General features: G+C 37.0%; 2 protein-coding genes and 1 long non-coding RNA gene across 3 annotated transcripts; 2 read left to right on the forward strand and 1 right to left on the reverse strand.

Moving 5' to 3' along the window:
• Positions 1-5,353: 5,353 nt before the first annotated feature.
• On the forward strand, positions 5,354-20,328 carry LOC115433034 (uncharacterized). Its single transcript, XR_003937299.1, has 3 exons — positions 5,354-6,012; positions 6,196-6,259; positions 20,240-20,328. It is a non-coding gene; the product is annotated as an uncharacterized LOC115433034 (long non-coding RNA).
• Positions 20,329-22,476: 2,148 nt separating this feature from the next.
• Positions 22,477-56,236, reverse strand: ftcd (formimidoyltransferase cyclodeaminase). The gene is made up of 15 exons (XM_030153185.1): positions 56,016-56,236; positions 32,992-33,149; positions 31,545-31,728; positions 31,347-31,475; positions 31,183-31,271; positions 29,483-29,662; positions 29,251-29,388; positions 26,845-26,976; positions 26,538-26,599; positions 26,295-26,421; positions 24,649-24,810; positions 24,478-24,521; positions 23,976-24,114; positions 23,276-23,371; positions 22,477-23,203 (listed from the first exon to the last, which is right to left on the reverse strand). The coding sequence occupies exons 2-15, from the start codon at positions 33,043-33,045 to the stop codon at positions 23,120-23,122; spliced, it is 1,620 nt and encodes a 539-aa protein (XP_030009045.1). The 5' UTR covers positions 33,046-33,149; positions 56,016-56,236; the 3' UTR covers positions 22,477-23,119.
• On the forward strand, positions 40,466-83,458 carry adgrg7.1 (adhesion G protein-coupled receptor G7, tandem duplicate 1). The gene is made up of 16 exons (XM_030158937.1): positions 40,466-40,527; positions 40,583-40,698; positions 47,022-47,134; positions 49,025-49,165; positions 50,774-50,862; positions 51,864-52,012; positions 52,097-52,210; positions 52,643-52,830; positions 54,508-54,660; positions 54,745-54,857; positions 55,944-56,284; positions 57,334-57,415; positions 57,495-57,653; positions 58,077-58,233; positions 58,319-58,500; positions 83,107-83,458. Exons 1-16 carry the CDS (start codon positions 40,466-40,468, stop codon positions 83,456-83,458), a joined length of 2,511 nt encoding a protein of 836 aa, XP_030014797.1.
• Positions 83,459-105,728: the final 22,270 nt, after the last annotated feature.

Raw genomic sequence — 105,728 nt, forward strand, 5'->3', positions numbered from 1 at the left:
AACTAGTGGCTAAAGTCAGTCACACCTCCACTTTCTTCCAAATAACTCGCAGTTCGTTCACAATATTAAAATACAGGCCTATAGTTCATGCACATTTTTTTTTCTGGTTTGTGTGAAATTACTATAAACACATAGGTGAGCTGGGTTAGTCCTGACCCCTCATCATCTGTAACAGTGTTGGGGGATGGAAAATGTGTTTATTTACAAGTGCCAATAAACCAAGATGAATGAGAAAAGGCCAAAACCATCAGGTGGCCAAAAGGAGGAAAGGAAAAAGAAAGAAAAGGAGAAGAGGACAAACAGGCAAAAGATAAAGGTATGCATGTTTGTGTTTTGTTTTGTTGGGGGGGGGGTCTCTCGCTAGAAGCACCACTGTAAACATCCTGTGGAATTAGATTAAATCTGTACAAAATGGAAGAAATAGTCAGAAGAGTGTCAGCCCTATTTGTCTTTCCTGGGAAAACCATGGGAGGATGGAGACAGACCCAGATCCAGTTCTGTAAAACTCAACCAGATGCATGTGTGATGGAAATACCGATGCTTTCTTTACTTGGTCTTGGGTGGTCGGGGGTGGTGGCAGCAGCAGACGTCAGGTTGATGCCGGCTGAAGCTGAACATGGTTCTGGTGCAGCTGCTGAAGGAATCAACAGGTCAGAATAAAAACCAAGTTCTGAAAATGATGGATGGCTGCTCATTCATTTTAATATTCAATCCTTCTGTGTATTATACTTATGTGTGGCTCCATTACTGCCTTTTGTTTTTGTTTTTTTTTTTTACCATTCCAATAAGACATCAGTAAGAGCAGCCTACATGATATGTTTCCACTTGGCTCTTGTTAACTCCATTATGTCTACGGCACAGATGACATCTTTTCCTGTGCTATCAGAATGCTTTACCTGGTAGGTAAGGGGTGCTGGCAGCAGATGTCGAGGCAGTCACTGAAAGGATAAACATTTCAGAATAAAAAAAAAAAAACAAGTTATAAAAATGAAGGAGGGCTGATAATTCATTCTAATATAGTTCCGTGTGGCTCTATCAGTTCCCATTTTTCCATTTACACAATATATCTGTATATGAGTTGCGTACATGACATGTTTGCATTTGGCTTTTGTTAACTCCATTAAACCAAAAGCACAGATTACACGGGTCAATATATAACTGAGGGACTTTGAGTTTCCTTTACAGGGGAACAAAGTTGACAGGTATAGCTGACGTTTCTGCTGTTTTCAGGATCAAAATCAACAGAAAGATTCCTCTAAATATCATATACACAATTTAGTAAAATTGAAAGTTATTTATGAAGATATTGTAGTAACACTGTTGACATAAGAGTGCGATAAATACACACTTGACTGACACGCGACTTTATATTAAATAAAGAACATACCTCTGAGTCTTACCAGTGTTTTCTTCAGGAGGAAATGATGTCATGTGGAATAGGTCATGTAATTTGGATTTTTTTTCCCCAAGAATTTATTTTTCATCGATAGAGCATACGAAAAATAGAACATAATAAGAATATGCAAAACAGACATTCCGAACCATAATAATCATAAACTAATAAAAAGACAAAAAAAAAAAAACAAAAACAATAATAAATAAAATTAAACATAAACAGACAAAATATAAATAGTAAATAAATTAAAGAGAATAAAAATGAAGATCCAACAATAAGTAAAGGTACAGTTAGAAAAGGGAAGAAAAATAACATTTTAATATGAAGTGGCAGATCAATTTACTCAAGGTAATTATAGTAAAAATGAAGCACTGACAAACATTTTTTATTACATTTAATATGTTTTAGAGACTCAAAATAGATTTTCAGCTCTATTAAAAAGGAATTAAATTGCTGGGGATGCTTTGGATATCTTTGCTTTATGAATATGAAATTTACCCAAAAGAATGAAGAGGTCGACTGTTAAAATAATTATGAGAAAAGTATCCAAAATGAATCATGTTTTCATCAAACTGATACTTTACTGCAGTTTTGATAAAAAGAAAATTTCCCAATTTTTCCCAAAAAGTGAAACAAAACTGACATTTCTAAAATAAACAGATGATACTTTCACTATCACTTTTACAGAAGGTGCTTTGGAATGAACACACTTCCTTCAGAGGGGCTTTTGTAAACGGTAACTTCTAGTTCAAAGTCATTTCTCGGACACAGATTGTAGCATACCCCCCGAATGAAGGATGGCACTTTACTGGTGATTTTTTAGATTTAATAGCACTAAATCCATAAATCAACCGTAAGAGCTAAAGAACACACAAATAAAAACATGTGTAATTACAAAGCACTTACATTTCACATTAGCAAAATAACTGAGGATTAGCTTGACTGAAACCTAGCAATAAACGTTAAATTAGCTCGCTTGCGTAGACGACAAATTAATAAATCAGTGAGAGACTCAAAATATTTCATAACATCTCTACATTTGTGCCTCTTCAGATGGACAGCTAATACAGAACAATGAAGTGACTGTTTGGAACTTTCTTTACCGTTTTTAAACCTTTTATCTCCTTCTAATATTAAGACAGGAAGTTACTCTTCAAAATAAAAGTCCGCTACGTCCGAACCGAAAGTTAGCCTTTACGTAGCCAAAATAATAATGCTTAGGGTTATCTACACAGATACAATTTGCTATTTTCCATATAAAACTTAATATATTGCCAAAAAATAAATATCTGTCATGATTATCTCAACTAAATAAAAAGAACAGAATTAAAACAATGTTTGAATAAGCTGATTTTATTATTGTTTGGCTAATTAGAAGGTGGTTGTTATTAGATTCGGACGGTTATTTAGTTGACATTTTAGTACATGTAATCACATCTTAATTATTTATTGATCAGTGATTGTTTCTGTAATGAAATAATTATGGAATTTTTAAAGGCATGATCATTATGAACATAAAAAACGTATTTATTTACTTTGTATCCAATGCATATCCCGCAGACTTCAGTAGTCCCTCACTCATATACTGACCCACACACTTTCATTTGCGTTCGGACTGTTTTCTTTACCTGGGAGTAGGAGCTGCTTCCCAGTTCCTATGCTGTCCGAATGCACCTGGATCCTGAAAACATTAGAGGAACCTCATAAATCCGTCCAGAGTCGAAGGCAAACATGACGCACTTAAAATTCGACAGGATGTTTTCTGCAGAACCAGGTTCAACCCCACCCCAGCTCAGTCACGTCACTTCTCTTTACCAAAGTAATTCTGTTTCCAAAATAAGCGCCTGTACCTCAGAGACACTGGGGTAGTCCAGAGTGTACTCAGTTATTTTTCTGTCAGAACTGCGTATTCCCTCTTCTGAATCCCCCTGATCTGAACCATTCAGTCCAATCTGCGACACAAGGTTTTTTTTTTTTTTAAATCCAACTTTATCAAAATCTGGACATACATTCCGAAGAATTACAGAAAACATTTTTTTTCCTGACTCAGAATCGATATCGACCTTATGCTGAAACAATATTTGTAAAGACCATTATATAAATAAATAAATAAATAAATAAATAAAAATAAAAGACAAAGGTCTTCTCAGGTATCAATGCATTTAAATTTTCATACACAATCAAGGCTTGTTTGGTTTTAACATGTTTCAGTATTTTTTTTTTAATTTTTTTTTTTTTGAAGTTTGGTATTTCATTTACAGGTGCAGCTCACAAAATTAGAATATCACGAAAAAGTTCAATATTTTTTGTCACTCATTTCAGAAAGTGAAACCCATATATTATATGACTCATTAGACCTAGTGAAATATTTCAAGCCTTATTTCTTGAAATTTTGATGTTTCTGGCTTACAGATAATGAAAACCCAAAATTCTGTGTCTCAGAAAATTAGAATATTGCATAAAATCAATTAAAAAAGGATATTTTAAACAGAAATGTCAGGCTTCTGTAAATTCTGTTCATTTCTATGAACTCCAGACTTGGTTGTTTCTACTTTTACATGAATTCCTGCATCATTGTGTCATGTCATGGAGGTGATCAGCCTGTGGACCTGCTCAGGTGGAATGGAAGCCCAGGTTGCTTTGATCGTGTCCTTCAGCTCATCTGCATTGGTGGATCTGCTGTCTCTCATCGTCCTCTTGACAATACTCCATAGATTCTCTATGGGGTTCAAGTCAGGTGAGTTTTCTGGCCAGTCAGTCCCAGTAACACCATGGCCACTGCAGCAGCTTTAGACACCTTTGGCAGTGTGGGCAGGTGCCAAGTCCTGCTGGAAAATGAAGACAGCATCTGCATGAAGCTGGTCAGCTGAAGCTGTTGATACTGGCACAAGGAACAAATGATTAAATTTTGGTGGTGATTGGGGGTGGAAATGTGAACGAGAAAGGCAGAATAAACGTCTGTCAGATGAGTGACACATATAGAGAGAACCCAGTTCCATGGAATCCATGATTCTGAGGTAAGTTTTAAACTGGTTTCAGAATGAGTCAGTTCCATTCACGCAGCTGCTTGTGTTTCCAGTAGAACCTACAAACTGCACCTGATCAAGTCATCATCATTTTATAATAGTGAGCAAATACTACTGATGGATTTGTGGGTAAACTAAATAGGGTAGTCAGACATGTCACTGATTCTAAAACAGGGTGTTTTTCTGGACTACTCACAAAAAAAAAAAAAAAAAAAAAAAGGCAAAAATTGAAAGTACTCCCACTTCTCTAGGGACCACTCCACCACTGGTCATAAGTCATATTTTTCAATGATCATAATAAAAGTTTGCAGGCATTTTTCTTTTGTAAGAGATTCAGGGCTTTTAAGAAATGAAGAAACTCAATATGAAAAACATGAAATCTGGGATTTTTTTTTAATATTTGCATTTATTTATGGAATTTAGCAAGAATGAGAATATTGTTTATCAGAAACTCAGTTGGATTCTACCATCACTATGTGCACACGTACTCCCAAAGAAATCCAATAATGGACTGGAGCGTCTAAACCCGGGTTTTCGATTATCCTATTTCTTAAGTGCATGTAAACGCATCAGATCTGATTATTACAGTTATTAACTTTTGATGCACATACTACAGCCTTGACCAAAAATGACTCATTTGGAGGACACACACACACAGTTTATTTTGTTGATTTATTTTGTCAAATTAAATTAATTCAAATTAATTAATTATGATTATTCAGGTGTCATCTGAAGATAATAAATGTATCTATTATTTTTTAATAAACCCTTTATTTGATAAATCTAAATCAATTATTTAATTGCATTAAATAAAACAAGAAAAAAGAAAAAAAAAATGTAGTCATAAATCATTTTTTGTTAACAGGTATTTTTTTCTATTAATTTAATTAACTTAGAGCCTTAATTGACTAATTTGGAGCAAAACCCCAAAAATGTTAATTAATTTTTCACCTATATGATAAAATGTGATTAATCATCCCCATATTTGCTGAAGCTGAATCATTAGTCTCAAAGGGTAAAAAAAATTGTGAAAAATAAAGTCTGTAAAAGAACTTTTTCTCATCAAGATTTTGTCCAAAACTCAATTATTCAAAAGTTTTGCTATTTGAGAAAAATAAGTTTGTTGCGCTGTTTCTGATTAGAGTCCACAAGAAAGAAAGCAGATTTGAGAAGGTAGTTTGATATTTTGTTTAATTTTATTAAATCAGTCAAATCAAGTGTAAATGAATCCTTTTGTGTGTTAATGGTGTCGGTTTCAAACTTAAAATGGAGGAATTTGGAGTCAAAATGTCCATTATTAAATCACGTCTATCATATATGATAAACATTAGCTGTCGTTGACTTTTAAACCATCTAATGGGTCTATTTTGGTGAAAAACTGCAGCTGATGTCAGATTTTTGCACCAAGTCTCCTCAGCTGTGACGCGGACTCCATTTCCCAGGAGGCCTTTCGCGCCGGAGCCCAGGTGAACTGATGGAGCACGCGCCGCGGTTTCACCCGGGACACGGAGGAAAAACAAACGTGGACCAAAACCTGGACCAAAACCTGGACCCGGTGCCTTTTTGTGACCCGTTCCGACCCGGTTGGAGGTAAAAGTCGGAGTGCTGCTTTTAAATGTGTGAATGTGTGCCGTAAAGCGGCGGCAGGTGTCGCTGTCGGCCTCCGGTTTCAGCAGCTGCACGAGACGGAAAAAGAGTGAACAGACGCAGAAAAACTGTCAGATTTGACTGTTCTGCTCATTTACACTAACATTTGGACTCGTGTTTGCACAGTTTCAAGGCTCCTGGAACTGGACCCGGACCTGGACCCGGACCTGGACCTGGGTTCCCCTTAAAGGTAAATGAGGACACACCTGTGGAATCAAACACAAACGCACGTGAGCCAATTGCAGCCAAATGTGCTGAAATTTGCTCCAGAACTGGTTGGAAATGAACATGTCATGATGTGTCTGAGAACAGAAAGTCCCAGTTTGTCCAGAAGAATGAAGTCAAAGCACAAACACACACACGGACTAGTATGTTCTGACACTTTGTGATGGAAGGAACTGAAACTGACCAGTGTCATGTTGGACCTGTGGTCAGTATCAGGTGGAATCTGTCAACTGGGGGTTTGTGTGGATTTGAGCAGGAGGAGAAACTTAGAGTAGAGTCATTTAAAAAAAAAAAAAAAAAAAAAAAGCCTCTACACCACTAGGGGGCAGCACCAGTTCATTATTAGTAAAGGCAATGTTCTACCACGAAATCCAACGTTAAACTTTAAGGAAATATTGATGTTTCTAAACTATATGGACATAAATATTGGGACACATGTCTACAGCCAGAACATGTCCTTTTCATGAGGATTTGACATAAAAACATCAATATTTTCTTAAAGTTTAGGTGAGATGTGAAGAAAGTAGTTAGTTAGGCCTAGGTGTGGTAGAAAAGAGTTAAAGTCAGAGCAGGAAAAATGTTTTGGAAATTTAGAGAAAGAACATTTAAAATCATAGTCATGGCTTTAAAAAAAAATAAACACATCTGAGGCAATTTGGAAGCAAATATAATAATTTAACCCAAACTAACCAATGCAATGATATTTATCCCAATATACAACTATATTCTGACATTAGCCTTTATTGTTTTGTTTCCCAGACCAGAAAAGAAACACCTGAATTTAACATGTCCACATACTTTTGTCCATATAGTGGATCAAACAGAACATGACCCTTGTGGATTTGTCTAATTTACTATCGCCTGGGGTCAAAAATGCACAAACACTAAACACCACTATAAAATAAACATTTTTCTACTTTCTTCCTTCATAAATATCTTTAAATAACTTAATAAGAAGGTTTAATAATGATTCTTTCCATGTCGAAGTGAATGGAACATCCCACTGATCACCCAAACATGTGTGATTTACTAAGGTTTGTTACTATGATCAGTAGTATTAGTTGCTTTATTCCAGGGGTTCCTAAAGTGGGGTACGCGTACCCCCAGGGGTACTGAAACTTTTTTTTTGTGAAAAGACATTAAATAAGTCATCATGTACTGAATACAAAACAAATACTGAGAATTAATACTGAAATATAAAACTCAAATACATTCACATAATAGCTTTGTCAGTCATTTTGTTTTAGCTTTGATAACATTTGAAGAACATTTATATTTGATATTATTCCAAATGACTGAGTAGATAAGGAATTATGTTTGTTAATGAAAGGTACATTTATTAATTAATGACCAATGTAGTTATTTTTCTTGTCAGTGAAAGAGGGCACTTCTGTTTAGATTTTACACACAAAATTTACTACAGAATTTATTTATTTATTTTTAACAAATACAGTATATCACAGTTAAATATAAGTTGTTTGTTAGTTGATAGTGTAAAAACTATGAAGGCTGATTTGTGTTGGAATAATTAAAAGTTCTGCATTGGCATACGGTCAGATATGAAAACTGGTCAGGGATTCCGTTTGATGCTTTATTTTCTCTTCAGGCAGATTATTTACAGGTGGAACTGTTCAGGTGATGACGAGGACAGGATGGTTTTGAATCTTAAACAAAGGGAAACAATAACTATTACTAAAACAATTCCAAACATATTCAAGGATTTTCAACTAACAATAACACAAAATATAACTCACTCAGGTGTGCATCCATCCAGTCTGTGCATTTCAGTCGGATTCTTCTTCAGGCCGCATGTTCTACGTCAAACAAAGGAAAAGAGGAGGGGCTGGGCCTGAGCCTTCCTCTTAAATGGTTGGGTGTGGCCTGATAGGTGAGGCGAGGTCCTGCCCCGCCCCAACCAGGAAGTGGAGTTTTTAACACATAGTTTTGAAAATATAAACAGACACCTTTGGCTCAGGAACAAATTTGGCTTAATTTTTTTTTTTCAATCAAAAATGCTGAAGTGAGAGTTGGGAGTACTTGGATAAAAAAGTATATTTGAGGGGGTACTCTACTGTAAAAAGTAGTTTTGAGGGGACGCGCCACTGTTTAAAGTATATTTCAGGGTGTACTCCACTGTATAAAGTATATGTAAGGGGCATTCCACTGTAAAAAGTGTATTTCCTGGCGTACTCCACAGTAAAAAGTATTTTTTAGGGGGAACTCCACTATAAAAAGTATATTTCAGAAGGTGTTCCACTGCAAAAAGTATTTTTGAGGGGGTACTCCACTGTATAAAGTATATGTAAGGGGTACTCCACTGTAAAAAGTATTTTTGAGGGGGTACTCCACTGTATAAAGTATATGTAAGGGGTACTCCACTGTAAAAAGTATTTTTGAGGGGGTACTCCACTGTATAAAGTATATGTTTGGGGTACTCCACTGTATAAAGTGTATGTAAGGGGTAGTCCACTGTAAAAAGTATTTTTGAGGGGGTACTCCACTGTAAAAAGTATATGTAAGGGGTACTCCACTGTAAAAAGTATTTTTGAGGGGGTACTCCACTGTAAAAAGTATTTTTGAGGGGGTACTCCACTGTAAAAAGTATATGTAAGGGGTACTCCACTGTAAAAAGTATTTTTGAGGGGGTACTCCACTGTATAAAGTATATGTTTGGGGTACTCCACTGTATAAAGTGTATGTAAGGGATACTCCACTGTAAAAAAAAAGTATATGTAAGGGGTACTCCACTGTAAAAAGTATTTTTGAGGGGGTACTCCACTGTAAAAAGTATATGTAAGGGGTACTCCACTGTAAAAAGTATTTTTGAGGGGGTACTCCACTGTATAAAGTATATGTTTGGGGTACTCCACTGTAAAAAGTCTATTTCAGGGGGTCCCCCACTGTAAAAAGTTAGAGAACCACTGCTTTAATGGAACTCTTTTCCAGTTGTGAGTAAATCATGTCCCTGTTAAATTCCAGACTTAGTTTTACAGACGTTATCAGGATAAAGAATCCATTTGGAGTAGATGGATTTGACTGTTTGGAGTTGTAGCGTAGAAGTCTCTATAAACATAAACAAACAAACAAAAAAAAATGTTGGGTGCCAGACAGGTGAGGGGTTAAATTGCACTTCAACCTGTCAAATTTATAACATATTTAACTTAAATGTGAAAGAAAAAAACCCAGCTGCTCACTTCATTGCTACAAAATACCATAAAATCCGCCCATATTTAAGGTTGCATCAGTGATCAGGGTCCAAAATGAGTTTATCCACATAATTATTGATCTGACGGAGCCACACACTCCTGTTCATAAACTAAATCCAAAATGGGAAAAACAGATAAGAGGCCAGAACATGTCCTTTAGAGGTAGAACACTGCCTTTATTTAGTCGTGGAAAAGATGATTATTCCATCCAAAGTCATCAAAAACACTGGTTCTGTACTGCAGTCCTAACTCCTGTGTGTGTCATGTGACTAAAACAGACAGAAAAGAAAACATGGAATGAATAAAAACACTGTTTTAGTCAGAACAATGACACAGATACTGATGGAAGAACTGAAGGGATTTGGGTTTTATAAAAAAAAAAAAAACATGTTAAATGGATAGAGATCAGCTGTGAAATTAAACTACTATGGGCTACTTTTGTTGTTTTCATGATATTTGTCCAAACAAATGGACCTTTAGTTGGACCAGACATTAAAATGAACAAGAAACTGGAGAAAACAATTGTGTAATGGGCTGATACGGCCCCCTAGTGGTGGAGAGGCTCTACTGCAGAAATTCAAGGCTTTTTTGTTTCATGAACTAAAAACCTGATTTCCATCATAAAGTTTATTTCAGTTTTTACCCCCCCCCCCCCCCCAAAAAAAAAAGGGGTGGCAAGAGGTAATGTTTTTGGTTCAGTTTCTTTGTTTGTTTACACTTTAGCAGCAAAACTATTAATTGAATTCATACCAAATTAAGTTTATAGGTTACCAGTGACCCAGAATAGATGTGATTCCATTTTGGAAAAAGTAGGTCCAAGTTCAAATTTTTAAATGAATTTCAAAAATCTTTTTTCTCCTATTTACTTCTAATGGGGGAAATTTCACATGTTTATAAAAACATCAATTTTGTGTCAATTTACTTCAGACTTGGCACATGTATAGAAGCAGTTGACATGACATCAGCTGGATCGATGCTGAAATAAGCTACAATACGTATGAGGGGCGGGGTTTGTAGTGCCTGGAACCACTTGTTTATTTTTGTTTTGTTTATTTTTTTTACTCTAATCCAAAGTTTTTTTTCTGCTGATAAAATCCAAACAAACCCCACAGTTCATATATTTCCACCCGGGCCTGTGTTCTCCACCTGATACTGACCAGAGTTCCAACACGACACTTGTCATTTTCAGTTCATTCACATCAGAACGTGTCAGAACATACTAGTACATTTAATGTAAGGGCGTGGCCAAGCGAGTAACAGAGTGAGAACGCACTGTGCAGCAGTACGAAACATTCCATATCTGTTTTTAACCCATAAAGACCCAAACATCCACCATCGACCAAAACCATCTACTGATCTAAACTGTTTAATTCCTGTTGATCCACTAATCCTATCAATACATGTGAATAATTGGTGTAAAATACAGTTCTTCATCTTTTCATGGTCATCAGATATGACCATATTTAGACATTCAGAGGCTCTGTAGTTACCGTGGAAACACCGTCATCTTCTACAACATTAATTCACCAGTAAAACCCATGCAGTTGGATCAGTGACAGTGGATGGACACACTGGGTTTGTGTTCAGTTAAAGAGAGATTTAACTGAAAAAGTCAGTTTTTTCCTCCATTTTCTCTATTTTTGATAAAATAACCCTCAACTTTAATTTGAGTTTTTATGGACATCTACATGATCAGTGAATTAAATGTAGGAAAATATCTGATTTTCATTTAAGAATGGAAAATACTAAGGATAATATTAGAATAAATGATGATAAATCGCTTAAAAATTGAGAAAAAAAATTTGGGAATTGCCACAAAAGTAGCACTGGGTCGTTATGGGTTAAAAATGAATTTAGCAACAACCATAAGAGCTCAAATGTCAGGTCTAAGCAAATATTTAATTTAAAAAAACATGGATTTATCCTCATTGACAAAGTAACAGGGTGAGGAAAAATATACAGCAGTTATTCAAGGTTTGGAAAAAAAAAACGCCAAAAAGTGCAAATTTTCAGCAGACCACCCTTTTGTGAATATATGAGAGTACATTATATCCAAAAATAGAACTGATATCATTTTTATTTTACTTTTCAAAGACATTAGTTCATGGTAACGGAGTAAGAATTTTAAAAAGTAACAGTGAGGTGTTTGTTCAGTGATGTACAATAATAATAATAATAATAATAATAATAATAATAATAATAATAATCACAGACTTCATTTAGATACTGATCAAATTATCAGTCTGTGGACACATATGTTTAATTACTATATTTAATACACATCTGTCTGCTGTTTTTAATAATAAATAACATTCCAAATCATTCTAGTGTTTGATTGTTATGAAATATCAGATTAGACACATATATATTTGGAACATATTTATTTACATTCTGAATTTATGCCGCATACACTCCTTTACTACCTTTACTGCTCTTCATTTACACTGTATTCTCATGTATTTTCTTATATATCCAGTTGTAATTCAGGTACAAATTAAACAAACACAGTTTTAGAAACTACAGATTTTTGTCTTTCATGTTCAGTTATAGAAGAGGGAGAAAAAAGAAAGTGACTGATGTTCGCTTTGGTTTGGCCACGCCCTAACATTCATTTATTCCATTAATAATCCAAACGGAGCGTTTTTACAGACACGTATGTTGAGAAAAAGCCTGAAATCCTCTGTAAATACTGAAAATAGACTCAGATATGGGACTTGTTTGGTGAAATTCCTGCTCATTTGGACATCCTCTGTGGACCAGCTTGTGTTTGTGAGTGTTTCTTCTTTGAGTTCATTCTTCTGGACAAACTGGGACTTTCTGTTCTCATGCACATCATGACATGTTCATTTCCAAGGATTTATTTTTGTTCATATTTTGTTAAAATGCCTCACACTGAAAAAAATCAAACTCTTACCCAGTGTATTTTTCTCATTTCCAGTCCAAATATCTCATCACACTTAAAATCAGACATAATCGCCTAAAGAGTGACTTTTCAGTGAGATATAAGAACTGATTTTTAGACGATGGCTTGAATTAAACAAACAAACAAACAAACAAACAAAATTAATCTGGAATTAAGCAAAAAAAAAAAATAATAATAAAATTAATCTGGAATTAAGCAAAAAAAAAAAAAAAAAAAAAAAAAATAAAAAATCTGGAGTTAAGCAAAAAAAAAAAAAGGAATTAAGCAAAAAAAAAAAAAAAAAACCCAAACCAAAACAAAACTGGAATTATGCAAAAAAACAAACAAACAAAAAAAAAGCTGGAAATAAGGAAAAAAAGCTGGAATTATGATAAAAACAATCTGGAATTCAGCCCCCCCCCCCCCCAAAAAAAAAAATCTGTAATTAAGACAAAAAAAAAAGAAAAAAAAATCTGGAATAAAGACAAAAAAATCTGGAATTAAAACAGAAAAGATTTGGAATCAAGCAAAAAAATAAATAAATATATAAATATATAATTTAAAAAAATCTGGATTAAAGCAAAAAAAAAAAAAAAATCTGGAATTAAGAAAAAAAAACTGGAATTATGCAAAAAAAAAAAAAAAAAAATCTGAAATAATGTAAAATACAATAATCTGGAATTAAGACAAAAAAATTCTGGAATTAAAACAAAAAAATTCTGGAATTAAGCAAAAAAAAAATCTGCCAATGGAACAAGTGAAAATTATCTTGGTAAGGTTTCTTGAAATAAGATTTTCCAGATCTATTGTCTAAAAATCAGTTCTTATATGTCACTCAAAAGTTTGTCTGATTTTAAGTGTGATGAGATATTTGGACTAGAAATGAGAAAAATACAGTTGGTCACATTTCATTTTTGCAGTGTAAAAGGTTTTGTTTTTTTTTTGTATAATAGAACATGTAACAGTACCTCAGTACACCTTAGATTCAAACATGTCCAAAAATAAACCTTATGCAGTAGTTGACGCCTTAACCTTTAACACAGATAAAACCATCAACAAATGAACAAAGAAAAATGAGCAAAATATTAAACAATCTGCAAAAATGATCTAATGTAGATTCCTCCACTGATCTGTTCTTTTTGCTCCTTTTTCATGAGTTTCAGTTTTTGTTTTTTTTTAGGATGTATTCATTCATTTCGAATATAATGATAAAGTCTGGGTGTTTTCCAGTCAGACACTCCACGTCAATCAACAAAAAAAGATATTATTCAACCACATGTTTAATAATTAATCATTAGAAATTCCTCGAAAACATAAAATAATCTGAATTATATGTTATTATATGTTTCTGTGTTCCTAAAATTTAAAAGATGTTTTAAAAATGTATTAAGAATTAGGGCTGTAGTTTCATTATTTATTTTAGTTCTTTAGTTTATGCAGAAATTATTGCCATAACATTTTTTTGTGCATTTTCTGTATATTAGAACCTGTAACAGTAACTGATATTAGATTAAAAAAAAAAAAAAAAACGGTCCAGAAGTAAACATCACGCAGAAGTTGATGCCATAACCTGTAACACAGATAATATGATCAGAAAAACGACTACATTTATTATAAGGATTTTTCTGCAGTGTTTTAGTACATTTTATTTTATTTTTTGTGTAAATTAGTTCATTTTAGTATATTTTTGTGTGGTTTAGTTATTTTTTTTCCACCATATTTTATGTGTATTTTAGTGTGGTTTAGTGTATTTTACCAAATTTTTGGTAATTTTAACTTTAATTTTGTAGGAATAACTGAAAATGTTAATGTGTCTGTTTTTAATTTACACGGCTAATTGAGAAGTGCGCCCTCTGGTGGACAACTAGAGCAACTACACTAATAATGGAGTAAAGTTTTTTTCTGAATATAAGAAAAGATGAGAAGGAAAACAGACAGACTTTATATCTTCTCTTCTCATCTTTTCTTATATTCAGAGGAAAACTTTACTCCATTATTAGTGTAGTTGGTCTAGTCGTCCACCAGAGGGCGCACTTCTCAATTAGCCGTGTAAATTAAAGGCAGACACACGAACATTTTCAGTTATTCCTACAAAATTAAAGTTCAATAACGCAGTAAAATCTCACCTTCGTGTAAATGTAACGCTTATTATTATCATTATTTGTCTTTGTCGTATTAAATAAATACAGAGATCAAATGGACGCTGAAACCCAAACTATAGTTACAGTTTTATTTTCTAACAGACGTAAAGTCCATCCATTTGTCTTCTCTTTTTTTTTTTCTCTGAATGTGAATCCATGCCTAAAGGTGAATAAAGGTGTTTTAGACCTTTATTCTGACCTCTTCAAATGTTCTAATTAGGGATGTAACGATATGAAAATGTCATGTCACGGTTATTGTGACCAAAATTATCACAGTTCTCATTATTATCACGGTATTATTGAAATTGTGCTCAAAATGTTCAAAAAGTACTCACACTGAAAGAATTTAACCAAGTTGTATTTAAAAAAATACTAAAAAATAAAATAATAGTCCCACTGTCCCTTCTGTGTCAGAAACATTCCAATATTAACCCTTAGTGGTCTGAGTCTATTCTGTCTGTTTTTCAGTCCTTTTGATTTGGCCTTTATATACTATAGAAACAAATGTTTCCTATACCCATGTTTGGGATCTGTTTTTTCAGCACAACTTCATCTATTTCATCTGTCTATTATTTTTTCACTTTAACCTACTATAAAAACATAAAAGGACGGAAAACAAAAAAATATATAAAATCCGATTTGAAAAATGTATATAATTTATTGCATAGGTGACACAAAGATGTTTAACGAACCTTTTCAAAGACTTTAAAAGTGTATATTGGTTCCAAATATTGGGAATAGAAAATTAAAATTGTAATAAATTAAAACTATACTCATATATTTGACATAAAAGCAGATCTTTACATTGGCGTTTTCTCTGGAAAAGTGCGTTAATCAAACACAGTTATCATGAGAATTAGAATTTAAACGCTAATACTAACCGTCTGCAATTTTACCGCAGTTTGTCGTTATACCGGTAATCGTTCCATCCCTAGTTCTAATTGGACCGTATGCACAGTTCCACTCCTGCCTGAACTGAAGGCAGCTCCTTTATTTCCTGTGTTTCTGGAGTATTTTAGTGCATTTTAACATATATTTAAAAAAAAATATTTTGGTACATTTTACTGTATTTTTTCATGTAAATTAATTCATTTTATTGGATTTTTGTGTGGTTTAGTGTATTTTAGTATATTTTTGGTAATTTGAACTTTAATTTTGTAGGAATAACTGAAAATGTTAGTGTGTCTGCCTTTACTGTATACGGCTAATTGAGAAGTGCGCCCTCTGGTGGACAACTAGACCAGCTACACTAATAATAGAGTAAAGCTTTTCTCTGAATATAAGAAAAGATGAGATGAAAAAAAGGATGGCCTTTATCTGAAACTAAAACTGCACCTTTAGTTTCTTTCAGCCTCCATCTGTTCTGTTTTATTTTATTACAACTAAGACAAACTCTGTCCCACATTTGATGTTACGATGAACCACCAGCAGATGGCAGCGCCGTGCCGAGGTAACGTCATGTTCAACTATCGCGAGATGAAAACTTCACGACTACGCGCAGGCGCAATGACTCGCCAACAACAACAGTTGCTAACTGAAGCGAAGCTATAAGCTAACCGCGAAACATTCATATGTTTTCAAAGTAGGAAATAAAACCGCATCTATAGTTTGTTTCATCCTCCCCCCTTCTCTGTATTTATTACAACAAAAACAGTGACCTACATTTGACGTGACAATTTTTTTTTTTTTAGTCAAAATCCAGGGTGAAGCTTTTTTTTTCAAACTTTATTGAAAACATTTGAGTATACAGTACAAAAATTCAAATATACAAGATGTCAAAAGGGAAAAAGCATTTGAACATATAAGTTAAATAATGCATAGATTTAAAGATACAAAGCATAATATTTAAAAAAAAAAAAGTATAAAAAAAGTAAATAAATAAATAAATAAAACAAATCTGACAAATATTAATAAATAAATGCAACAGAGAGTTCAGTCAGCATTAAAGAATTGTTTATAAATTGCCAAGGTGTTAGATCTTTTTTTTATTATAAATAAATTCTAAAGATTTAATATAATTTTCAAATTCCAAAAGGAAGATTTTAAAATGTGGGTGTGTTTTAGTATATTTGTTTTTATGTATACGAAATTGACCAAATAAGATGAACAAATTTACACTAAATTCTAAATTGTTAATATCACGTTTAAAATATGTAATTACATTTTGGGATGTTATAGTTATTCTATTGTTACTTTTAGATATATTTTTCAATTTTGGACCAGAAATTAGAAGAATGTTTTTGACGTTACGAATCACAACCAGTAAAGACGGCGCTAATACGGAAAACTATCGCGAGAGGATAACGTCACCACTACGCGCAGGCGCAATGACTTACCAACAACAAAAACAGTACCCAGCTGTAAGCTAACCGCGAATAGTTTGAACGTTTCCGAAGCAGAGTTAGTCCGTGTTTGAACCGTAGATACTGGTAGTTTTCATGAGAATAATGAGAGTTAAAACAGAAGAGTTACCGTTAATCCAAACTGGGTCCGTGTGTTCAGGAGCAGCTCACCGCGGCTACAGAAGCTAATGCGGCTAAAGCTAACACCTGTAGATGGGTTAGACTGGACTGAACCCACACATTCAACTGTCAACAGCAACAGAAGAAAGAGCAAGAAAACATGTACATGCAGAAGGATGGTGCAAAAGCAAACTATAAAATCCAAAATAACTTTAGTAATAAATTGTAACGTGCTCGCACTTGCAAACCCTCAGCCTGACTCATGAAAGTTTTCCAAATATTGACAGTCTGTGATCTGTGGGTTTGTGAGATGTGAAATGGTTGAGACTGAATTAATACTGGAATGGGTTTGTGCAACATGTCTGAAGGAAGCCAAGATATATGCAGAACAGTACATACAGTGGTAAAGAATGAATGTAAAAGAACCCCCCCCCCCCCCATCACCACCAAAATGGAATCATTTGTTCCTTGTGTCAGTATCAACATTTCCTGAAATTTTCAACCAAATCCGTCCAGAACTTTTTGAGTTATCCTGCACATGGACAGACAGACAGACAAACCAGCGCTGGCAAAAACAGAAGCTCTTTGGTGGAGGAAATGAGAAATAATGTGAACTGTTCAGACACTGCGCATGTTTCAGATCATGTCTTTGAATAGTGAAAAAAAATACATGTGAAACACACAATCCACAAAGTAGAAGTGTCAGAGTTTTGTCATATTGAGGCTTGATTATGATTTATTTAAGTGAAAACATGTCAAGGAAGTGTAAAGGGTGCGTTTAATTTTTACTATAATTTATCTATTTATTTATTTTATTTTGTCTGTAATTTAGCGCCTGTGTTGACTATTCCCAGAGCTGGACCAGACTAATACTAGTGGTCTGACTAACCAGTGCATGCTAAAACGGTCGGTCTCCCTCCCTCACTGTGGGTCCAGATAAATCCATATATGTGGCCTGGGTCTGCTGGGTCACATTAGACCGGTCTGCTATAGGAAAGGATTCAGCTCATCTTTACATACATAATACTGCTGGTATAAATTGTACTTATTGTGTCTAAATGTCCCAGTTTGTGTTTCCAGTCCCATCATTAATGTAGGAGCTGTTTGTTTAGTTTTTTGTTCACTAATTTAGTGTTTTTGCTAATTGTTAATTTTTGTTTGTTTAATATTTATATATATTTTTTTATTTTCATGGTTATTGCTGTCATTTTTTTTATGATTTAGCACCTTTTTGTTTTGTTTTTTCTTGTTGGTTTAGACCACAGGTGTCAAACATGCGGCCCGGGGGCCAAATCCGGCCCACCAGAGGGTCCAGTCTGGCCCTTGGAATGAATTTGTGAAATGCAAAAATTACACTGAAGATGTTAACAATCCTTTTAGTTCAGGTTCCACATTCAGACTAATTCAGTCTCCAGTGGGTCAGAGCAGTCAAATACGATCATAATAACATCAAAATAATGACAACTGCAAATGTTTCTCTTTGTAAATATAAACATTTTCATATATTTACACTAACACCAAGTATAATTTCACAAAGAATATGAACAACCTGAAATGTCTTAAGAGAAGTACAATTTTAACTATATTCTGTCTGTTATTACCTCCGCCAAGGAGGTTATGTTTTTGCCAGGGTTTGTCTGTCTGTTTGTCTGTCCGTTAGTGTGCAACATAACTCAAAAAGTTATGGACAGATTTTGATGAAATTTTCAGGGTTTGTTGGAAATGGGATAAGGAAGAAATGATTAAATTTTGGTGGTGATCGGGGGGGTGGGGGGGCACTGATCAGCCTTGGCGGAGGTCTGCGCTCTCCGAGTGCTTCTAGTTTAGACTGTGGGTTTAAATAAGTTAGACCATCATGCACCTGGGTGGGCCCATATTTTTTTTTTTTTTTTTTTTTACCAGACAGACAGACAGAACAAAAGGCCCTGGTTGTTGTTTTCCTGCAAAAATCCTTTAAAAAAAAAAACAAAAAAAACCCCACTTGAAGTACATCTATGGTCTGGACATTGTGTTTTGGACTGTGTAAACCACAAACCCATGGTGCATCCAGTGGTTATTTGAATTATGTTAAAGTCTTGAGTTCAGTCACTTTGAAGTTGATTTAATTTTAATGACAAGTAGACGCTACAATTAATAAAGTATGAAATCCTGTATCTGTTTCAGCGAGGCAGGACGTTTGTACATGTACAAAGTTACAGATGGAACATGTAGTAACAGCAATAAGACGGCTTCACAGAAGTAGATGAGATGAAGTGAAATACAGAATGTACAATAACACTGGTCAACAACAAATGTATTGTTTCAGTTTTCTGAGCTGATTTAGGATCATTTTGGTGCTGAATCCAAAAATCACATGAATTTTGCTCAATCAGGTCAACTTTCTGAACTCTGCTACATATTGGCTTTTGAACATTTTTGCTTACATTTATGGGCATTTTCACATCATATGATACAAAATTCTTTCATATTTCTTGCAATAAACGAGTTCTGAAGATTTTACTTTTGCCAATTTATGATTCATGTTTTTTTTAATATTACAGGTGAATGAAATGGCTTCGACTAGAAGATCTTGCAAAAATAAGCCTGACATATTCTGCTACATCTGCGGTGAATACATCATAAATAATAAATAATAAATACATCCTGTTAGAAAATGATTTTTTTTTTTCTCTTAAAACCTATTTTGGGTGAGAACTATATAAAAAATCAACTGATAAAGTCACAAAAATGTCATCAATTTTGTGAGAAGATCAAATTTTTCAAAATCAAATTGGCAAAAAAACCTGACCTGATTGAGAAAAGCAGATGTCATTGTTGGATTTAGCGGTGCAAAATGGTCCGAATTCAGCAGAAAAAACCTGGACAACTGGCAAAAAACATTTTTTGTAACCCAGTGTAACAGTCACCCCTCCATCGTGCAATATTTCTTTTATTTTATCTCTATTTATTTATTTTAGTGCAGTTTTTAATATTTTATTTCATATGGGTTGTTTTTAGTTGGTGTTGGTGTTTTTTTTTTGTTTTTTTTGTGCTGTGCATTTTGCCATTTCGTTCTTTAACATCTGGGATGTTTTTATTGAATGACAATTAATCTGAATCTAGTGTCCACAGATACACTGAACAAACACTAACCTGTTTGAATTACACAGAATTAAACTGTGTAATTATTTAAATAATCTCTAATGGAATTAATACTACTGTGTAATTTGAAAATGTGTGTGTGTTTATATGCAGGTGTGGTCAGTGAATGCATCACCAGTGATGCAGATGAGCTGCAGTGACCCATGGACGATTAAAGGACACTTCCAGTGTCATATTTGAAGGTAAATGTTCATTAAATTCATCTGTATCATCACATTCATGTTCTCTGTAGAACGGTTCCATCCTCAGCACAGTTTATTCACTCAGTTTTTCTGCATCAGTGGATGAGAGGATGGAAATGGAAAAACTCTTATGTCACATTTAGTCTGTATTCCGTTCTACTTTGGGTTAAATGTGGATCTTAGTTTTGGGAAAAATTATTTAAAGAGAAGTTCACAAAGAGTTTAGTTCAGTGTTTATTCAGTTTTTTATTGTTCATTAGTTTGTTCCTGTCTGATATAGTTTCTCTTGTGCTTTTTATGGAATAAATAAATGAATAAAACGGTGGTGTTTATCGTTCCACATGTTCTCTGGAGGATGTTAGTCATGTCAGTTCCATCTTTGTTCACTTGCAGATTTCCTGCCTCAGAACCATCACTCAGACCTTCTGGAGCTGCTGGCTCGCTCACATGTTTGATCTTCACGACTGAAAAGCTGTTCTGAGGTCAGTGAATGCTCCAGCTGTGGGATGAGTTTGGATCTGTTCAACTGTGTGGAGTCTGTTCATGCCGGTGACGTTCCTCTGCTCTGCTTTATGTTCATCTGTGAATCTGTCCAAACCTTTGACTGGAGACTTTTAGGAGAATTTGTCAAATGGTGGTTAATCCCAGATTTGCAACTTTCATTTGTTTTTTAATTTAGACGTGGTCCAGTTGGAGGTTTTCTACAGTCTGGACGTGTGTTCATGTCTGAAGGGATGAAACACAAACGTCCTGTTTTAGTCACAGATGGTCCATTTGTGTCGTCGTGGTCCACAAGCACACAAACAATTACACCATCGGACTGAAACTGGACATTTGTATTTCATCTGTTTATCAAACTGGGCCTTTACAGGAAAAATGGACGCTCAGTTTTTGGACAGCAGCTAACAGACATGAACACACATCCAGACTGAAGAAAACCTCCCACCAAACCAAAACCATTTAATTCAATTTAACCCAAACATCTGGAACACATGTGTCTGTAAACCAACAGTCAACCTGGACTATGTCTAAATTAAAAAACAAATTAAAGTTGTAGAAGTGATTAGTCTTTATAAATGTGGGATTAACCATCATTTGACAAATTCTCCTAAAAGTCTCCAGTCAAAGGTTTGGACAGATTCACAGATGAACACAAAGCAGAGCAGAGGAACGTCACAGAACAGAAGTCACCAGTTCAACAGATCCAAACCATCACTTTATTTATCGATTTCAGACCAGAACAAACTGCAGTTCCACTTATTTAGTACAATTTATTTTCTGACATTCAGAGAAAAGCTTTAATCCATGATTAGTGTAGTTTGTGTAGCTGTCCACCAGAGGGCGCACTTCTCTAGCAGCGGTGTAAATGTTAACATTTATTATTCCTACAAAATTAAAGTTACATAACAGTAAAATCTCATCTTTGTGTAAATATAACACTTATTATCATTATTTGTCTTCGTATTAAATAGAAATCAGATGGATGCTGAAACCCAAACTAGAGTTAGTTTTATTTTTTAACAGACATAAAGTCCATTCATTTGTTTTCTTCTGTTTTTTTTTCCTGAATATGAAATCTGTTCATAAAGGTGTTTTAGACCTTTATTCTGACCAGCGCCCTCTGGTGGACAGTACAAGTAACATGTCTAAATGTTCTGTATAGACTGTGTGCACAGTTCCACTACTGCCTGAACTTAAAGGTGCTGCACACTTTGGGGAGCACTTTTTCATCCCATCTGTCAAACCTCATGAATCTGTTCGTCTGTCTGTGGTTACTCTCCTGAATCTCTTGCGTTACAGTGAACACTTTCTTAGTGCCATCCACCAGAAACAAACTCTGAAGTAACTCGGGCATCTTTGGAATTTTTTGTCATGACGTGCCATGACAAAAAATTCCACAGATGGTGGATGGCACTTAGAAATAGTTCACCGTAACGCAAGAGATTCAGGTGAGTAACCACAGACAGACGAACAGATTCATGACACTGAGGATATGACTGAGGTTTGACAGATCTGAGGAAACGCTGCTCATGAAAGTCTGCAGCGCCTTTAAAGCTGTGTACGACTTTTATCACCACCTGTTTCCTCTAATCTGTCAAACCTGTCATAGCTGAAGTATCACAAATGCATAAGTCCTTCTGTTTTCACTCACAGTGAACCATCTGAACATGTCCTCCACCATAAACGCTCCATTTGTTTACAGACAGAACAGGTAAGTCAGACATTTTTGCAGATTTGTCGCGGTGTGCATTGTGGGAAACCGTTTCATTGCTGCTGCGTGGAACTCCACTTCCCATAATGCACATCATGATGAATTTCTGAAAAAATACCCCCGTTACCTACCGGCTCTGTAAACAAATGGAGTGTTTATGGAGGATGTGTTGAAATGGTCACAGAGTGAAAACAGAAGGACGTATGGAGTCCTGATCCTGGGTCTGACAGACTGGATGAAACCTCAGTGACTCCAGTCATGTGCAGCTTTAAGGCAGCGTCTGTACGTCATTATCAGACACAGGCTTTAGTCCAGGTGGGTCTGCGACTGTGGTCAGACGCACCTGGACTAAACCCTGAGTCCAAACATGAAAGACAGGAACTAAAGGCTCCTCCTTCAGTTCAGGCAGTGGTGCAGCTGTGCACAGAGCCCATAACTGAACGTTGTGGGAGGGGCTTCTGTCTGTTTCAGCAGCGCCCTCTGTAACATTTGTCCAGTCAAACGCAGACTTCAGGTCAGAACATTAACTTGGTTTTTGTGGACGACTCAGTAAAATGACTCCATTCGACGTCCTGTGGATCAGCTCCTCTGCTCGGCGGCGGCGAGGACAGCAGCGGCGTTCTCCTTCGCCTCCTGCAGCAGCGCCGACGCGGTCCTCTGCGTCTGCAACGACACGACGGCGTTCATCACCAGACGTTAGCCACATCCACGGCAGGAAACGGCGGATGTACTTACCGCAGCTTTGAAGGCGTCGTCGCTGATGTCCTTCAGGTTGATGATGACGTTGTAGTAGGCGCCGAACACCGCCGTCTCCAGGGCTTTGGCCGCCACCTGTCGACACAAACGCCACAGTCAACTGCGTACAGGTTACGGTTTACTGCACTGGTGGTGTTAAAACATTTACATAGAGCATGGAAACAGCGACCATGAACAGACATTTAGACGCAAAAAGTGACGATTAAGACGATGACGTTTGATCTGAAACGCATTAAAGCAAATAAACAAGAAGGAAACATTTATTCTATATTAACTGTTTCATCTAAAAACAAGACTGAGCTTTTCTATTTTTTATTCTAAAATAATGAGAAAAAGAACAAAATAATCAAGAGAAGGAATAAAAATGAGAAAAAAAACAAAATATACAAAAAATAGTCTATAAAAACAAAAATGACCAAAATAATCAATATAAAAAAAGAAAAGAACAAAATGACTAAAATAAGAAAAATTAAAAAACAAATTATACTAAAAGTCTATAAAAACTACCAAAATGACAAAAACTCACTTAACTACTTGACAAAATACAGTAAAATGTACTGAAATGTACTAAAAAATGCTCTAAACATCCACGGCTCCTGTCGTGGTCTGAAGGTTTTTTTGGTGCTAACTGCAGTGGAAACTGTGTCAGCGATCAGTGTGAAATTTAAGCCCCGCCCACCTGAGCGTCTGATTTGCAGGCCACGTTGCCGTAGACGACCATCTCTCGCAGCGGTGACCACAGGGCGTTGACCTTCTGGGCCAGAGCCAACGGAACGCCCACGGCGCCCTTCAGACCCTCCTGCATCGCCGCCTGTCGCCTAGCAACCGGACAAAACGGCACAAATGCACCTCATGAACCGAAAACCAGCTCGTCGCCATGACAACGGTGGCAACTGACGAAGTTTAACACTACATTATTTTAAACCATTAAACAGACGTGAATTTACATCAGACCTGAACTATGACACAAAACCGTTTTAATGCAACGTAACGTTTACCAAAACCAAATTCAGAGGATTTACTAAACATTTCAGCAATTTGACTAAATGTGAATAAAATGAAAATAATCTATAAAATGAAGAAAACAGTCCATAAACTGTCTGAGCTGTAGACTGTTATCCGTAGTTGAATGCTTTCATTGCTGCTCTACTTGTTTTTGTTTTTTTGGTGCGGTCACTTACCTGCTCATTTCCTGTGGCGTGTCCTTGGGCATCTTCAGCGCCGCCTGCAGGACAAACACACAAACAGCAGCTGTGAGTGGGCGGTGCTCCGCCTGGGCTGGGCCCCGCCTGGGCTGGGCCCCGCCTGGGCTGGGCCTGGTTTTAAGGCGGATCGGGTCCTGGACCGGTCACCATGTAGCCGTTGAAGGCCGTGGAGTCGGCGTCCACCATGTCCAGCAGCTCCTTGGCGGCGTGGTGAAAGGGTGGGATCAGACGCCTCATCACACCGTCCACGTTCTCAAACTGCCTCTTCCCATAAGTCATCTGGCCCACCATGGCGCCCAGCGCTGCCCCCTGCAGGACCACCCACCACATACAGCAGCTTTAGCGTCAAATACGACTCCAGAGCAACGGAACAACGCAACAGAGCAGCAGGTTGGAACTTTTTTCTTTAGTTTTTTAACTTATTTTTGTATTTCATCAACTTGAACCATAAACACACACATCAAATACTCAATAACTGTCGTATTTTAACCCTTTAAATGCCAAGTTCATAATGTAAACAAACCACGATTTTGATGAAAAAAAACTTTTTTTTTTTCAAAAATTCTACATAAAATTGCATTTTTTTCATCCTGTCATACATCAGTGAATAACGCCAACATTAGTGTTTTTTGTGCTACGTCAAATTCAGTCCTGAAAAGTATTTATTTTTATCAGAGAACCATAGTTTTTCAAACCAACACATATAGTTCCATTTTAGATGCACATTTATTCTATTTTCTGTTCTATAGTTTTCACATGTTTTTTCTATAGTTTTTAGATGCAGATTTCTTCTGTATTCTGTAGTTTTTAGATGTATATTTGTTCTGTCTTGTATATATTATCCTGTACATTTGTCTGTATTTATTCCATCTGTAACTGCATCAACATTTAGTTTTTGATGTAAAATCACAAATAAAGTCTAAGTCTCTAAACTGTGTTTTGTTCTCACTTGGTAGAACATGTTAGTGCAGGAATTTAAATGTTTAAAATGTGCTGATTTTAGTCGATGGGTCAAAATTTTTAAAACTCATGCAAAAAATTAATTTTTAAATTCTGACTTAAAGTAAAACGACCTTCAATAACTAAGTCCGTGCACCCACATACTGGAAGGATAACGTTTCTGTCCATGTAACCTTTTCCTATGTCATTTATCACCTCTTACTCTAATATTATCCTCTGTATTTTGCATTTTTCAGAGTAAATCATGTATTTTCTGATATTTAATTCACTGATTGTGTTCATTAAAGAACTATTTTTGTGTCTATTTATAAATTTTTCTTTATAATTAACTTCTCCTTTTTAATTTTTTGCCAATTTTTAAAATGATTCTTGTCAATTTTCTTTATTTTGTCCATTTTCTAGATTCATATTCTCCTGACACCCAGTAAGTAAACATTTTTGCCATTTTACATGAAATAATTGCCTTAATTGGAAACAGCATGATGCAACAGTGTTTTCAGATACTTTTTTTTTTCATATAATGTCCTTTTCAGTGGAGATTATGTAATTTTTTTTATTTTAAACTAAAGCTGTGAAACTCTTGTCCAGTACAGAGGACAAAAATGCATTGCTGGGTCTCAGGAGGATTTACTCGTTGAATACTTCATTTGTTCCTGTTTTTTACTTGATTATTTGTTTGTTCCAATTCTTGAGTTGTTTTATTTTGATTCTTTTGTTCATTTTCTAGATTAACTTGCTCCTCGTTTTCAGATTCATGCTTATTAAAAAAGCTCAACAGAAGAACGGCCCAGTTCAGTCGAGGTCATAATAATCAAATTAAATCAGTTTTTCACCAGAGCAGCGATGGTCGCCGACACAGAGCCTCCGCCGGGCGCCGCCGTCCGAGCGGCCACGCTGGACACAAACTGGCTGACGGACAGATGGACCAGACCGGCGCCCTCCTGTGGCCGGACCATGTACCTGCACAGGTGACAACAGCGTTACGCACCTGAGGACGGCGCCCGGCACCATGACGACCGAGGTACACAGGCCAAGGCGTCGACGAAAACACAACAAGGAGCTCATGAGGAACTCACTCTATGATCCTCTCACTGGGCTTGAACGGACCCAGAGAATCCAGACCCAGTTTACTGATCACCTGAACACACAAACAAACAAACAAACAACAACGAAACATCATTTACAGGTTACTTTGCTCATATTTGGCTCATTTTGGTCCGTTTTTTATTCATTTGAGCTGCTTTTCTACTGTGGAAAATGACAAAATATGACTACGACATAGTGACACCGTGGTGAAAACGTCCCCCCCCCCCCAGGGTTTTAAAAGTATGTGGGTTCTGATGATCTGGACTGAAGTGGATCAGAGCTGACCAGGGTTCTCACCAGTCGGACTTTATGCTCCTCCTCCACTATGAACAGACGGTCCCTGTTGATGTAGAAGTCGGCCGAGTCCAGAAGGGCCTTGATGGGAATGAGACCCACGATCTGAGAGCCCACCACGGGCAGGTTCAGCTCCTAAACAACAACAACAACACATCAGACCCACCACCACAGTAGAACCACTGTAAACACCATCGGGGGGGTGTTCCAGAAAGCAGGTTTTCTGTCAACTCTGAGTAGACAGAGGTAAGTCAAACCCTGAGTCTGTTACCATGGTAACACTCTAAAAGGATTAGACATCTTCAAAAAAAACAAAAAACAAGATTCAGGACGAGGAAAATGGAGGGTTGGATCTGTGAAAGGAACCAACTTCTGGAACAACTGAAATGATCAAACAAAGGCAATTCAATCCAATAACACCTTTAAAAAGACAAATCCAAAATGTTGAGTAAATGTGACAAAATGGACAGAGTTTGTTTTTCATATGTAGAGTACTGCTAAGAAAGGGGCAGCGTTTGTTTTTGATTTCTGTATCATTGTAATGAAATGGACAGAGTTTATTTTTGTTTTGCTATGTGTGTATTATTACTGCTAAGAAACAGTTTATTTTTAATGTGTAATGCTGTTGTGAAATGGACAGTTACTTTTGTTCTGTATAATACTGCTGAGATAGGGACAAAGAAAATGAGAGAAAGAGAGCACAGGAGACAGTGAAAGAGAGAGAGACAGAGAGAGCAAAAGAGAGCGAGAGACTGTTACAGAGACACCACAGTGATTGGACGTTAACTTGTGGTGGCGGGCTTTCACCTGCCTGAACACACACACTCATTGGTCTGTAAAGCCGTTTATAAAAAACACCAACACAAACTCCATTTAGTTGAACTGAACTGTGGCCCGTCAGGGTGGACGGAACAGTAGGGACGTCCTGATCTGAACTACAGGTCGGTATCAGCTGCAGATCTGGCATTGTTTTAGAAGATCGGATTTAGTTACGAAATTGGGTCGATCCGGGTCCGGTTTGGGAAGTGTGGGAACAAACGTCCTGCCCACTTAACTGAAAGTTTCCAGAGGTAAAGAAAAGCTGCACCACAGCAGGAGGGTTAGAGGAACTATGAAAGAGTCTGGAAGTGTCACTGTCACTCTGCTCGTACTCATTCTGAATCCGGTTGTGATGCATGAGTCTGCTTTAGTGGAATGATTTGACCCAACCCACAAATAAACTGACATTCTTTTGACACGCCCCGACCTGTGAGTAACCTGCTTCACATCTGTAACATGTGGCACCGAACGCACCCCCAGATAAAACCTGGACAGACCTGTGCACGCCAAGGTTCTAATAGTGTTGGATTTTTCATTCTAGTTTAGTTTTATTTAGTTTTGACTTTTTCTTCTCTAATTCAGTTCGTTTGAATTCATTTTACAGCAGGTTTGATAGTTTTTATTAGTTTTAATTTTTTTCTAAATGCTTAGTTTTAGTTTAGTTTTAGTTTCGTCGTCTCTTTTCTCTTCTTCTCTGTTGTTGTATTCAAATCAATCCCAGACAGGACTCTGCTGCTTTCTCCCAACTTTAGTCTGCATGTTTCCAGGTAGGGTGGGGACCAGAAGACGACTGGAAACCACAAGTGACGGACTGGAGTACCGTACGGTGCTGCTGGATAAAATTGCTACAGCAAAATAAATCGCTTTCGTATCAATCCGACATTGACAAAGACAAAAACAAAGGGAATTTTACCCAGAATTTTTATCTGTTTTAGTTAGTTTTGTAAACACACAATGCAGTTTCAGTTATCGTTTTTTCTTTTAATTATAGTTTTTATTTATTTCAGTTAACGAAAATGTTTTTACAATTCTAGTTTTTGTTATTTCGTTAGTTTTTGTTATTGATAATAACTTTGGTCCATACACACCCTACAGCAGTGGAAAACATAAGGGTCTCATTTGTCCCACAGTAGGAATTTGGAAAACATATAAATACGGACTCCAAATTTAAATCTAAATGTCATTGTCAATAGTCCATATCAGATCAGTATTGGTAAAACTAATCCCAAAAAAAAAAAAAGTGGATGGGAAGCCAAACAATTGAGATGAGGACATCACTACTGAACGGTGCCGTTTTATCCCTGATCAGCACAGACGATGACATCAGCTGGATCCATCCCAAAATAAGATACAATACGTGTGAGGGGCGGGGTCTGTCGTACCTGGAAACACTTGTATTGTTTGTTTTTTTTTTTTACTTGTGTATTGTTTCAGACTTTCATTTCACTGTTGTGTTTTTATTTAGTTTTTACTTGTTTTCATATCAGATCAACAACAGTCATAACTACCTCAGTATCTTTGCATATTTAAGTATTGCAGGTTTGTAAATACAGAGGATGTTTTATTGTGCTGCTAACGGTGACCTCTGACCTCTGCGTCGCGGCAGATCTCCTCGTAGACGGTGTGCAGCGGCGTCTGCTCGTAGTCCAGGATGTTGGTGGACACCTGAGCCACGTTGGCCTCGTCCAGGTACCAGCCCATCCCCTGCACCTTCTTCAGCAGCCCGGGCTGACGGACGCCGACACAGAACACAGAACAGCGTGACCACCCAGAGCCTCCCACCCAAAACAAACACCGACAGACTCCACCTCCCAGCATGCACCTGGTCTTTGCCACGCCCCTGCTCCCTGATGTCCAGAGCGATGCGGTGAGCCTGCTCTTTGGTGCCGATCAGGTTCACGTTGTAGGCGATGAGGAACTTGCGGGCGCCGGTTACCGTGGCGCCCCATGACGGTACAAAGTGGGCGGGGCCAAAGTCCGGTCTCCATTTGTCCTCCTTCAACTGGAGCCGAAACAAACAGGATTTAGAAAAGGACAAATACACCAAGGTCCTAATAGTGTTGGATTTCTCATTCTAGTTCAGATTTATGTAGTTTAGACTTTTTTTCTCTAATTCAGTTTGTTTTAATTAGTTTTTAGAGCAGGTTTGATAGTTTTTATTAGTTTTTTTTTCCTAAATGCTTCGTTTTAGGTTTTTTTTTTTATATCTTTTCTCTTCTTCTCCGTCGTCATATTCAAATAAATCCCAGACAGGACTCTGCTGCTTTAGTCTGCATGTTTCCAGGTGGAGTGGGGACCAGAAGACGACTGGAAACCACAAGTGACCGACCAAAAAGTGTCGTATGGTGACAGCAGCTAAAACTGCTAGAGCGAAATCAACTGATTCTGTATCAATCTGACATTGATAAAAACAAAAACAAAGGGAATGTTATCCATAATTTTTTTTCCATTTTAGTTTTATAAGCACACAATACAGTTTCAGTTAGTTTTTTTTTTTTTTTTTAATTATAGTTTTTATTTCAGTTAACAAAAATGTTTTAACAATTCTAGTTTTCGTCGTTTTGTTTTCGTTAACGATAACCTTTCTGCACACACCTGTTACACAGTGGACGTTGGACTGGAGAGCGATTCCACTGGTCGACAAACGTTTGGAAACAGATAAAATGACCTCAGTCTTCCACAGTTTGATCAGACAGGGTTCAAACAAATTGTTTCAGACTTTTGAAGACTTTAAGACACTTTCAACAGAACGTAACGCCCATTTACTGGAAAAAATGTGTGACTCCTAGAATTTAGGAAAATTAACTGATTTACTCCAACGCTTTAATTTCCATCGTTTTGCGTCGTTTCTCATGGGGGGGGGGGGGGGGGGGGGGCAAAGTTAGCGATAACTGGTTCCTAATTTGAGTAGAAATTGTCAGGTTGTAACCAAGGTTCTGCTAGTTTTGGATTTTTCATTCTAGTTTAGTTTTATTTAGTTTAGACTTTTTTTCTGATTCAGTTTGTTTTAATTTGTTTTTGGAGCAGGTTTGATAATTTTTATTAGTTTTCTTTTTTTTTGTAAATGCTTCGTTTTAGTTTTTTCATCTCTTTTATCTTCCTCGCCACAGTCGAACAGATGACCTGGACAATAGGACTGCACAAAGAACTGGGTGAAGAACACTGGGGTTTTCAGGGTTCCTACAGGTTCAGACCTTTTTCAGACACTAAGAATTTAAAGTCCATCTGAAGACTGAAATGTTGGAGGCTGTGTTCTTTCCATTTAAAAAGCATTAGTTTGTGAGTTAGAGGACTGGGAAAGACAAACACATTTTTATATTTGTGATTAAAATGAACAGAATGTGATGGAATCCAAACACTTCCAACCTTCACTTTGGAATCATTTGGTGTTTTTTAGGAACTGAAAGTAGCTGAAGTTCCACCTTCAGTCTGGGTTCAACCACCTTCACTCCACTGTCTCATGGGAAACTATCGTGACATTTCTTTCCGTTTTGACCCTCGTTCGTCTCCGTGGTTACCGACCTTTTCCGGCAGAGCTTCGTACTCTCCGGCTCTGACGGCGGGCAGACTCCTCCTCCACTCCATTCGAGCTGCTTCTCCGTACAGATACACTGAAAACACACACCACAGTCACCTTTCTTCTTCTGCCTTAAACCTGTTCATTCTGGTCTCCCGCCGCTTCGTACCGGGCACGTGCAGCATGTCGGCCAATCTCTGAGCGAAGATGTCGGCGCAGCGGACGCAGTCGTCCATGCTGACGTTCTGGACCGGGATGAAGGGGCACACGTCCATGGCTCCGGTCCGCGGGTGTTCACCTGGACAGGAAACGCACCGGGTCACCTGACTGTCAGCTGGAGGCGGGGCCCGGGGAGGCGTTCACTGACCTGAGTGTTTGCTCATGTCGATGAGGCCGAAGGCCTGCCGCGCTGCGTTCAGGGCCCCCTCCACCACCGCCTCCGGGGAGCCCACGAAGGTGTAGACGGTCCGGTTGGTGGAGGCCCCGGGGTCCACGTCCAGGAGGCTGCAGCCGGACGTGGACGAGATGGAGGAGGCGATGGCATCGATGACCTGCAACACACAAAGACTGACCGTTAGGGATGAGTCCAACAGCACAAACTGGACACAAGTATGTGGACACAAGTATGTGGACAGATGGACTTTAAACTGGACACAAGTATGTGGACAGATGGACTTTAAACTGGACACAAGTATGTGGACACAAGTATGTGGACAGCTGGACTTTAAACTGGACAGAAGTAGAAGAAAACAAATGTGTGTTTAACATCCAAAGACGGTCCAGGACCAAAGTGGATCCACGTGGTTCAGGACTTCTTCATACATTCCAATCTTAGTAAAACTACACAATATCTGAGTAAAAGTACACTATCTCAATAAAAGTACACTATATCTGAGTAAAAGTACAGTATTTCTGAGTAGAAGTACAAAATATCTGAGTAAAAGTACACAATATCTGAGTAACAGTACACTATCACAATAAAAGTACACAATATGAGTAAAAGTACACTATCTGAGTAAAAGTATTCTATCTCAATAAAAGTACACTATATCTGAGTAAAAGTACACTATTTCTAAGTAGAAGTACGCTATATCTGAGTAAAAGTACACAATTTCTGAGTAAAAATACACAATATCTGAGTAAAAATACACTATATCTGAGTAAAAATACACAGTATGAGTAAAAGTACACTATTTCTGAGTAAAAGTACACTATTTCTGAGTAAAAGTACACTATTTCTAAGTAGAAGTACACTATATCTGAGTAAAAGTACACAATATCTGAGTAAAAATACACAATATCTGAGTAAAAATACACTATATCTGAGTAAAAATACACAGTATGAGTAAAAGTACACTATTTCTGAGTAAAAGTACACTGTATCTGTACTTTTATGAGATTACAGTTGTCATATTTCCAGAATACAGTCATAATATTAACAGAACACAAACGGCAGAAACAGATCAGAACTGATCAGAATAAAGTCGAACCCACTCTGTACTGAAATGTATTTGTCTTTCCTCTTTTTTTTAAATTGGTTTATTTTATTTGAATTATTCCTCTACTTTCCTTTCATTACCTGTACATGTACTACAGAGCAGCATGCATAACCCACTTTTCCTTGAATAAAACCTTTAAATCAGTTTGTTTTCAGAGGTGAATGTGGTGAAACCTGCACTGTTTTTCCAGTTCCAGTTCATTTCTGTGTAAATAACTGTTTTGTTTCCGTCTGTTTGTCACATGCAAAACTCTGAACACAAAGGAAAAACTGTCGTGTGTTTGGTTTCAATCGGAGGAAAATGTGGGAAAATCACCTGTTTGTCGCGGCCTTCGGAGAAGTTTGGGACGCACTCGACGAGCCGGGCCATGGCGCGATGACGGTGGGACGTTTGGACGAGGACTGAGCCGGTCAGGTTGAACTCTGACCACTAAGACGGTCACATGGTAATGATTAGACCAGGAGCAGCGCCCCCTGTAGGACACGCCCCCACCACAACACACACACACACACACACACTGATTTACACACAGACCTGGATCTGAAAGCCCAGAGAAAACAGACTGCAGCTTCAATAATGAGGTTTAACCCTTAACAGGTAACCTGGGGTCCCAGCAGACCCCACGTTTTTAATTGTTTATGTTTTCACGCAGTAAAGGAGAATTTATTTGGAAAATAAAGCACACTTTTGTTATGTTTTTTTCGTTTCATTGCTATCCTTTCATACTATAAGCAATAAAGTACCGTAGCTGTGGGGGGCACCATGGTAACCTATTAAGGTTTAATTAAACAGATCATTAACTGAACTCACACACTAACTTATTTCACTCATTTTGTCATGTTTTTTTTGTCATTTTATTTCATTTTCTTTTTTATTTTGGTTCATTTTGTTACTGAAAACTAAGGAAAAAGTCAAATCTATCATTAACTGAACATAAAAATACAATTTTGTTCATTTTATTGATTATTTAGTCTGTTTTTATTCATCTAATTGCCTGTTTTATTATTTTCTCATCACTTTTGTGGCTTATTTTGTCATGTTATTTATGACTTTTTTTAAATTTATTTTTGGAAAACCACAGAAAAGTCAAATCTATCATTAATTGAACATAAAAACAAATGGTTTTATTCCTTTTATTAATTATTTGATCTGTTTTTGTTTTTGTTCATTTTATTATTTGATCTGTTTTTGTCCATCTTGTTGCCTGATTTATTTTCTCGTCATTTTTGTTCATTTTATGGTTTATTTTGTTTATGTTATTTGTTTATTTTATTGATTTCTTATTAATTTTATTGATCACTTTGGCTGTTTTTGGTTTATTTTCTAATTTTATTTTTTTTAATTTACATTTTAGTTCAGTCTGTTGCTAATTTTCGCTAAGTCATTATTTTGAAAATTTTATTTTTCGTTTGTTTTTTTATCATTTTATTTAGTTTGATTCGTTTTGTTCTTGCTACTTATTTTTGTTCATTTTTATTTCACATTTTTAATATTTTTCCATCTGTTTATTATTTTGTACATTGTTACCTCCGCCAAGGAGGTTATGTTTTTGCCAGGGTTTGTTTGTTTGTCTGTTTGTCTGTCCGTTAGTGTGCAACATAACTCAAAAAGTTATGGACAGATTTGGATGAAATTTTCAGGGTTTGTTGGAAATGGGATAAGGAAGAAATGATTAAATTTTGGTGGTGATCGGGGGTGGGGGGGCCCACGGGGGGGGGCGCAGACCAGAAAATTTCATCAAAATCTGTCCATAACTTTGAGTTATGTTGCACACTAACGGACAGACAGACAAACAAACAAACCCTGGCAAAAACATAACCTCCTTGGCGTGGGGGGGCCCACGGGGGGGGCCACTGATCAGCCTTGGCGGAGGTCTGCGCTCTCTGAGTGCTTCTAGTTGCTCATTGTATTGATCACTTTGGCTGTTTGTCTACACGTTGTTGTCTATTTTCTTCTTATTTTTTTTTTATTCTGTTCCGTTTGTGGCTCATTTTATTCTTTTCTCAGATTCCTCGGGCTGTTTTTGTGACGGTGCTGGAGGTCGACTGAACTTTGAATAGTTTGATGAGATCAGTCGTGCTGTTTATTCGCGATAACGTATTGATCCAAACTCAGACGAAGGGGTTTTTTTTGGGGCGGGGTCAAAGGTCAGAGTTCTGTCCGAGTCTGTGGTTGAAGATAAACTCGTCTGACGGATGTTTGTAAAGATTAAACCCAAAACTATTCAACCAACACAACCTGCAGCTCCTTCACCACATCAGCCTTCTGCCATTTCTACCGTTGGAAACCTTTCAAATATTGAACTTTTACGCAGTTTTATTTATTACAGTGAACGAGAAACTCCTACAAATGCATTTTCAACCACGTCCACATGCCTTCAAACCACAGTCAGCTCCAGTTCAGGGACATTTCAACAAAAAGTAGCTACGTTTGAACTAAATTCAGGTATGTTTCAAATAAATTCAGCTACTTTTCGACAAACTTCAGGAAATATGACCAATTCAGCTGCGATTCAGCTAAAATTCAAACATATTTCAACAAATTTGAGTGAAGTTTGAACAAAATTTAGGTACATTTCAATTAAATTCATCGCATCAACTACATTCAGCTGTTTTAGCTCCAATTCAGGTACATTTCAACAACGCTGGTATGGACAAATAAAATGTAGGTCTGTTTCGACAAAATTTAGGCAATATGACTCAATTCAGCTGCGATTCAACTAAAATTCAAACATTTCAACAAAATTTAGGTATGTTTTGACTAAATTCAAGTATGTGTCAACAACATTCAGTTAAAATTCAGGAATATTTCAACAAAGTTGTGGTATTTTCAAATAAAATTCTGCTATATTTTGACTAAATTCAGCTGTTTCAACAAAATCCAGCTGCTTTTGACAAGCTTCAGCTACTTTTAGACTAAATTCAGGCAATCTGACTAATTCAGCTACAATTCAGAAAAAATTCAAACATATTTCAACAAATTTTAAGGATGTTTTGACAAAATTCAGATACTTTTCAACAAAGTTAAAGCAATATGACTCAATTCAGCTACAATTCAAATATATTTCAACAAATTTTAGGTACGTTTGAACAAAATTTAGGTATGTTCCAACTTAATTCAAGTATGCGTCGACTACATTCAGATATGCTTCAGCTAAAATTCACATGTATTTCAACTAAATTGTATGTCCAAATAAAATTCCGCTATATTTTGACTAAATTCAGCTGTTCCAACAAAATTCAGGCATATTTCAACTAAATTCAGCTATGTTTTGATGAGCTTCAGCTACTTTTAGACTAAATTCAGGCAATATGACTAATTTCAGCTATGATTTAGCTAAAATTCAAGCATATTTCTATAAATTTTAGGTATGTTGACAAAATTCAGCTGTTTCAACAAAATTCAGCTACTTTTCAACAAACTTCAGGCAGTATGACTCGATTCAGTTGCGATTCAGCTAAAATTCAAACGTATTTCAACAAATTTTAGGTACGTTTGAACAAAATTTAGGTATGTTCCGACTAAATTCAAGTATGTGCCGACTACATTCAGCTATGTTTCAGCTATGTTTCAGCTAAAATTCAGGCATATTTCAACAAAACTGTGGTATGTTCAAATAAAATTCAGCCATATTTTGACTACATTCAGCTGTTCCAACAAAATTCAGGCATATTTCAACTAAATTCAGCTACGTTTAGATGAGCTTTACCTACTTTTAGACTAAATTCAGGCAGTATGACTCAATTCAGCTATGTTTTGACTCAATTCAGCTATGTTTTGACTCAATTCAGCTATGTTTCGACAAGCTTCATCTTCTTTTCGCCTAAATATGACTAAATTCAGCTAAAATTCAAGTATTTCAACAAAATTATGGTATGTTGGAATAAAATTTGGGTATGTTTTTCACTAAATTCAGCTTCATTTCGATGAACTTGACTAAATTCAGGCACTTTGACACAATTCAACTGGCCTTCAGCTAAAATTCAGGTACATTTCGACAAAATTCAGCTATGTTTGAACACAACTGAGGTACAGTGTGTTTTGATAAATTCAGCCATTTCAACTAAATTCAGCACTGTTTAAAAAATTACATAAAAAAAGAAAATTAGCAAGAAACTGAACAAACAGCCGAAATAATCTATTTTCCTGGTTTCATAAACAAATATAAAGTCAGATGTGAAATATGACGAGGTGAGTTCAGCATCAACGCAATAAAACACCATAAAACCTTTCAGATCATAAATACAGACACGTGAACCGCCTCTGGAGTCCAGACCCATTCCACAAACAAATACTAGGTTTGGACTAAATTCAGGTATGGTTGGACTAAATTCAGGTACTTTTGGACTAAATTCAAGTATGTTTTGACTAAATTCAGGTACTTTTGGACTAAATTCAGGTATGGTTGGACTAAATTCAGGTACTTTTTGACTAAATTCAAGTATGTTTTGACTAAATTCAGGTACTTTTGGACTAAATTCAGGTATGTTTGGACTAAATTCAGGTACTTTTGGACTAAATTCAAGTATGTTTTGACTAAATTCAGGTACTTCTGGACTAAATTCAGGTATGTTTGGACTAAATTCAGGTACTTTTGGACTAAATTCTGGTTTATTTTGACTAAATTCAGGTTCTTTTTGACTAAATTCAAGTATGTTTTGACTAAATTCAGGTATATTTGGACTAAATTCAGGTACTTTTGGACTAAATTCAAGTATGTTTTGACAAAATTCAGGTACTTTTGGACTAAATTCAGGTACTTTTGGACTAAATTCAGGTACTTTTGGACTAAATTCAAGTATGTTTGGACTAAATTCAGGTATATTTGGACTAAATTCAACTATGTTTCAACTAAATTGAGCTAAATTTCAGCATTCGCTTCAACATTTGGAGTTCCAAATGTCCAAAAATAAAAGCCGGGGCAGCAGAAATAAATGACAGTTTTAATCAGATTAAATTAGTCAGTGTTAATTTTCTACAGTTCAATTGATAAGTGTTGATTTAGGCGTTATCTGGGTGTTATTTTTACACTCCCTAAGTGTTAAATCAGCTTTTTCTTCTGCTTTTTTTCTTTGCATCGTCCTTTTTCGGTCCATTTAACTCTTTATTTTGTGTCTTTCATGTTTTTATTCTTCTTTGACTTAATGCCACATTTTCTTGCTCTGTTCGGTTTAATCACGACTCACTCTGCTTCTAAAAATCCGGTTTTTGTCATTTCTGTTCAGATTTTTCTAGCTTTAGTTTGTTTCCTTATTGTGTTTCTATTTTTATTCAATTTTCTCCTGTTTTTTTTTTTTTTTTTTGCTCATATTTCATCTTTTGCTCATACATCTTCATTTAGTCTTATTTTAGTCGATTATGGCGCTTTATTTCCACTTTTTTGCAAATGAATTATGGTTTTTTTTCATGTTTCATTTGTTTTTGGTTCTTTTTTTTTTTTTTAACTTTGACAAAATTCCACGTCTGCAATCCAGTTTATTTTGTTGTTCCTCATTATTTCATGCATTAAACTCTTTATTCTTCATATGTCATTCATTCCGTTTACTTTTTCCTGATTTTTTTTAGCTTTTTGGATTTCTCTTTTTCTTTTACTGACATTACATCCCATTTTCTCCCGTTCTACTTCCATTTTATTGGAATATTTTAGCCTAAATTTTTAGTTCAATTCTATTTAAAATGGATTTGTTCTACTTTTTTCCTTAAATCCAGTTTTTGTCCATTTTCTGCAGTTTTTCCTCATTATTTAATGCATCAAACTCATTTATTCCTCATATTTCATTCCTTTTACTTTTGTCTTTATTTTTTTCTTTATTTTCCTGACATTACATCCCATTTTCTCCCATTTTGTTGGAATATTTTCACCTGAATGTTTAGTTCAGTTCTATTTAAAATTGATTTTTTTCTACTTCTTTCCTTAAATCCAGTTTATTTTGTCCATTTTTTTCATTTTTTCACTCATTATTTCATGCATTAAAGCTATACCGTATGATGTGGCGTTTTTACACTTTTCTTTTGTCATCTTAAAATGCTCCTAATAAGTTTGTGTCAAACTAAAATGGAAAAGAAATCCACCAGGTATTGAAACTCAAAAATTTTTATTTTTCATATATTTCTAATAAAAGTCTGACCAATCATTTTAGTCGGTCCGAATAAAATAATTGGCCGAACCTGACTGAGCCTCCTGTCAATCATCCATTACGGCCGTCCAGCATCCGATCCATTATCTCCGTCTCACATCCGATATGTGTCCCTCTGAATCTGTCGCTTCATTCGCGCTGCTTCTCCTGTCACTGACCACAGTCTACTGACCACTGACCACAGTCTACTGACCACTGACCACAGTCTACTGTCTAGGATGTGTTTGGATAGAACTGACATGCACATGTGGAAGGGAAAAAAACGGATTTATGAACAGAAACGACAACTGAGGGGAAAAAACGGGAGTCTGATGAATGAAGGATGGAGATAAAAGTCTGGAAGTCAGCTGTACTGGACTGAACAGGTCTGCATAAAGCTCAGCTTTTCTGACGGTGGGACTCATGCAGGTACATGTACATGGTGTCACACATGTAAGATGATGTAGGATGAGAATTATATGGAGTAGGAAACTTCAAATGTCCACGGAAAATTTGCGGAGGCCGCGCGTTCACAGTGCGCGCGCCCATCCCCTGGGCACTGCAGACCCTGACCCAGTACTGCACAGACCAGGTCTACTGATGGAACAGGTCTACTGATGGAACAGGTCTACTGATGGACCAGGTCTACTGATGGACCAGGTCTACTGATGGACCAGGTCTACTGATGGAACAGGAGCCGCGGGCCCACGGCAGGTGGATGATGCATCTGATTACTGAGGGAGGGGTCCGCGGCCACGCCAAAACGGACCGGACCTCCACCTCTGCTTCCTCCTCTGTTTTCATCGCGCATCAGATTAGAGGAGGAGAGAGGAGGAGGAGCCTCACAGCTCAGGCAGAGGGAAGGGGGCGGGGCTTTGGAGAGAGGCGGGTTGTTCATGTTCAAACTTCTACTAAGTGCTGTGAGAAATGCCACATCGGTAGGTCGAGCTTTAAACTCATTTAACCTTCATATTTCATTCATTCCTTTTACTTTTTACAGTTTTTTTTTTTTTAAACTTGATTTTTCTTTTTCTTTTACAGACATTACATCCTATTTTCTACCATTTTATTGGAATATTTTAGCCTAAATGTTTAGTTCAGTTCTATTTAAAATGGATTTCTTCTACTTTTATCCTCAAATCCAGTTTATTTTGTCCATTTTCTGCAGTTTTTCCTCAATTCATGCATTAAAACTCATTTATTCTCCATATTTCATTCATTCCTTTTACTTTTTTCTTTTACTAACATTACATCCCATTATCTCCCTTTCTATTTTTTAATTTTTCCTGTTTTTTTAATTTTAATTTGGAATTTTTCTTTACTTTTACAGACATTACATCCCATTTTCTCCCGTTTTGTTGGAATATTTTAGCCTAAATGTGTAGTTCAGTTCTATTTAAAATGGATTTCTTCTACTTTTATCCTTAAATCCAGTTTATTTGGTCCGTTTTCTGCAGTTTTTCCTCATTAACTCATGAATTAAACTCATTTATTCCGTGTTCCCGTCACCAGGGGGTAGACGGGGGCTGATTCTGGCGCCTCCAGTGGCCGTTTGAGGAACTGCAGCTTCTGGATATTGTTGCTTAGTGACTGTTGGAAATGTTTTATAAGGTCGTGGAATTTTTATATCACCTCAGCTATAGTTTTATGATGTTTAATCACATGAGCAGAGAATGGACCATAAACGGCCCAGAAGTCACAGAGGTGGAAATGCCGCCCTGAAAAACAAAGACTGGTAAAGACATAAAGGTTGGAACATGATTTATGATTAGATTGTCCTTCATTATCAGCTGCATATTTTCACACGGTCACTTCCTGGAGTGGACTGCACATGCAGCGTTGCCCCCGGTAACATCAGACCTGCTCCACGACATGGACGTGTGGATCGTGTGGCTCATCATCGGGGGTACGTTCCATTTATTCCACTAAGTCAGACGGGGACGAGGAACAGGAAGGGGACGAGTGAATGAAGGGCGGCCCACGCTGGGTCTCCTTCAACCTCAGACCCATTTAACATCTGATGATCCTCTGGGTTCAGGGGTTTCACTGGAATTCATCTGTTTTCTTATATTTAACTGATCGTGTAGATGTTCATAAACGCTCAGAGTAAATTTAAAGGTTATTGTGTCAGAACTGAGAAAACACAAGGAAAAGTCACGTTTTAAAGAAAATATGTCATTAACTGAACACAAAAACAAACATCTACAACCTTAGTTTTATTCATTTGGTTCATATTTAGTCATCACTTTGGCTATTTTGTTTATTTTGTTACTATTTTCTGCTTTTTGGGCATTATTTCATTCATTTTCTTACTCGTTCTTGTTCATTGTTCATCATTTTACTTGTTTTTGTCATTTTGTTGCTCATGTTCTCTGTTATTATTCAAAGGTTATTTTATCGAAACTGAGAAAACTGAAGGAAAAGTCACTTTTTAAGGAAAATATATCATTAACTAAATATAAAAACAAACATCTATAACCTAATTTTATCCACGCAACTTAAGTTCTTTTTTGTTCAATTTTATTAATCCCTTTTCTGTGTTAGTTATTTTATAAATTTTCTCACTTGTTTTTGTTCATTGTTCATTTCACATCTTTGTCATTTTGTTGCTCATGTTTCCTGTTATTATTCAAAGATTATTTTATCAAAACTGAGAAAACTGAAGGAAAACTCACTTTTTAAGGAAAATATATCATTAACTAAATATAAAAACAAACATCTACAACTTTATTTTATCCACACAACTTATTAATAAGTTATTTTTTGTTGTTTTATGCATTTTTATTAATCACTTTTCTGTGTTAGTTATTCTTTTATAAATTTTCTTACTTGTCTTTGTTCATTGTTTATCATTTTACTCCTTTTTGTTGCTCATGTTTTCTGTTGTTATTCAAAGGTTACTTTATCAATATTGAGAAAAACATTAAAAAAAAAAAAAAAAGTCAAGTTTTTAACAAAATATATCATTATCTGATTTTTTTTTTAAAATTTTAAATATTTAAAAAAAAATAATTTTGCTGTCAATGCTATTAATTATTTTGAAAAATTTCTTCCTTTTTGTTCATTTTATTTTGTGTTTGTTCATTTTATTCATTACTTTGGCTGGTTTTATTCATTTTGTTTCTTATAACGAATAAGAAAATGTACAAAAAACCCCCGAACAAACAATGTGGGAATAAGAAGGCATCAAAAGCACAAAAACAGCCAAATTAATCAATAAAATCAACAAAATCAATAAAAAAAAAAAGGAAAACATAATAAGCAACAAGAACACAATAAGCCACAAACTGAACAAAACTGAAGAAAAATATAACATAAACAAATTGTCCAAAAACAAATAAAATAATGAATGAAAAGGGGAAAATTTTTACTAAATAATAAATGTGGAAATAAAAAGGCAACAAAATTAACAGAAAATACTTCATTTTCAATTAAAAAATGCAGACGATTAAATAATAGTGATGAAAAATAATGAAAAGACTAAATTTGCCATAAAAACAGTGAAATGTTTAAAATCTACATAAATTAACATTATTTGATTTTTAAAAATTTTTAACGCCTCATAAATCAAATTATTACGTCTTTTAGAAAAATACCTCATTACCCCATAGTACTCCAACATGAGTAAAAAATACTGCAGTTTTAAAAATGATGATTCATTGAACCCTGTCATCTATGCCCCGCCCACAGCCCTTCCTCTGGCCACGCCCACAACCGGAGCCCAAACGCCGACATCCGACGCCAGACCAAGTATTTACGAAGTACACGGTACTACTGCAAAAAGTACTGCCTTAACCCCAGCTCCACAACGTACTACTACAACACCAAATAACTACTATACACAGTACAACTATCTGAGTGCATTTAGTACTGCAACACCAAATACTACTACTGCATTTCCTACTGCAACACCAAATACTACTACTGCACATAGTACTGCAACACCAAATACTACTACTGCATTTCCTACTGCAACACCAAATACTACTACTGCATATAGTACTGCAACACCAAATACTACTACTGCATTTCCTACTGCAACACCAAATACTACTACTGCACATAGTACTGCAACACCAAATACTACTACTGCATTTCCTACTGCAACACCAAATACTACTACTGCATATAGTACTGCAACACCAAATACTACTACTGCATTTCCTACTGCAACACCAAATACTACTACTGCATATAGTACTGCAACACCAAATACTACTACTGCATATAGTACTGCAACACCAAATACTACTACTGCATTTCCTACTGCAACACCAAATACTACTACTGCACATAGTACTGCAACACCAAATACTACTACTGCATTTCCTACTGCAACACCAAATACTACTACTGCATATAGTACTGCAACACCAAATACTACTACTGCATTTCCTACTGCAACACCAAATACTACTACTGCATTTCCTACTGCAACACCAAATACTACTACTGCATTTCCTACTGCAACACCAAATACTACTACTGCATATAGTACTGCAACACCAAATACTACTACTGCATTTCCTACTGCAACACCAAATACTACTACTGCACATAGTACTGCAACACCAAATACTACTACTGCATTTCCTACTGCAACACCAAATACTACTACTGCACATAGTACTGCAACACCAAATACTACTACTGCATTTCCTACTGCAACACCAAATACTACTACTGCATATAGTACTGCAACACCAAATACTACTACTGCATTTCCTACTGCAACACCAAATACTACTACTGCATTTCCTACTGCAACACCAAATACTACTACTGCATTTCCTACTGCAACACCAAATACTACTACTGCATTTCCTACTGCAACACCAAATACTACTACTGCATTTCCTACTGCAACACCAAATACTACTACTGCATATAGTACTGCAACACCAAATACTACTACTGCATATAGTACTGCAACACCAAATACTACTACTGCATTTACTACAACAACACCAAATACTACTACTTCATTTCCTACTGCAACACCATATATTAGTCCATTTACTACTGCAACACCAACAAATACTACTACTGCATTTCCTACAGCAACACCAAATACTACTACTGCATTTACTACTACAACACCAACAAATACTACTACTGCATTTACTACTGCAACACCAAATACTACTACTGCATTTCCTACTGCAACACCAAATACTACTACTGCATTTCCTACTGCAACACCAAATACTACTACTGCATTTACTACTACAACACCAAATACTACTACTTCATTTCCTGGTACAACACCATATATTAGTCCATTTACTACTGCAACACCAACAAATACTTCTACTGCATTTACTACTGCAACACCAAATACTACTACTGTATTTACTACTATAACACCAAATACTACTACTGCATTTACTACTCTAACACCAACAAATACTACTACTGCATTTCCTGGTACAACACCAAATACTACTACTGCATTTACCACCACAACACCAACAAATACTACTACTGCATTTACTACTACAACACCAACAAATACTACTACCGCATTTACTACTACGACGCCAACAAATACTACTACTGCATTTCCTGGTACAACACCAAATACTACTACTGCATTTACCACCACAACACCAACAAATACTACTACTGCATTTACTACTACAACACCAACAAATACTACTACCGCATTTACTACTACGACGCCAACAAATACAACTACTGCATTTCCTGGTACAACAACAAATACTACAACTGCATTTCCTGATACAACACCAAATACCACTACTGTATTTCCTACTACAACACCAAATACTACTACTCCATTTCCTACTCCCATGCTAAATACTACTACTGCATTTACTACTACAACACCAACAAATACTACTACTGCATTTCCTATTACAACACCAAATACAACTACTGCATTTCCTATTACAACACCAAATACAACTACTGCATTTCCTACTACAACATCAAATACTACTACTGCATTTACTACTACAACACCAACAAATATTACTACTGCATTTACAACAACAGCACCAACAAATACTACTACTCCATTTCCTACTCCCACGCCAAATACTACTACTGCATTTCCTACTACAACACTAAATACTACTACTGCATTTCCTACTACAACACTAAATACTACTACTGCATTTCCTACGGCGACACCAACAAATACTACTACTCCATTTCCTACTATAACACCAAATACTACGACTACTGCATTTCCTACTACAACACTAAATACTACTACTGCATTTCCTATAACACCACCAAATACTACTACTGCATTTCCTACTACAACACCAAATACTACTACTACTGCATTTCCTACTACAACCCTAAATACTACTACTCCATTTCCTACTATAACACCAAATACTACTACTGCGTTTACTACTACAACACCAAATACTACTACTGCATTTACTACAACAACACCAAATACTACTACTGCATTTACTACTATAACACCAAATACTACTACTGCGTTTACTACTACAACACCAAATATTACTACTGCATTTCCTATGACAACACCAACAAATACTACTACTGCATTTCCTACTCCCACACCAAATACTACTACTGCATTTACTACGACAAAACCACTAAATACTACTGCTCCATTTCCTGGTACAACACCAAATACTACTACTGCATTTCCTACTCCCACACCAAATACTACTACTGCATTTCCTACTCCCACACCAAATACTACTACTGCATTTCCTACTACAACACCAAATACTACTACTGCATTTACTACTACAACACCATATACTACAACTCCATTTCCTAGTACTACATCTCATAGTAGTACTTCTACTACATCTTCTACTGCCCCACCCACCACGCCTCTGGTTTGCCTGAACGGTGGAGAGGTTCTGGACGGAGTCTGCATTTGTTCTGATGACTGGACCGGACCGACATGTTCTGAAGGTAAACAGGATTTGGCAACATCGTACAAAATACACATAGTACTATAAAGAATACTACACACAGTTTATATGTGACTACAAACGGGCAGAAATAAGGGTATTTGCGAACACTTTCAACAGTTTTGATCATTGTACTTGAGTAATTGTACAACATTACGGTCTTTTTTGAAGTACCACAGATATAATTTATTCAAATACTACTATAAGTACCATAAAAAAGTACAGTTTAGCTAAAAATACTTCCTCAAAACTACAGTTTCAACTTGTACCTCTAAGTAAAAATGGACATCGCCAAAATCAGATACGTGACATTAAATACATCACCTCAAAATAAAATCGCAAATTACTCAACAAATATTCCAATAAAGTTAGTATGAGCAGTTGGCAGACAGTTTTTGTTGTGTTGCGTTACAATTTATTCCCATTTAAGTATTTAATGTTCAATGCATGCATTAAACGACCCACATTTCCTTGCAATTCCTCTTTGTTTAGTCGGTGAGTTACGTGGCTTCTGGTGGGAATGTTAAAATTTGAAAACATTTAGAGGAACTCCTGAAAAAGCTCAGAAGTACGTTCTGTGTTCTAAACCAAACCACTTTTAACTCTGCACTTTTGGGCAATTTACTATAAATATACGTCCACATATGAGATCATATATTTACAGCTTTTTTTTGCAGTGAAATATCCTGTTGAAATCCACACCAAAACACATTTAACTCTTTTTAAAATATTGCTCTTTAGTTGTTTTTTTTGTAAATTAATGAGATCCACTGATTTTTTCCTGTAATCCTGTTCCCTATTTCTTCTCAAAAAAAAAAAAAGGTCAAATTTTTTAAAATTCATCTTGCATCTCATCACCTTCTTAAAATAATGGCCTGAATCAGAACTTTCAGGTTTTTCTAAAAATAACATTTACACAAATATTTGCCTCATGTTTTTTTTGAGCATGTTTTTTAAACTTCTGCCATAAATAATAAAATAATACATCAGTTTTATATAGCGCTGTTCTAAGTACTCAAAGATGCTTTACAATAAACAGCCAAGGGACAAACATACATCATTTTATTGTTTAAGAAGGCCTGTTCCTCTGTTAATTTAACCCTGAAAATATTCTTTTCATAGCAAATTTCTGCCAAGCAGTTGAATTAAATGGACTGAGGTTCCCCCAAGCCCCCGTGGGCTGGTTTTCCTATTCTGAAGAAACGTGTCCTGAAGGATCGAGCGGCGGTGAGTTTGTCTGCAGACACACATTCATTTACGTCTGGGTTTTTGAATCCTCATCTCACGTGGTTTCATCCAGCTGGAAAACCCAAGGCTTCGACCCGATGCTCCAGAAACAGCGGACCGCCGAGCTTTGACCTACAGCCACAAATGTTCCAGTGTGACCAGACGCTCAGCGACATCCAACAGAACGTGAGAACACAAACACTATGGACCCAGTACCTCCAGTACATGGTCCAAAGAACTGGGACGTCTACCTTCAGACACATGACCTCTAAGGCCGTCCCACTCCTAATCCGTAGGGTTTCATGTGGAGATGTTCCACCTTTAATGGCTTTAACGTTAATGTGAATGTTTTCCACCAGGTTTAATCAATCAAATCAAATTTTATTTATATAGCGCCAAATCATAACAAAAGTTATCTCATGACACTTGGGGGTGGGGCTATGTGTTGAAGAACGCTGATTGGTGGAACACTCCATCAGTCTTCCACACTTCCTTTTACTCTCCTGTTTAATCCAGTGGCGTCTGTGAACTGGTTTATTCCATTTCTACAAGATTCACTTGGTTTGTGTTCAGATCATTTATTTAATGGAGCAAAAGAAAAGAAGCTACGAGAAGTGGAGGACGCCAACATCCATTAGACACATACAGAGCTGGTCCAAACCAGACTCTTAAGACAATTGAACCAACAGAACCCCCCAGGAGTAAACAGCTGGAGACAGTGGAAGAAGTTCCTTTTAACAGGGAGAAACCTGGAGCAGACCCCGCCTCCTGGAGGATGGACACCTGCCTTGACCAGCTGAGGTTAAAGAGAGAGGGTAAAGGAAGAGAAAAAGAGAGAGCAAGAGAGATGGGGGGGGGGGGGGTTCACCATTCCACTAGAAGTGCATTAGTGAGTTCAGGTACAGATGTTGGATGAAGGTCTGGATCCTAGAGTCCACTCTGATTCATTCAAACATGTTCTATCAGGTGGAGGTCAGGACTCGGTTCAGGTCGGTCCAGTTCTTCCACAACAAACTCACCCATCCATGTCTTTATGGATGTTGTCATGGGAGGGGCCATCTCCAAACTGGACCATGAAATTGTCCAAAATGTCTTTTCTGCAGCAGCATTAAAAGTTCCTTTGACTGGAACTAAAGGGTCAAGCCCAACCAGTGAAAAATGACCCCACACCAGAACCCCCCTCCTTTACACTGGACCCAACACAGTCAGTTTGGTACCGTTGTCCTGGAACCACCAAACCCAGACTGGTCCATGGGATTGGTCCGTCCAGAGGACAGTGTCCACTGCTGTCCAGTCCAGTGGCGGCTGGATCCCACTCTGAATTAACCTCAGCGATGGAAGGTTTGGATGCAGCTGCTCGGCCGTTAAAACCCATTCCATGATGCCCTCCATGGCCCCTTTCCCACCAGATTCCCAGAAACTTTTATTTCCATGTATTTATTTCCATGGTAAATGAATCCATTTTAATTTGTGTGGTTTGTTTCCACCTCAAAGTTCTGCTAAATGTATTCAGATCAGTCTGTCATTTCCAATCATTGACTGACTTTATTTTGATGGTATTCTTTAAATCGTTGTTCAAATACGAGGTCTAGGCTTATGATCCAGAGTGGATTTAGACGAACCCACAGGTAACAATGACGTGGAAGGAGATAACTATTGGACTACTGGACGTTGTCGTCCTCCACTTCTCGTAGCTTCTTTTCTTTTGCTCCATTAAACAAATGATCGAAACACAAACCAAGTGAATCTTACAGAAATGGAATAAACCAGTTCAGACGCCACTGGATTAAACATGGAGGGTAAAAGGAAGTGTGGAAGACTGACAAGAGTGTTCCACCAATCAGTGTTCTTCAACACCCAGCCCCACCCCCAAGAATTCCAGAAAATTGAAAAGTCCCACCCCCTTTGAGGAACTTCAATTAGGGAAGTTTGGGGTCGAGGAAAAGGTTTTTAACTGGGTAATATCAGTGGAAACAGTTTGGAAAGGTGTCCCAACACTTTGGACAATGTAGCGTAAATCAGACATAAAAATGAGGTTTAAAGGAACAAGTCCATGAACCATCTGCTCTCCATCAGCTCACCAGTCCAGCTGATTTAGAGACACTGGCATCCAGTACTCAGATTCTGACATCCAGACCTGAAGAGCTGACGGCTGAAAACATCACGACTGCGGCTCAGATCGCCAACACACTGCTGAGCTCTCCAAACGCAACAGAGGTAAAGACCAAAGGCTGAGACCCGACCAATCAGAGCGCTCAGACACGGAGATCCACCAATCACCTCCAAGTCATTCCCCAGTGGTAGCGAAACAACGGGTACCAACACAAACCATCTGACAGCGTTCCGCAGATGCTACAGAAGCTACTAGAGTTTCCGCACATCTGACAAAAGAAAAACACTCCAAACAGACCCCCTTCAGGTTTAGTTTCATATTGGACTAAGACCGGTTCTTCTCAGGAGCCTCAGTGGTTCCACCGAATACAAAGTGTACCATGGCTGAAAAATGTAATCAAATACTTAAAAACTATCTTAACTTTTCATTATCATGTTTAGAATACAGATCTGTGAAGTTCTACCAAAGATGACGACGTATAGGATGGTAGAGATAAGATGAAGAGTCTGGGAATTTATACGACCACTAGAGGGAGTAGTGAGTCACTTAAGGCCAAGTTGGAGATGAGAACCAGAAGAAACAACTGTCAGAGTATACGAAAAGTGATGAAAACAGAGTCACTGTTTCCTCCACTGGACGCAGCTGTAAAATGTGAAGAACAGTTGGAAGATGAAAATGTTGGAGTTTCTTCTACATGGGTGAGATTGATTCTGAGGCTTATGGAGGTATAAAATTATTATGGGATGTTATTATAAGGATATTTCTTAAACAATATTAACTCCGCGGTGACACTAAAAATAAAATAGTGAAAATTTGTTAATAAAAATTAATAAAACAATAACAATGGTTAATGGTTCAAGGATAAAGTGGACTTATAGTAAATGATCATGTTTGATGTCATTTGACTTTTTAGACTTCTATTAATCAAGTCTTTTTCTCTGACGACACAAAAACTCAAGTAGTAATGAACAATAAATTAATCACTGTATGAAATAACATACAACTAATGTTAAAAAACTAAATATAAAGATAAAATAAAAATAAAAATTAACAAATGTATAATTAGTCTTTTGTGACAGAAGTAAACCAGAGGTGAAAAATTATTTCATTAACAAATAAACGATAAAAATCACTAATATTTCAAATATGTGTTTTGTTTTCAATGTGCAACATCAATGATTCATTGTTTCAATTATAATATCTTTACACAACATTGTTTTAAGAAACAGTACTTTGGTAAATCCTATTTTATGTCATTAATTAGACACTTTTTCAGATTTAATAGATTAAAAACACTTCACTTTAGACTAAACACTGAGAAAAACTCAAGTCATGATGCAAAATTCATCTAAACACAAATGGATCAATGTCTGAACTAAAACTTAAAACTAACCCCCCCCCCCCAAAAAAAAAAAACAACAACCCTGAAATGAAAGGCAGAATGAAAAGAAAATATATTTTTTGATTCCAAACAGATCTTTAGTTTAGCTGTTGACAACACAAGGTGTAGAGAGAACGGAGGTGGTTTGTGGTTTTACTGTGGCTGTTGTCTGTCTGAAAACAGAGCTAAGCTAACAGAGTTTAGCTAACAGAGCTAAGTTTTCTCCTTTATTCTAAGAGCTAAGTTTTACCCTTTATTCAGTGACTGATCCAGTTTTGGTGGTGGTTTTGGGTGTACCCCGTGACTGTTTTGATGTGTTCATGTGTTGCAGAGCGTCAGGGTGGCGGCGGTGGCAACCGTCAGCCAACTGCTGAACGCCAGCGCCCCCGACGACCCCGAGGAAAACAGCGCAACTCTGGGGTAAAACAAAAAGACCTACGGGTGTTGAAAATATTTACACAAAAAGGTCTTATATTTACTGTGAAACAAACAAGGTAAGACATTAGTTTGAGATGTGGATCGGAGTCGGGACTGGTCACCATTGTTTCCTTGAGTTTCATGGTGTTTGCTGGTTTCAGTTCTAGTGTTGGTTTATCTGTTTGGCTTTAGATTGATCGGGATGTTTGCGACTTGACTGATATTGTGTATTTGTCATTATTGCGATGTTTGTGACCAACATTTACAGGAACTTTTGTTACAAATTATTTATTTCCCAGGTAAATTCCTGTTCCTCTGTGTGATTTGTGTTTCCACTTCATAATTCTGTTAAATTTATTCTGATCATTTCTTGTCATCAGCTTGATGTTATACTTCTTATTTTCATCATATTCAGCAAATACATTTGTCATGTCCAGGCTGCTTGAGTGTATTTCTTGAATATGCTTTTAGGCTTCTCTAGTGCATTCACTGATTGGCTAAAGAGTGTGTTTGGAACATGCTGAATACACTCAAAAGAGTAGCTTTAAAAACTCATGAGATCGTATTCATCAACAGTTGGTGTTCTTCACCCACTTTTGCTCCATCTTCCACATGATCCAAACAAAAACCAAGTGAATCTGGAATAAACAGACGCCACTGGATTAAACACAGTAGGTGAAGGGTAGTGTGGAATGCTAACGGTGTGTTGCACCAATCAGTGCTCTTTAATTAGAAATCATAATTTAGCATTCTTCAACACACAGCTCCGCCCCCAAGAAGTCCAGGAAACTGAAAAGTCCAATCCCTCCACTAGGAACTTTAATCAGGGAAAATTTTGTGGTCGAGGGAGAGTTTTTTTATACTGGGTAATTTCAGTGGAAACGCACCGAGGTTTTTCAAAGTTCCTGCTTCATTAAAGTTCCTGCAGTGGAAAAGGGTTTGCAGAGTCCAGCTGAGTTCAGTCTGTTTTCCTTGTGTCTTTTGTTTGTGCTCATTGTCTTTAGCCTCACGCTGACCCTGGACCAGCTCTCCCTGAGCCTGAGCTCCGATCAGAACTCGTCCCAGTCTCAGGTGGTCCAGCCCAACCTGGTGGTCCAGTCGGCCCAGATCCCATCGGCGGACACTCAGGGAGTCCAGTTCACGTCTCTGACAGGTTCAGACCTTCCACTGTCGCTGGATCATTAGTCCTGGGTCGGTCCGAGTGGTGACAGTATCATCTGGTTCTGGTTTCCTTCAGGGACGTCGGGTAGTTTCGTAGCCGACAGAATTCAGCTCAACACCAACGTTTCAACCGTCACGGTGGAAAATGGGTTCATCGCTGACGCCCTGATCTATGTCCGGTTCCCGACAGGTGAGGTCCACTAGTAAATGGCACCGAAACCACAAACTCGGATGAATGTAATGTGTTAAGAAAAACTTTTTAACAACTTTAAATTCTCAGAGATTTTAGACTCGCATTTGTGAGATTTAACTTGTGAATTTAAAAAAATTCAAAGCATGGAACTTGAATTTATGAAGTATGTGAGAAAAATGTAAAATTCTTGTAAAAAAATCTTTGATATTTGTTAGAAACTGAAGACAAATTAAACATTCTCTAACCACTAAGACGATAATTTAAAGGAAAAGGATTCAATTCAACAGATTAAATGCTGTTGCTCTTATTTGTAGATTTTTTTTCCTGTAAATAATGTTAAATTGATCAAATATGTTTTCATTTTGATGCATTGATTCGACCTCATATTCTGGTTTGAAGTCTGACCTTGTCTTTTTCCTGCAACTGAAGTAGATGCCAGCGTTCGCCGGACGCCGTCCAACGTCTCGCTGGGTTTCGTCCTCTACCAGAACGACCGGTTCTTCAGGTCCAGGGTCTACAGGGGGCGCCGTGCCACTGTCCGGGTCCTGTCGGCCAGCGTCAAAGGTCAGGGCCGCAGTGTGACGCCACAGCATGTGGAGATGCTTTTCAGACCCATGGTGAGGCAAACGTTACAAACTAAGGAACTCGTATAAACTTTACGTTCAAAGTCACTTTCATTGTGAGAAATCCTGCAATTCCTGTCACTTAACTCTTAATTTTAGATGAATTTCTCCTCAGTTTTTGACTTAATCTGAGTTTATTTGGAAGAAATGACCAGATTCAGGGTTTTATCAAGGTGTTTTTTACTGTTAACTTTGGCTAACTGCTAACTAGGACACACTGGAGTTAACTTTGGCTAGGTGCTAACTGGCACACACTGGAGTTAACTTTGGCTAACGGCTAACTAGCACACAATGGAGTTAACTTTGGCTAACAGATAACTGGCACACACTGGAGTTAACTTTGGCTAAAAGCTAACTAGCATAACTAGCACATGATACAGTTAACTTTGGCTAACTGGGACACACTGGAGTTAACTTTGGCGAACAGCTAACATCTAATAAACATCTAATCCTAGTAAGAATCAGGATAAGAAATTCTAACAAATATAGTTTTCCACTGAAAAGAAAGTGCTAAAGGTACCATTCTGACTAATATTATGACTCATGTCACAGTAGATGTTGAAATAATAGAAATTAAAAATACTACTAAGTATGATATGGAGTTTAATTTAGTCATTTTTGCATTCTGTTGTGGATGTTCTCACAGTTTACATTAGTACTAATTAGTTTAAAAATGCATTTAAAGGTGAAAACAGATTTTTAATACTTAAAGGGACTTCTCATGTTGCTTGAACTCACATTGTTCTATAATCTCTTCTATAAATCACATATCAGATTGTATTGTTTGATGTGTGCGCCAATATGGAGACAGAGTTCATGTTTTATAACTTATTGCCTTAATAATTAACTCATTAATTTCAGTCCAAGTCAAAACGGAGATCATAGTATGAACATTCAGGTTCAGGACAACAATTCAATATATCCAGTAAAAAAAAAACAATGTGGAAACACAGTACATTCAGAAATAAAGATTTGAATGTCTGAGTTGGAAATGTTCGTATATTAATGTTTTACCCAAAATCCCCATTTCCAACACAGGAACTTCAACTTTATCCTGGATTCTGAAAAACTTTGGTGGGTTTCCACTTAAATTACCTGTTAAAAAAAAAAAAAAAAAAAAAAACTTTTCCTCGTCCCCAAACTTTTCCTGGTTAAAGTTCTTAGTAGAGGGGCGTGACTTTTTGAATTCCCCAGAATTCCTGGGGGCGGGGCTGCGTGCTGAGGAACGCTGAGTGGTGGAACACACTGTCAGCGTTCCACTTTTCCCTTCACTCCCCGTGTTGAACTGAGCCGGTTTATTCCATTTTAAAAGATTCACTTGGTTTGTGTTTTGATCATTTGGCTAATAGCCAACTAGAACACAGCGGAGCTAACTTTGGCTAACGGTTAACAAGCGCACAGCGGAGCTAACTTTGGCTAACAGGTAACTAGCACACAGTAGAACTAAATTTGGCAAATGGCTAACTAGCACACAGTAGAGCTATTGTTTGCTAATGGCTAACTGGCACCAAGCTGGAATTGAATGCGTTCTCCAGGACTTTGAGGTGGAAACGGAAACCACACAGATTACCAAGTAAATAAATTCCAGGGAATAAAAGTTTCTGGGAACGTTGGTGGAAAAGGGGCGTGGCCTGTATGACCCATGCTGATGTATCAGGGTGTTTGTTCCAGCTGATTGGCGGGACAGAACTTCACTCCTTCGCCTGCGTCTTCTGGAACTACAGCCTGAACGACTGGAGCACCAACGGCTGCTCCAAAGGAAACGCCTCGGACGGAGTTCTGCGATGCTTCTGTAACCACACCACCAACTTCGCTGCTCTCTGGGTAAAACGCCGCCGTCATTTATGGTTTCCTCAAAGAACTCGGATGTTTCAAATTCAACAGGAAACCGACCGGTGTCCGTTTCAGTCTTTTACAGAGACGTATGAGTACGCAGAAGCTCTCAGCTGGATTTCCATCATTGGACTTTCCATTTCTATCCTGGGTTTGGTCGTAACCATTGTTCACCACATCACAGAGAAGTACGACTCACTTAATGATGCTTTATCTGACTAAGTTGGACTTGATCAAATTTGCAGGTTTTTTTTTCTTATTTCTTAAAAGATTTCACAAACTTAGCTGATACATGCAGTCGGGTGTCCTCTGCAAAGAACATCATATTTATCCATATAATTCAGAATATTATTGATATTTTTAACCCTTTCATGCACAGTGGTCACTACAGTGGACAGCTACTCTACAGCTGTTCTCTTGTATATTTATGGGTTTTGTTGTTTAAGTTCCATATCAGCCGACACAGTGGCACCATCGCATACACTGTAATTCATACCATTACTGTAACTTTAAGTTTTTGATAAACCTGATCTGCACTAATATGTAAGTGTAAATCAATTTCTAGTTGTTACTAGACTGTAACTGGCAGTTTTCTTCAACAAAATGGGATTTTTTGGCATATTATTGCCATGAAGTGAGTAATAACTAGTATTAGAGTATGCATAATTGTGTGAAAACATCAGATTAGCTGCATTAAAAATGGTTTTATCTCATAGTTTTCACACAGTATATCACTTTCTGGTATCGCCTTTTAAATACATGTTTCTTTGCTTCAAAAATTAAACACATGGCGTCCAGCTATTTTTGTAACTGAATAAAAAATAGGTTAATTAAAAAAAATTCAATCACATTGTTTTTTCATGCCTAAAGAGGAATAAAAACCCTGAGGAAAAAACATCTTAACTGAGGTTCTCACAATTCATGCATCAAAGGGTTAATGTTATTTCACTGTTCTTTTGATGGAATCACGATAAATAAACCATCCTGCCACAGATTTGAAGAAATAATGGTCATATTTTATGTATTTACGCCTTTTCCATAAAATTTGTAGCTGTATTTGTAATTTTCTTGATGCGTCTTTTCTTATATCTTTTATAAGTAGTTTAAAGCCACAGCTGACGCATTTCTTCAACTTTCACATAAGATGAAAAAAAATTTAAATAAAATGAGCTTTTAAACTTATAAGAAATCATGATGTTATCAATGAAAACATTTTGATTTTGTCGCCATGTTCTACTTATCATTCCGTCTTCGGTTAACACGTTTGTCTTCAGTTTTCAGAAAAAATTTGGGAATTTCAAGAACTCCAAGATCGCTCTGCTGTGCATCTGCTTCAGCCTCCTCACCTTCATCATCACCTTCCTCTCCGGCGTCAATAACTCCGACTCCGCCCCTCCGGTGGAGCTCGACCAACCCAACATCATCCCTCGCTCCGATGAATACGTAGAGCCGGATCATGGTTCGTGTACGGCAGTGGCGGCGCTTCTTCACTACTTCCTGTTGGCGACCTTCACGTGGAACGCCATGTACGGAACTCAGCTGGTGCTGCTGATCCGGACAAACAGCCGCGACCTGCCGCCGCGATGGACTCCCATGAGTCTCGCTGTTGGATGGGGTAAGAGATACCACAGGTCGACAAAAACCTATGAGAAGAATACAAAAAAATTAGTAATGAGATAGAAATTAACAAAAAAAAGAATAAAATAAGCAACAAAATAAAAACAGCCAAATTACAAAAATTAACAGCAATTAATAAATAAAAGCATAAGTAACATCAACAAAATAAGCCACAAACTGAACAAAAAATTATAAAAAAATAAACACAAACTGAACAAATTTAGAGGAAACCTAGAAAATAATAAATATGTGAGCAAAAAAATTTCACTTTGATATAAAAAAATTAAATGAGCAAGAAAAGTAACAAACTGAAGGAATAATGCAATTGCCAACAAAAGAAAAACACAACAAGCAATAAATTAAAATGAACAAAACAAATTAAAAACTAACAATATAGTAACATGTACAAAATGCGCAAAAAAGCACTAAATCGAAATGAACACAAACAGAAAAAGCAATTGATTAAATGAACACAAAAAAATGCATTAAAAAAAGAAAAACATAAAACAAGCAGAAAATTAAGGTAAAGGAACTTTAAAAAAAAACAACAAAATGAACTCAGAGAAATACATTTTCTTGCTTTTAAAGTAATGTATATTTTAAAAAAAAAGCACTTAAAAGAATAAATTGAGAAACTATGAACAAAACTGAAGAAAAATGTAAAATACAGAGGAAGATATAATAATGATTAATCACTTAAGAACTGAAGAAAAAAAAATTTTGGAAAACCCCACAAAAAGTGTTTCAGCTACAGAATACCAACATTTTTGTCAAAATTTCTATCTTTCATGTCATAATATTTAAGTTTTCAGAGGCTAATATTATCGATTCAACCTGAATTTACCATAAAAAAACACCACGTTTTGCTGCCATTTTTGGACATTTCGCTAAATTCATCAATTCTCAGACAAAGACATTAAACTTTAAATGAACAATTAAAGTTTTTCTAAAGAAAAGAACATATGAATATTAGAAGAAAAAAAAGAAAAACCTCATGCCAACGTCGTGGACTCATTAGTTAACGTCTGGCTTCCTGTGTTGTCTTAGGAGTCCCGGCCGTCGTCATGGTGATCACATTGGGAATTACATACAGACTGGACGACCCTCTGGGATACCGACAGGAGGAATTGTATGTGTCCTTCATCTAGAATCAGTGCGTTTTTACTTCCACTTTCACTTCCTCCATCCTTCTGCCGTTCTGTCTCCAGTTGCTGGCTCTCAGGACTCAACAAGGACAAACACTTGGACTTCAGGAAACCCATGTTTTGGGGGTTCGTCGTTCCTGTTGGTCTGGTCCTGATCTACAACATCGTGCTGCTAGTTCTCGTCTCCATGACAACGTGCAAGACGAATCCAAACCTGACCAGGTAACGCCATCCTTGGACCAGACGTCCATCATAAAGTCAAACTGAACTGATGACGTACGATGAACTAAAACAAATAAAATTATAAATAAAAATGTATGACAACTGAACAGAATAATCAATAACATTTAGAAAATAAGCTACAAATTTGCCAAAAATTAAAACATTTTCAAAATGATACATAATATGGAGAAAATAAGCAGTAAATTGACTAAAAGAAAAACAAAAATAGTAAGGAAATGAAAAAAATAGCCAAAGTAATGATTAAAATGAATAAACATAAAAGACAAAAAAGTCACTAACTGAACAAAATCCAAGAAAAATAATCATCAACAAATGAAAAAAAAATGAACACAATAAACATCGTGATCATGATAAACCACAGTATCATTAGCGTATACGCAGATATAAATGTTTGTTTTCCAGCACCAGACGTTCATCTGGTTGGAAGAAGTTCCTGACCAGCTTCTCGTTGGCGGTTTTACTGGGTCTGTCGTGGACTCTGGGGTTTCTGGTCCTCACCTCGACAGGAAAGGCCAACCTGGTCTTCAGTATCCTCTTTTGCATCTTTACGACCACTCAGGTCAGCTTCATCTCCTTCGTTTCCTTCGGTCCCAGACGGAGAATCGGGCCTGATCTAACCCTGCCTGGTCTTTTCTTGTTTCCAGGGTTTTCAGATCTTCATCTTCTTCACGGCCAGAACGCCGACCTTCAGGGCCGCCCTGTCCAGATCCTTCCAGTTTGTGTCTTCGGTCAACAACCCCCTCAACAACACCAAGTACCGTCTGAGGACGAGGACCAAGGACGACACCACCGAGTCCTACAAGGACCTGAGGGAATCGCTAAGCATGTATAATCTGTTAGCTTCTTCCCGTTAGCATTAGCGATTTACATTAGCATTACACCTACAGAGCATTACGTCCTACAGAGACCTGAAGGAATCGGAGATGCTACGCATGTAGCATCTGTTAGCTTCTGCCGTGTTAGCATTTACAATTTACATTAGCATTGCGTCACTGAGTCCTACAGAGACCTGAAAGAATCAGAGATGCTAAGCATGTAGCATCTGTTGGCTTCTGCCTGTTAGTATTAGCAATTATCATTAGCATTACACCATCGAGTCCTAAAGTAACCTGAAGGAATTGGAGATGCTAAACACGTAGCATCTGTTAGCTTTTTCCGTGTTACCATTAACAATTTACATTAGCATTGCACCACAGAGTCCTGCAGAGACCTGAAGGAACCACTAGGCATGTATAATCTGTTAGCTTCTGCCCATTAGTATTAGCATTACATCACCGAGTCCTACAGAGACCTGAAGGAATCACTTACCATGTATAATCTGTTAGCTTCTGCCCATTAGCATTACCATTTTATATTAGCATTACACCACCGAGTCCTACAGAGACCTGAAGGAATTGGAGATGCTAAGCATGTAGCGTCTGTTAGCTTCTGCCATGTTAGCATTAACAATTACATTAGCAGTACACCCCTATGTCCTACAGAGAAAGAATGAGAGATGCTAAGCATATAGCATCTGTTAGCTTCTGCACTAGTTTTACCATTATACCAACAGGTCCCACAGAGAACTCTAAAATGATCAAAACATTAACAAATACGATCAAAAGTATTACATTTAAAACTGTCATTGAAATGAGCAGAAAACAGAAAATATAAAAATAAATAAAATGAACCAAAAAGTTACCAAAACATTTAACAAAAAAAAAAAAAAAAAAAAAAGAACTAAAATGAGTAAAAATAATCAACGAAACAATGAAAAGTGACCGAAATAACCAACAGACAGAAAAAAAAAATTAACCAAACGAAGAAAATGAGCCATATAAAACATCACTCATACACATCTGGTCTAAAACGGTCCATCTTTACTAAGAAACGGTACACTTGAACATGCAGCTACGACAAGTACCTCCTCTAATATTATTGCACTAATCTTGTCTTAAAATGTGTGTATTTTTACTTAAAAACAAGACTCCACTGTATTATTTGTACATTAATACTGAAGTATTTAAAGCTCTGCACATTATAAACTACACTAAATGAAAACTCATGCTGTGAAGTTTGTTTTATGCATTTTATTTTATTATTTTATTGATTTTAGTGGTAATTTAAGTTATATGTATATTCTGTTGGTTTATAAAAAAAAAAGTGTTTCTTCTATTAAATAAAAACTAAATCAAACATAGATCGGACTCATTTGTTGCAGTGCCTCCAGCTGCCACCAGGGGGAGCGCCACATCTATAAACAACAGTCAGTTTGTCAGTCACAAACTGATATTCACCTCTTTTACAGCAGGTTCTGCTTTTGTTTGAGACTTTTCTGACATTTTGTTACTATAACACATCTGCAAATTAATGAACTTTAATTAACCAAGTCTAAAATTCAACGAAAGTAGCAATTTTATGCTTAAAACTAAATAATCGTCAATCAAAACGGATTTAAAATAGTTTAATATTGGTTATCTGAGAAACATCCGGTATTAGTAAACCAGAGTTTAACTTGTAAATAACGTTCTAAAAATTTTTTTTTTTTTTTTTTAATTGGAATTTACTTGTGTTGAACTGAAATCACCTCATGCTTTGAAAGTGACAGAAACCATTTGTCTAAATTGGATTTTAATGGTTTTAGGGTCAATAATAAACTAAAAACTCACTAAACTGACAGTGAAAACAGGTTTTATCCTGTCCTGAACTACCTTTAATATTCCAAACTGAAGTCTTTGTGTTTATTCATGCTCTAAACTGGTCGTTAAATGGTCATTTTCGGTCTTTAATTGACCTAAACTGACCTCTGTGTGGACATGAACTCAGTTTAATGCTCTTAGGTGGTAAATCTGTCGGTATTTATCCGACCTAAGGTTGTAAAATACTCAGAATTTTGCAAAATTAGACCCGTTCTGGTTCCAAAAGTCATGCTTTATTAGACTGAACTGTTTTTGTCATGTTTGCGTTTTTATTCTCTGAGGTGGTATTTTAAAAGGACATCCTGTGGAAGAGGATTAGGACTACTGGGAACAAAATATTAAAATTAAAGGTCCAATATATATTTTTTAAATTATTCTGAAAAAAAGTCAGAATTCTGAGAAAAAAAAAGTCAGAATTCTGAGAAAAAAGTCTTAATGGTTTACGGTTGAAACCTGATCCTAATGACTGGTTCTAATGGTCTGAACTTATAAAGCTGTAAACTGGATATTTATTGGTATTTACCTGCTTTAACAGAAGTTATTTGTAAAAACCAACCTTCAATTGGTCATTATCAGTCTGAAAGTCATCTTTTAATTCATCAAATCAGTTATTTTTGACATGTTCCTGATGGTTCTGTTAGTGGTGGTCTTTAAATGACTGAATTGGGTTTCCAATGATTGCAAACAGATATTGATTGGTTTTAATGGTCTGAACTCATAAATAATGCTATAAACTGGATATTTCTTGGTATTTACCTACTTTAAAAGTAGTTATTCGTGTAAATTAGCCTAACCTCAGTCATTATCAGTCTATAAGTCATCTTTTAATTGACTAAATAGGTTATTTTTGATGTGTTCCTGATGGTTCTGTTAGCGGCGGTCTTTAAGATTGTCTTTAAACGATGTAAACTGGACTTCTTTTTGGGTCAAAATGCAACATGAACTGGGTTTCTAATGGTTGCAAACATACTGATGACTGGTTTTAATGGTCTGAACTTGTAAATAATGCTATAAACTGGATATTTATTGGTCTTTACCCACTTTAAAAGTAGTTATTAGTGTAAATTAGCCTAACCTCAGTCATTATCAGTCTACAAGTCATTTTGTAATTGACTAAATAAGTTATTTTTTGACATGTTCCTTATGGTTCTGTTAGCAGTGGTCTTTATGGTTGTTAAATGACCGAACTGGGTTTCTAATGGTTGCAAACAGATATTAGATGACTGGTTTTAATGGTCTGAACTTGTAAATAATGCTATAAACTGGATATTCATTAGTATTTATCCACTTTAAAAGTAGTCACTTGTGTAAATTAGCCTAACCTCAGTCATTATCAGTCTAAAAGTCGTTTTGTAATTGACTAAATAGGTTATTTTGGACGTGTTCTGGATGGTTCTGTTAGTGGTGGTGTTTAAGGTGGTCTTTAAATGGCTGAACTGGACTTTTTTTTGTCAAAATGCAACATGAACTGGGTTTCTAATGGTTGCAAACAGATATTATTGATTGGTTTTAATGGTCTGAACTCAAATAATGCTATAAACTGGATATTTCTTGGTATTTACCCACTTTAAAAGTAGTTATTAGTGTAAATTAGCCTAACCTCGGTCATTATCAGTCTAAAAGTCATTTTTTTAATTGACTAAATAGGTTATTTTGGACATGTTCCTGAAGGTTCCGTTAGTGGTGGTCTTTAAGGTAGTCTTTAAACAACCTAAACTGGTCCAACATGAGTACATTTTCCGTTTCTCCTCATTATCCTGGTCCTGAAGCTGTTTGGTGGTCTTGGTACAGGTTAAAGTGGAGGTTTTCCTGTGTTCCTGGGGTCCGCTCGCTCTTTCTTTAACCTAAACCAGCGTTTCTGATGCTCATAAATACAGTTTCAGCTCTTTTATACATGATGACTAATGGTCTGAATGAGCCTCTGAACGGGTCGTCGGCTGAAAACATCTCAAATCTGCTTCTTTACGACTGTTTGTGTTTTGTTTTTTCCACCGTGGATTTCCCTGGAAACACACCTGGGGATTTTTCACTGCGATCCAGTTTGGTTCGGTTTTTCAGTATAAATCAAAGTGAATAAATTCTTTGCAGACAGTGAATTAAGAGCGTCTGAAGTGTCGTCACCTGCCACCGGAGGGCGTCCAAAGTCCATGTGGTGTCTTTGATTCAGGCTTTTTCCTCTTCGACGCCGTTTCTGCTGCATCTGAACCGAAGAGACCGAAGGGTTAAAAGCTTCCGTCATTAGTCCAAACATGAACAGAAAGGAGCTGACGGGGCCGTTTAAGGCCTTTAACAACCACTGGTCACGTTTTATTAACAGTCATTAGAGGGTTCTGGTCGTCTCGCTTCACACAGCTGGACTTCAGAGTCAACTTCATCTCACTCTAAACCTCATGTTAAGTGAAATTAGCCAGAGTTAACAAAAATGTAAAAGAACTCCGATGAGTCCACTCCAAACGCTCCAATATCAATAAAAGTCCATCAGTTTTCCACCACCGACAGTTCCTCTCGGATCCTTTGAAAAGGCTTCGGTCGTAAAACGCGGTTCCAGGGTCGAAGACGAGCACGAAAGAAAAGCAGATTTCCATGGAAAAGGAGGCGGAGCTTCGGTCAAAACATGCCAAAAGGGCAGCAGCGAATCCAGAGTCAAACAGGAGATGAGGTTTATTTACTCAGTTAAGAGTCAAATAATCATTAACGACCAGTTAACATTAACGAAGCAGACGACAAATGAAGAGTCAGTGTGGGTTTAAACGATCGGTGATACAGCGGTCATGTTTTGAACTTCAAAACCCTAATGCGACATTTGTGTTTTTAACTTTAAAACTCAACGCGACATTTGTGTTTTTATGTTTAAATCCCAACACGATGTTTGTGTTAATTTGAAAATCCTACGAGACATTTGTGGTTTTACATTTAAACCCCAACAGGACGTTTGTGTTTTTAACTTTAAACCCCAAATGCGATGGCTGTATTTATACTTTAAACCCACCACGACGTTTGTGTTTTTACGTTCAAACCCTCCGTGTTCATATTCAGTCCATTTGTCCTTTGTTGAGTGTCTGATACTTTCAGTCCTTTTCTTTGTACTGCAGTAAAGCACTGGGTGCAGTATTTGTACACAGGCTTTGTGTTGGACAGTGTTGTTGTGTTGACGTTGCCGTCTCTGACTCCACTGGAAACATGTTGCTGTTTAGTGGAATCCCCCAGTCGTGGGAATTAAACGCCTCACAGATCGGCTGTTGGTTGGAAACTGGACGCTTGTCTTCTACAAAGTTTAGGTGGGAAAAAAATAAATATCGTGGTAAATCCCCCGAGTATGAGCAGTGCTTACACAACAGTTTGGCCCTAGTGTTCAGAGTTTGGCTCCTGCATTTTGCCGTAGCAGCTGTAAAATACCACGCTGTCATTTGGAACTCGAAGGCAGCATCTACAGTGTTTTATGTCCAGGGTTTTTCTTCTCTGACTGAGTGGACGAACTGACTCATCACAACAACACATGGTCTTTAACGTCCACCAGAAAAGGCTTCGCTCGGTGCTTTGACTCCCTCCTACCCATAATGCACCTGAAGCCAAAGGCTGTCCCCATGGAAACAGTGTCCGGAGGCCGAGGTCGGCTGAGGTCGTCGCACGAAAACGAGTCAAACGCTAAGGATCCGAGAGAGAGAGGGAGAATCCCCCATCACAAAAACACTGGGTTACCACGGCAACGGGACGGCCGCTTCCAAGAACCACGCACGTGGATGAAGAGAGGGAGCACAGATGTAGACCACATAGAACAGTCCACATAGAACAGACCACGTAGAACAGACCATGTAGGATACATGACAGATCAGCCCACAAAGAAGACACCCACAGAACAGAACAGATCACATAGAACACATGACATAGAACAGATCACATAAAACACATGGCATAGAACAGATCACATAGAATATATGACATAGAACACATGATAGAACAGACTACATAGAACACATGACATAGAACAGCCCACATAGAACAGCCCACATAGAACACATGACAGAACAGCCCACATAGAAAACATGACATAGAACAGCCCACATAGAACATGACATAGAACAGCCCACACAGAACACATGACATAGAACAGCCCACACAGAACACATGACATAGAACAGACCACATAGAACACATGACATAGAACAGACCACATAGAAAAGACACCCACAGAACAGGACAGAACAGATCACATAGAACACATGACATAGAACAGATCACATAAAACACATGGCATAGAACAGATCACATAGAATATATGACATAGAACACATGATAGAACAGACTACATAGAACACATGACATAGAACAGCCCACATAGAACAGCCCACATAGAACACATGACAGAACAGCCCACATAGAACACATGACATAGAACAGCCCACATAGAAAACATGACATAGAACAGCCCACATAGAACATGACATAGAACAGCCCACACAGAACACATGACATAGAACAGCCCACACAGAACACATGACATAGAACAGACCACATAGAACACATGACATAGAACAGACCACATAGAAAAGACACCCACAGAACAGGACAGAACAGATCACATAGAACACATGACATAGAACAGATCACATAAAACACATGGCATAGAACAGATCACATAGAATATATGACATAGAACACATGATAGAACAGACTACATAGAACACATGACATAGAACAGCCCACATAGAACACGACATAGAACAGCCCACATAGAACACATGACATAGAACAGCCCACATAGAACACGACATAGAACAGCCCACACAGAACACATGACATAGAACAGACCACATAGAAAAGACACCCACAGAACACGACAGAACAGACCACATAGAACCCATGACATAGATCAGCCCACGTATAAAAGATGACCATAGAACATATGACATAGAACTGACTACGAAAAACAGACCACATAGAACAAATGAAATAGAACAGCCCACATAGAACAGATAACATAGAACAGACAACACAGAAATGAAAACCTAGAACATATGACATAGAACAACCCACATAAAACAGATAACATTGAACAGAAAACCTAGAACATATGACATAGAACAGACCCACACAAAGCCCCATGGGATTGTGGGTCGAGGGGAAGTGTCTCTTACATTGTTGGCTTTGTTTTGCTTGCGTTGATACAAGTTTTCACTCTTTCCTTAGACTGACTTGGAAAGACGAACATTTTACCAAGAAATTAACAACTGAACAGTTTCCAAGTTAAGTGTTATTTTCAGAGGAAAACATGCTTTTCTTTTGAATCATTACAGCTTTTGAACTTTCATTTCTGACATCGTTTATTAGTTTTGGTTGGGGGGTGTTAAATTTCAATACTGTTCTAAATAAAAGAAAATCCAGCAGACGAGGACACGTTTCATATGACATGAAAAGAACATTAGATTTATAATCATCCAGCCTCAACTGAAGTGTGTAGTTGTTTTGTTTTTTTACATATTCCAACTGAATTCCTTGTAAATGGTTTTTCTCACCCACTTAAACAACATGAAGATTTAAAGTACGGCAACTGCTGCTCCACAAACGACCTTTGACCTCTACAAGTCCAAGTTATTTCGTTAGTGTGGTCAGTAAGGGTTGTACTGATGGAGAGTTAATTAAAATGCTCCACAAAATGTCACCACAGCCATAAAACTGTACAGATGCGCTGTGGACCGGCTCTACAGTGGCTTATAAAGGGTTAAGAACTCAAATGGCCCAGTAAATCCTGTTTTCACGGGTTCTGTGGCCACATAAAGAATCTGTAAAGTGAAATATTATGTAAAATGTGTAGAATTAAGTCCAAGACCTGGGCTGTTTGCTTCACCTGACAGTTTACTGGCATTTCTTTGGCAGTAAAATGAAAACATAAAGCTCTTTATTGTTCTTATGTAACATAATCGCAGCTGTTAAACACATTCTTTATGTGATCCATACGAAGCCCAATATGCGGCGATAAAACCAGACGAGATGTTTAACGGCCGAACATTTTAGCTGAAGGAGAAGGAAAGTGATCCGACAGCGGTTCCATGTAACAGAGTCCAGTTGTTTCATGTGATAAACTACCAAACAAAAAACAACTTTAGATTTTTAAATACCAAATTCTGAAATCTCCACTGTGTCATGAGTTGTTTCACTGCACTAGTTACTACTATGTGCACTTTCTCTACAGTTTTTGGGGTTAATTTGGCCTCTTTTTAGTTATTAACCCTTTGGGGTCTGAGCCTATTTTGGCCATTTTTCAGTACTTTTGATTTTGTGTTTATCCTCCTCAGACCCAGCTCTGGGTTTTCTGTCCACATTTGTGGACAAGAGTTTCACAACTTTATACAAAAAAACAAGAAAACTGTCCACCACAAAGGACATTCCACAAAAATTTTAAAAACTGCATCTGAAAAAACTGTTGCATCATGTTTCCAATACAGGCACTTATTTAATAAAAAACAAAAAAAGTGTGTAATTCGCTGACATTTCCTGGGTCTCAGGAGGTTATATACTATATAAAGAAATGTTCACTATACCCATGTTTGGTATCTTTTTTCCAGCACAACTTTATCTATCTCATCTGTCTATTATTTTTTCACTTTAACCTATTATATCAACATTAAAGGACAAAAAAAACATATTGTATAAATAACACAAAGATACTTAACAACCCTTTTCAAAAACTTCAAAGTGAAAATTGGTCCCAAATATTAGGTATATAAAATTAAAATTGGAATAAATTAAAACTATACTCATATATTTGACATAAAAGCAGATGTTTACATAGCCCCCCCCCCCCCCCCCCCCCCCCCAGTCCTCCCTGTTTTCACATCCGGTTCAGGTGTGGGTCATTCTCACCCTTACCTGTAATGCTAATGCTCTTTTGAAAAAGGACAAAAGATGACGTAGCTATGGTCAGAAATCTAACGCCCCCCCCCACCTCATTTTCATACTTTTACTCACGTTTGTTTACTCCAGGTTCAAACCTCATATCTCCAGTTGTATTTGCTCTATTAACATCAAATAAAAAGTGGAAGAGTGTTTAAAGTCTGCACTTTCGAATATAATTGTCCCCAGTGGTCTACATGACTGACTTCCGATGCTACGACGTATTGAATGTGTCATGTGATTCAGTCACGGGGCCGTGGACCCCTAAGGGTTAACGACACTTTTACTCAGTGTTTCCCATTTGTTTTTTTCCTGGAGTCGTTTAAAAAAAAAATACAGCTTAAGTTTCAACTTCATTTAAATGCATGTGTTATTGAAAACACTAATGCAAATGTTAAACACTTGATAAATGAGGGTTGTTTTTTTCTTGTCATGAGTGAAACAAAACAAGCCTTTTACAATAGATTCAACATGACAAGTACAATTAGAACAATACCACTGGAACGATTGAGAACATGTTGGTTTGTTCTTTGAAATGGTTGAAGTGCTGATGGGTTCAGTGAAGTAAACGAAGCCTCATGTTGGAATCGACCCAGTTTTTGGGACTCTGTGGTTCTGATCAGATTCAGTTCTTTTTCTATTTGAAGTGTGGACAAAAGTTGACAAATGTTCAACTTCACCGGCAGATGTCACTATACATCACACGGGACATTAACACGTAAAAGTAAGAATATCTACGAGAACTTCAACACAGGAAAAGGACAAAGGGTCAAAAAATGTGACAAGAAACTGTTAAAAAAATGAATGTCAGTGTTAAATCACTTGAATTTCCTGAGAGTTTTTGTCCAAAGAAAAAACTGTAAAACCAGAAGGTTAGTGGTTTGGAAAAAACTGTAAAACTGCCATAAAAGACTAAAAAAGCCAGTAACAAAAATTAGATTAAAAAAATGTCATGAGCGACATAGAAGACATTAACAATCCAAGAAGGCAAAGAAAAAGATCGCAATGAGGAAAACGATGTAAAAGAGACAAAGACAAAAATGACAAAAGATGCAAAAAGACGAAAATGATGTCAAAGATGCAACGAGATGAAAACAACATAAGACGCAAAGAGATGAAAACAATGTAAAAGACACAAGACAAAAACAGCAAAAAAAAAGTGAAAACAAAAATGATAAAAAAAAGGCGCAACAAGACGAAAACGATGTACAAGACGCAACGAGACGAAAACATAAGACACAAAAAGACGAAAACAACGTAAAAGACAAAAACAACACAAGATACAACAAGATGAAAACGACATAACTCAACATGACGAAAACAACTGTAATAAGTAATAATTTGAAACTGATATAAATGATGCAGAGATAAAAATTACATAAAAGCAGCAAGTGAGACGAAAACATTAGACACAAAAAACAAAAACAACGTAAAAGACACAAGATGAAAACAGACGTAAAAGAAACAGACGAAAACGACAAAAGATGCAAAGACAACGACAACAAAAGATGCAAAGATGAAAACAACTTTAAAGACAAAAACAACGTAGAAGACGCAACAAGATGAAAACATCATAAGACATAATTTGAAACGGACATAAAACATGCAGAGACGAAAAAGACGCGAAAGAAGCAAGATGAAAATGGCGTAAAAGACGCAACAAGACAAAAATGAAGCAAAAGACGTAACAAACAAAAATAGGAAAAAAAAAAGCAACACCTTTGAAAGAGATGCACAACACGAAAACTTTTTAAGAAGTAATGATCAAAACATCACATCTGAACAAGAAAATGTCATAAAAGACGTGACCAGCTGGAAGTCCCATTCATACAATTATTCCTAAATTATTCATAAACATAGCGTCGATGCTTCCTGTGTTTGTTTTATTCTGAAAGGGCACTTCCTGCACTGCTCATTTGCCTTTTCTAAAATTAGACAAAGATTTATCGCTTCTTTATGTATTACAGCGTTTTCCTTTAGATTCACGTCAGAAATCAGTGAAGATTTTTATGCTTTTGCCCATTGATGCGATTCATCTTTTTCCTTGAGAGTTGATGGATGGTTGGATTTAGCTGGATGAATCTTCTGGATGTTATCAACCTTTGTCTTCTTGCAGCGTCTTGGTTTAATTTAATGCCTCCCTTCACTTTTTATTTTTCTGGAAGTGCTGTTTTTCCTTTGGGACGATGCTGAAAGGCTGTTCAGACTCTGGTTGCGACGCCGCTGTCATCGCCTCCATCATCGGCTCAATCACTCGGACTTTTTTCTTTGGTAACAAACTGCAGATGTTGCAGACGTTTTATCTGAAAACATCACGTTTTATTGTCTCTACAGAGACGGCTGTGTTTGTTCAATATTCTGAAGTCGTGTCAGTAACTCACTCATCTAAACCTCCACTGGGACGAGTTCGGCTTTCATTACGGATCTAAAACCAATCATTGATTAGTAGACGCCGCTTATCATCTCAGTCAGGTTTAATGTTCGACAGTTTGCAGCTTCTTAAATTAACAAGTTGAGAGATTTCATGGTGGAATCCAGCCACTGGTTCCAGTTTCAGACCTTGTTCTAGTTCTGGTTTGTAAATAAACAGGAAGTAAAACGTCTGCCAAACTAACCATGGAAATCACCAACATGACGAAAAAGCCGTAAAAAACACAAGAAAAACTAAACGCACTACAACAAAAATGTCGTAAGAGGCAAAGAAAGAAGATGATAAAGATGCATGAAAATGGAAATGTTGTTAAAGACGCAACAGGACGAAAACATAAAAAATGCAACACGACAAAAATGTCATTAACCCTGTAACATCAAACATATATTTGATACATGAGTTTTGAAGTCCTATACATGATCAGTGTGATATTTTTTTCCTTGAAAAACATGACGTATACAATTAGATACATGCAATTAGGAATGTAACAATATAAAAATTTCATATCACGGTCATCGTGACCAAAATTATCACGGTTATCATTATTATGGCGGTATTTATACTTATACACACCCTGAAATAATGTTTATGTTTACGCATTTGGCAGACACTTTTTTCCAAAGCGACTTGCAGGGGAAAACCAATTAAATCAATTAATGTAACCAAGTTGTATTTTGAAGAAAAAAAAAAAAAAAACAAAAAAAACCAATTCAATGTACATATTTGGCATAAACATTCAAATACTACCATGTAAACATCAAACATACATTAAAGGTGTCACCTTATGGACATTGTTCGACCATTTTCCATATGAAGTTTGAGCTATTGTAGTTATAGATAGATAGATAGATAGATAGATAGATAGATAGATAGATAGATAGATAGATAGATAGATAGATAGATAGATAGATAGATAGATAGATAGATAGATAGATAGATAGATAGATAGATAGATAGATAGATAGATAGATAGATAGATAGATAGATAGATAGATAGATAGATAGATGCTTCTAGTCAGTACTGTGAGTTTTCAAAGTACGGTAATCAAACACGGTTGTCATGGTAATTGGAATTTAAACGGTAATACTAACCGTTGGGAATTTTACCGTGGTTTATCATTATACCAGTAATCGTTACTTCCCTACATTTAACACACAGATAATCCACCGGGGGGAGGAGTTCATTCACCAGAGGCCTTTCCAGTGACACTACAAGACTGTCATTAATGAGGAAGGAGGCAGAACTGGGACCATTTAGAAAAGGAATGAACAATTTGATAGACATGTTTGTGTTGTATCATGTTTTAGTTTGTTCAAAAATAATATTTGAGCATTGAGACCTGATGTATCAAATATGATACAAAATTGAAACTCATACATGGAAAATGATATTTGAAAAAAAAAAAATGTTTTGGTTGTTCAAAAGGACCAATAAAGGCTCTGGAATTTTCTCTCAATGATCTAATGGTTCAGGCTTTACAGGGTTAAAAAGCTGCAATAAGAGAATCCAACAAGACAAAAAGACGGGAAGAAAATGACGAAAGAGAAAAAAGAAAATGAAAACAACATTGAAGATACAGATGAAAACGAGGCAAAAGACACAGAAGAGAAGAAAACAGTGAAAAATGCAAAGAAAAGGTAGAAAAGCAACAAAAACAAGAAAGGCGATGTTAACAATAGTCGCTTTTCCATCGGACATCTGCGTAAAACTTTACTGATATTTGCTAAATGTTGAAAAAACAGAGGTGGGTAATGTTTTTTTCATTAAATCACAAATGCGATGATTTGTTTATCGTGACATGATACAAGAAGTCATTCCATAAACATGGCGACGAACGTAAATACGGGGTCGACTTACAGATATATTCATTATTATTATATATTACTCCTCTATCTCGTGCTACATTTAAAAATGATTGGGTTTCCTGGTGTGTCCACACACAACGCAACATGTTTCTTTTAAACTCCTGTTATTCGCTTGTTGTAACGTCCGTCAACATCCATTTTTTTTTAAATCATGTGACTAGTTGCAGAAAAAGGTCTTTCCATTGGGAGTTTTGCATAATATACTATTTGCGCTATGCCTGAAAAACCACCTAAATTTTTATGCGCAAGTTATATTTGCGCAATTTGAGGGTCAATGGAAAAGCGACTAATGAAGACGAAAATGCTGTAAAAAAAAAATGCAGTAAAATAATTTTGAAAGAGACTCTACGGGAAGAAAACGACAAAAGGAATGAAATGAAAATTAAGAAAAGACAAAGAATGGATAAAAGGTACAAAACAGACAAAACAAAAACAAAGTTTCAGACACAAGACAAACATATTATGGAAACGAATCAGAAAATGCATCGAGTCAAACAGTTTGAAAGACGTCAACAGCTGGATTCTCGTGAGGACTTCAGCCACTGACCCGCCGTACCCCAGTGCATTGTGGGATACTCTCCGGGCCTTGAGGAAGCAGTAAATGAGCCTGAATCATGGAATCCGATGAGTCGTACACAGACCTCGAACATGGTCTGTCATGTTGGCTTTAATTTAGCCGTGTTTCCAGAGCTGCGACTCAAGCGTAGATTAGAGAAGTTCCAGAACACGGAGTCGATGATTGGTCTGAAAACGGCCTCGGGTCCAAAAACAGACGAACGCGGCTTTCATTCAACATGTTTCACAACAAGGAAAACCCCCAGAACAGGACTCATGATGTCACCGACCACACAGTTAAAGCCCACATCTGCATCCAGTCAGCGGAGCTCGTATCAGATCGGTCACATTTAATGTTCTGGGGCCCCCCACCAGAGTCCCCCCCCCCCACCAGAGTCCCCCCCCCCAGGATGAATTATATAACGCAGACCTGCACTGACATGTTGAAAGGCTTTTCAGATGGAACGGAGCTCCAGCTGAGTCCCAGCCAAACCAAACGACAATTTAACATGTACGGATGTAACGCAACCGGTCATTAGTCACACAAACGGAGAAAAAACACGGGGATATTTGTGGTTTTAAATAACATAGAACAGTTCAATTAATGAGTGTTGATTTAGGTGTTATTTGGGTGTTATTTTTACACTCCTTCAATGTTAAATCAACTTTTTAACTAAATTCAGGTCTATTTTGACTAAATTCAGGTACGTTTGGACTAAATCACTTAATCACTACTCACTTTAGTTCTAAAAATGACGTTTTTGACATTTCTGTTCTGATTTTTTTTTAGTTTTAGTTTGTTTCCTCATTGCATTTCTATTTTTATTCAATTTCTTCCTGGTTTTTTTGCTCATATTTCATCTTTCGCTCATATATGTTCATTTAGTCTTTCATTTTAGTCGATTACGGTGCTTTATTTCCACTTTTTTGCAGATGAATCATGTTTTTGTTCCATGTTTCATTTGGTTCTTTTTTTTCCCAGATAAAATTCCATGTCTGCAATCCAGATTATTTCTCCATTTTCTGCAGTTTCTCCCCATTATTTCATGCATGCATTTATTCTTCATATTTCATTGATTCCTTTTACTTTTTTCTGTTTTTTATATATTTTGGATTTTTCTTTTACTGACATTACATCCCATTTTTCTTACATTCCTTTGGAATATTTTAGCCCAAGTGTTTAGTTCAGCTCTATTTAAAATTGATTTCTTCGACTTTTATCCCTAAATCCAGTTTATTTTGTCCATTTTCTGCAGTTTTTCCTCATTATTTCATGCATTAAACTCATTTATTCTGTGAACCTGTCACCAGGGGGTCAATGGGGGCTGATTTTGGAGCCTCCAGTGGCCGTTTGAGGAACTGCAGCTTCTGGATATTGTTGCTTAGTTTTTCATTTTATTTATTTCGACAGGGACAATGCACAATATACATTAACCTTAAAAAGGAGAGATGTAGTGTGCCAGGTTGTAGTGACTGTTGGAAATGTTTTATAAGGTCGTGGAATTTAATTTCACCTCAGCCATAGTTTTATGATGTTTAATCACATGACCAGAGAAACGACCATAAACGGCCGCAGATGAGGAAATGCGACAATTTAACATGTATGGATGTAACACAACCGGTCATTAGTCACACAAATGGAGAAGAAAACGTGGATATTTATGGTTTTAAATAACGTAAAAGACAGAACAAGATGAAAAAGTCACACCAAACAAAATATCACAACAAATAGCCAAAAATGTCATAAGAGACAAAGACAATTTCAACAAGACGAAAATATTGTAAAAGAAGTAACAAAACGAGATATCTAAAAAAAAAAAAACCAAAACAATAACAGCGTAAAACATGAATCATAAAATGCAACAAGATGAAAACGATGCAAAAGTTATGACAAAAATTACCTAAAAGACTCTAGATGAAAATGAAAAGTAGTTAAAATGTTGGAGTTTGGATCTAAAATAAGCGTTAATATCCTCAGTGTTGTTTTGACTCTGTGGTGGACCAGTTTTGGGCCGTGGGCTGTATGTTTGACATCCCTGGTATTAATGGCTCAAAACGTCACTGTTTCAGTTTGATCCAGTTTAACCCATAAAGACCCAGTGTTACTTTTGTAGGTGTTCCCAGATTAATTTTTCTTTCTATTTAACCTTTCTTAAGTGGTTTATCACAATTTATTGTAATATTTTCCTCTGTATTTTGCGGATTTTCTGTGAAAATCAATTATTTTCCTATATTCAATTCACTGATCATGTAGATGTTCATGAAAACTCAGCAAAAGCTCCCATTAACTGAACCTAAACCCAGTGTGTCCATCCACTGTCATTGATCCATCTCCATGGGTTTTACTGGTCAATCAATGTTGTAGAAGATGACTGTGTTTCCATGGTAACTATGGAGCCTCTGAACGTCCAAATATGGTCATATCTGATGACCATGAAAAGATAAACTGTATTTTACACCAATTATTGACATTTATTAATAGGATTAATGGATCAACAGGTATTAAACAGTTTAGATCAGCAGATGCTGTTGGTTATCAGTAGATGTTTGGGTCTTTAAGGGTTAACGCCGACAGCCAATTCATTGACTGACCGATTCGTTTATATCAATCTGCTGAATCTTTCCAATCACTTTACTATGATATTTGTTGATACCAACTGATCTGAACAGTTTTATTTGAACATTTTTGGCCGTATGGTCTCATCCAGTGAGTAAATCTAACTCCAAATGGCTTCGACATCGTATTATTTCAAGTGTTTTTCATTATTTTAATCTGATGTTTGTGCATCGATGTGTTCTGCTCTTTGGACGAATGTACAACATCAGAACCACCAACATGAAGATGTAATGAGATGTTCAAGGACCTGTGGGCTTTTCTAACTGATTACACTGATTATGCGGGAATCTCCACGGTGTCCTCGGCCAATCAGTGACGGCGGGAGGTTTGGCAAATGACGGCGATGAGAGGAGTTTATTGGAAGCATGTGCAGAAAAGATCCACGAAACAGACGACAGGAAGGAACAACGTGTTTTTAAGACGCTATGAGGGCGGGGTTGAACCGGATGAACGGCACACGGCGATCCAAGCAGTGTTCAGTTACAACAGTTGCGTTGATTTTACACTCCTGTGGTGTTAATGAGGTCTGTGGGCGGAGCTAATTCCACAGTCTCATTGTTTGAAGTCATGGTGACAGTCTCAAGGGGGCATGTCATGGAGGATGTCAGGTGTTATCAATATGCTAGATCAGTGTTGTTTTAACACCATGAGTACAGTACTCTGCAGAGTAGGATTTTAATAATTGATTAATCTTTAGATTATTAGAATAACTAATCGATTCATCAGAAAAACACAAAAGACTAAATTCTCAAAGATCAGTATTTAAACCAAAGCAATTTAAGCTGCGGACAAGTCACTAATGATTACATCTCCACAACAGCTTCGGGTTTACTTAGCTAGCACTAGCCCGCTACCCAGACTGGCTATGGCTACAAACTAGCATGCTATAGTCTTCAGCCAGCTCCGGTTCTAGGCTATCTAACTAGCATTGTATGTATTAGTTCCAGTCAACAATAGGTAACATTATGTTGGTTGCCTGATAAACAGAGATGGATGGAAACATTAAAATTACAATAATAGTGTCTAATAACTAGCTAGTGGGCTAAAGTAAACACAACACGTAGGCTATCTTAAGCTAGGTTTACGTTTTGTTCCCGTTTGCCTGAAATGTACTGCGCCATAAGATTTTAGCCATTTTTTTTCTCCATATTCTAGTTTTGTTCCATAAACAGCGCACTACGTCTGGGCCAAACTGAGCTATCGTGGCCGCCGGGAACTGAATTTAAACCTAGCTTTAAAAATCTGGCCCGGCAATCAAGACCCAACAAACTGACTGACGAACTCATTGGCAACTCTTAATCGATTTGGATCCATTTAATTGATTCGTTGTTGCAGCATTACTGCAGAGTTAACGACAATCCTCACATTTATATGTTGCTGATGCTCTACTCTACGCACAGTAACTTAACTTCCTTTCATTTAGAGTTAATGAGCTTAATTTAACTCTCTGTTGGTAAAGTTAAATTCACTCTCCGAGCAGCTCCACCTCTCAGTTACTTTAAAAAACAGAAAACCCTCATTCTATCCTGGAAGTCATTATGAGTCCAGTGTTGAACAGGAAGAGCAGTAAAGAGTTAAATATTAACTACCATAGTGTTGATTTAACACTTTTTTGGACTGAAGTGAAATTTTTTTGAGATTGAATAATGAAGACAAATATCATACAAAAAAAGATTACTTCAATCAAAAAAATGATTTTCAATAAAAAAAAAAAAATTTTTCAATGAGAAAAAAATGTTCAAATGCAATTTTTTGGATCTCAATTTTTTTGTGTTCAAACATGTTTTTTCTTTGATTGAAAAGTTCTTTTTTGATTGAAAATATATATTTTTTATTGATTCAGCAATAAATAAACAAATCTTACCTTCATAACTCTGCTGCTTCGGAAGAAAAAAATTATGACATTTTACTTCCTACTAATGTTTAAGTTCATTTATTTTAAGGATAAGACGACAAAAAAAACAAAAGCAAAGAAAACTTCCATGTAAATATGTTCAAAATTCAATTTTACTAAGTTACGTAATCCAATATGGCTGCCGCCCTGTGACATCACAATATGCAAATTCGATGACTACATTTACTCCCATCATAAACTTTCAGTCAAACCCATTATTTTTGTCATTTACAGTATGAATTTATCTCTAAACACTACATATATACAGCTTTTTGTTTTGAAATCTTGATATGAAAACTGAATATTTTTTTAAGGGTTAAAATTGCGATGTGAAAATTGCAGCGTAGGTCAAAGGTTAACAGAACTTAGAGATGGAAATTTAGAGGTTCATGTTCTTGTACCTGATAGAACACTGAATATATTTGGGGTTTTCCGTCTTTGGAACTGAAAAACTAATGGATCAGAAGAAGGAGCGGCTTCCAGTCGTCACATCGCGATTAAATTTAATAAAAACCCAAGCGGACTGTCTTTGTGATTTATTAACTCCCAGCTTCACTTGGGTCGGTTTCTGCTCCTTCTGTTAACACCATCAGTCGGTGTAAATGACAAAAGCAGCCGGAGTCGCCGTTCGCGGAGGAAGAATCTGGTCCAGAACCTCAGAAAAACCCTGTGAGACCAACGGCGGCCTGCTTTTCTGCACGTGTGGCGGCGCATGACGACTTCAGCTGGAACGAGCGCAGCTTCAGCCACTCGTTTTCCGTCGGTGCTTTTTTTTTTTTTAACTCCGGGTTCTGGATTCTGTCACGTTCCGCTTCGTTTGCCGACAGAAAGCGGGAAAAAAATAAAATAAATCATGTGGCGTCCGTCCACCTTCACACCTTCGCCGAGGAAATAAAAGGCCTTCATTGGGTTTGGCCCAGCTTCGGTCCACAGACGCCGTCCATCTACATTTACGCAGTTTTCCTGCAGGAACAGTTCGCCGCCAAATGACGCGTCAGTCAGCGGGAGGTCGGGCGTCCAATGGGGTCATTTCACAGCAGGTGGTGGACGTTCAGAACTGAAACTGAACTGGAAACGACGCTCGGCTTCATCTGAAACAACAGGGTTTCAAGGACTCATTTGTTTTCTGCACGTCTTTATAACTGTTGTAATCGTTTTCATCTGGTTGTTTTATTTTACCCATTTCTGAACATTTTAGTCGCGTCTTTTACTCTGTTTTTAGTTGTTTTCATCAGGTCTTTTTAATTCTGTTTTAAGTCTTTTTGTTGTGTCTTTTCTTAACTGTTTACAAAAGTTTTCATTTTGTCTTTTTGCCTGTTCTCAAACATTTTCGTTGCGTCTATTTTTAGGTGATTTCATCACATATTTTTAACTCTGGTTTTAGGTGTTTTCATTGCGTCTTTTTAACTCTGGTTTTAGGTGTTTCTTTTAATCGCATCTTTAACTGTTTCATGTATTTTAACTGTCTTTTTAACTCTGTTTTTAGGTGTTTTCATTGTGTCTTTTCACCTCTGGTTTTGGGCGTTTCTTTTAATTGCATCTTTTTAACTCTGGTTTTAGGTGTTTTTCTTTATTTCTTTTTAGGTGTTTTACATATTTTTATGGTGTCTATTTAACTGTAGATGTTTTTGTTGCATCTTTTTAACTCCGGTTTTAGGCACTTTTCTTAACCGTTTCATTTAACTATTTCAGGTATTTCGACAGTGTCTTTTTAACTGTATTTCTGCTGTTTTCATCACATCCTTTTAACTGTGTTTTTAGTTATTTTTCTCAATAGTCTACCAGTTTTAGGTCATTTTACAGTGCGTTTTTAACTGTATTTCTGCTGCTTTCATCACGTCCCTTTAACAGTGTTTTTAGGCATTTTTAATTGTCTTTTTTATCAGTTTTAGGTATTTTTACCGTGTCTTTTTAACTGTATTCCTGCTGTTTTCATCACATCCTTTTAACGGTGTTTTTCCGGTGCAGGACTGAACTCCATTGATCTCCACAGGTCTGAACTTGTCGTGTCGTGTTGACTCGTACAGTTGTGTTTGGGGTTCCACAGTTGAACCGTCCGTCTTCTTCACGTCGGACTACTGCGTCCTGTTGACAGACGCCCGATGGATGAATGAGGCTCTTTGTTTTGTCCAAACGCCGCTGCCTTCTGTCTGACGGCTGATTGGTTGAACATCACACCCCGTCTGACTCACGTTTAAGTCCAGGTGAGTTCGGACGTTTACAGGTGATGTTTGTTAAAGTGTCGCAGGATTTACTAAAGTTTTAAAACCACGAAGAAACCTGGAGACGAGTCTGTCAACAAAACGAGTAGAAGACGCAACAAGATGAAAACGATGCAATGAGATGAAAATGGCAAAAAAGACGCATCGAGAAAATGGGGTAAAAGACACAAAAAAGTACAAACGCAACAAGATGAAAACAAGGTAAAAGACGCAACAAGACGAAAACGAGGTAAAAGACACAAGACAAAAACATAAAAGACACAACAAGACGAAAACAAGGTAAAAGACGCAACAAGACAAAAACGAGGTAAAAGACGCAACAAGACAAAAACATAAAAGACGCAACAAGATGAAAACGAGGTAAAAGACGCAACAAGACGAAAACATAAAAGACGCAACAAGACAAAAACGAAGTGAAAGACTTAACGTGAAAGATGAAACACGACAAAAACAAGGTAAAAGACGCAACAAGACAAAAACAAGGTAAAAGATGTAACAAGACGAAAACAAGGTAAAAGACGCAACAAGACGAAAACAAGGTAAAAGACGCAACAAGACAAAAACAAGGTAAAAGACGTTAACAAGACGAAAACAAAAGACACAACAAGACAAAAATGAAGTGAAAGACTCAACTTAAAAGATGAAGCACGACAAAAACAAGGTAAAAGACGCAACAAGACGAAAACGAGGTTAAGACGCATCAGCGTAAAAGAAGCAACAAGACGAATATGAGGTAAAAGACGCAACAATGTAAAGGATGCAACAAGACGAATACGAGGTAAAAGACGCAACAATGTAAAGGATGCAACAAGATGAAAACGAGGTAAAAGACACAATGAGGTAAAAGAAGCAACAATACGAAAATGAGGTAAAAGATGCAACAATGTAAAAGAAGCAACAAGATGAAAAAGAGATAAAAGATGCAACAATTTAAAAGATGCAACAAAATAAAAACAGTAGAAGATGAAAATAAGGAAAAAGATGTAAAAAGAAAAGACACACCATGAAAACACATCTGCTTTGTTTAATTTCTTAAAAGGAGAGTAAAAATTTAACCATGTTTTACTTCACATTAGCAACAACACTTATTTATGATGGATTTCTTCATCTTAGTCCACTGTCAGAATATTGAATGAAAATGCTTTTATTGTCTGAATCATCTGTATATTTGTTCTGAATAATAAAAGACATGATGGGAAATAAGGGTCATTTCTTGTCCTTGGTCCAAAACTGTAGTGAATGTGTTCTGTCTAAGCCCCGCCTCCATGCGAACGGCATTTATTTCACTCAGGAGAAAGTCGACGAGTGACGGCTGGATGCATGGCTGTCATCGCGGCGTTTTGATGGGAGGCGTCGCCGTTACGTAAGCGCTCTGTAGTAAATGAAAACCCCGCTGGTGCACGTGAGGCCTGGTATGGATGTGGAGCTCCGATGGGGCCCCGGGGACGGTCATTACATGGTACAAAAAAAAACAAAAAAAAACACCTCAACTAATTCATGCACCGGAAAAAGTCCTGTTTTTACATCAGAGCCTCGTGTTTCTACAGGTTAAAGCAGCAGGCGATGAAGTGAGGAAACAAGGGTCATAAATTCACATGTTTTCACTATTTGTTGCATCATAATCTGGTTTATAGTTCAATTATTTAGAAACTGTAAAGTTGTAAAATGTGCTCGACATCAGGTTCTTTCAGGTAAATGTTGAATATTTCTGTAACAAAATAAGCAAAATAAATGAGAAAACAATGAACAAATTATGTAAGAACTGACAAAAACAGACGCAAAGTGACAAAACTGTTCAAATGTAGACAAAATAACCAACAGAACAGAATAAAACAATGTCAACAGTGGACAACAACTGAGACAAAATTATTGACAAAATAAATCTAAACTAGTCTCCAGTGTCCCTGTACGTCAGCGTCTGTTCTATGGTTGTTCAGGTTCTGTCTCTGTGTTCCAGTCCTGTGGTCTGGATGCACACCAACCGAACTATACAAGTGGGCGGGACTTTCACTGGAGGAGAACTCAACTCATCCAATCACAGTACAGATATGACTTCTATCAGTGACCAATAGGAACTAGACTGATATCTGGAACCATTTACATGTTAGAAACCAGCAGAGTATGGACCAGTAGAAGGAAAGGAACATTTAGAATATTTGAAAAATTGGTCAAGGATTCAAAAATCTAAATTTGTCAAAACTGGGAACAAACTATTGTAGATGTGCCCAGAAAAATTCGTCTGAAATTTGAAATGAATCCAATCAGTGGCTTTGTCAGAGAAGATGTTTGAAGAAATTGCTACAGACGACAAAAATGAAGACGACAAAGGACGCAGCATCTTCGCTGTAGTTCAGGGGTCTCAAACTCGCGGCCCGGGGCCTAATTGTGTCCCTCAGGATGATATTTTGTAGCCCTCTACCTGACTTCAATATTTATTGTTTCACTTATGGGCTACCATAGCCCCCTGAGACCCAGGAAAGTGGAAGTTTGAGCTTTTTTACATTAACCCTTTCATGCAAGAATTATGATTACCTAAATCAAGATTTTTTTTCCTGAATGTTTTTATTCCTCTTTAGGCATGAAAAAAAACAATGTGATTGAAATTTTTTATGAATCTATTTTTCATGGAGTTACAAAAATATTCACTCAGCTGGACCCCATGTGTTTAATTTTCGAAGCAAATACACATATTTACTGACGTACTGTGCGAAAACTATGACATAAAATCATTTTTAATGCTGTGAATCTGATGTTTCCTCACATTTTAACATACTACAATACTTATAACTCACTCAGATAATATACAACAAAAAACAACTTTTTGTTTGAAAAGAAAGTTAAATTACAGTCTAATAACAATTAGCAATTGATTTACACTCAAATATGTTACTGCAGATCCCGTTTAGCAAGAACAGGAACAGAAATGGTATGAACTGTAATGTATGGGGTGTTGCATAAGTGTCTACTGTGTTGGTTGATATGAAAGTAAAACAACTAAATCCATGAATACACAAGAGAACAGCTTTAAATAGCTGTGCACTGTAGTGACCACTATGCATTAAAGGGTTAAACAATTGTTTTGATTGGAAACTGCATAATACAACAATTTTTTAATTTACATTTTAAAAATCATTTTAATTTATTTATTTTCTAATGGAATGTTCTTTGCAATGGACAGCATTTTTTAGGTAAAACCGTGAAACTTTTGTCCCTCACAGAGGACAAAAATACATCGCTGGGTCTCAGGAGGATAAATAGTCTTGTCACAGCTTTTGGCGGCATTTGCTGTCAGCGGTAGTCAAGCTAGCCAACCGCGAAATACCTGAGGAAGTATGAACATAATGCTTTGTTTGTGATCAGATCAAGTCTCAATAAATTCATAAAAATGAGACAGAGACGAATCCGGACTTATTCTTGGAGCTTCCAACAAAAGAACACGCTAACAGTCACTTAGTTGAAACATGTTCTGAAGTGACACCAAGTGGACGGAAAATATCTGCCATCACCAGTTCCAGTTATGTCTCTGTCAAAACGAGCCGCCATCTGACGTCATTACTCAACTAGACACGCTGAGGAGTTTACAAAACACCAGGGAGATGAGAGGAAGAATCGGGTTGCCAATCTGAAAAAACGTCTATTGAGGCAACAAGATTTATTTGAGAAAGCAAACAGAGAATGAAGCCGCAGTCGAAGCAGCTACGTGGTGAGTCAGATGATTGTTAGGGCCGGAAAGGCGTTTAAAGGAGGAGGGTTCATCAAAAAGCGCGTGTTACTAGCTGCGAGTAAAGAACCCCTTTTTTTGTGGAATATTTAATGCGGCCCAGTCAGACCCAGACTGTACCTCCAACGGCCCCCCAGGTAAGTTGAGTTTAAGACCCCTGCCATAGGTTAAGGTGAGATAACATAAAAAAAAAAAAGAAAAAAAAGAATTAAAATTCAATGAACAAAAACATGAGCAAAGAAAATATGTGGAAAAAAACAAACAAAAACAGACAGAAATGTCAACAAAATCTATATAAAAAACAAGAAATGAAAACCAAGAAAAATGGAGGAAAAACTGCTGGAATTAGCAAAAAAAAAAAAAACTGCACAAAACAATGAACAAAATGTGTAAAGACCAAATCAGACCAAAGGTGAGAGTATTGTAGGTTTTTGAGCTGGTTTTTCATTTTTAGTTCGACGGACCACGTTGCTAAAGCGGCGGTCTGCGTTGGCGGCGGTCTGCGTCTTCACTCTGTGGCCGAATCCTGGACCTGAGACGTTTCGTTGTGTCGTCAGATGTGAAGGTTTACAAGCTGCCGGCGTCCTGTCGGTGGAACAAACCCTCCACTCAACTCTTCTACAGGATAATTACAACCACACAGCGACGCCGTGGAAACCACTGAAACAAACCCGGCCAAGGCCTTCGATTAACATCAACCCTCTGGGAATTGGACGCCGCTCACGGCCAGATCATGTTGGCACGGCGACCGGCCTCACTCTCTGCTCGAACAATCAGGTGGTGGTGGAGGGGGTGGTGGGGTTGGAGGGGGCTTTGGATGCTGTTCTGTTTGAGCAATCAGGTTCCTGGACCCGGCGGGAACGCCTTGGACAGCCCTGGGTGGGGGATCCGGGGGCCAGCGCTGATTAAATGATGTCTTTTGGAAGCGCTTTCTGGTCGCGGTTCAGGGTTTTGTTTGGAAAATCAGATGGTGAGGACCAACGCTGCTGCATCAACTCTGAGAAAACAACACCCAACACTTTTCCATGTTCGCAAATGAGGTCGTCCTAGCATCATTCGGACGACCAGTTGTTCGTTAACGTCGAACGCTGCAATTTAGTCTACACTTATATCTTAATTATTTGAAGAGTTAATATTGGAGATTTTCTTCTGTGTAGAAACAGAAAATCAACAGACCCATAGCTCTACAGCAGGAGTGTCAAACATACGGCCCACGGACCCAAAATGGCCCAACAAAGGCTCCAACCCCCCCCACAGGATGCAGAAATTACACAATAATAAAATAAAGACAGCAACAGTCAAGGTTCCACATTCAGAACGATATGATCTGAATTAAAATAATAGAATATTCACCTAGAAATAATGTCAACTGAAAACCTTCCTCTATGTTTTAGTGTAAAAACAGCAAAATTACATGAAAATATTTACATTTACAAACTATACTTTGAAAAAATGTGGATAACCTGAACAAATCTGAAACATCCTGAAATATCTGAATATAAATCAGTGTAACTGGACCCATATTCTGCCTGTTATTAAATGTTTTGTGTATTTGTAGATCCACTGTGATCTGTACGTTATAATGAACATGTGGAAAAGAGAAACTGAATGTGGATTTATTACTTAAAGGTTAATATTCTATTTATTTAGTTGAGGTTAGATTGGTCTTACTGTGGAACTTTGACTGTTCTTGCCTTTTGTAAATGTGTTGTTCTTCTTGTGGGCCGGATCAGACCCTTTGTTGGGCCCATTTCAGTCCGCAGACCGTATGATGGACACCCCTGCTCTACAGTATTTAACAAATATCAGTGTCTGATCTGAAATTTAACACCAATTATGGCAATTAGTCAAAATATCCTCCACAAAAACCCATAAAATGAAACATGCTGAATTAGAGCAGAGGAGTAAAAGTGACAGTATGTGTTCTTTACTTTTATTTCCTGCATTTTAACCCAAATATCTGTACTTTCTCGTCAATATTTTTGTTTTAATGGATGAAAAACTGCGGCTAAAACAACAAATCTGTGAACACTGAATCACATCCAGTATTGATCTAATCTGTCCCGAACCCTTTTACTGCTGAAATGGATTTACAACTATAGAAAAAATATAAGTTTTTGTGTTGTTTCTGTGATGCAGAGTAAACTAAGAGGAAACTGTGCATTTGAATATAGCAATAACCTGCAATAACTATGATTCAAATTAATGACATTAGACACAATAGTAATAAAGACATTTTCCAATTCTCAGGTAGGGCTGAACGATTTTGGAAAATAATCTAATTGCAATTTTTTTCCTCAATATTGCAAGTGCAAATTAATGAGATTATTTTTGAAAGTCTGCTTCTCATGTATTTTTCAACAAGCAAGCAATAAATCAAGCTGTATTACAATAAACAATGTCAGATTTCTTATCCGTAAATTGTTCTTTCGTACAGGCTAGGCTTATGTTAAGATAAAGGCAAATGGAGCATGAATTAATATGAAAGACGGTTTATTTATCTACTTCAATTACAGTTGTAAACTTACTAAATACTTTGACTTGCAGTCTTGTAAGCGTTCACCGCAACAACTTAACAAAATTCTACCAAACAAGTGTGGTGTAAACATAAGTCTGTAAGCCAGTGATAAATCACACAAACTAAAGTTCAGATTACAACAATAATGCAAACAAATGTGTGCCTTTACCACTTCAACATGTCCAACTAAACATGTTTCATGAAACCTGATATGGAAACATGTGGACTGCACTTCTTAAACACTGTCTGGACTTAACTAGACACTCTGTGAATAAAGAAATAAATACAGATATAGAAAATCACATACATATAGAAAATGTTATTTTATCAGATATTATCGCACATGCAATTAATCGTTCAACCCTATTCTCAGGTATGAAGATTATTTTATTGATGCCACTATAGATCAGTTATTCAACTGAATCTGATCTGATCCAAATATCAGTTGAATGTCATGCTTTACTTAGTTTAGTTCTTTTCAGTGTTGTCTGACTGTATCTAGACCCGTGTTTACGTATTTGGCTCGTCAAGTATTTAGGCTTTGTTGATTTTAATGTTATTTGTCAAACTGTTTTCTTTGTGATAGGGTTATTTCTTAAAAGTCTACAATTAACCACAACAGCTACAAGTCCCATATACACTGCATCGGTTACATATTTTAAAATGTAACAATGGTTAAATGTGTTACCGCTGTCAAATAAAATTGAAATAAAATTTCAGGTGAATTATTGCTCATTTTTGCATCATCGACATCAAGACTGACTTCGACCTAAACTGACGAAACAACAAAAAACACAAGATGAAACGATAAAATTAAAATTAAAAAAATGAAACTCAACTCAACCATCAGATCCTGTTCGTTATCTGAGTCCAGTTATCTGGAGCCTAAACCAGTACCCCAACCTTCCAACGGGATGAAAACTCAGCGCCATTTCTCCACCATGGTGTCGTCCGATAGAACAACGTGATCACTGAGTTGATGGACGTCATTCTTTGGCCTCCGGGTTCTGAGTTCTGTGTTATCCGTCGTCCTGGTTCTAGTTTCTCCTGATCAAGTCTTCGCTCGGACGAAAACCAGACGGACTGGGATGCACGTGGACGAGGACAGCGTCCATGTGGACCGACGGCATCGTCCCTGAACTACACGCCGACCTGAGGCGCTGGAAACCATCAAACCCAGTTACATAACCCAGGAAAGAGTCCGGGTCCAGTCCTGGTTGCGGCTGGACGGCCTTGGTCTTCCTCTGTGGAGCTTTTCAGGAGGTTTTCAGCCTTGACGGGCGGCGAACGCCACCTCCGTCATTAGACACGACCTCGCTCCATTCAAAACACCTGTTGAACTGAAAACACAGCAGCTCCGCCAACCAATCACATCACAATGTCATGACGCAATGTCAGACCTTCGAAGGATCCCAGTATCTCCAACAAACAAACCTATTATTTATAGGTTATTATACTATTACTTTACTGTAGATCACAGTTGGTCTGAACGTGGAACCTGAAAACAACTATGACACCTCCAACTCTTAATAACTTTAGTATCATTTTTGCACTTTCCAAATTCATACTGTGGGACAAATTAGAACCTTTAGCAGGCTGTATGTTTGCCGCTGCTGTAACGCATCCATAAACAGGATCATCCAGGGATTATATGGGGGTGTGTTCCATGCTGTATGTTAGTGATGCACGGATCAGTGGATTACTCGCAGGCAGTGTTGGGCAAATTACTTTTAAAAAGTAATTATAGTTACTATTTACTTTCCAAAAAAGCAACTGAATTAGTAACAGAATTACTCCTTCATAAATGTAATTAGTTCCCAGGGAAAGTAATTATTGCGTTACTTTTTTGAAAACCTTCAAATATGTAAAAGGAAATTGATTTTTTAACGCGTTTCACGAGCCAGTTTCATAGAGTAGAACAGCAGACAGGTACTTCATACCATGACTTTGGTGAGGCTGGGGTCCACCAGGGCCCGGCTTTTCCACCACATAAGTGCATATCTGCATTTATAGAAGATGCTCCTCCAGTTAATCCCACATCTCCACTTTTTTCAGTCGCTCCTCCCTGATAACCCCTCCCCTTAATTAGCTTCTCACGTTGCTGCGTTCAAGTGAATGTGGTGTGCTGGGACAACTCAAACTTGTAGATGTCAGTTGTTCAGGTGAAAGCAGCGTGGACAACTCAAGACTCATGGACACACAGGTGAAGCATGAAGGCAGTGTGGGTGATTTGAATAGAAGAACGGCTCACAACGAATCAGTTCTTATCAATTAAAAGAGCCGTTAAAAAGACTCGACCACGAACGTCAAACCTCTTGTGCCTGGCTGAGCGAGTCAGGACAGATAACAGCTGTTAGATATCAGTGCACAGTCACGCGCCACATTTCACTGCCTGTAACAGCGTAACGTTTCAAATAGTAATTAATTAAATAACCCGTTACTGGAAAACAATAACGGCATTAGTAACGCCATTATTTTTAACGTCGTTATTCCCAACACTGCTCGTGGGTCAGATTGGGGCAGGTCAAAAGAATGTCAGTTTATTAGCGGGTCAGGCTGGGTGGGATCAAATAATTCCACAAAAACCCTGCGGGTTTAAAAAAAAAAAAAAAAAACCAACTTGCACATCACTACCAGACCATAAAGTGAAAGTGAAACAGACGATTTACTAATTCCTCTAAGCCTCCCACTGTTGTGCAGCTAATTCACCTTTTCCCCATCTTCAGAAACTTTAATTTGAGGGGGCAGGACGTTTGTTTACCGCCCCCAGATCAGCAGCCGATTGTGATCTTTAGATCAGATCGGAACATCTCTAACTAAAACCAAACTAAGAGATGGTAAAACTAGTATAAAAGACAGTAAACCAACCTAAAAGATGCTAAACCCAACAAAAGAACAGTTAAACTTGATTAAAAGTTAGGGGAAAAAAAAGTCTACAATTTGATAAAAACTAACTAAATTTTGTTTGTTTAAAGATTAAACTAGACTAAATTGCTCTATAGTGACAAACAAACCAAGAGATGGCTTAAACAGTAAAACTGGTAATAAAGCAAAACTCTTTAAACTATAGAGAAATAATGTTCCGTTCAATTAATCATGAGTTGCAGAAGTAAAACCCCTGAATAATGCAGTTTGTCGTCTGTGGACAGCTTTGTTTGGAAGCATTTTGGACAACTGCTCCAGCCCTTCCAAATTATTTCACACACAGATATGATGATGATGATGATAATGGAACAAAACTGAAACGATAGAACGTTTATTTAAAACCGCAGGACTGTAAAAACAACACCCAATCAGAGGTCATTAACTCTAGAAAACTAACTGTTTGAAGTTTCGGTGGAGTTCTTCTTGCATCTGAGTCTGTTATTGATGCCTTCTCATGTGCATCCTCATGTACATGCATATTTGTGAGTGTAAGCCTTTCCAAAGTGTTTCCACAGTTAAATAATTCCTTTGTGTGAACCTGTTGACGTCTGGATTCTCCTCCCGCAGAGTCAAACATAAATCTTGCCGGTTTCTGGCATTGCCTCGGGCCATGTGTGACATAACAGCTTCTTCTTCTTCTTCTTCTGTTTCCTCTGAACACCTCTCGCTCTCTAATCGACTCCATGTGTCGGCCTCTCCGTCCTCCTCTGGTTTCAATTTCCAGCCCGTTAGCGTCCAGGAGAGTCCGACCGGTTCGCCTGAGGCCTCCGCTTCAATATAAACATCCACTGTTCTGTAAATGGGCTGAAAACCACCACGTCCAAAGACCCCGATGCTCGTAAACCTCGCTTAACGTGCAAATTAAGACATAAACTTGAAGCTCGGGCCGACGCTGAAGCCGAAATGACACGTTTCAGTTGGTAACGGCTCGGTTTTATGGACGACCTGAACAGATACTCACCTAGTCTAACGGTTTGACCTCTGACCTCTGCTCCAGCTGCTGGTGCAGGTTCTGAAAACAGACCTTTACCTTCAGCTCCAGCAGCAAAAGTCCAGTGTTTTGGTCTTCTGAGCTCACACAAAACACTAAACCTGTTACTTACGGTAGAAATAAGGGAGTTATTCAAGGTTTAACCTGTTACAGCCTGAAATTATTTACAATTATATGAAAAAAAAAAAAAAAACATTGTGTTTTTGCTTTCAAGCAGCTGTAAATTAAGTGGAGATTTTTATGATACAAATTAGTGACATTAGGTATCAGTGTTTCTGCTGCTGTGGTTTTCCGGGACGCATCGCCACACCATACATTTGATTTTAAAAAAATGTATCATAAATAGGCCCAAACATTAGCCTATGCATATTAAAGTCTTGAATGTAAAATGTTAAGGTTTTACAACATGGAATGGTGGTCAGTGGTTGTGTCTTCCATTGTTATCAGCTGGTTCTGCTGCCTGTCAGTACCAGATCAACTGTCCATTTATGCCACAGTAACTCTACTTCCAATCCAAGCCAACTTCATTTGTAAAGTACTTTAAAACAACCACAGTGGACCAAAGTGCCGTACAGAAGAATAAATAAAACCAAAATAACAAAATAAAATCTGAGAATAGATTAAAAAGACATAGAACTGTACGAAAAGAAGAAAGCAGCGCTGTACAGAATAAATGAAACCAAAATAAAAGAATCAAATACCAGAATAGATTAAAAAATGTAAAAAGCTGTAAAATTTAAAAACAACAAAAAATAAGAATTGGCCAAAATTGGAGAGAAACCAAGAGGGGTTAAGGTACGTTGTGGTACTTATTGAGAACCCCCCCACACACACACAGGAAACAGTGGGTATAATCGTCATAATAGTTATTCTTTATTATTAAATGCTGTTGTAATGTAGTTATTTTCTTTCCTTAAAAATGCTAAACAGAAACCGAGCAACCCCCTACGAACACTGGCACCTGCAACCGTACGGCCTGTGTCTACCTCCTGCGTACTGAGTGAAATCAGAGAGAGAGAGAGAGAGAGAGAGAGAGAGAGAGAGAGAGAGAGAGAGAGAGAGAGAGAGAGAGAGAGAGACAGAGACAGAGAGACAGAGAGAGAGGTAAGGTATGTCACGGTACTTACAGAGAACCCCCCCCCAGTTCCACAGGAAACACTGGGTATAATCGTCATAATAGTAATTCAACACACGTTCCAATCACAGGTCTGTAGGTTATTTTACTGATGCTACTATTGATCAGTTTTTCCAACCAATGATCCAAACAAGACAAAAATTATCTCATGTCAACGATCCTTCTTCTTTTCTATTTAACTACCCATAATCCTCTGCCTGAGTCTATGAAAAATGCCACTAAATGAAAAAATTCTGACCACAACTGCAAAACATAACCTGCTACATACCTCTAATCCCCCTCGACCAAATATAGTGTAAGATTCTGTTAAAGTTCCTGCCCCAAAATTTAGATTACATAGTCTTTGTGAAAAACTTATTACATACATATTTATATTTGAAAGTACTCAGATATTATAACTGCACAAGGCCATTTGACCTGGAAAAAGTAGGTCAATATTCTTCTGCTCCATGCTGAGATGCATCCACAGTGTAAATTAGGTGCAGATATGTCCATGCATTCTTCAGATAATGTGATTTTATTGCCTTGAAAGTCTGAACTAAATCATGAAAATGACCTCAAACACCTAACAAATCAAAAATGAAGCTCTAACACCCATCAAATATTGCAGTGCTCAACCCAGACGATGACATTTTCCCATCCTAAGCCCAGTTTAAACACTTAAAACTCAAACATTTTTTTGTGAGGCCACTGAACTTTAGAGGAACACAACTCTGCTCATTCTTCGGTCCAAGTGAACATTTGCGCCAAATTTGGAAAAAAAAACTCCCTCAAGGCATCCCTGAGACATTAATTTCATAAGAATCGGGCGGACAAACATGTCTTGGAAACAGACATAACCACCATCGCCATGGGAACCTCCCCCACGAGGCCTGAGGAAAACGCAGTTACATAAATACGTCTCAAGGTATCAGAATAAAACATCTAATCTGTCATTTGTTTGTGAAGCTCGGCCTGAGTTCATGAGATTTTGAAGGATGTTCCAACGAAGGAGACCTGAGTCCGAACAGCGGGACTCAGCTTTGTCTTCGCAGAACCTTCAAACTCCAGAAGAAGCGACGCAAAACGGAACATTTGGCTTCGGTCGGCGTCTGTGGAAAGGCTTAAATGGAGACTCAGTGGGAGTTCACCAGCATCAGCTCAGGTTATCAATCTGCAGATCTGCAGGGTTTCCCTGAACCAAACAGCCGCCGTCCTTCATCGTGTCCTCCCGTCGGCCCACCTTCCTGAAACCAGGGAATCCCGGTCCGGATCAGAGACAGAGCCGGTGTTCCTCTGGATCGTAACTCATCCGTCAAACAGACCCGCAGGGAGGAAGACGACGACAGGACGAAGCTACGAACATGTGGAGTGGAGATCAGAACCTGAACACAACCAGGCTCCGCTTACATCTGGTCTCATCTGGGTCCAGTATTTACAACCAGGGTCAAAAACGGTCATACCAGCTCATACTTATAATTATCGCAATAAACATCAAATTACCCCTATAGCACCATGGGTATTTTCTTGATTTCTTCATCTTACATTCATCTTTTTAAGGTTCTTGCAAATGGAACTGAGGCCTATTTCTGAGGAGGTGAAATAACTCGATTATGCAGTTTGTCGTCTGTAGGAAGTTTTGTTTTTAAGCATTTTGGACAAATGCTCCAGCCCTTCCGAATTAATAATTATGATAATGGAACAACGCAGAAAAAATAGAACATTTTCTTGCAGGATGGCTTATGAGTGGGACTTTTATAGTATTACTGTTTTTAGGGTGACTGTCTGACATCTGTCCAGGACAACAGCTGAAAAACAGGCTTTAGGCTAACTCTGGTACATTTACAGTCCTGCTGATGAATGCACGTTGTCCCAGTCAAATAAACTAATATCCAGAGGGAATACCGGTCATCCCTCTGGGAGCTTCAAGTAGTCAGGAAAGGACCATGTGCTGTCCAGTCAGTTTGTTTTGAAGCCTCCAGGCCGGTGCTACCATGCACCTCAGAGGAGAACCAACAGATACTCCAAATGTTTGATTCCTTCAGCTGTCACACTTTTAAACGTTGACAGCAGCCATTTTTAGATGACATTAATTCTGTCATTTAATTAATATTAGCAGAACTAACAGGGTCTTTTAGCCTCCATCGGTATTCATTGGTTATTTAGTAATAGTAGTAGTAGTAATAGTAGAAGTAGTAGTTTATTCGGTCGTTCATTACTTTAAACAACAAACAAACAAAAAACAACTTATCCATTGTTCTGTATATAATGCGACTGAAATGCGACAGAAAGGGTTTAGGTTGAAGTTCAGACTTATTTTGCCGAACCCCATTTACAATTAACAAAGTTTCCACATGAAAACAAAAAAACCAAAAAAATGTTCCGTGTAATCATTGCTAACTATCCAACAGAAGAGAATACATATTTAATTTAATTCAGGTAAATCACATCCTTATCTCAACTGCCGATACTGATCCTAGTCTTTTAAACGAGTATTTTCTTTAGTCAATCCTCAGCTCTGTATTTTGGAATCATAGTTAACCCTCCGGTATCCCGTCCAGCAAGGCTCTTACTAAGCACCAACTGTGCCTTTATGGCACACTTGTGGAATAATGCAAAAAAAAAAAATTCATACAGTTTGTTTTTAATTCTTTTACACTTTTTTCTATTTCATCAACTTGAGTCATAAATAAAAATACCAAATACTCAATAATTGTCACATTTTTTAACCCTTTAAATGCCATGTTTGTAATGTAAACAAACCATTTTTTTAGATGCAAAAAACACAAAAAATTTTTTTTTTTTCAATATACTACATAAAAAGTGGATCCAATATTATTTGATTTTTTCATCCTGGCATATGTCAGTGATTAACTCCAACATTGGTTAATTTGCATTATTATTTTTGGCGCGAGGTCAAATGTTAAAAAATACTAGCATCTGTCACCAAGCGTGCATAAAATGCACACCTATAAATCAAACTATTAAATTTTATATATTGATTTATTTTTCTGCTCTAATTTGATTTTATTTTTGTAAATCCAGGTCAGTCCTAATCATACAGATCAAATGTTAGAAATAGTGCGTTTTAGGCACACTTGGCAGACAGATGCTCGTCTGGTCATTTTCTTTTGTTTACAATGTGCACATTTGAGTTGGTGGACAGAATTTTAAAGATCATGCAAAAATGAACAACTTTTGAATTCTAACCTTATTTAAATTGTGAAAAATAATATGAAGTTTTTTTTCAAACGAAGTGCAAAGTGTGCCTAAAAGGCGCACCCGGATACCGGAGGGTTAATTAGTACATCTTTTTAAAACTGTTAATTGTTTTAGACTGTTGTAGACTGAATCGATCTTCCAGGCAGAAATACATCTACTTTTTTTTTTGTTCTTGCCTTAACTTTTAAAAAAAAATGTATTGCTGATTACTTAATGTACCTATTTGTCTTCCAATGACCTATCTTGTATTTTTACACTGATTCATGTTGGACACGTTGTACTTTGAATGTTCACTGATGTCTGTGCTGAGCTACTAATGAAACACCTGTATGGGATAAATCAAGTTTTCTGAATCTGAATTAAATTAAATGTAAAAAGTTATGGTAACAAACTGAAAATGCATCTAAACCTGAATGTCATTTTGAGCCCAGTGTTAAACAAGAAGAACAGTAAAGAAATAAACATCAACTACCATAGTGTTGATACTTAACACCCCAGGAGTGGTTCCATTAAGAGTCTGGTTTATTCCAGCTCTAAATCTAAAGAGTCATCAGATAATACACTTTTGTTATGATGTGGCGCTATCTAAATACTATCTGACTGACTGATGGACTTAAACACCTGGTGAGTGTTGGTTTTAACTCTGACTGTGTTCAAAGTGTTATTTCAAATGTGTTGTGTGTGTTCGGTCCACAGGTCAAACATGTTTAATTTACTGTTGGAGACAATGAAGGAAACCAGAGACTATTCAAAGAACAGCCAGTGATCCAAATAAGTGATGATACATTAGCTGATAATCGGTTCATTTTGACTTTTATCCACACTGACTTTACAAACTAATCTTAAATTTCACCTTATGCCACGACCTGATGACCGTCCGATCCATACTTTCTGTTTCTATAAATAATTCCAACTGGTCCGGTGGTTTTTTTAAGGCCGTGGGGAAGCAGAACGACGCTCTGGAGGACCATTTCAATCCGTTATCGTCGGTCCTGTATGTTCAACGTGCACCTGCACACGGAAACAAATGGACAGGAAGTTGTCCGTCCACCGAGGTTTGGCTGTTAATAGTTTTCGCAGAGATTCGGCAGCTGCTTGGCCCTGAATGTCATGCTGACAAATGTTTCACTGGACGTTCGTCTTCATTGCAGAAGCGAGATGGAAAAGTGCGAGTCCAAAGGAATGTTTTTCCACTCATATGTTATCAGGTGGGAAAATGAGAGGATGGACTGGGACGGAACCACTGGGCTGATCGCATTCAGAACTCTGGAAAACAGGACGACCTGAGCCTTCAGGTGGTTCTGCAGTCTGCATGGGATCCACTGGGAAGGACCCACTGGGAAGGATCCACTGGGAAGGACCCACTGGGAAGGATCCACTGGGAAGGATCCACTGGGAAGGATCCATGGTGTGTAATATTCCGGCATAGCGCAACAGCATCATGAGCCTCCTCCTGCTGCCGCCCCCCCCCCCCCCCCCCCCAAAAATTTCGGACCAGGGGGGTCTTTACACAGGGTATCACCCCCATTGAGGAACACTAACAGTCCAACTGCATGAATTTCAACACAGAAATACCCGTGACAAGGGACGAGAACAATGTATCGATAATTAGCATGGCTAATGAGCTACATGTGCACCAGTTTTTTTGGCCGTGCTTTTCGAAAATGAACCGTGCAAATCACGGGTGCACGGCTCGCTGCCTAATACACCGAGTTCTGTATCTGTTTATAAGTGTAAGGTAATATTAACTATGGGGTCCCACAGGGATCTACTCTGGAACCAATTTTGTTTACCTTACATATGATCCACATCAAAATGAGCAAAAATGTTTCATAATATACAAGATAATTAACAAAATACACAACAAAATGAACAACTTTAATAATGAAGGCGAAAACCACATTATTTTACTTTAACGTCATCTTATTCACATTTTTATTTCTTTGTTTTTGTTTGTATATCCGTTTTGCCATCATATTTTAGTTTCATTTTGTCTTATTTATGTTTATTTCTCTAAATTTCTGATCCTGCCTTTATTTTACCACCTTTTTTTGTTTCATTTGGACATTTTTCCATTTTTATGACAGGCTGGTTTAATGGAACAGTGAGAGTTAAACGTTTCTACTTTTTGGTTCTAACAGTAAAAATCTGTGGATTTAAGTTTGGTTTTTATTCTTGTGTGTTTCTTGATGTCGTTCTCTACAGTTTATGAAGTGAAATATGAGAAACTGGTCTCCGATCCGCTGTGAATTCAGACCAGGTGAGGTTCTTACCGTTTCCAGGTGACGCCGGAGTCGCAGTCGCCCACGGCAACAGCTCCGCCTCCTCGGCGGCGTTGGGTTTCGTCCCATCTGCTCTGCGTTTCCACCGCTGCCCATGACCGAAGGCTGAAAACACAGACGTGGCTTTAGTTCGGCTCTGTTGGTCAGATTTTACACAATGAAACATTAAATGTGTTTTTAATTTTGTTCGAGCTTACAGTTTGGTCTTTTAAATAATATATCATCCATTATATTTATATTATTTTATGACATCCAAACACTGTGATCAGGTAAATATAGACCAGACTTATTCTAAACTGATTTTTATTCTATTTTAATATCAGATCTAATTGATTCTATTTCAGATATTTTATTGAAGTTTTATTTGCTTGATGTTATTTGGTGTGTATTTTATTTCACTGGAATTTTTTTACATTTTTATTTATCATATCTATTTGTAAAAATGAACATTTGTGTGTTTCACATTTTAACTTATATTATTTTATGTTCATTTTATATATTACATGTTTTATATTTGCTATTTTTATTCAAAATTTTGACAAAATCTTTGAGCAATTTTTCATCATTTTTGAATATATATTTATTTATTCATTATTAAATATGTAATTCTGTCTAGAACTCGCATCAAGTTTTTATATAACATTTTAATTTATATAGTTTTTTTTAATATATTAATTTTTACAATTATGTTTAATATTTTATTTGAAATTTTTTATTATGTTAAATTGCAACCAGTTTTAAACTACAAAATACACCATAAAACATAAAAAAAAATACACCAGCTTAGACGGGGGTGGGGCGGAGCAGCTCATGGTAGCTTGCATGCGCGTGAATTAAAACAACTCAAAATTAATAATCGTTTTTTCTCAATTACATAATTTTTGTAATTGTTGAATGTAGTAATCGAAATCGTAATTGAATTTCAATTAACTGCACATCCCTAGTGACGACACATCACAGAAACACTGCAACTAAAGGTGACGATGAGGCACAAAAAAAATCCCCCCAAAGGTGACAATAAGGCGCATAAACATCATAACGACAGGTCACTATACAATCTAAAACCATCGCAACTAAAGGTGACGATAAGGCATAAAAAAAAAATTTAAAAAAAATAAAATAAAATCGCAGCCAAAGGTGATGACATGGCCCAGAAACATCTCAACTAAAGGTGATATGGTGCAGAAATATCACAATTAAAGGTGACGATATACCAAAAAAACACATAGCAGCTAAAGGTGCTGATACATCACAGAAAAACTGTAACTAAAGGTGACGATAAGGTCCAAAAATAATCATAACTACAGGTGACGATATGGTGCAAAACCATCACGGCTAAAGGTGACAATACATGACAAAAACACTGTAACTCAAGGTGATAGGCCACAGAAACATCGCAACTGAAAGTGACAATACAGTGCAAAACCACCGCACTTCAAGGTGACGATACATCATAGGAACACTGCAACTAAAGGTGACGATAAGGAGCATAAACATCATAACTACAGGTCACTATACTGTGTAAAACCATCGCAACTAAAGGTGACGATAAGGAACAAAAAAAATAAATCGCAGCCAAAGGTGATGACATGGCACAGAGACATCGCAACTGAAGTTGATATGGTGCAGAAATATCACAATTAAAGGCGACGATACACCACAGAAACATTGCAACTCAAAGTGATGATATAGTGCGAAACCATCGCACTTAAAAGTGACGATACGTCACAGGAACACTGCAACTAAAGGTGACGATGAGGCACAAAAGCATCATAACTACAGGTGACGATACTGTGCAAAACCATCACAACTAAAGGTGACGATAAGGCGTAAAAACATTGCGACTACCTCCCCTGCGCTGAGGTTTTACTGTTAAAGGTACAGACGAACGTATCAGAGTTTCAGCTTCTTCGTCCAGAACAAAAACCATGGAACTAAATGAAAACATGAGTTTTCTATTAATATCCTCCAGCGAGAACGTCACATGACCAAACCCTAATACAGATCTAATACAGCGGCTCGACCCCTGACCCCCCCCCACACACACACACACACACACACCTCCATCCACATCCTTACATCACCCCCCAGTCGTCCCAGTTCATATTACTGGTCCTTTATGGGGCCCAGTTCATGGGTTACATAACCGGTTGAAATTACAGCCGCCTGGCATCGCCACCAACCCCCAAAACTCCGATTTCCTGCTCTTATTTTCTTTCCCCCCCATTCGACCGGCTCTGAAACTTGTCAGATTTTTCCCTCGTAACACAAATAGTCCACCGCAGGCTGACATCTGTTGCCACGGCGACGCTACATAAAGCCCCTCCTCAGAGAAAAGTCCCCGAGTGTCCGGGCCCGGAGTCTGGAAAAGTGATGTAATCCGTCAGAGCGCTGCCGGGGTTTCCAACCGTTACTGTGGTCGGATTCCTGACACGTGTGTGTGTGTGTGTGTGTGTGTGTGTGTGTGTGTGGGGGGGGGTTTGTGGGTAATATGAGGATGACTGATCGGATAAAAACACAACATCGCCTCTAAAACGAAAACTTTTACAACTCTGAGCACTCGCTCTGCGTTAGGAAACACTTGTACCAAAGCTTAAAATGCTGACTTTTTATTCATAATTTATAAACTTTGACAGACGGTTCAAACCCAAAACCACCGGTAACTGAGACAGGAAGTGGACGAAGGCCGCCAACAACGCCGCTAACGAAGGAGCTAAGGCTGGATTTTGTGGTTAATTAAAACATTGCTACATTTTCAGATAATCCTTATGTCATGAGAACTTTTACAGAGTAAACAAGGACAAGAACGCAGTAAAACCTCAGAAACTGGGAGGAAATACTGTAAAACGGAAACTGAAAACATGTCGCAATGATTCGCAAATCACACAAACCCATATTTTATTGACCAGAGAAAATAAAAATAAATGTTTAAACAGAGAAAATGGTCATGAATGAGTCTGATGGAAATAATACGACACGATCTGAAGTTGAACATTCAACCAGAGAATTACAGGTAGAATATCAGCCGGCCGATAAAGATTTTTTTCAATATCAACAGTCGGCCTCAATTTTTTTTGAAAGTCAATATTTGATCAGTAGTAAAAATGTTATTAGATATTTGATCAGGCACCTGTGTGGGCAGCACCTGAAGTTCAATAAATGTTCAAAGAGTACTATGTGTACATGTATTAATAATTTCATTTATATTGCTGCATAAAAATCTTAATTATCTGAGGGTTTCAATTGTATTAAAAAAAAAATAATAATAATTGCCCTTAAATATCGACTGTATATATCGGCCATTAGCTGACCAAATTTTAAAAAAAACATATCGGTTGAACCCTACATAGGATCCATCCAGAATATACCTGTACATTTATACATGATGTAGTGACATTTTATGGAGCATTTTAGTTCACTACACTTCAATACAAAGTGTATGTCCCAAATTTAATAATATGCATGAATAAATCCAAACTAACTAAATAAACTGATTTTTTTTAAAAAGTGCAATAAACCACTTTTTACAAAAAACAGAAAATAAAAAAGGTGCAATGAGATGAAAAAGGTGCAACAAGATTTTAGACAAAGGCTAAAACAAGCAGAGAAACTCTACAAATATTACACAGAGAAACTACAAACAAAACAAAACTGGCAAAGTTTATAAAAACAAACTGAAACTGACTACAACAAACACAAAACTAACAACAAATATTACACAGGTAAGCTAAAGAAAAAGCTAAAAACCAGCAATTTGTTAGAGCAAAGCTGAAAACGAGTTAAAATTTCAACAATTATAAAAAAAAACTATAAAAGGTAATCAGAAGCTATGGACTTTAAATATTTTACAGAGAAGCTTAACCCTTAAAGACCCAAACATCCACCACCGACCTAAACCATCCACTGATCTTAAATGTTTAATACCAGTTGATCAACTATTCTGATCAACTCATGTCAATGACTAGTGTCAAATACAGTTCTTCATCTTCTCATGGTCATCAGATATGACCCATTTGGACGTTCAGAGGCTCCGTAGTTACCGTGGAAACACCGTCATCTTCTATAACATTGATTCACCAGTAAAACCCATGGAGTTGGATCAATGACAGTGGATAAAATTAGGTTTTAGATTAAAAAAAGGCAACAAAATGAAAAAAAAAAAGTAAAATAATAAATAAAAATCAACAAAAGCAAACAAGAAAATGTACCAAATAATAAATGAAATGGAGAAAAAAAAGTAACAAAATGAATTTAAAATGTAAGCATTGATTCCCAGATCGTTACATCCCTAAATCACATTTTCAGAGAAGTTAAAAACAAGCCAAAAACTCTGTCAGTGTTATGAGAGAAACTACAAACAAGCTCAAATTTAACTAATTCTGAAAAAAAGATGCTAAAAACAAGCCTAAAAAAAAGACTGAAACTCTACAATATTTGAGATGTAAAAAACAAAAAAAAAGAAAGAAGAACTTGAACAAATTCTAAACTTCTGGTCACGCTGTTGTTGTTTTTAAGGTGCATTTGTTGTTGTTTACTCACCGGGTCCATCTGGTCATATGTCGACAACGTCCATCCAGCACTGATTCCATCTGACAGAACCTGCAGAGGATAAAAAAAAAAAAAACAGATAGTGTTTTCAGTCAGATCCATCTACTGCCAAATATACACAAATACAATACTCTTACATCCGTTAACGTTGTTCCAATGAGCTCAGCCTTCAACAGTTAAAACACTGAGTCCAGCTGAAGTCCTGGAAAAGCAGAAATGTGGACTTGAACACAGGTTAGCTCAGTGGAATTTAACCCAAACACATTCAACACTGGTTAACAAATGGACTTCTATCATTGTTTACAACTGTTTTTCTTTGAAAGAACCTGTAATTTACTTTTCCTTCTACTTTAGCATTTAATTCATTTTAATTTTTTTGTATTTTTTATTTTAGCAGAATACTGTTTAGCCCATGAAGACCCAAACATCTACTGATAACCAACAGCATCCACTGATCTAAACTGTTTAACACCTGCTGATCCTCTAATTCTATCAATACATGTGAATAACTGGTGTCAAATACAGTTCTTCATCTTCTCATGTCCATCAGATTTGACCCATTTGGACGTTCAGAGGCTCCGTAGTTACCATGGAAACACCGTCATCTTCTACAACACTGATTCCCCATTAAAACCCATGGAGTTGGATCAGTGACAGTGGATGGACACACTGGGATTATGTTGAATTATTGATGTCTTTGCAGAAAAAGTCATTTTTTCGTCAGTTTTCTCTGTTTCTGATTTAATAACATTGAATTTATGCAGCGTTTTCATCAACATCTAAATAAAACAGGAAACTAAATATAGAAAAAAATACATGATTTACAGTAAAAATGCAAAACAGAGGATAATATTATACTAAATGGGGATAAATCACTTAATAGTTAAATAGAGAGAAAACTACCTACATTGCAGGACCTGCGATGTGACCGCTGTGCACACGTACACCACCATGACGATGCTCAAATGATCGACTGTGCAGCTCTAACTCCTCATGTTTCTCTCTGTAAATATAAACATTTTCATGTCATTTTACTATATTTACACAAAAACAAACTATCATTTCACAAAAATGAGAATAACCTGAACAAATATGAACATTTTGAAATGTCTGAAGTGCAGGTTTACCAATATTCTGTCTGTTATTAAATGTTTTGTGTGTTTGTAGATCCACTGTGATCTGTACGTGATAATGAACATGTGTAAATGATAAACTCAGACAGACTAGTGTTCCAATTGCACTTAGTTTTCTTAAGAAATTTCAGTTTGTTCATGTTATCCATACTGTTTCAAAGAATAGTTGGTAGATGTAAACAATTTCATTAGGGCTGTGTATCGGCAAGAATCTGACCATACGATACTAATCACAATACTAGGATCATGATACGATATATCAGAATATATCAGGATACTGTTAAAAGGCAATTTCTTGTTTGTTTCTTTTTTTCCCCCAATTACTATTTCCTTGAAGAATTGAATTACACCAGAAATCTGCACAAATACTAAACACATTTTTATTTGATCACAACAGGATCTAATGTTCTATCACAAAATGTTCTTGTGTTCAAACTGAAATTCTGTTTTACAGACATTCCAGTTTCAGATCCTGTTCAAATGTTCAGATTCTATGAGTTCACAACTAACATCAGAACAGGATTTTTGTCCCAACAAAGGAACTAACATTATTTATTAAAAGAGTGTTAAATAATAAATAAAATATGAAAAATAAAAAAAGAACCTCCACAATATCTGCATTTGAATAAATACCTAAAAATATCGACACAGTACTTGTTGATATCGATACAGTATCGTGAAATGAAATATCACAATATATTGCAGAACCGATATTTTCTAACACCCCTAATTTTCATCACATAATTTTACTTTTTTCGCTCTAGAACATCAAGGACAGTTTGGAGTTGACATTATTTATATTATTCTGTTATTATTTCACTGGTCCGGCCCACTGCAGATCAAATTTGGCTGAACTAAAATGAGTTTGACAGCCCCGGTCTAAACTAATCTATGTAAACATCATCCTATTAATAATTATAGAAGCGCATGTTCGGTTTCTAAGCAGCTCTTTATTCATAATCAGGATAAACAGTTCAAACTTTGAGCCAATCAGATACAGGAGGATGTGTTGTGATCATTCAGTACATGGTATCGTATTTATGTAATCCCTCTGAACATTACTGTACCCTCTCTGTTGATACTGCCTGTGACGGACCGTCCTTTTTACTGAGTGCGGACAGTGCGCACTCACACACGCACGCACACGCACACACAATACACGACGCACAAGTACACACCACACACTACACAATGCACATGTACACGTCGCGCACACACAATACGTGTTACACGAGTACACGCCACACACATCCACACAAGTACATGTCGCACACACACACACACACAGTAGTTCGTACAAGGGTGCACACTTGTTTGTTCTACACATCTACATATGCATACATTCGACACTCAGGCTGTACACTCACCACATGCGCTGCTTCCTGCAGACTGACCCCGAGCTGGCCAAACAGGGGCGTGTCTAGTGCCGCCGATTAATAAAGGGGGCGTCAGGCGGGAAAATGGTCACCTGACCATTTAATTAGTGGTTTCCACTTATTAAGGTTTTTTCGCTCTAATGGAGAGTGGTATATGATAAAAATAGAGGGGAAAGGTTAAAAAGAGTATTTTTCTTTATTTCTCTTGTGTTTTGAGGTTTCATCCTATTGTGATTGCCTGAGGAAAAACCATGTTTGTTTAATTGATTGCTGTGGGTCATGCCCAATGGGAGGGGCTTCTCCCTATATATGTCGGCCATTTTGGCCTTGTTAGGGGTCTGAAAAAGCTGACGACACATTGTGGGTGTTCTGTCAGTCTGCAAAGAGGGTTTTTGCTGTTATTTCTTTTCCTTTTTTTCCTGTTAATATTCTGTGAATTGCTGTCACTGGGTTTGGGAAGACTGCAATAATAAAAAAAAAAACCTTTAAAGGAAGACCTGCAATTTTTTATTTTTTTTTATTTTTCGATTAGCCACATTATTAACTTTACAAAGTTGAGCCACGCTACACTGCCCCTGTAGGGTTAGGGTTAGGGTATGTAGGTGGTCAGATACAGGTTCCTCCAGATCTACTCTCCTGCATGTTTCAGATGTGTCCCTCTTCCAACACACCTGACTCTAATCAGCCAATCTTCCAGCTCTGCAGAAGTCTGATAACAACCGTCAGGTGTTTTGGAGGAGGGACACATCTGAAACCTGGAGGATAGTGGATCTGGAGGACAATCTGGGTCTGCAGATGAGCAGCAGGTGCTGTCTGACCCCCCCAATATGACACCTGGGCAGGGCCGTCAAGTGAATATCATCTACTGACCATTAAAACATTGATGTTAAATGATCTTTTTGTTCATTATAAGATAAATGTAACCAAAAATAAGTCATTCTAATCCACTCACTTTATTTTATTTACTTAATTGGTGTTAAAGTATCTTCATTATTAGGGTACCTATGGGCTCTTCCAGTAGCTCCTTTTAAACATTTCAGAAAATGCATTTATAACAAAAGGAAAATGACTCCTTACAGAAAGATTTATTGGAACTCCTTAATTAAAGATATAAATTGGCCTAAAACATGGCTTGTTCCCTTTAAATATTTTTTAAATAACAAAAGTAGAGAATTACACCTTAAACTGTTACACAACATTTATCCAACAAATCTGTGCATTTCCAGATTTTCAGACATTTATGACAGCTGCACCTTTTGTAAAAGTGATAGTAAAAATATATCATCCACTTATTTTATAAATGTTAGATCTGCGCCACTTCTTGGAAAGATTTGGAACCTTTTCTTTTGATCAAAACTACAGTTAAGTATCAGTTTGATGAGAAAACTATTCTTTTTGGATACTTTTCTGATAATTATTTTAACAGTCAACCTCTTCATTCTTCTGGGTAAATTTCATTATCATAAAGCTAAGATATCCAAAACATCCCAATCATTTCAATTATTTTTAATAGAACTGAAAATCTATTTTTGAGTCTCTAAAACAAATAAAATTTAATAAAAAATGTTTATCAGCACTTCAGTTTTACTACAATTACCTTGAGTAAATTGGTCTAACACTTCATATTGTAATATTTTTCTTTCCTTTTCTAACTGTACCTTTACTTATTGTTGGATCTTCATTTTTATTCTCTTTAATTATTTATTTATATTTTGTCTATATATGTTTAATTTTATTTATTCTTGTAGTTTTTTTTGTCTTATTATTAGTTTATGATTATTACGGCTTGGAACGTCTGATGTTCTGTATATTCTTGTTATATTCTATTTTTCCTATGTTCTATCGATGAATAATAGATAAATTCTTGGAAAAATAAATAAATATAAACACACCAATGATGTTAAGTGATCTTTGTGTTCATTAGCCTATAAGATGAATGTAACCAAAAATAAGTAATTCTAATTCGTTCATTTTATTTTATTTACGTAATTGGTGTTAAAGTATTTTAATTATTAGGTTAGCTATGGGTTTTCTGCACAGCTCCACTTCTACTGAACTTAAACTAGCTCCTTTATTTTCTTAATTGGACACTGATTAACCCAGGTGTGTCTGACCACAGTCACAAGCAGTAGTAGCAGAAATAGTTAATTCGAATTATCCACGACATAATAAACTCAAACTAAACTAACTGCATTTAATAAAATAAAGACATAATAAACACTTTCTCAACTTTTCTGCGGCTCAAAACTAATAAATAGTAAATAGCAAAACCCAGTCGGGCCGAATCATTAACAGACATGTTCCTGTTGTTGTTGTTGTTGTTGTTGTTGTAGGCCAAATTTAGCTTCATTATCTTTAACTACAGAACTCATAACTCAATAAGCGACAGAAAAACGTTCGATAATAAACATATTTTTAACACTTACCTCATAAATCAGAAACTGAGGAGGACAGCTTTTAGGCCAAACACGGGATCCGCCATCTTAGTTTAAGTTCCACTTCACTTCCGGTGCGTCGCCATCTTGCTTTTCCGTTCCGCGTATTTTTATTCAACAATTATTTATTTCACTTATTAACTGTAATAAATGAGCATGTCAACACAGGGATAAACACATAGAGTAAAGAGAGCTGATAAATTTAAAAAAAAAAAAAAGTTTTTGATTTCTTTCCGGTATCGTCGCCATCTTGTTTTGCATCTCACTTCCGGTTTTGTCATCATTTTATTCAGGGACAGAAATGATCATTATTATTAGTAGTAGTACTATTTATTTATTTATTTATTTATTTATCTGTACAGGGGGTCAGTTTGTCAAGAAACTCATTTTATTTATTTTTAATTGTGTGTGTGTGTGTGTGTGTGTGTGTGTGTGTGTGTGTGTGTGTGTGTGTGTGTGTGTGTGTGTGTGTGTATGTTTTTCGCCTTTGGATTGATAGGCTTTTTTTTTTTTTTATTGACACAAAGCAAATTTTCATAACAAGAATAGGAAAAATATTACAGAAGAGTAATATAGAAATACGTTTGGAGACATGGTGGAATGGTTAAACACAACTATTACAACTATCTGAAACA

This window comes from Sphaeramia orbicularis, chromosome 2, assembly GCF_902148855.1.
Source record: "Sphaeramia orbicularis chromosome 2, fSphaOr1.1, whole genome shotgun sequence".
NCBI lineage: Eukaryota > Metazoa > Chordata > Actinopteri > Kurtiformes > Apogonidae > Sphaeramia > Sphaeramia orbicularis.

What these genes read in the sequence shown, in the direction of transcription:
- ftcd (XM_030153185.1), bottom strand. Translation starts at nt 33,045, where the DNA reads ATGGCCCGGCTCGTCGAGTGCGTCCCAAACTTCTCCGAAGGCCGCGAC. An exon ending in ACGAAGCTCTGCCGGAAAAG is followed by an intron (nt 29,663 to 31,182) that starts GTCGGTAACCAC and finishes TTTCGGCTCCAG; the next exon opens with TTGAAGGAGGACAAATGGAG. An exon ending in CCTGCAAATCAGACGCTCAG is followed by an intron (nt 23,372 to 23,975) that starts GTGGGCGGGGCT and finishes TTGTGTCGACAG; the next exon opens with GTGGCGGCCAAAGCCCTGGA.
- adgrg7.1 (XM_030158937.1), top strand. Translation starts at nt 40,466, where the DNA reads ATGGACCATAAACGGCCCAGAAGTCACAGAGGTGGAAATGCCGCCCTG. An exon ending in GAGTCTCGCTGTTGGATGGG is followed by an intron (nt 56,285 to 57,333) that starts GTAAGAGATACC and finishes GTGTTGTCTTAG; the next exon opens with GAGTCCCGGCCGTCGTCATG. An exon ending in GGATACCGACAGGAGGAATT is followed by an intron (nt 57,416 to 57,494) that starts GTATGTGTCCTT and finishes TTCTGTCTCCAG; the next exon opens with TTGCTGGCTCTCAGGACTCA.